General features: G+C 38.5%; 4 protein-coding genes across 5 annotated transcripts; 2 read left to right on the top strand and 2 right to left on the bottom strand.

The window, feature by feature from the left end:
* Positions 1-3,627: 3,627 nt before the first annotated feature.
* LOC134741193 (dTTP/UTP pyrophosphatase) lies at positions 3,628-7,585 on the bottom strand. Its single transcript, XM_063673967.1, has 4 exons — positions 7,321-7,585; positions 7,000-7,241; positions 5,780-5,926; positions 3,628-5,036 (listed from the first exon to the last, which is right to left on the bottom strand). Exons 1-4 carry the CDS (start codon positions 7,408-7,410, stop codon positions 4,898-4,900), a joined length of 618 nt encoding a protein of 205 aa, XP_063530037.1. The 5' UTR covers positions 7,411-7,585; the 3' UTR covers positions 3,628-4,897.
* A 214-nt stretch (positions 7,586-7,799) lies between these two features.
* Positions 7,800-19,783, top strand: LOC134740813 (sentrin-specific protease 1-like). Of its 2 annotated transcripts, none has more exons than XM_063673433.1 (7): positions 7,800-8,022; positions 8,220-8,314; positions 8,383-8,633; positions 11,406-12,487; positions 12,845-13,031; positions 15,197-15,424; positions 16,889-19,774. In XM_063673433.1, exons 1-7 carry the CDS (start codon positions 7,934-7,936, stop codon positions 17,048-17,050), a joined length of 2,094 nt encoding a protein of 697 aa, XP_063529503.1. In that variant the 5' UTR covers positions 7,800-7,933; the 3' UTR covers positions 17,051-19,774. The 2 variants fall into 2 exon arrangements, with proteins under 2 accessions (XP_063529503.1, XP_063529504.1); XM_063673434.1 differs by lacking the exon at positions 7,800-8,022 and adding an exon at positions 8,037-8,147 and having other exon boundaries at positions 16,889-19,783.
* Positions 19,784-25,443: 5,660 nt separating this feature from the next.
* Positions 25,444-43,032, bottom strand: LOC134740939 (uncharacterized). The gene is made up of 18 exons (XM_063673595.1): positions 42,790-43,032; positions 39,338-39,487; positions 37,977-38,108; positions 36,370-36,505; positions 35,760-35,886; positions 35,118-35,243; positions 34,383-34,514; positions 33,778-33,912; positions 33,173-33,225; positions 32,459-32,605; positions 31,506-31,639; positions 30,950-31,127; positions 30,105-30,342; positions 29,476-29,578; positions 28,558-28,697; positions 27,643-27,753; positions 26,831-26,897; positions 25,444-25,620 (listed from the first exon to the last, which is right to left on the bottom strand). The coding sequence occupies exons 1-18, from the start codon at positions 42,955-42,957 to the stop codon at positions 25,495-25,497; spliced, it is 2,403 nt and encodes an 800-aa protein (XP_063529665.1). The 5' UTR covers positions 42,958-43,032; the 3' UTR covers positions 25,444-25,494.
* A 16,580-nt stretch (positions 43,033-59,612) lies between these two features.
* LOC134740850 (long-chain-fatty-acid--CoA ligase 4) lies at positions 59,613-143,775 on the top strand. Its single transcript, XM_063673502.1, has 16 exons — positions 59,613-59,750; positions 89,249-89,287; positions 116,859-116,994; positions 120,054-120,269; positions 121,205-121,382; positions 124,137-124,388; positions 125,414-125,558; positions 126,564-126,637; positions 128,960-129,075; positions 133,233-133,376; positions 135,448-135,626; positions 137,020-137,119; positions 137,928-138,081; positions 138,546-138,726; positions 139,157-139,271; positions 140,127-143,775. Exons 2-16 carry the CDS (start codon positions 89,265-89,267, stop codon positions 140,259-140,261), a joined length of 2,148 nt encoding a protein of 715 aa, XP_063529572.1. The 5' UTR covers positions 59,613-59,750; positions 89,249-89,264; the 3' UTR covers positions 140,262-143,775.
* The last annotated feature ends 404 nt before the right edge of the window (positions 143,776-144,179 follow it).

Here is a 144,179-nt window from a genome sequence, read left to right as displayed (position 1 = left end):
AAAGATACAAAAGACTATCCCGTTCGGTCATTTCCCCTCGCCCCTCATGACCGATCCAGTTATACTAGATTCATGGTTGCGGTACATCTTTCGTATCGCATTTTTGATACGACTATCTGGTTTCTAAAAAAACGAACAAAAATGATGTCACCATCTCACATCACTAGACGTTACGTAACGAACATCTTCCGTACTCCCATGCATTATGGCCGCAACTAGGTACTAGGTATATCTTACAGTGCAGTGTAACGAGCGGGAACTAGGAACAGAATGTATTCATAGCGATAACATGCTTCCTAGTTGCAAATTAGCTTGTACATGAGTAAGTAAGTGAGTGTACCTGTTTTGCATCTAGCACTGTCACCTTCGTTGATATATGTAACAACTGGATGTTATCTGTACAATACAAATACAAATAGATTGATAATTAATGTTTTTGTAAAAATTTCATCATTTTTGCTACAAGCTTATTCACTGCAGTGGGGCACATTTAATTAGTCCTACATAATGCTGAAAACTATACTTCCTAAAACCGAGAGAACTTACCGCTGTATAAGTTTAGTTACATGATTTCACTTTCACAGATTACATTGGCTCCTGAATTCGTTCTTACACAGAAACAGGATAGTCACACGATGCACCCGCGTTATTTACGAAAAATTACACATTTTTTGACACAGTCTTAAATTTTCAATATTAAATTTATTGACAGTGACTGACACATTATTGATGAGTGGTAAAATAAAATGAGGTCAAAATGCTCAAGATAATAAATGTACCATTAAGGTTTGCTAATGTTTATTATATGACTGACCAACCTAACTCTGCACCGACTTGGCATTCCTAATTATTTCCTGATAATGAGACATCGTCCACGTCCGAGACGTTCAATTACAGTACCCTGTACCCGTCTATATTTACAAAAATACCTAGCACATTATTAAATGCATTAAATTCCTCTTATTTTAATGGAACCAGCGAATTCTTTCCCAAGCACAACAAATGCACTGATTCACCTGATTCCTCGCAGGAATGTTATTCGAGACGAGAGCTGCATTGTGGTTGCCATTCAACAGAAACTACGACCGATTCAACGTTGCCGATGAATAGGTTCTCACAATTCAGTTGAAAATACTTGTAATATTGACTCATTTACTTAAATGATTTGTACATATCGTTGCAATTAGTTATTTCAGTTTTCTCATAACGCCGATTAGTGAAATCTAGTAAAATGGAATGCAGTCTTGCCATACTATACGAACGTCACCTTTAAGTAAATTCATCTTGCGGCCCGGGGCTTCAAGGCAAAACAGTAGATATCTGTAGCCCTCATAAAAAAAAGGTTCAGTAGTAGGTACCTTTTGATTTTGATGTGACACCAGCGATACGTCGTCAATAGAACTCGATTCCCACCAGCTTGCCTTCTTTGAGATACATATTTGGACACCCTTATGGTGATAACGCTGATCATTGTTGGAAACACGGAGGGCAAACGAGGCCGAGGACGGTCTCCAACTAGATGGAGCGATCAAGTAAAGGGGGCCCCATCCTCAACCAGCTTTTGCTCGGTCGTCAGAGACGCGATGGACAGGCACCGATGGAGGCAGATTACAAGAACCAGGTGTGGAGCATCCACATCCACTGATGACCACGATCCTCAGTCATGAGGGAGCGACCACAGAGAGAGAGAGATGGTGATAAAAGTATCTAAGCCAAGTAGCGTCCGATAATCCGATTGGCCAACGGACATGTTACACACAACGCGTCAAGTTAATTCGATCGTAACGATAGTAGTTTAAAATTTAATCTAATTAATTTCAACGTATTTTATGTATATTAAAGTAGATGTATAAATACATGGATATTAAATACCTACTGTATATAGGCAATTACACAGGTAGTTGACAACTATTAAGACCATTCGTAAAATCGTAACCTGATTTTAAACGATGTAAGTCCTACTATATTTTTTTTAGTCACTTGTATTCTAAAGGTACTAACGGCAACAAATTATACGCCATGTTAGACCTTAACTGGTGGGAATAAGGTATAGGAATGGTCGATAGACGGTGACGATGGTACCTTAGGGCCGTAATTGCGAATGTGAACGCAGGAAGCTGGAAACAAGGCATCATCCAATTCTATTGTAACTCGGCTGCAGGGTTGACACAAGTTTCTGCGGTTATCCGTTATTCCTTTTAAGATTCAGATTAATTAGGCGGATCCACAGATAACGAGCCTCGCGAGGAAATTGCCGCGCGAAACAGCTCGGTGTAGACGTACTAGACGTAATACCTCGGGCGAAGCAAAAGCACTCGCGGCCGCAATGCCTCGGGCGAGGCACGTCTCCACAGACAAAGCTACCTCGCGCGGTGGCTAGTTCCGTGTGGACCCGCCTGGATTTTAGGCGTTTGTCGTGGTGAACGAAAGTCCTGCTAATATGCCCCAAGTATCCCTGAAGCGTCATAGTGGAAAAGTAACTATGCGATCTGTGTGTCAATATTGCGGAAAAATAGCGCTGGACCAATAAAGAAAACTGTCACTGCTGTCAGCTACAGCTACCCAACCCAAAAATGTGATTTGGCCACGCAAATATCCCATCTTTCCTAAAAAAACATCTTCATTTTTTTTTTCTTTTTTCTTTTTTTTCCGTTTTTGTATATTCCTGTAATTTCTCTTTTATTGTGTGGCAATATAAATGTTTTCTTATTCTTATTCTTTCTTGGTCCTGCGCTATTTTTCGGCAATATATTGACGCACAGATCGCATAGATTCTTTTCCACCATGTCGCTTCAGCGATACTTTAGGTAATTAATAAAAGCTTGTTAATAGTTCATATAAATGTATTTAACTATTTATATACGCTAGTAAATAGTTCAGTAGCCAGGTTAAGCTAGCAACCCTAATCCAGAAACATTGTAAGAGCTTGAGAATGTTCACAATGAGGATGTGGCTAACTGACTATTCAGGTACGGTGGAGACGTACTCACGTCACGTGACTGTGACACAGCTATCATAAATATCTGTACTATATAACTATATGAACCACATCCTCCCAAGAATACCGAACATTCTCCTCACGTGTGAAAGTCAAAAACCGACATGGGCAAATTCACTCTGTGCAAATTTGCAGGGAGTAAAAGCCAGATAGAAAAAAAAACTATATGAACAAAGGAATATTATGGGCCTGTTTACACATATACCTATAGTTGGTCAAGCAAATCTTGTCAGTTGTCAGTAAATAAGAACAAAAAAACTACACTCATCCTCTTCTTCTGGGCGCCAGCACCAGTGCAAGACAAAGACAGTATGACTCTCTGCGTCTACGCCCGAAATGAGACCGTCCCTTGACAAACTATAGTTCATACATTTGCTACTAAACGCAAGTAACATGTGTATTAATATAACTCGCACTAATCAACTTAATCATCAAAGTATAAACAGGGCCTGAGGCGCGCCAAGTCGTGAACATATTTTAACATTTAACGCATTTTGAACACCTCGCATAGATTCGTAGGGGTTACAAAATATAAAACAACAAGTCATACTAATTATGTCTGTTTATGATTTCTACACTTATAACATAAAAACAAATGGGGCATTTTCTATGAAAAGGGACCTTATTGTCGATTTACACCGCACAGCGTCGCGCGGCATTGTATTTATATCGGAGCATCGTTAATAATGGCGTAAGCGCCATCGACAATAAGATCCCTTTTTATAGAAAATACCACAAATAATATACATGAATTGTACAACAACAAAGAATTAGTCAAGTATGAACATTATCACAGCAACAACTAGGTATGCTTTGGAATCAAACAAAATATGTATATGAAAAAAAAAACCTACCTACTGTTTTGAACAGATAGGTACAAATGCTTCTTACTTGATAGTTTTTTTTTTTTTTAATCTGGTTTTTATGGAGGCTTTGGACACTCTAGGTGAACATGTCAGCCTGATGGGTGCTATCATAGTTCCCTACTCAAGGGAGAGGTCAATAAAGTGGTAAACACTGATTGCTTTGTCCGATATAGGCTCTGCCAACCAACAATTGATCTGTCCATTGTGCATGGAGCCCAGACTACCAAAAATTCTTTTTCTCAAGTCCGAATTCCGGACGCATTCCAACAACACGTGAGACAAGTCATCAGTCTTCTGACAGTTTGCACACAGTGGTGACGATTTAACACCCATCATGCACAGAAATTTGTTTGTAGGGATGTGTCCGGACCGGACTCGGAAAGCTGAGACTAACACTTTTCTAGAGAGGTTGGCAGAATCAAACCAGGGTATCCACAAGGGTCTATCTTGGATTGTTCTGTACCAGATTCCAACACCCCTTGATTTGATACAGTTTGAATCTACTACTATACAAAGTTGGAAAAGAAACTATTGCATTATGGATTAATGTCAGACGCAGAATTAAAGTTCGCTACTTTTGTTTATAAATAACACGCGAGTGACAAATAAACCATTGCCTGGTTACCATAGCCTGTGGACGCTTGCAACTCCAGGGGTGTCACGTGCGCGTTGCCGAACATTTAAAAAGCTATACAGTGTACACATATATTCAAATTGGTGTTAATTACTCATGTACGAAATATAATTCGGTGAAGGAAAACATCGTGAGGAAACCGGACTAATCCCAATAAGGCCTAGTTTCCCCTCTGGGTTGGAATATCAGATGGCAGTCACTTTCGTAAAAGCTAGTGCCTACGTCAATTCTTGGGATTAGTTGCCAAGCGGACCCCAGGCTCCCATGAGCCGTGGCAAAATGCCGAGAGCACGCGAGGAACAAGAAGAAGAATTACTCTAATTCTGGCTATAAAATACTTCCTACAAACTCTACACTATTAATGTACTATCGTCCACAGAAGGTCCACTGACAGTAGAGCTATAAGCCTTTATGTATGTCATAGAGCACGGCACAGAGCCGGTAGAGAGGCAAGCCCACTACAGTGAAGTAATCTCCTTCGACTCGCTCTACGAATGTGCCGCCCACGCCCTGGATGCCGTAGCCGCCAGCCTTGTCCCTGGTAAGATAAGATAGAACGAGGTGAAGATAACATTAGATTAGATCAGGGGTCGGGAAACCGCGGCTCTTTCGAGGTGCTCTTTGGAGGTGAGATCGAGAAAGTTTAAATAACGAATGATAAGATGGAGTGATAAACATAGTAGAATTAACTCCAGGAATCCCAGGAGTGTATTTACCAGGCAAAAAACGGCAGTGCGAGTTTAATTTTAGAATCGAATTTTGATTGACATTTCGGATACAAAGTGTTCACGAAGTAACCGAAAGATTTTACGCCTTTCTAAGGCCAAAAGAAGGAGAAAATGTAATAAGTTTCGGTCAAATTTGCAAAAAAAAAATATTTTTTTTTTTCGATTTTTTAAATTTATTTAAACTTAACTTGAGTCACCATTACCAACATGGTCTACCTGATCCTAGTTTAAGCTGTTTTGAGCCGTTTAGGACTGTAAAGTTTAGTATTTCCCTCCAATAAATCAAATTCTACTCAACACCGAGAACTCGGTTTATGACTCTGGATACCTTTTGTATTAAATTATTTATGAGCTCCCGATATTTCGACGCAGTTACATGCATCATGTTCACGGGTGACTGAAGATAGCGGGTGGGTGTAAGTTGTGTAGACAGCACTCGGTCTACCCTCATTCTTGCGCGTTGGCTGCGTTCACTTTCAACGGTAATCACGGTCTATATCCCGGTCAATATAAGTCTAGTGAAACTAACCGTGAATCATCAACTCTAACTTACATAGGTTCACCAGTAGCAATGTACCCGTTGATCTGGTCTGCATTCAGTTTGCCAAATATAACATCAGTCTTCTCGGTGAACTTCACTGTTTCATTCATGGACTTCACCACCACTCCAGTGTATACTGTGTGTCCCCGCCCTGACAATCTGCCATTCAAAAATTAAAGAAAAATTACTTGTACCACCAAAATTATGTAATATATAACCCAACTATGTATTTAAGAGAGACCATAAGTTTTTTTGTTATGTCCGTCTTTTAAAGTATAAAGTACTAGACTACCATACATTTATCATTTATCATTTATTTATTGTATTGTCATGTACACAATAGGTGTTACATAATATAAAGTCAGATCATGACACCCTGTAAGGGCACACAATAGTAATATTATTCTAGGCTAATTACATTTACTTATTAGTAATCAATTTAAATTAAAATAAAATAAATGACCGCAAATCTTAAAACTAAATCTAATAATATATCGTCAAAAATAATTATATTGGTAAATGATTAATTGAATTGATTTGTCAGTTTATTATTAATAGTTATTATTTCAATTTATTGATGATTGTATGGTAGAAAAAAAAATATTTCAAATTGCAATGTAAAATCCTAATTTCATCAGTGTCTTATTCATAACATTACTACATACTTAGCTAAAATAATAATATAATGTATTACTGGAATTTATTATGCGCATTACATTGCTGTGAATAGTGTGAATAGAGGCAGACCGACGATTTTTATTTGTTATGTTTCTTCGATATCATCAATAAATTCTTGAAGGCTTTTCTAAGCAAGAATCAAATGCTCCATACTATTTCCTATAGGCAGTATTTCATAGTTAAAAAACAGACTACCTATATCAATTCTACACTAAAAGTCTGAATAGGAATGAATCTTCTTCTTCCTCGCGTTATCCCGGCATTTTGCAACGGCTCATGGGAGCCTGGGGTCCGCTTGACAACTAATCCCAAGATTTGACGTAAGCACTAATTTTTACAGGATATATGTAATAGGATACTAGTTAATAGGAATGAATGTCACATCAAATAAAATTTATGTCTGCCACTAAGTTTAAAAATAAAGAAAATATCTTGGTTAAGCTATTTTGAGGAGCTAAACTAAAAAAAATAAGGAACTTAGCAAAGTATTTTGAATAAAAAGTTTAAAAAATGTGATAATGAAATTTAATGATATAACCAACAAACCTAACAACCTTGACAACATCTGAAAAGCGTCTGCTTCAGAGGTAGGTTTCCCAAACATCTCTCCATCCAGAGTCACCATAGTATCCGCTCCTATAACAATGTCTGGAGCCTTGCCCTGCCCAATCAGACGATTCTCAACTTCTAGAACCTTCTGCAGCGCTGTCTCTTCCACAAACTCCGAGAAACTTTTAAAACTTTTAGGATCAAGGTTCTCTTCAAATAGAGATGGACACGATCCTACTTTTAACCCCTAAAACAATATTCACATATTAAAATTACCATGACGGTACGTAAACAGAAAATTAAATTTACTAACAAGATATACTTACTATATTTTCTATCAACTCTTTCCTTCTAGGCGAGCCTGAAGCTAGAATAATATTTTTCTGCTTCAAAACATGCATAACTGGTTGTAACATTTTGATAACGCGTTATAAAAATTAACGAAAGTTAAAAATTCGCAGTGACAGAAAGGTCAATAGAATGTGCAGGACGCCTCGATTTTAAAATTTCTAAAACATTCGGATAGTTTAGTCAGAAATAGAGACCACTTTCAATATTTTGTATTTTCGACTCCAAAATCCACATTCCTGATTCCACAATCACACGAGGTTGACATTGACGACACTGACAGTTTTAGGGCGTCTTAAGGCGTCTTTCATTACTAACTTCGAACGCGTTTCAAGCTTTGTTGTAATGAAAACTCCTTTGGATAAAAACTGTTCAAGCCATCGTTATAACCGCGCCACCGATCCTTTAAAAAAAAATAGAAAACCGGTTTTTTTATCGGAAATAATCGGTTTTCAACGAAATGTAATTAGCGTCAACGAAACGAATCGGTGGATACGGTGTCGTTGTGCTTTTCTTTTTGTCGAACGTCGTTTTCGCATTTTAAACAGAAATACAACCTACAAATGGTGATGGAAACATAATTTTAATAAGATGAAGTCCATTGTGGCTTATGTGCGCAGTCTTCTACGTTGGTGTGATGAAGATGACCCAGCCATTAGAACAAGCTTCAAACGAGACAGGTATGACACTTGTTTACAACGTTTTAGTTATGGCGGCAAAGACCGTGAAAACTCAATCTTATTAGCTGAAATACGAAGGAAAATATGTACAAAATACCCTTAAAAGTAGCCTCGAGGTTTTGGAAGTAAGTTATCTTCATATGGACGCGAATTGCGCATTGGAAACGGTGCGGTGTTAACAGCAAGTTCTCTTTCAGGACGGATGACAATGTTTTGTGCGACGAGGCACCGGCACTTAAGCGACTCAAGCAGCTGAGAAGCACCAATTTCCCCGACGTTATGTCTTCTAATGGTGAGATTAAGTTCAGAATACTGTATTCGCGTCTTACTATTAGTTTCATAACCATGCTGTTGTTTTAGATGCCTGGGAAAAGAAGGAAAACAACGTTCGGTATGTTCCTATACAAGTAGAGAGTGGGCACCCTAGCACATCAACCCCACTGGAGATGAATCGTTCAGGCAGCCGAGGCCGAACTGTGCCGGTGAAGTTAGTGGATGTGACGGGCCATGAGTCGGCTACTCCACTGCGGAAGCCTAGAATGCACACCCCAGTGCGACCTGTAATGCATGCTGTGGTTGATGATGATGATGACGACGATGATGAGGAAGAGGTATGAGGAGTATAAGTCAATATTTATTTTATATCTAGAAAACACCTTAATTCAATGCTTATTTATTTTATTTATACTTTAATGCACAATTTAAAAAAACGTACAAATGGCGGACTTAATGCCTCAAGGCATTCTCTACCAGTCAACCATAGGGCAAAACAGAGATTCTCAAATGTGGTTGCAGTGTAAAAAATAATTAGGAAAACAATTTTTTTACAACTATACTCGTAACTAAGCTATTTTGGAGCTCCAGTGGCTTATGTAAGTACTCAGTTTTATGGTTTTCAATGCTAAAAACAAATTGACATATTACAAGAGGATAATATTTATAAGGACTCAATTTAAATAATAAAATAATAGAGTATTTTTTAAGCCGCATTTATGAATTGGCCGGCCGAATTTCACCTTCCCATACAAACTGAGTTTCGTTCTCATTTTAAAACTATGTTGGATTGTAATGAAACTTTGCATATACAATGACATGAGGTATATCTAGGTCTGTAATTAGTTTATATAGCTACTAGTATATAAAACAAACAAAAAGAGCAGAAACTAGTTTTGTATGAAAAACTTAAATTCACTGTATTTTTTTTTACTATTGTATCTGAACCTACATAAACTAATTACAGACCTAGATATAAAAATAAATAAATAAAAAAGCCTTTTATTTCCAATTTACAATTATTTTACATTAGAAGTTTTAGCATATTGGTTAGTAAGTTTCTTATATAATATTGTCTTCGGTTACCGCGATAGTTACTCATGAAATAAAACTATGAAAACGGATTATATCGCGTATATTGAATTTATAATACATCCCGACGTTTCGAACTCTTTACAGCGTTTGTGGTCAACGGGTGACGTTTCTTATAGTTAGTAGTTAGTGTTAGGTTTATGTATTCTATTTACTATCTATTTATTTAATTTGGACCCCTCTTTGGGTGTAGGCCTCCTCCAATTCTCTCCATTTCTGCCTGTCTTCAGCTTTGTTTAGCCAGTCTTTCCCTGCAGTTTCTTTTATATCGTCCAGCCATCGTTTATATGGCTTTCCTTTTGCCAATAGGGCCTTTCCATTTCGTTGCCAATATTGTCCATCTATGATCTTTGTTCCGTGCGATGTGTCCTGCCCACCGCCATTTTAATTTGAGGGCTTGAGTTAGTGCGTCTTGTAACTTTGTTTTTTCTCTTATAGATGTACCTTTTTTATGTTGAGCATGCTCCTCTCCATGGCTCTTTGGGTGGTTCTTATCTTTCTCTTTATTTTATCTGTAAAAGTCCATGTTTGGCACCCATAGAGCAGGCTCGGTAGAAGGCATGTATCTGCCACTATCTTTTTTAGGTTTAAGCTGTATTTGCCTTTTAGGATTTCTTGTAGTGACCAGAATTTCCTCCAGGTTATGTTGGCTCTCCTTTCTACCTCTTCTTCGTTGTTTGTTGTTGTGAAGGACAGACCTAGATATACCTTATCCTATTTAAGTACAAAGTTTCAGAGCAATCTAGCTAGTTGTTTTAAAATGAGAGCATAACTATGTTTGTATGTAACCAAGCCTGCCGGGGACTCTTAAATCACCATCTATAGCAGCATTTCCCAAACCAAGAGCTAATATTTGGTGGGCCCTGAAACTACTACTAGAGAATCTGAGCGTTACCAATAATATTTTATGTCCCATTTTTAAGACTGCCAAAAGTTGGGTCCTGAATTTGGCAGTTTTTGTTAAGTGGGTTGGACCCAGTGTCAACTTTGGGAACCACGGATCTATAGCATTGAATATTGTAATCAGCTAATTTATTTTGTAATGTACAGTCAAAGGCAAAAATATCGATCTGACAAATGGCTCAAAAATATGTGAACACGACTTTATTGTCCAAGGTGTAAGGCGTCCACATATTTTTGAAACTGGGAATGTATATTTATTTATGCCCTTGACTGTACAGACAGCAAATAAGTTTGCTGACTGTACATTGTTAGAACTATTAACTCTACAATTTTAACTACTAAATGTGTCTAAACCAGGGGTCGGCAACAGGCGGCCCGCGAACCTCTCACTTGCGGCCCGCGAGCCTCCTTGGCTATTTTGTATATATGTGACAAACGATCTGATAAAGTCATAAATATTAACAAAGTGCGGGTCGCGCCAATTTCGTTACTTACTACATAGAGTAACTTATACTAGAGCGGTACTGTCATAGTAAATTTTGTAACCCAAGTAAATTCACTGCCATCTGTCGACACACTTTAAAACTAAAAATGAAGATTTATAAAAATACGATAGAATGTATTTAAATATAGATAAATGATTTTTTTTATTTGCATTAATTATTTTTATGATTTTGACCCATGTTCTTTCACTGATATGCGTATCTATACGACTGTAGGCCAAAACTAGTAGCGCCCTCTGAACGAGAATCAAATTTTTCTTGATTTTCGAGGCACGTTTTTTCCTTAGACTGTATCCATCTATTACGGAGTTATATCTATCTTTGCTTACTATGTGGCCCTTCCCTTTGCTGCTAAAAGGTTGCCGACCCCTGGTGTGAATGTATGTGTACTCTTAATTTAATGAAATGTGTAAAATAATTGTAATCAAATCACCTACCTACTTGTAGCCCTCTTATATTGCTGTGCCCTTGCAGGGTGTCACATGTATACCTTTATGTTCTATTCCATCCATGTTTGTAATGTGATATGCAATAAAACAATTCTATTCTATTCTAAACAGTTGCTAAAGTAGACACTAAGTTTATACATTTCACAAATATTGTTATTTTTAGGTCACATGGGTGGATTGCTCTCCATCCACGCCAGGAAAATCTAAAAAACCTTCAAAAGTGTACATAGATCTGGAAGATGAGAACCATGACCAGGAGGAAACTGAGAATGACGTAATATTTGTCAAGAAAGTCTCCGACCCCCAGGGAAAGCCCTTCAAATTCTTCGTAACTAAAAACTATAGAAAAGAACCCACAAAAGATGTACCTTACTACAGGATAAGCAGAAAGTTGAACGACAGACGTCCCATGTCACCTAGAAGTTACACTCAGTTTAAAGCCCCAGCTGGCATCATGAAAACTAATAAGAAAACAGCCATTCCTAAGTGGATGCAACCACAGAAACCCTCAACCTTCCCGCGGAGTAGACTGCTAGACACCAACGGATCAAACATTAGATCAACACTATCGGGAATATTCAATTTAGATGAGAAGAGAAATTACCAAGAGTTGATTAGAAGAGTAGCGGGAACAACGAAACCAGTTTCATTCTCTAAGCCAATAGATATAGTAGATATAGCTGACGATTCTGCGTCGTTCCGGAATACGCAAAGAGCGCAGAGGAAGTCTTTAAATGAAATAAGATTAGTTGAAAAAGGTCTTTTAGCGGAGCGAGAAGGCGAAGCATCTAAAGAATATGATCCTATTACAGTTGCATCAATCAACTCTTCAGATTCTGAAGTGGAAGTAGTACCTTCAGAATCATCCACTTCATCTTCAGTTAGAATCGACCCCATTAACTCATTAAAAGACTCGTACAGAGATAAAGACGTGACCTCGACGGATTGGCTCGCAAAAATAGATTCTAAGTATAGAAAAAAAAGGCAAGAAACTCAAGAGAAGTTAAAAGATGCGCGGCGCGAATCTGACATTATTTCTAAGGTTAACTATGAGCAGAAGTTGGCACATTTAGAGCATAAGTTGAAATATGAGTTGAGCATACCGGAGAGTCTCATTGAGGAGCCCCAGCCAACTGTAGAGCTCCCGGAGCTGACTCCGGAGCAAGAGAAACTGATCAATAGGGCCATAGGCCCCGGTCCATCTGGACAATTGATTATAGAGAAATTTAATTTAAGAATACACAGGTATGGTATTTCGATGAGTTTCTTATTTTTACAGTGTAGAAAGCATTTAAATTAGCCAGGATTTATTCTAAAGATCAAATTGTTTATTACCACTATTCTACGACTGAGCTACCTCGTTTTTAAATTCGGTACATATACGAAATTAAAATTACTGCGAAATCGGGTCAGTAACAATCAAAAATGAATCCTAGATTTAAAACTAAGGTTTTTTTTCTGTCGGCAAATATACACCTTTTGGAGTTGAGAGTTTCATGAACATTCTTGCGTGTCTTTGGTTGCACCTTTTCTGTACAAAAGAACCCATTGTATCCCAGTTTTAAAATGTGATAAACAAACTTACAAAATATTGTTTTTCAGACGCGACCTCCAAACGCTGAGCGGCCTGAACTGGCTGAACGACGAGGTCATCAACTTCTACATGAACCTCATCATGCAGCGCTGCGAGGAGCGCGCGGAGCTGCCCCGGACATACGCGGCCAACACCTTCTTCTACCCCAAGCTCATGCAGAGCGGCCAGGCAGGCCTCCGCCGGTGGACACGGAAGGTGAGATATCAGTATAGGAATCAACGCGCTTAGGGTCCGAGGACTGAAGTCCCGTAACCCCACATATCAATTATTCAGGACTCTGAATAACAAGTGAAGGGTAAAGTTCGGCTTCTAGAGTTTGAGGAGTCGAAGCTCCTGGGTCTGGTGATCTTTGTAGTGCAAATATTTAGAATAGAATAGATTTTTATTTGTATTAATGAAAAAATGAAAAAAGTTTGCAAATTTGAGTATACAATAGATCACGGCCCTGTGTCCTGAGCTAGGAAACCCTGTGTTACAGGACCCAGTTTCGTTATACTAGTTTCTTAATCTAGGTATATATTGGTACAAATTGTACAGAGTTACTTTGAAACTTACAGATAGCTGTGCATACTTTAACATACCTAGTCGGCTCATAAGTTCTGTCACTGGCCTTTAAAATTTAAATTTGGAACTCCTAAAACAAAAACCGTTCTGCATTTGAATTTCGAATCTTTATTAAATATTTGAGTAGTATAATTTTGCAATTTTCTGTTTTCTTCAACATGGAGTGGACGCTTAAAGATAGCCGTACCGCAATAATTGCACTATATCGTTGTGGTCACTCGCCGACTAAAATTTTTAAGCTACTTGAAAATTTAAAATTCTCTAAGATTTGTGTATCGTACCATAGAAAGATACAATGAGGTCTCTAGTTTAAATGACAAGAAAAGAAGCGGTCGTCCGCGTACAGCTAGGACTCCAGCGGTTGTACAAGCAATTAGGGCACGCATTGCCAGAAATCCCGCTAGGAAACAAAAAGTTATGGCCCTCCAGATGGGTTTGAGCAAAAACACGGTGAAAAGAGTGCTTAATCAAGACCTGAGACTTCGTGGTTATAAACGGAAAACTGGCCATCTTCTCAATGGTCAGCTTAAAGCTTTAAGGCTTAAAAGATCTAAAGCTTTATTGAAGAAGTACGCTAAAAATAAGCACCGTTGTATACTGTTTTCGGACGAGAAAATTTTTGACATACGAAACTGTAATAAACAAAATGATAGTGTACGCTCGCAATAGTAAAGAAGCGTCTAATAGCATTCCCCGTATTCAAAGAGGTCATCACCCTTCATCTGTGATGGTTTGGCTGGGAGTTTCTTATGCGGGCGTCACTAGTATGCATTTTTGTGAGAAAGGAGTAAAAACTAGTGCCAAAGTGTACCAAGACACGGTGTTGACTAATATTGTGAAACCACTATCCCATACGATGTTTCTAAACCAGCATTGGGTTTTCCAGCAGGACTCTGCTCCAGCCCATAAGGCAAAGTCTACACAAGCCTGGCTCGCCTCCAATAAAATCGACTTTATACGGCATGAAGATTGGCCCTCCTCTAGCCCAGATCTTAATCCTTTAGACTATAAAATATGGCAGTATTTAGAGGAAAAGGTGTGCTCAAAACCTCATGCAAATCTAGACTCGCTGAAAAAATCTCTTGCTACGGCAGTGGCCAATATCGACATGAAAGTGGTGCGTGAATCCATTGACGACTGGCCACGAAGACTTCAAGCCTGTGTAGATAATTATGGCGGTCATTTTGAATAAATGTTATACATTTAGATTCTCTAGTTTATAAGCTTTCAAACGCTGTACAAATTATACGGAATAAACTTAAACTTTTGATTTTATTTGATACTATGTATATGACAGAACTTATGAGCCGACTAGGTATATGTTGCTGCGTGTGAGCGAGTGTTTGTTTGTATGTATGTGTATTTGTGTGTGTGTGTGTGTGTGCGCGCGCGCGCGCGTGTGTGTGTGTGTGTGTGTGCGCGTGTGTGTGTGTGTGTGTGTGTGTGTGTGCGCGTGTGTGTGTTAGTGTGTAATTGTACATGTTTGTATGCTTACAAATGTGTTGTTCTCGAGTAAAAGGTATAGTATAGTATATATATACCCCTCACTGGAATTATCTAAAAACTGTAATAGATGACATATATTAAAGAAAAAGTGACGAAGCCCTCCAGTGGTGAAGGCCGGATTCGAACCGGCGTCTTTAGCTATCGCGGCTAACGCCATGAACCCCTAGGCCACCCCGCCACACACAAATCAAAATATTTAATAAAATAATTTGATTTGTTCCCAAACTTGTTCGTGGAATTATCTAATTAACAAGTAAAATATACTTTATTATTACTATTTATCGCTACAGGTGGACATATTCGCGCACGACCTCATGGTGGTCCCCGTTCATCTCGGCGTCCACTGGTGCATGAGTATGGTCGACTTCCGAACCAAGAAGATCCAATACCTGGACAGTATGGGAGGAAAAAACCAGCCGTGTCTCAATGCCCTACTGCAGTACTTGAAAGATGAACACCAAGACAAGAAGGGACAGCCTTTTGATGATAATGGGTGGAGACTGGAGTGTTTAAGCAAGGTGAGTTATGTCAAAAAACCGGCCAAGTGCGAGTCGGACTCGCCCACCGAAGGTTCCGTACTTTTTAGTATTTGTTGTTATAGCGGCAACAAATATACATCATCTGTGAAAATTTCAACTGTCTAGCTATCACGGTACATGAGATACAGCCTGGTGACAGACAGACGGACAGCCTGACAGCGGAGTCTTAATAATAGGGTCCCGTTTTTACCCTTTGGCTACGGAACCCTAAAAAAATGGTTAAGCATTATAATAATTCGTTAGGTAACTAGTTTTGGATAAAATGTATGGAATTGGAATCAAATAGTCCCCTTACTTTTTGGAAGTTAAAAATAACTTAAATTTTGCAACTTTCAGGTCCTGTATTTTAGTATTATTTCCATATGTGCCATTTTCAATAAAAAATCGGCCAAGTGCGAGTCGGAGTCGCGTCCCAAGGGTTCCGTACATTACACAATTTAAACAGTGTATTTTTTATGTGAAACGTGAGTGAAATGTCTTTAAAAAAACCCGTAGGGATCAGATCAAAAACTATGTAATAAAGTCCGACTCACGCTTGACTGCAATTTCTAATAGGTTTTCCTGTAATCTATAGGTAAAGATCTATTTTGTGTATTTTTTTCAAAATTTTAGATCCAGGAGTTTCGGAGATAAAGGGGGGAAGGGTCATTCTTTGCCTATTTTCTTGAATAACTTCTAAATTGTTTATCCTAAAATTATAAAAAAATATATTTGAGATTCTCACAATGAGCTCTTTCATTTGATATGTAACACGATATAGTTTGAAAAACTTTATTTTTTAATTTTCTCATTTACTCCCCAAAAGTGTTCCCCCATGTTTAAAATTCATTTGTTTACGTTACATGTCCGTCTTTGGGTCACAAAATTACATATGTGTACCAAATTTCAACTTAATTGGTCCAGTAGTATCGGAGAAAATAGGCTGTGACAGACGGACAGACAGACGCACGAGTGATCCTATAAGGGTTCCGTTTTTTCCTTTTGAGGTACGGAACCCTAAAAAGGGTACTTATTGTCGGTTGTCAATAAGGCTCTATTTCCATACAGCTTCAATTTGAAATCAACCTTATTGACAAGCGACAATGTGGTACCTTTTGGTTGAAAATGTCACATATTCAATTTCAATTTTTTTTTTTTTTTATTGTAGGTACACAAAAATATTTTCAGGGTTGTTAAGATTAACTTAAATTAAACACAGTTGACAAAATGTACCTGGTATAGAAAAATACAGTCAGGTTACTCTGGTTCCTACACTAGGCTTAGCCTGTCTCGTAGGTAACCCAGACTCGAATGAGTTTAGTTTAGTTTGAGTTTATACAATTAATTAACATAACTTAAAGCATATATTATTTTAATATTCACATTATTGTGATAAATTTCTCATTTGCTATCTATTTTACAAGATTTAGTTGTAAAATTGAACATCCGTCATCCCTATTGCAGGACATCCCGCAGCAGATGAACGGCAGCGACTGCGGCATGTTCTCGTGCACGTTCGCGGAGTTCTCGGCCCGAGGCGCGCCCTACTCCTTCTCGCAGCAACACATGCCCTACCTGCGCCGCAAGGCGGTGCTGGAGATCCTCACTGGACGGTTGTTGCTGTAAACAAACTACACATACACACTACACGACTCCATACAGAAGCAACGTTTCCATGTGTGAACGGCACATCTGTACACGCGCCACGAGTCATAGTGTGAACTGCTTAAAAATAGTACTGAGCGGCCGGCAAACGGCCGTCAATCTGCTGTCGCGGGGCGAGGTCATTCGAGTCGGGGCGGGGCGGGGCGTGGCCGTTCTGTATGATAATACTACTACTTATTCTGTGACACGTGTCCATACAGAAGCACCAGTACATTTTGAAGGCGAGCGCGCAAGTACGCAAGGCAACTTTGAAAAATCATTATAATAGTAGAATCTACTCAAATGATTTTTACGCCTAAGACCACAGAATAAAAAATAGCCACAACCGAATACAGAACCTCCTCCTATGAAATTGAAGTCGGTTAATAATAGTACGAAAATGAAACTTCCTACAAAACCGAAGTTTGACAGCGGTTAAGGATTTAATCATACTATCCCTTTCTAATATATGGTACTATCCCTTTCGGCTATTTAGGGTTGTCTAAATTCAAGTCATTATCTTATCTGTGGTCAATGGTCATGCACGCAAAGGGACGTCAAGTTGTGCCAACCCTAATAATTGCTCGGAGCTATGCTGAGCCGAACGGAGCCGAGTTTGCTCGAAGCGAGGAGTTTCGCACCCCTACCAAGACCCTAATCTGTTAAACAAGTCATTGTTTCTTTTGTGCGAGCGGTCGGCCATTGTGTCTGAGCGCGTGGCACGGATTAAAGTCTTAGCCGTAATCATGTGAGAAGATTCATACTATAACTACTGCTGTAGTCAGAGTCTTCATGGCAGATCCAGACAGCAAACTAGTGAAAAAAATTCACATATCAAGGATGAGAAAATTACAAAAATACCTTACCTCTTCCGTAAGACAGCTAAAGATTACTGGATGGCTACTGTGTAGTTAACACATGATGCAGTGTATAGAAAACCGGAGGAAATATATTTCCACATTGTGAGGAAATGGAATGAAATAAATGAATAATGGAACCTTACTCAAGTGTACAACTTTACGCTCCTAAAGTGACTCCATCCATACAGATTACCAATAAAGTGAATGGGCAATATAGTGTTATTTATTTTCTTTATATTTATTGGAATAAAGGTGTTATATAAAAAAAACCAGTGAACTTACAGTCTAAAATCATTAGTGAAGTGAATATGCCATCTTTAATGACTGGCGTCTATGGCCTTTATCCGTAATCAGTGTAATGGTTTTTCGGTAAATTCTACTTGGATTTGAAACATTTGCATGAAGTGTTTGTCAAAGTTTTATTTATTACGAGCATTTTCTGTAGTTATTCTCCTTTTTTAAAATTAAATACAATCATGCTTAATAAAACAGTACGCCTACATAATTCTCTAATCAACCTACAGAAAGTTCTTTGAAAATTAAAATTTTGTCAAAAACGCAAATGTTGTAGGTTCTACAGTGAACCAGTGAAGTGATTTGACATTAGGTGTAAAGACGGTTTTTTTGGGGTAGGCTACGAGCTAAGTAATATTGTATGTATTACAATAAGTGTAACATCAGCATTTGGGGCATTTTCTATGAAAAGGGACCTTATTGTCGATGGCGCTTACGCCGCACAGCGTCGCGCGGCATTGTATTTATATCGGAGCATCGTTTTTAATAGCGTAAGCGCCATCGACAACAAGGTCCCTTTTTATAGAAAATACCACATTTAATTTATTTACGGACTAATCAGCCAATTTCAAATTGGAAACCACATTAAATGTATTTCTGCTTTTATGCTTATAAGACAATTGTTTTTTTACTTTTATGCACTCAGATAAACCTATTCTGTTATATTCACTTCGGAAAATGGTTCGGAAACTTTTAAAACACATATCTACTAAACTAAAAGCACTCCAGCAGCACTTAATAAGGTACCTTCAGATGCATAAGTGTTAAATAAAGTGCTTTTAGTACAGTAGATACTTCAGTTTTCAAGTTTCTTCCGAAATTATCCAATGCACCTATTAGTATTCATTGGCTCAAATAAATGTTAAAAATGTATGTATGTATGTCACTTTGTTACACATAAACAAGTTTACACAAAATATACAAAGGCAAACTTATCCCTAATAGAGATCTCTTCCAGCTAACCTTTGAGGGAATTAGAGAGGGACAAACATTAAAAGGTGAAAGACAACTAAAAATGAACAAACTAATTTTGTAATGAAAAATAATTCGAAGGCAATCCATATCATTTGCATTGACATATTTCAATAATTATACTAAAATCAATTTCTATAAGTACCAAGAAATATTATATTCACCCTGTTCATTATGGGATAGAACCAGGCATCGTAAACTGCGAGCGAAATCCATTAAAATGACGTACTTTGACTTGACAACAACGTCAACAACCCTAGTACTTCAATGGATTTTGCTCGCAGTTTACGATGCCTAGATATAACCCTTAAATGCATATTGTTGCCCAATGTATACAAAGCATTGGACAGCTCACAGATTCAACAGAAAAAAGCTTAAACATTATTTATTAAAATCATTTTTTCCAACCAAAAAAAAATCATGCATTTAAGGGTTAATGCCAACTGCTTATAATGAGTGTATGAACGTTTTTTAATTTATTTGAGGTGATTTTAATGAGTTTGACAAATAGCAATTAATAATATTGTCTTCGGTTACCGCGATAGTTACTCATGAAATAAAACTATGAAAACGGATTATATCGCGTATATTGAATTTATAATACATCCCGACGTTTCGAACTCTTTACAGCGTTCGTGGTCAACGGGTGACTGAGGAAAAATTACAAAATGCAAAAATACCCACATACTAAAATAATGAACAATCATAGACTACAAACTTTAAGGCTGGTTGTACATGCAAAATCGGTTCATAAGGCTAGTTATACACTATAATTATTTTTCAAGTAAAGATATATATATATACGCGATAAAAATAAACTATGCCGGCTCCAACCCTACACCACGGACCCGAGAAGATTTAATTCCCTCCTAAATTGTAGGAGGGTATCCCAATATGGGACCGGCAACAAACTCGGCGGGACACATCTTTTCAAAACATCAGAATGTCCAGCATCATCCAACACTACGGTCTCACAGTCTATGTCTCGCTTGCTCCTTTATCAGGTGGACTACAGGATCCCAAGCTGGTGGTAGAGAAAAGCCATCTTCCCTATTAAAGTTTGGATATTTCTTAATCTCAATGGCCTCGCGCAGCATTCTGGGTATGTAACGCTTCTCCTTGGCAAGAACCAGAGGCTTATCAAACTTGATTGAGTGATTGGCTTTATCCATGACATGCTCACAGACAGCAGACCTAGGTCGACGGTGCTTGACATCAGCTATGTGTTCCTTCACCCGAGTGGAAATGCTCCGTTTCGTCTGCCCGACATATGATAGGCCACACTCACAGTCCAGCCTGTACACTCCTGCAGTCTGTAGAGGGGTATTGCATTTTACAGGCCTCAGGAATTGTGACATCTTCTTCATTGGCTTGAAATATGTTTTTATAGAAGCACGCTTCAAGATGTGGCTGATCCTGTCCGTGACCCCCCTGACAAAAGGCAGAATGGCAGGCCTGCGCTCGACTGTGGGGATCTTAATGTGGGACCTCTGGTTGACCCGCGGTATCCTGAGCTCGTTTGCCTGGAGCGCGCGCCTGGCATGCTGGAGCTCCGCGGCCAGATGCTGGTCATCACATATCCTCTGGGCTCTCTGAAACAAAGATTTGCCTACTGTAACAAGTTGACTGGGATGGTGATGCGATTTGCCATTTAAGTACCTATCAGTATGAGTAGGTTTCCTATACACAGTGCGACCTAGGGTGTTATCAGGATTTCTTTTTACCAATACATCTAAGAAGGGGAGAGAACAGTCTTTTTCCAACTCCATAGTAAATTTTATTTTGCTATGGATGGAATTTAGGTGATCCAAGAAAGTTGAAACACTACTTTTTGGAAGTATAGTAAAAGTGTCATCTACGTATCTTTTAAATATCTTCGGTCGCACAGGAGCCAATGAGAGTGCCCTCTCCTCGAAGTCCTCCATAAAGATGTCAGCGACTACTGGAGACACCGGAGACCCCATGGCCACGCCGTCGACTTGAAGATAGAATTCACCATTCCATAGCAAGTAGCCAGATGTAAGGCAATGTTCCAACAGCTTAGCATATTCCTCTGACATGTTCTGCTCACATAACCTCTTCTTGACAATTTCAATGCAGTCTTGTACCGGTAGGCTTGTAAATAGCGACTGGACGTCAAAACTGACCATGATCTCATCATCAGTCAATGTTAGGTCTTTAATCTCACCGATGAAATGGTAAGAATCCTTTGTATGCGTGCTAGTGTTACCACGTAATGCTGAGAGGGCTCCCGCGAGGTACTGAGCCAATTTGTATGTGGGAGCATCTATCTGGCTCACTATGGGACGTAGTGGGGCACTAGGTTTGTGTATTTTTGGCAACCCATACAACTTTGGAGGCACGGGGCAGTCAGGAACTAAACTTGCAACATTCAGATCAAGGCTCTCCGAGTAATCACCAATTAGTTCTTTAGTGGTTTTCAATACTTTCATAGTCGGGTCCGTCTTTACATGTTTGTAGGTTGTAGTATCCGCTAATAATTCCCTAATTTTCTGGTTATAATCTGAAGTATTAAGTACAACCGTCGCATTTCCCTTATCCGCTCGAAGAATAGTAAGGTCTGGATCATCGCGTAACGTTTTCAACGCGGCCAATTCATCTCTAGGCAAATTCCTTTTCGGAGGCTTGGCTTTCCGTAATAATGACGAAACATCCTGCCGTATAGCCTCCAAATCTTCCTTCTTTACCTGATTTTTACGTCGGGATGTATTATAAATTCAATATACGCGATATAATCCGTTTTCATAGTTTTATTTCATGAGCAATTAATAAGTTCAAAATTTTGTATTAAACGTTGAAAGCTGTAAATTTATAACAGTTATCTAGATTGTAATTTTTTGTACCTACTTCATCTAATGTGTAATTATTGTAAAAACACCAATGGACAGGGGCCGCATAGTCCACAAAAGATTGAAATATTAGAAACTAATCTTGATGTAAGAGTCAAAAAGCTTAGTTTTTGCTTACTATTAGGCGGACAGTATGCTTAGTTTTCCACCAAAGTTGTGGAAAAAAAACTAAAAAACCAGTTAAAGAATGATTTAGTAATTGCACTCAACGTTATGATCTTATGATTTATTTTATTTTACTAGATTGAGACATTTCAGCACTTAAAAATACTTATTCAATGTGAACTTGTGTAATAAACAATGTGTATATATATACAATGTATACATATACACATTGTGTATTATTATACATAAATAAAAGTTTGTGACATGTTTCATCCTTATAACACGTTTCAACTTTATCAGCAGGCTTATCAACTCTGTGAATATTAGCGGCTTTTATTTAATTTGTATAATTTAAAAGACTAAGGCACTGCCACCTTAGTTGTAATATTCTTCTCAAATAAATTTCTGTACGTATTTAAGATATATCATTAATTCACAAAATAGTGTTGCTAAATGGTTTGACAAAACCCTTATCATTATGTTGCAAACGGACAGCTCAGCCCTTATCATTATGTTGACATAATTATTGAAAGTCATAATGTAATGATTGTCATATTATCATTAGTCATAATTTGGTTTTTCTCAGAAACGCGTAACTTTTCAGGATTGCCATAAAACAAACCTAACCTAACCTATTTATAGGATAACCCGAGGAAAATCCTGAAAAGTTAACGGTTTCGGAATTATTACTAATGATAATATGACAATCATTACATTATGACTCAATAATTATGTCAAACAAAGGGACCCCGTTGTAAACAGTTACTTACATGAAACATTTTCAGAGCAAAACTCAACATCATCAAAAAAGAGTCCTGTCTCACTTAACCACTATTTATTAATGATTTTCCAAAATAAGCATAGTTTGTGCTTTAAATATCTGTATATTGCGAATGTGTCACGTTAGCCTGACTCTACTTACGTTAAATGAAGACGATGTTTGATAATATATATTTATTTATATTATTTATTACGAGCCTATTGTGTCCCACTGCTGGGCAAAGGCCTCCCCCCTCTTCTTCCACTCCTCCCGGTTTTGAGCTACATCTGGCCAGTTTGATAATAAATCAGATAATTATTTATTATCATATTATCAACCAGCAAAACTCGTTGGATTGCGATCAAACTGAGTATATGATATTTATGAATCAGGATTCGTAATAAGATAATTATTCTCCTTGATAAATATCATTATTGGGTGATTTTTTCAAACTGAATAAAAATATCTTGCGGTGAATTCCTCTCAGGTAATTTATAATTATAATTATCAAGATTCATATCCATTCGAACCCTTTAATGAATCTTGACAAAGAAATAGGGGAGACGGTGTGTTGAGTGATTTAGGTTTGATATTGATGTGTGTATTAAAAATATAATTTATTCATACTTATTGCTATAAGCGCTTTTTAGCGAGGTAAGATTCTTTGGTAGACGAAATGTTTAATTAGAATAAAAGCTATGGAACTGAAGTTGATCATAAAACAAACACGCTATTAAGGTTAGTAAGAAAAACTAAATAAACTTAGGAAAATTATTGGTAATTTTATCTGCCTCTAAATCCAGTTTTGTATTTGTATTATATATAAATGATTAAAAATTTACTAGTAACAATGTAAATGAGACAGAATGTTCTTTTCATGAGCTGTTTCTTTTGAAAGAAATTTGTATGATTGAAATGCCAAAGGTAGAAAGTGTATATATTTCTCCCCATTTCTTTGTCAAATGTAATGTTATTCCTATTGTAAAGTACCGTATTTTGTAATATTAATGTAATGTAAGTTACACTAAGTTATAATCATTCAAGTTGTTTTCGTTTCCATTAGTAATAGTCCGAGTATTTTGTAATAAATAAATCTAGAAATAAATGAGGAGAATATGAAATTACACATTTTTTTATTTATCTATTTTTTGTTAACGACTTCAAATTATTTACTTACAATATACGAAATTTTGTATCAAAATAACAATCATTCATGATTCATGGCTATAAGATTTGTTTAAAGTTCAGAAAGGTTGAGAAACATGTATATACCTACTTATCAAAAAAAAACATCTTTACCACGTCTATGTCACTAATATATATCGAATATAAATTCACAAAAGCGAATTTTTGGTAGACACACTTTTAACAACATTATCACAGATTTAGCCTTGACACACCACAAGCAATAAACTCGCAATGTGCGTAGCGTAAGTAGATAAGTACCTTCCTTATTTAAGGGTAAGGTTAGGTACTCTTACCCTAAATACCCTAATGGCGGCGTAATGAAGACTAAAAGCGATTAGGAAATGCAGGATACTCTGATAAGTCTTGCCCGAAATATTGCTTAGTCTTAAAGCGTTTTCGCATTGTCCGATCCGATGTCGGAAGAAAGTAAAATGTAAGAAATGTGTTTCTCTGTTTTTCTTTATGCATTTAATATATCATTATTACTAAAAAACGATAAATAACGCAAAAAAGGCGGATTTAATGCCAATGGCACTCTCCTGCAGCTGCTTTTGTCATAGGCGCCTTCCGACATCCGATATGAGAAAGACGCTTCCGATAAATCCAGTCATGTCGGAGCCCCCGTCAGCTGTCGGACCGATAATATTTGTTTGTCGTATGTGTAGGCATAATGCTTGTTGTAGTGTGTGTGACCGCTAAAGACGGCGCCCGGGCACGCCCCCGCGGCCTGACTACGCGGATGTCGGATCCTACATCCGATAGCGGATCGGACAATGCGAAAACGCTCTTAGGATGGTATTACACCTATCCAATGAGGGCTACCGTTTTTGTGTTCACCAGTTGGCGCCACTGTAGATGTAGGTCCAGAAAAACAGATCTCAAAATTCTTCTATGCTTATTTTTATAAAATCAATACGTTCACAAAGGTATTTTAACGTCTAAATGTGCCATTTTATTCAACCTGTTTAATTTTGCATATATTTTAGTTGGCACTTTTTATAAACCGCTAACATTTATTGAGCTATATCTATTGTGTACCATCATTAATTAAAGATGGACAAAGATTTACCACAATTATGAATAAGGAGTGAAAATTCCCAATAAAAAAGCTTGAAACCCCCAAAACTTGTATGCATTTGACATTTTGAAAGACCTCCATCTACACTAGCGCCCTAAGCGGCGAAATGAAACGCGGTAGCCCTCAAATGTGTATTGCAAATTGGACAGGTGTAACCACCCTTATGCACCATACCGTCTAGCGTCTGTCATCGTTAAAACGTTCGCAAAAATATATTATTAGGTACATGGGAAGTTGCATAGTTCACTGCTGACGAGTGGCGTGATCATTGCGTCTATTGTGGCTGGTGCAACTAGCCCTTAGTCTGCATTGATCCTCAACAACCTCAGCTTGCCGTCGTCCAGTAAACACACGCCGGAGTCGTTGGTGCCGCCGCAGTAGCGCGAAGATGAAAACACCGAGACCAGTCGCCCGCGCAGCTGACACTACGGATTTACCAATATTTAAAAGATTGCTTAAGGAAGCACCAAAATCTCAGGAATCGATCGAATCTGATGAATTAACTCCTGGGACAGGGGGTCTAGAAATATCTAGAAATATATTTGACGACCGGTCTGGCCTAGTGGGTAGTGACCCTGCCTGTGAAGCCGATGGTCCTGGGTTCGAATTCCGGTAAGGGCATTTATTTGTGTGATGAACACAGATATTTGTTCCTGAGTCATGGATGTTTTCTGTATTTAAGTATTATATACATCGTTGTCTGAGTACCCACAACACAAGCCTTCTTGAGCTTACCGTGGGACTTAAGTCAATTTGTGTAAGAACGTCCCTGTAATATTTATTATATAGATGTGCGAGTGGCGAATACGGTACAGGCAGAGACTTCCAACGAGGCTAATAAAGCGACCGTTGTTATTTTGGTACCTATTGTAATAATACTTAAGAGCGTTTTCTCATTGTCCGATCCAATATCGGATGTAGGGTATCCTGTATCCACAATGTCGGGCCGCGGGGTGTACTAGGGCACGCCGTCTCTACGCCATGCTCCCATTATTTGTAAGTACACACACAAACAATAAAAATTATCGGTCCGGCAGCTGACGGGGGGTCGACATGGCTGAATTATCGGAAGTGCCTTTCCGATATCGCATAGCGCCTATGAGAAAAACAACTGTTAGACCTACGAGCGCTTTTACAACGCGCGTTAAAAAAGCGTTTGAATGACACATGGATACATGTGTATTTATTCACACGATGTCGGTGGCGCTTTTTATCAAGCGTTGAAAAAGCGCTTGTGCGAATGAGGCCTGAAAGAGTCCCCTTTGGCATCAAGTCCGGCTTTTTTGCATTAAGTATTAATAAAGATTTCTTAAATGAATGGATACTTAAATACAGAAAAACATATATTTTAACCAAGGACCATACTCTTTTATGGTCCTTCATTTTAACCATTTTACTTCTATCCGAAATCGGATCGGACAATGTGAAAACGCTCTAATAGCAACTCGTACCTAAAGCCCGCTCCAGAGTACGCGGCGCGAAGCCGTAAACGCGAGTGTGGAGTCGATTTCGTTGATTAGCGAACTCCACACTCGCGTTCGCGGCTATCACCGCGATTCGCTCACGAGTGTGGAGGGGACTCAGATTCAATCGTGGTAACGATAAAGATAAGGTACGATAACGTCGATAACTTACCATAAACCCAGCTTGGTGCACCTCGTGCGCTCGCAGCACATGAGACAGCTGGTTCGCAAGCAGGAATCTAATAACAATCAGTTTATTGGTATTAAAAGGACATTTGACTATTTATTATAACAATCTTACCGTTATACGAGTCTTAAGCAGCGCTTATTGTGTCTGTAAATATCGGCTGTAGCAAAATTTCTACGGCACCTAAATGTGGTTCACGCTTCATTACCTTTACCTTCTACTATCCAGTGTCGGATTAAGCCAGCGCGGGGCCTGTAGCAAATCGCCGCTATACTTACTCAACCTCGTATCTGCAACACTCATTTGATGACAAAAACACCCGTATTCCGAATGAAAGAAAAACGACATTTCCATCAAATGATTGTTACAGATATGAGGTTGAGTAAGTATAGCGACGAAATTCTATCATGGGGCCCATTGTTGTTATTTTGTCGGACGAAGTGAAACTTAGGTTTTTTACGGCCACAAAGCGTAGGTGCGCGGGGCCCGTGGCATTTGCTACTTTTGCCACGGCCACGTGGCTAAGCTGCCACGGCTACTATCTATAGTAATCTATACTCTATATTAGGGGTCATATATGATTGGAATGATCATCCTTAAAATTGAGCCGAATTCGCGAGTCAAAATGTTACGTAGGAAACTGACAGGATTTTCGATCATCCTTTGCTTATAACCTCCAGTAAAATGCGCGTCGACTCTCTCGTCGCCGTTGGTTGTGAATAGTATCGTAAATGAATATAATCGACTCTGGTACAACAGATATACGCAACAGAAACTATATTAAATAAACAAGTAACCGGTCAAGCGCGCTCTGGTCGAACACGTGTCCTGTGCCGCGCTTGGAGTTAGCCGCGAACCCCTCGTTGGAGGCTAACTCTAACGCCTGCGTAGCTGTGATCTTGTGCGGTCTGCAGGACAAAGTGACAAACACAGAAAACTATTGGTGTATAAGGTGTGGCCAATCTTATCTAATCAATCAATCTTAAATAAAATTCATTCGTAATAGGCGCTTGATGGCACGTGGGCGGAGGTCGAAGGGAATCTTCAGGAGTCGGAGGGAAACCGGTATTGGTAAACTGAACGAGTACATAATTATTTCTTATTACTATCCTAAACCTATGTCTATTGATTAAGGCGCCACCTATGGACTTTCTTGTGAACTACGTACCCTGGATGGATGCGTAAAGTAGGTAAGCCATCGAGGGTTCGATAGAGAATAGAGGGTGTCCCATCCATTTATGGGACACCCTCTATTCTCTAACGCAAGTTAACAGCGCAGTGTTAGCAGCGTTGTTCCTATATAAGAAGGACTTGCTGAAATTGAGCATTGAGCGCCCTAGGCAGCTCAATGCCCATGTGAACGCAAACGCAACACATTTTGTCTTGTCCAGCGTGCTCGCATGCCTGCTTTGAGTAAGACCAAGCGAGGGGCGAAATAGGACATTTAGCGCCGCTGCTTTTTGTTCCGCGTATAATCTGAAATCATCGACACTAGAAGAAGAATTTGATAACAATTTAGGTACGTCAGCGTTTTTTTTTTATACCACGACGGTGGCAAACAAGCATACGGCCCGCCTGATGGTAAGCAGTCACCGTAGCCTATGGACGCCTGCAACACCAGAGATATTACATGCGCGTTGCCGACCCTTTAAAAACCTGTACACTCCTTTTTGAAGAACCCCATACTGTAGTCCCCCCATAAGTCTACGTACTTGACAGGGTCGTTCCACAGAAGCTCCCAAGCTATCGAGCTCTGCTCAGAGGGCTTAGGTAGTGGCACGGGGACCTTATCGATAGCTGATATTAGCGGGCACACCCACGGTGGGGGGATGCCGCCGTGGCAGCAGAATACCTGCAACGAACACAAAGCGTAACATGACGATTGATGTATGCTGCTAACTATAAATAGTACGACAACTCTATTACTGCAATGTTCTGCAGCCTTTTTAGTAAACAATAGAGTAACTTATACATACTGTACCTTTAACAGGTTTTTGACAAGTTTTCAGAGATAATAAAATATGACATTGATGCATCAAGGCGGTTTGCTTAAAGAGGACCTCCCGGGAAACGCGAATCCGAAAATTCGCTATCTGCCTCTTTATCGCTCGAATATGCAACAGTGATAGAGATGTTAGATAAAGAAATTTTCTTGTTTCACGATAGACCCTCAGATTGTGGTAGTGGCGCCCTGGCGCCCTACGCAGAGTTTCGCGTAATATTCCCTATTGTAGAAGAATGCCGTAGAATGCGGTGCTGCGCAATTTTTGCAGAATTACAAGCTTGCAACTATTTGATTGCTTATTACTATCAAAAACACAAATTAATATATATGGTGGTTTCGTATCCTACCGACTGCGCCATGTTTTACTACTTAATTTAAAAACCATTTCCTTGTCTTTTACAGATAACAATTCAACAAACCCAAAGTAAAATTTTTTAGGACTCCGCTGGCCGTCTGTCTGTCTGACACCAGGCTGTATCTCATGAACCGTTATAGCTAGACAGTTGAAATTTTCACAGATGATGATTTTCTGTTACCGCTATTATAACAACAAATACTAAAAAGTACGGAACCCTCGGTGCGCGAGTCCGACTCGCACTTGGCTGGTTTTTTTCTAGCAACTCACCTTGTCGTCGACGACGGCAGCAAGTGGCAGCGCGTCAAAAACGTTGTTGATCGCCGACCACACTCTCGCTCCCTCCACTTCACCATACTTGCTTAAGCATTCACTGAAAAACAGTTGTCTACAAGTACTAGCGAGCAGCAAAAATAACTAAATGTGGCATGCAACATCAGTGGCGTAACTAGGGAGGGGGGCAGAGGGGGCAAGAGCCCCAGGCGCCATCCAAGGGAGGGTGCCAAAATGGGCAAAAGGCAGCAGCAGGGAAACTTTTGTCAGTCGTCAAGGGGCGCAAATTTGGTGACTGCCCAGGGCGCCATATCCTCTAGCTACGCCCCTGCCCACACGGGACACATTGGAACTTCAGGAGTGCTAGTTGAAAGAAAGAAAGAAAAGACATTTATTGTAAAAACCCTTGCGGCCTTACTCATCATCAGAAACATAGAATACGTTCTTACAAAGTAAGCAGAAGTATATTGAGGTACTACTTCATGTTGGGCTGCTCTAGATCGAAAGAAATGAACGTGCTCTAGTATCTGTTAGCATTTAACTAATTTCAAATTATTTAATCTGTGAAGTAAATCCCTAGACCTATTCTACCCTAGCTTGCCATAAATGTATTCTGGGCAACTTACGTATGAAACGTGAACATTTTCTGTATATCTCTCGTCTCGTGATTCCCCCGAATCAATAGCACCGACTGCGGCCTCTGTAGCTTGGCCGCCAGAAGATACGCTATCAGCTCGGAGCCGTGCGGCCCTCGATCCACATAGTCCCCTAAGAAGATGAAGTGGGTCGGGGCCAATGCTGGACCCATCGGCCAAAAGGCGGTCTCCATCGCGAGGAGCGCCGCTAAGTTGCCGTGAAGGTCACCTGAAGATGTAATTAATGGGAGCAAAGAGTTAAAACACCAATTATTGCTTAATTAAACGGAAGAAATGTTCTTCTTCTCTTAGTAAATCGTCTTACATAAGTAGTATCAAAGCAAACCAAGCTGTAAAATTGTATCTGATGTAATTGCCTATATTGCCATACGACTAAATAAATAAGTTAAACTGATGAAGCTAATAGTAAAAGCTTTCTCTAATAATCGTATATGAAGCCAAATTCCTAGCTTTTTAACCCAGGAAGATATCGCGTCAGAAAAAATTACCACTACGAGAGTAAGTCCCACGAGCGTGATGGAGATATCGTCAGTACCTACACCAAAAACCCAGCCAAAAACCTTTTGGGCTTGAGGGGTTAAAAGGTTAGAAACTCTAAAACGAAAACTCCAAAGATCATCAAGGGTTTCTCAAATTTCGGTATCTACCTGAGACCGCAGGCCACTAAGTCAGTCAGAAGCAAGTTCGCATAAAGAATTAGCAACTAAAATATAAAAATACACAGGGCCAGGAGGAGGTAAAGTGAAGCAGTCATCTGGGAAATTCAAAAGGAGTATCTACGAACAAATGTTTGGGGAAATTCTAAAAAATCTCACCTACAGCGTATATAGGCGATCGTATCCGCAGCATTCTCGGCTCATTGACGCAGATGTGGGCTACTGCGTCTGCGAGCTTGATAATCAAGTTCCCTAAATCAACCTCTTCGGCTTTATTGGCCCAGGTCCATGCCAGCTTGGCCGAGGTAGCTAGATTGTTGGATACTGACGGGCGTTTCTGGACAAACAATTTTTACAAGCTTTAATTATTTCCTCCTGGACGGCCCTAGGTACCGCTGGAGAGACGGAAGTGCAGAAAGACCTCAGCGAACTCGGCGCCGTCGACTGGACAGAAACGGCTTTGGACAGAATAGCACGGCGGTCTTTGGTGTCGGAGGCCAAGATCCACTTCGGGTCGTCGAGCCACAGCAGTAAGTAAGTTCATTGTTTTGTTAGTTGTTTGTAGCTAGTTGTTTTGTTATTGAATTTGAAACTTGAATAAAAGTTCAAAATAGATTTTGGAATATGTACAAAAAATTGTACCGGAGGACAACTTGTGTCTCAGGAGGTTAAATTGCAATGTGTGTATGTCCGGATCAGATGCAACTGCACTTACGGTGTTAACGCTACTAATGGCGGTGGCGAAGTATCTGACAGCAGCGAGCGCGGCTACTGGTGCCGTGGATGGGCCCAGGACCTCCAGCGATAGGGAACCTAGGATGTTCGCTGTTGAGGGGGTCACCGCGTCTTCTGACATAGAAATAAACAGTTATTGGACTGCGTAAAGTAAAAAATTGGGATTAATAAATCATCTATGCGAAATCCCATCGAGTTGAATTAGCAGCAGCCGAAGCGAGGTGGCATCTTCCATTCCACTTTACCTCTAAATAGAAGATAATAGGCAAAAAAATCTTCTTTACTACGTACCCATGTCATGTATGTATGTAAGTACGAGTAGGTATGTACCTATGTATAAACTCTTTATTGTACAAAACACAAATATGGCACAGGATAGGCAGTACAAAGGCAGCAGCAGCTTAATTCTTATGCAGGTAAAAAGATAGGTAAATATGCAGTTCCAAAATGTATGTATATTAAACTGTCAGCACAGCGGAACACTTGTGACATAAATCCAAATCCATTAAAATAGATTCGAGTCCTGCCTACCTATAGAGGTAGTACTTTACTTAGAGGTCTTCTATAAAATTTCCAAATCTGGGTTCCTCCACTTGAGCGATAATCATCCATCATTCATCCTGCCGTAACGTACTTGTGCTACACAAGACATTTTTTTGAAATATGAAGCAAAGCGAGTAGGGTGAACCGTCTATTGTGGTCGGATCCAACATTAATATCCTTCCTTGTTAAGGTAGCATTCGGTTCTTGGCGACCGCGACGCACGACCGCGGCCTTGCGAGTTGCGACCACGGTCTGTTGGTAGGCTACTGATAGCATCGCCAAGAACCGAATGCTACCTTTAGATAGAATCTACTTAGTCAAAACGGAAGGCCCCGCCGAGATAGTCCGCTTCCGCTTGTCTACTGGAAAATAGTAGAGTACATGAAGTACCGTCTATGGCAGTGAGTTCTAGCATCTCGTTAGCGCGGCGTTTCACTCGTACTGAGTAAGCAGCCACGGCATAGTCGGCGTGGCGAAACGAACTCGCGCTCAGTTTACCCCGTCGGGATACACCGCTTTCTGTCTGCTGTCCTAAGGCTGTCGGGTTAAATAATTAGACTTGCTTTTCAGTCCAGGGGGCCTAGCTTTTCGTAATAACCTCTGTCATCCTAATACTTTTGTTTCATTAGGCGTTTGTGGATATATGATTGCTATCTTGGCTAGGTTAGTTTAGCAGTTATTAGATCCTTTTATATCATAGATATTATACCTGCGGAAGTACTTAACTGTCTGTCTTTTGTCTGTTACGTCTTCATGTTTAAATTGAACCGATTTAGATGAGGTACTTGTGAAATTGATTTTTGATTTCAGGGGAAGGACAAGATAGTTATTCTACGCAGAGGAATTTGCAGACAGAAGTTTAAATTTAAACCAGCTTACCCGAAAGACATCGCAACAAACTGCACACTGCAATAAGGTTTTTAAATGATCTTGGAAACGTTTAGAAACTGATCGGCATTACCGAATCTTGAACCTAGGCTTATAAAAGCTCCAGCGTCAATGAGTGGCTACAAATTATATTTCATTTAGACTAATCATGATGTGGCTTGCGCACTTGGATATCGAATATCAAATGTAATGTAGGAAAACCACAGGAAAACTCACAACGAGTCTGCGCAACTTTTGCCAAGTGTGGCGGTACTGGAGTAGGTGCAGGCCTGAAATCAGAGTAAGTACAATTATAAATAATAATAAAATAAAATAAAGAAGAGTCCGTTGTCACTGTCACACAAATGTCCGCAATATATATATATGCAAGTGTTGCGCGCTCCGTTAACGAAACCAAAATTTGGAAAACAGGTTGCATTCACATTCAATTTAAGGCACAATAAACTTACTGTTGGTCTTGAGCCTGTGGGCGAGTCTGCTTCATTTGCCTGTCTCAAACAAAATAATGATTAGCTCACATAGCTGAAATCAGGTCATAAAAAATGAGTGAAATATTTTTTATGACTAATCTGTTCAATTTCTCCAAGAAATTCGGTGACAGTTCTTTTGAACTGGGTTATTATAACTAAAAATTAACTTAGGCTGCCTTGTCTACTGAGGCGGAGACAAGCGGAAGTGCAGTGAATCAACCAATAGCATTGGTTATAGATAATCTTGGCATCCTGAGCAGCCTCACCCAATGCATTAAGGGAAATTGGCTGCCACTGCTGCAAGTCCAGCTGCCGATTCAAACTTCCAACGCAAAGTTGATTGATACTCACTGAAGATCGATGAGATAGTTGGCAATGCCTCGTTTGGCGCGCAGCATGGCACTGGTCCCTCTGAGACGGGCTTCGCTGACACCGCGTAAGTAGTCCGCCATAGACAATTGGGAGTTTGGCTGTAAGTTCAGCTGCCTGTATCAACAGGAAGTTAGGTGAACTATATACCTACTTAAGTTGTTTCTTCTATTATACCCCAAGACATCTTAAAATTAAGAAAACTGGCTGACTCATCTCACTCTCACTGATAAAATGAGGACTGTAGACGTAAACCCATATAATCGAAATTAAACTATCGTGAGACAATATTTCAAAATATTTAGATCACTACCGGTTTCACTCACTATTATTTTCAGTCGCTTTTGGCGAAATATATGTTTCCGACTTTTCAGGAGTCCTTCCTCAGGCACGGAGTAGAGCCGCCGCGGACACTCGTGCCTGAGGAAGGACTCCCGAAGAGTCCGAAACATGCCGCCAAAAACGACTAAAAATAATAGTGAGTGAAACCGTAGTGATCTAAATATTTTTAAACCCATATGGGAAATAAGTATAGTGTGAACTTGTGAAGCTGTGGTACATTTATTGGAAGTAGGTATAAGTCTTGCCTGTAAACATTGTCGGCGTCGCGAGCTACACTCAGTCCGTCAATAGGGACTTGCCGTGCAGCGCGAGCCGCCGCAACAAGTTCTTTAAACTCTGCGTAATCCAACTTCTGGTCGCGATCGCTGTCGAAGTATCTGTGGAAGGGTTTACATGCTTCGGTAAAACCATTGAGTATGATTTCGTTTAAGCCGTTTAAGTAACAGAAAAAGCCGACGATGAAGTGTCAATGAAAAAGTTTTGCTTTGCTATTATCACAGGGCGGACACGCTATACAACAAAAATCACTTGCGTTTCTATGTGCGAACGGCACGTCTGTACACGCGTCATGCGTCATAGTGTGAGTAAGTTGCTTAAAAATTTTACTGAGCGGCCGGCAAACGGCCGTCAATCTGCTCACTTCTGCTGTCGCGAGGTAATACGAATCGGGGCGGGGCGGTGCGTGGCCGTATTGTATGATAATTGATAATACTATTACTTATTCTGTGCCATATATTATCAAGAGAGAGAGATCTTTATGAAAGGCTGAAGCCCGGTCCACATATTTTTTTTTTATGAAATAGGAGGCAAACGAGCAGACGGATCACCTGATGGTAAGCGATTACCGCCGCCCATGGACACCCGCAACACCAGAGGGGTTGTGAGTGCGTTGCCGGCCTTTAAGATGGGAATACGCTCTTTTCTTGAAGGTTTGAAGGTTTGATATTGGTAAAACATAGGCCTACCGCGGTAGAGCTTACCTGAAAATGTACTTGCACCGGATTTCCGCAGTAGAGCCGCTGTGCTGCGTTACGGGCTCCAGAGCTGCTATCCACATCAGGAGATCGTTAAACGAGAGCCCGCCCCGGTTTGTAATGTCTGCTGCTCTGAAACACAACCAAATAGTTGTCTTTCGCTGTCCAACTTGTATTGAAGTTGGCAATTTTTGCGGGTCGATTGCCCCGATTGGTAGGGCTGAGTGTAGTTTTGATGGCACGTGGGCGGAGACCGAAGGAGTCAGGAGTCGGAGAGAAAACCAGCGTGTGTATTTTATGGCGTCTATTGGTAAAGTGGACAAGTACATCCTAAACATATTGATTAATGCGCCACCTATGGGCCTTCTCTTGAACTACGTACCCTGGTGGGTGCGTAAAGTAGTAGTCATCGAGAGTTCGATACAGAATAGAGGGTGTCCCATAGATGGCGCTGTTAACACAAGTTAACAAGTTTTAAGACTGCTGTTTTAGTTTATTGTCGCTCCATGTTTCGATCCATTTTTAGTATGATGTATCATCTACCGAAGCGACGCTTGCATCGAGTGCAAAGGCCCATAGATAGTACGAATATGTGCAAACAAATTTCTATGCGGCTTAGAAAAAAAGAGGGATTATAGTAAATAATACCTAAACAGCGCCGGGCACTGCTGATACTGCCAGCCAACATCCACCATGAGCTGCTTGAACAGATGCGGGCTCATGTACTGTGCCGGGTACACCAACTCCGTGAACTCACGGTACACGCGGATCTGGTCTGCAAAGTAATATATCAAGGTTGAAATCTGTTAGGCTTAAGGGCTCTCCACCCTCGCGCGCGAATCAGAGTGTGGAGTCTAGTTCGTTGGAATCGACTCCACAATCGCGTTCGCGGCTTCGCGCCACTTAGTCTGGAGCGGACTTAAGTCAGTGACCAAAAGAGCGATTACAAGAGACAGAGGGCCTACCGCGAACCACGTTCGACGTGTTGCCTCCCTGTCACACTTACGTACGAATTTACAAGTGCAACAGAGAGGCAACAACGTCGAACGTGGTTCGCGGTAGGCCCTCAGATAATTTGGCGCAGATAGAAAACATTTAGAGGTGATGCCACAGAATAAGTATAATCATACAGAACACAGAACGGCCACGCACCGCCCCGCCCCGACTCGAATTACCTCGCCCCGCGACAGCAGATTGACGGCCGTTTGCCAGCCGCTCAGTATTATTTTTAATGTGGTGATGCTAAGACGAAATTAACCTTCTTTCTTGTAGTTAGCAGCGGCAAGGAGCTGACATTGCTGCAGAGCTGCACGAACGAGACTGCCCGCACAGTCCGGCCCAATCAGCGTGTTTTCTTCGCACACCTCGACCACCATACTGCTCTTCAGCTCTTGCTATTGGAAATAAACTAAAGGGTAAAAACCGGCCAAGTGCGAGTCGGACTCGCGCACGAAGGGTTCCGTACCATTACGCAAAAAAACGGCAAAAAATCACGTTTGTTGTATGGAAGCCCCACTTAAATATTTATTTTATTCTGTTTTTAGTATTTGCTGTTATAGCGGCAACAGAAATACATCATCTGTGAAAATTTTAACTCTCTAACTATCACGGTTCATGAGATAGAGCCTGGTGACAGACGGACAGACAGACAGAGGAGTTTTAGTAATCGGGTCCCGTTTTTACCCTCATCTGTGAAAATTTCAACTGTCTAGCTATCACGGTTCATGAGATACAGCCTGGTAACAGACAGAGACGGACAGTTGGAGTCTTAGTTATAGGGTCCCGTTTTTACCCTTTGGGTACGGAACCCTAAAAACAGGATAAAATAAATATTAAAGTAGGGCATCCCATACAACAAACGTGATTATTGCCGTTTTTTGCGTAATGGTACGAGTCCGACTCGCACTTGGCCGGTTTTTATCGGTTTTGATGCGTCAAACGTTGACAACAACCCACTTAGGTACGTCCTTAGAGCATTACTTTAGGCCTCACCATCATGGCCTAATGCGAGTTACTTACATTATTTACAAATACATTGGGTACATTACAAACTAAACACGGTTGCCCTGCAAAGGGTATACCAGTACAAGTATCTAGGTCATTTAGTTACTGCCGACCTCAAGGACGATGCTGATATAGAACGGGAACGTAGGGCCTTATCGATCAGAGCTAATATGATTGCACGCAGATTTGCTCGGTGCTCAAAGGAAAGTAAAGTGACATTGTTCAGAGCTTTTTGCACGACATTTTACACCTGCAGTCTGTGGCGAAAGTTCACCTTGAAGTCGTATAAGGCCCTACAAGTACAATATAATAACGCGTTTAGGGCGCTGATGGGGCTGCCGCGATATTGCAGCGCGTCAGGGATGTTTGCGGAGGCGCATGTGGCGTGTTTTAAAGCTACTATGCGCCTGCGAGCCGCGTCCCTGGTGCGACGCGTCCGCGCCAGCTCCAACAGCGTCCTAGAAATGATTGCGGACAAGTTTTGTCCGTATATCACATTTTGCTGCGGACTTCATACGCCCGGCGGCACTGTGGTAAACACATTGAGAAATAGATGAAGGGTGTCAATGTGTTTACCACAGTTACCTACCTTTATGTAATTTTTGTAGTTTGTTTGTTTAATGTTTGTGTTTTGTTTAATGCTTGTGTTTTTGTTTAATGTTTGTATAATGTACTTATGAGTCACATCAGATACTCGAATTAAATGAATTTTAATTTTTAATTTTAATTTTAATTAGGTATTAGTTCGAAAATTTAATGAGTGCATGTTTTCTCGCGACGATTATAATGGTTAGCAATAGCACCTTCGTTTCGATTTTTGACATTCTTGTCAATGTTCATAACACTTATGAAAATGCTTACACTTTCTTGGTCCTTGCATTGGTCACCAGTAGCCATGGCAGCCAACATGGCGATCTCTGGACTGCGGAGACTGCAGTGCGCACGTAGGCGATCCAACTCGACTGAGTTCACCCATTGACGGTTTTTGGCGCCCTAATTTAAAAATACTGTGAAAATAAATCTCAAATTTTGACCATTGTACCCTTAGGCCTCATACTCACGAGCGCTTTTTTTGAATGACACAAATGGAAACATTGTGTATTTATTCACACAATGGTGGTAGCGCTTTTTATCAAGCGTTGTTGGATTTTCAACTTTACGCCTTGGTCTTTAAGTCGAATTTAGCGTGTGGGCAGATTCAAGCGCTTTTTTAACGCGCGTTGAAAAAGCGCTCGTGCGAATGAGGCCTTACTAACTGTAAAGCTAGTTCGGACTACGTCAGTAATTTAGTCGAGTGCCGAGTACTTATTACGTGTCCGAGCACCAAAAATTTAGTCGAGTAGATTAGTCAGTGAATTAGTCGAGTGGATCCATTTTATTTAATTTTTTCTGGCGAGTGAGCCCCCCCACCACTTACTAATCTACTCGACTAAATTTTTGGTCATAATTTTAAAACTAACACGGGACTTAATCTCGTACAAACTTACGTTTATTTATGGCCTGACGTTTCGAACGTGACGTAACGTTCGTGGTCACAGGCAGACTGGCGAGGAATTGTATCAAGTATCAACATCTTCTTGCCGCGGGGGTTTTGCGAACTACCCGCACTTGATCTTGATTATTAACTTGTACGCTAGGGTTGTCACTTTGCCTACACAACACTCACGACATCCGATGGTATGTGGTGGGATGTCGTGATGGTGTGTGGTGGTATGAGTAAAAATCGTGTTAGTTTAAATCAGTATAAATCTTTGGTGTTCAGACACGTTTAGTAACTAAAATATACTCGCTACTCGACTAAATTCTGCAGTCTGCAGTGCGAACGATTTTTGGTCAGTTGATCGATTTTAGTAACCGAAATACTCGCCACTCGACTAAATTACTAACGTAGTAAATTATTACAAACACAGAGGAGCCTCGTCTGCCAACAAACTACTGTGTAGAGTTTTGAATGATTCACGGTTAGTTTCACTAGACTTATATTGACCGGGATATAGACCGTGATTACCTTTTGTATTATGTTTTGTATTTGTTTACTGCGTCGAAATATCGGGAGCTCACAAATAATACAAAAGGTAATCACGGTCTATATCCCGGTCAATATAAGTCTAGTGAAACTACTGTGTAGTTTGGCAGAAGAACATATGTATATATTATATTTGTACGTAAGATCTTTAAATAGTTTTTTTTTAGTCCGAAATTAAGAACCTCCAAATACATACGCCGACATTTTTATTCTTCATCCGCTTCTTGACTTCCGACTTGACGGCGGTCTTGTAGACGGCGTGATACACGCACGCACTCTCGTGGTCTGGTAACCAGGTCTTTAGGATCTGAAGCGGCTGGCATGTGCTTGCTTCGCTGCCGAATATCTAAACACCAACACTTTATTAACAAATCATAAACTGGCGACATCTACCGTAACAGTTAGAAAACTATCTTAACGGCACCAGACCTAAAGCCACCCTCCGCACTCGTGCGCGAATTGCTGCGCGAATCCGCGAACGTGATAAGAGACTAGTTCGCTACTCAGCGAAATCGACTCCACACTCGCGTTCGCGGCTTCGCGCCGTGTAGTCTGGAGCGGGCTTGAGTGTCGACTAAATACTGTAGGGTTGAGTTACTCCAGGGTTTTTAAAGAATCAGCAACGCACTTGTGATTAATAGTATTTCTTCTTCTTCTTCTTCTTTTAAAATTATGGCTTCAGCCCAGTGGGACTATTTCGCCAGTATCAAGGTATTGAGAGGTTTACAAACGACAAAAATTGTACGGTTGTACAAGACAGTGTACGGTGATTTGTTAGCTCTTGTAAATCGATAGCTAGTCTTTACAAGAAGCACGTGGACTACCGGCCGTTGACTCCAAGATGGTGGTTAAACGCGCTTCAAAATTAATTCTCCATTCACTGCACACTACCACATTAGTTTACTGTATAATAAGCTATCGATATTACACTTTAAACAATATTAATAAGCAAAAAACAAAGTAATTAATCACGATGCTAACTATCAAGATGGCGCTCGAACCGGAAATCCATTAATAGTATTTATAAATAACTTAATTAATACAGTAACAGTACCACAGAATTGACAGTACCCTTTAACCATCAGGTGGGCCGTATACTGATAAGGGCCCTCCCTCAGAATAATGACTAAAGCAAAGAAGCCGGGCAAAAATAGAAGCTTGGTAAAAGATATCGTATTCACAACACGTTATTACTTTTTGTCTATGAGTGAGTGAGACAACAATCCGCAAGTTCTTTCGTTTTTTTCAGTATTGTCATAAGATAAACTGAGGGAAATGACAAATGGTCCTATGTGGTTCTATAATATAATCCAGCCAAATAAAATATATGTTCGTTATTTCACAGGTAGGTGACAACCGTAACAACTTGACATAGTCGTATTATTTTAGTTGAAATATTTCGGGATGTTTCAGCGGTCATCTTGGTTTATTTTAATTATATTGTTGCTATTCCTGAAAGATTGTTGGAAAACGTGCTGAGTTTTTATTTGTAATGGTTTGAAGTTCCCTTTGTGATAATGTCTTGTGTGATCGAGGGCTGTAAATCGCATACAGGAAGAAAAGAAAATACGCACGAACCGATAACCTTTAATCGGTGAGTTTTGTTCAATTTTGAAGAAATTAATTTATAGGACCTGACCCTAAACATAGAAATCGATATGTTGTTTATGTAATTATTACTTGCATTCAAGTCTATATAGATTTTTGCATATATTTTCGAACTTTTCTGCTAAGTATGAAAGGTTATGTTTTTGGCATAGTGATGTATCGACCTCAGATCAATAACCTATCGACATTTACAGCTTTCTTAGTTTGGCCCAGGACTGTCTCATTTTAATTGATGAGTACAGTCAAGGGAATAAATATATATACATTCCCAAAGTCTCAAAAATATGTGTACGCTCAGACAATAAAATCGTGTTCACATATTTTTAAGCCATTTGTCTGGATCGATATTTTTGCCTTCGACTGTACCTATAGTTTTCTTTGTTCTTACTTACTGACAGATTGTGTTTGCCAGACTATAGTTTAATACTAAAAACCGGTCAAGTGCGGGTCGGACGCGCGCACCAAGGGGACCGTACTTTTTAGTATTTGTTGTTATAGCGGCAACAGAAATACATCATCTGTGAAAATTTCAACTGTCTAGCTATCACGGTTCATGAGATACAGCCTGGTGACAGACAGACGGACAGCGAAGTATTAGTAATAGGGTCCCGTTTTTACCCTTTGGGTACGGAACCCTAATAAAAAAGACATTAATGATCATTGATGAATGTTCCTTTTATTAATATTGTTGGTCACAAAACTCAACTTTTTATTTCAGATTTCCAAAGGACGAGGAATAGGGGATATTACTGCAATGTTCTGCCACCAGAGTGCAGCACTAGCTTTTTTAGTGCACTGTAGAGTAACTTATTCATACTGTACCTTTAACAGGTTTTTGACAAGTTTTCAGGGGACCTACCGGAAAACTCGAATCCGAAATTTCGTTATCTAGCTGCCTCTTTATCGCTCGAATACGCAAGAGTGACAGAGATGTTAGATAACGAAAGTTCGATTTTCTTGTTTCGCGATAGACCCTCAGATTGTGATAGTGGCGCCACCTACGCCGAGTTTCGCGTAATATTCCCTATTATTAAATAAAAAATATATATTACACGAACGTTTTTTTTTTTCATTTCCTATTTGGTACAGTCAGCTGCAGAGAAAAGGTACCCCACGTCCATACTAATTTACAGAACTTTGTATGCAGGGGGGTGCCTTTTCTCTGCAGCTGACTGTACATGACTAGAAACTATACTTAGTCTTTTAGCATTAGAAAAAACGGTAAACCATTTCCACGTGTCTTTTTATTGACAAGTTTTTTTATAAATATAGCAATATTTTACTTATGAAAGCAAAAGTATGTAAATGATCGTATATTATATTTGTTGTGACTTATTTTCAAAGTGTTTTTCGATAAAACGACACGTTAAGATCGCTCGCCTTCTTTCTAATGATAAAAAAACGAGAGGTATAGTTAGACGGTTCTGAGTGGTAGACTGCAAATGAGATAAAAGCTATATTAGGTACATGCATTAATCATCATATCAGGCGGCTCTTTGATTCCAAGGATCGCATAATTTTTATAATTTTTAATGATTTTTAGAATATGAAAATTATAAAAAGTATAAAAGTTATGCAATCCTTGTATTCCACGCATTTCATTTCATTTCATTTCAACGAGCCGCCTGCTACAGATTTCTTGAAATTGCCGCGTTTTTTCAGGTTCAACTTTCATTAGCCAGACTATTATCAATTTGCCAATTTCGTGATTATTCTTTTACATGGCACATAAACTTATGCATAATTTATCGATATAAAAAGTCGACATAGTTACATCCCTAGCAAATTATCAAACTTATGACACCGGACGTAAATGAGAAATAACAAGCATATATGCATCTCTTTTCGGCACATTATCTAACTCGTAAGGAAGTAAAGTACGGGTATACATATTTGCGAAGCATTTTTGCCCGACTTCTATGCTTTAGTCATTATTCTGAGGGCCCTCCACACTATACCTAGTTGAATCGATGCAGAAACTAAACGTTGCATAAAATAGGAAAATACCAACATTTATTTATTTATACAATAATTTAGTACCTCTACATTCATTTTCTGGGCTGTCGTATTCCAACAGTTTTTCTCGGTTTTGCAAGAAGGTAGCCAATATTCACCGTTAGCCTCTCGGTTCAGCAAGTACGATCTTTCGGCAGAACAGTATGCCAATAAGGAAACGACATCACACAAATCTTTGTAGTGTTTGAACATTTTGTTAACTTGTTTGAATGTATTTTGTACCGAAGTTCATGTATGAGCTCTGTTATACTTTTAGATTTAGGTAATTTAGAACACTAAAGATATTATTGATATTATTTATGTTTATCTGTAATTTCATAATGCCATTTTTGACAACTTGATGATTCGATCTCATTTTGTCATTTCATAAAAATAGTGAAGAGAATGAAGTAAAATGAAATCGATAATAGTGTATTGTAAATATATGGTAAATATCAAGTAAATATCCATAGATTTAAATATCGAATAAGATAAATGTTACACTAAAACTGTTGCACTAACTAAACGTTATCTGTGAGGTATTTGTACACAAATACAACAGATGGCGCTAAAAGCGTTATAACATTTAATTATTTTACATAATTAGCGCATGATTGTTTACGGAAATTGTACAAAAAAAACCGTTTACTCAAGCCATAACTTCCTATGAAACTGAGAAATTAACTGAAGTTCCCAAAATGACGATTTCGAGAGTATTGATTTCTAGGTGTATTATAAGTAGTTTCATATGTTTATTGTGACGTCGAGATCACGCCACCTTTCTAGGATCAGTTGCTGCAATGTGATTGGCCGAAGCTGCTACTCGCTCCCCCTACTAATCAAAATACGGGACATTCAACATGTCTAGTGACGAACCGAACGATTCGATATTTTATTTCTACGTCAAAGTGAATTCGATTATTAACTCGATTGCTAACATATGATGTTGTTGTAAAGAACTGATAAACTTTACAAATTAGCTTGTAATTCTATGTTTATTTCATTATATGCTAGTGTTTTTATGTTTAAATGTTGTAAGGCTTCAACACGTAAAAATAGTGAAGCGATAAATCATAACGATTGTGACATTCCGATTGATGTTAAAAAAACCATCGACTCGATATCGGTCGCACTTAACTTCAAAATGACAACAAGAAAAACACAACACTAGTATGTACGAAATCGAAGAACGTTGAGTGTTTATTTCGCGTTTATTAAAAGTTTGGTGATAATTTACAAGTGAAACATTACGAAGAGGTGCGCAAAAATCTAAGGTATGTACATGTAATTTAAGTTCGCCATTAAAAATTGCGAAAGCCTTTTGTGCGTTCCATGGATAACCTATAAGAAAAAAACCGCTCACAAAATGTTGGCCTCGATTTTCTATTTTCCGAAAACGTGTGCCTATTTAACAACGTTGCGTAAATTTGTATTGGTCCCGAGGAACCTCGAATTACGACGGCATAAAATGCCACGCATTCTTTCATTGAACTTTTTCATGTTCTGTTCCACTACCTACACTTTCGAGTAAGAATTACATCTGTGCATCTCCCAAATAGGAATCCGATATCAGTTCATGCATGCTTTGTCTTTCTTTTACTTTGTTTATCGAAGTAATTATTCTTGAGGATTTAGGAATTACTAAGTCTGTGTTTTATGTCATCCCTTATAACTTATTTAAATTACGTCTTTGTATCGAGATCATTAATTTATACTTGCCGACTGTTTTTATAAAATACCTCGTTTTTGAGGCAATTAGGTGAAAATATGGTAAAGATTACTAATAGACTAATGAGTCATGAGCAAGAAATACATATTTTTAGAAACCATTGAAATCAATGGTTGAAAAACCCTTAGGACTCATCTTTGTACATACTGAGATATCAAATAGCTATATAATGACATACACACTGAGGCTTCATTTAAACATAGTATGTGGCCTATATATAAAAAAAATAATTGGGTATTCAATTAAGATTCTAAATTGGGTTTTGTGTAATCAACAGGTATTACTAATGTATTGCCAAAAATCGTTTCCCAAAGTATTACTTCCCAAACTATTTTACGCAAATTATCATTAGGCAAAATTTCATTTCGCAAATTTTCATAATCCAACCTAACCTAACCCAACCTAGTACATCATTTTCATTTCGCAATATGGGGTTGGGAAATGAAATGGTTGCGAAGTAAAAAACTTGCTAAAATTTCATTTTTCAAATGAAACTGATGTCATAAGTTTGTTGGGAAGTGAAATTTGGCGAAAAATATTTTGGCTAAACGGTGGTATCCCAATCAACAGTGAGGACAACTTTTTTGTGCTTTAATCTCTAATTTATTTTTGTAGCGGTTTACTAGTAGTGTATGTTTTATGGCGAAAACAGCTTTCAACACCAAAAAACATTTGCTTAAGGCTAGGATCTCTAAGAGTACAAAAAAACGCCTAATTAAGATATACATCTGGAGCATCGCTTTGTATGGGTGTGAGACGTGGACAATGCGGCAGAAAGATAGGAAGCGATTAGAGTCTTTTGAGATGTGGTTGTGGAGAAGAATGGAGAGAATAAGTTGGACGGAGAAAAAAACGAACGAGGAAGTGCTTCGAATTGTGGGAGAGAAGAGAAACCTGCTGAGAACTATAGAAAATAGACGAGGCAGAATGATAGGTCACTTGATAAGACACAACACTTTCTTTAACACTATATTAGAAGGCAAGATAGAAGCGAGAAGAGGCCGCGGAAAACCACGAGCAAGCTACACACAACAACTGAAAGCGAAAGCAAATGTTGTGTCTTACAGGGACCTAAAGAACCTGGCCGAGGACCGAGAAAACTGGCGCATACTCCACCGACAAGAGCCATGCTCTTAAATTATGAATGAATGAAATTACTAGTAGTGTGTATGGACTCTTTAACTCCATTTGTTGTGTATAACATGATAACTCCTGTAAATAATGGTAGAGATAAGTCAAAACACAGATCTCTTATCATTTGAGTGACTCTATGATAAGAAACTAATATAGTACAAAACAAACATGATGTATACTCCCTGTTGGTCTGATTGTAATAATAATAAATAATAAATAAATATTATAGGGACATTCTTACACAAATTGGCTAAGTCCCACGGTAAGCTCAAGAAGGCTTGTGTTGTGGGTACTCAGGCAACGATATATATAATACTTTTACAAACATTTAAATACATAGAAAACATCCATGACTCAGGAACAAATATCTGTGTTCATCACACAAATAAATGCCCTTACCGGGATTCAAACCCAGGACCATCGGCTTCACAGGCAGGGTCACTACCCACTAGGCCAGACCGGTCGGTGTAATAATCCCATACACACACATGGCTCTTACACATTTGGCAATTTAGAAATAGAAAAAAATCCTTATTCTGCTTAATAGTATAGTGTAGTAGACAAATATTTTCGTCTGAATTTTTTTTCAGGTAGCTACATAATATATATTGAAGTACTACAATAAGTTATAATATTATAAAATTAAAACTAACCTAGTAAAACTAAACTGTATACACTTAGTATCAAAGTCCTTAAATATAATATACGAGTATTACTGTAAACTTAATAACTACAAACTAGTCCCGTTAAAAATTATCTTTTAAGTCCCGAGCTGTTCCCTACCTGGCCCAAATGTTCCAAATATGCCAGCTGCATTACATTGCCAGGTCCAGGTAAGATCCATCCCGGGGGTCGCAGCCTCTGTCCCTCAACCGGTGCCCCATCCTTTGTATTTTTGTATCTTATAATCCTTTTTCTTGTATTTTTCCTCCTTTAATTAATGGTTATGACCAAAATTCAGTTTTTGCTTTATGCACAAATAAATTGGAAGACTAAAATATTTTTATTTGATTATTAGTCATTTCTTTTTTGGTTTTGAGTAAACTTTTTGTGCACACAGGTTTTTTGATAGAGCCGTCATAAAGACATCATCACTCCATCATCCGTTACTTTTAATATTTAGTTCACACATAATGTGAATATTGAAGCTTAGAATGGTAATAGAAATTATTGTATTGATTGGAGAAAAAAACAAGGGTTTCGATCATCAAATATGACAATACAATTGTGTATGCATTTAACTAAGAGAAATAAGAGTGTATATTTAAGTAGATTGGGTAGGTTATAAGTAAATGACTTGATAATATATCACCACACCAAGTTTAAAACAGAACAATAAAAAAAAAATTCTTTTGGGTTTGCCTAATGTAAGTTGCACAATTGTGTATGCAGTTAACTTAGAGAAATAAGAGTGTATATTTAAGTAGATTGGGTAGGTTATAAGTAAATGACTTGATAATATATCACCACACCAAGTTTTAACAGATCAATAAAAAAAAATTTTTTTTGGGTTTGCCTAATGTAAGTTGCACAATTGTGTATGTAGTTAACTTAGAGAAATAAGAGTGTATATTTAAGTAGATTGGGTAGGTTATAAGTAAATGACTTGATAATATATCACCACACCAAGTTTTAACAGAACAATAAAAAAAAATCTTTTGGGTTTGCCTAATGTAAGTCTTAGTTTACAAATATATACAACAAAGATAGGAGCATGAGATATTAAAGAAAACAACGTTGTTTCCATACTTTTGGCCTGGGGTGTATAAGACTCGAGGTGTTACAACTCTAGGTCCAACGAGAACACCGAGGGGTCCTAATTGAGTCAGTGGCGGCGGAAGTACAAAGTGCACGTCCTTGTTCCCCCTAGATACGGTTTGCCTATAAATATCTGGCTATGAAATAGCTCAACAACGTAATTACCTATGTTAGTGATCACTTATTTAATCGTATAAGATGTGTAAAGTATTAAAAAATCCTGTATCGCGCTATGTTTCATGGTAACTGAATTGTCAAACATTCTGTCTTAAGGGGCTACCTGAGGTTTTCATCGATTTTTGACAAGTTTTGAATCGTATCTCCTACTTTTGCACTACATATAGAATTATAAGACAAGCGGCTATCGGTTCTTCAATCTTTTATCTCAATTTTTGTCACCCGGATTGTGAAAAAAAATGAATACTTATTTATTTATGATTGTTTTAAACATTGTCTAAAAAAACACTTTTTCGTATCTCGATTGCTGTGAAAGATCTTACTTATACGAAATCTACATATTTGGGTTCGTCTTAGACGTCTCTAAAAATTTGTCTAAGGTTTTAATTTTAAACTAATTGACACAAAAGTTATGTTACTTTAGTATTTGTTGTTATAGCGGCAACAGAAATACATCATCTGTGATAATTTCAACTGTCTAGCTATCACGGTTCATGAGATACAGCCTGGTGACAGACAGACAGACAGACGGACAGAGGAGTCTTAGTAATAGGGTCCCGTTTTTACCCTTTGGGTACGGAACCCTAAAAAAACACGTAGAAGAAAACTAAGCAAACCGGTTTTATAATTTCCAAATATTTTCGTAATTTTGTCTCCAAAAATTTGTTTCTGAGAACTTTTCTGACACGTCCGGAAGAATGTTTATTAATGTCCACGCATGTAGGGGTGGACGAGAAGATCTTGGGGTCGTGGATGAGGTGAGTTAAAATGACACTCGTAGTCCAGTACATGCACGTATAATAAACATTGTGATACAGAGGTGTTAAGTTATCACTGTAAGCGGACGGGCTCGACCGTCCGTCGCAAGATTGCTGAGAGAATGTCTGTGTTACTGTCGGAAAGTCGGAATACATATAGGGTTAAGGCGGGAACAGTGGCTCAACGCAAACAGTGCAGGCTCGGTCGCCCAAATATCGCAATACACAACACCCTTACGTGTTAGAATAGAATAACCATTGCTCGTACAATTGAATTTGTTCGATTAGATAGATAAACTGTTTATTTGATTACTGAAGGTTTCAGCTGTATTAGTAGTTAAGCTAATAGCCTCTTTCATTAGCCCCGTAAGGCCCACCATACAAAGTTTTCCTATTTTTTAATTTGAACCTTATTGTATAGAAGATTAGGGTGACATTCGTTTGTTTTAGAAAACAATGAAACAAAAGAAATGCTACCTTATTCAGTTAGTGTAAGGTTCAAATTAGATTGAAACAGAGTGTACATTATAATGCACATTGGGCCTTACGAGGTTAAGCCACCAAACGAAGGAAATACAGGGGAAATAATTCGTGTATAAGCCAATTTTGGCATAGTTGTAGGGAATGGTGTATTAAACATGATACTAAAAGTACCGGAGGATGGGGATGAAGCAAACGGGTAGGGGGAGTTATATGGTCCATTTTTATAGTTTTTCGTAAATAATTCTTAAAAGGTGGCCCTTAGCTAAAAAAATCTAGATGTTACATAAGTAATCTACATAAAATTTTCTACAAAAGGATTTTTATATTTACTTTTACGCTAGGATCAATATTTCAAAATATATTAAAGTGGGAAAGTACTTATAATTTGTTCTAAGGTCGTTTTTTTAGTTTTTCGTAAATAACTCGTAAACGGTAGCACACGGCAAAAAATTATCTTGTTAGTAAATAATCTGTATCAAATTTCCAACAAAATAGATATACATACAGGTTGTCCCAAAAATACCACGTCAAACTGACACTTGAAGTAGGACACCCTAAGAGGAATAGCTAAACCAATGAGACTGGCTCAAGATTGGTTTTCAAGACATTTGTGTCTGGTAACCCTTTTAAGAAGACCTCTGACCGTCCTCAAAACTTTCCTCCCAAAGTCAAACCTCCAGACATCGTATGACAGTTCGGTCTGACCCACTGGTCGAAATCGATACGATGTCCCACAAACTTATCTGCGGACTTAGGACAAGCTAATTGCGTAGTGGACTTTAGGATGCAGCTGGAAGGATCATGCAGATTTTAATTTCGTTATAAACAACTTCACTGCATATACCATTGTGTATTAGTAGGGGGGTGTCACTACGCAGTTTATTTATTTATTTGTTTATTTGTTTATTAGGATCTAGGATTTAGGTACATATGTCCGGTGCGCCTCCCGTACCGTACCGTAAGGCGTGGTATTAGGCTGTAAACAAGAAATAAAACTATGAAAACTGATTATATCGCGTATATTGAATTTATAAAACCCCACCCGTTGACCACGAACGCTGTAAAGGGTTCGAAACGTCGGGATGTATTATAAATTCAATATACGCGATATAATCCGTTTTCATAGTTTTATTTCATGAGTAACTATCGCGGTAACCGAAGACAATATTATTTAAACAAGAATTTACGAACGAGTGTGAAATGAAATTCCTCTGCGCACCCGTGCGACACGTAATGTTTTTAATCACACTTGGGAGGAAAAAAAAACCTCTGCCTAATTTCAGACGAAATTTACAGCTAGGGCTGGAAATTTAGGATTTACGAACCGCATCGCCTCGTGTTATAGTAACATCTTTTACATGTGTGATGAAAAAATACATTACAGCCCTAGGTCGAAATATAGGACTTACAGACCGCATCTCTAATTTGTAATATAACACCCATTTACGAGCAAGTTTTTTTTTTTAAATAACGCATCTGTTCGTCTGTATTAATCCTAGCCGCACCTACCTTTATAGCATTATTTTTTGTGAACATTTGGTACGATTGTTTTCATGTGAAGACTACGGCGGTCGCACAGCCACGGTAACGCCGAGGACAATTAGAGCAGATCGGAAACTGATTGAATCCCCATGTACGTTCAGCATTTTTTAGTTCGTAGTGTTTGTAATAGTCACAGGGCGGACACGCTATACATCTAAAATCACTTGTGTTTCTATGTGTGAACGGCACGTCTGTACATGCGTCATGCGTCATTGTGTGAGTAAGTTGCTTAAAAACAGTAGTGAGCGGCCGGCAAACAGCCGTCAGTCTGCTGTCGCGGGGCGAGGTAATTCGAATCGGGGCGGGGCGGTGCGTGGCCGTTCTGTATGATAATACTATTACTTATTCTGTGCCGGTGGCGGTGACAACCCCCATTCCTATTGAAAAATGCCTGGAATATTAACAAATACTATATTCCTAATTTATATCTGTTTGACGTTAGTTAAGTTATATCTGTTTTTTTAGAAAGCAAGCCGCGGTTTATTATTAACAAAATAAGACAATTAAGTACTCTATTAAAATATTAGTTAGGACAATCCACGTCACTGGTTCGTAACCTCCATAAATGTCTCGTTGTCCATTATCGTCGGTAATATAGCATACAATGGAAATTTACATTAAAAAATACTATTTACATTTGCAAATATTAATGTGAGCTCTGGCAATTATTTTAATCTGAAACAAAAACAGAAATAAAATAAAGTCAATATACTCAATATCAAACAATATGCCGAATCGATAATTTTTCTTTGCTGTACAAAGTAAAGTCAAATGTACAAAAACCTCTGTTAAGAACAAAGATAATAGCATTTGTACTAGTAGTAGTACTAATTAGGCTACTGTGATTAGACACGTAGACTACTCTACAAATATGCCCACACAACGCAAAATGCGATACGCGTAAAAATAACTCGATAACCAATTAGTGACCTTCTGCGTATCAACAGAGGGTATAAAGTCCGCTGTGAGGCGACCACGTGCATCAATATTGACACGCGTGGATTACAAGTTATTGTGACAACGCTCTGGTTTTGTGACGTGGCCGGTAAAGGGAACGCGATAACGGGGGATACTTGGATTGTGAATGGTTTACTTAAAAGAGTAGGGTAGGGTAGGAAACTGTGGCTCAGTTGCCCCAATATCGCCTCTATCATGTTGAAATTAGGTTGAATGAGCCATTGTACCCGGCTATTTTTTTTCCGAGACACTGTTTCCTACCCTACCCTAAATTAAAATAACAAAAAATTACCGACTTGACAAAACAGTACATATGCCGTCTTTCAATGGTCTTCATCGATAGTTCCACTTTACCAAATGCTATCGCCAAAAGCCAAGTTCAAAATAAGATAACTGGCTTATATTATATTACATGGACCAATTGGAGCCACTTTTAACCCCCGTGTAACTCAAAATCTATTAAACATTAACATATGAAATTTGGTTCATTACCCTTAAAGTTAACTAGAACCCCAAATTTCATGAATATAGCTCAACCGGTTATTAAGATACATCTAAAAATCGGGATTTTTCTCACTGACTGACTGACGTACACTAACTCACCCAAACCTACTTCCAGATGTCCTAGCAAGGTGATATTTGGCATCCAGCTGGGTAATTGTGTGGTTAGGAACCTAAGATCAATAAACAGTGATTTTTTCTACGATTTGTAAAATTTTTCAAAAAACAGATTTTGCGCCGGTTTATCTATCTTGACTAATAGGTGTAACATTAAGTGCTAATCGCTTTGTTCTAAATATGAAGTTTTTGATAATGTACAGATGGAGCCCTAACATAGTATTTACTTTCCTAAAGTGCTAGTATGTCGACGTGGGTAGGACTTAAGTTCGGGCACTTAATGTACTTAATACAAATACCTACCCTGGGGAAGGAAAGGATAAGGGATGTGACATTGACATAGGCCTATGATGAAATGAAATAGCTACATCTCTCGACTCGCATTTCGACATATTGATAATGATAATGATACTATATTTAGTAGCAAATAACCCTGAAATAATAAAACCTATAAAATAACTTAGTGACTCAATCTCATTGCAGTCTCACAAAAGAAAACCCCCTCAAGAGTTGCCCCACTGACCTTTGCACGATTCCCGCTCTTGATCCATCATCATCATCTACTTGGCATGGTCCCAGCTTTTTGACACGGCTCGCTAAGGGAGCAAGAGGGCCTTTCACAAAAAAGAAAAAGTTATCACTTGCATATTCAAGCTTTAGAAAGGTAGATACCAAAGTTTCGTTTTTCTATGTTCGCGGTACGCCCTCTGGGATACGCTCAGCACCTGAACTTTCAAGTTTCAACCCATAAACTAGGCCTCATTGATATGTCACCGAAATCTGACCGGGTAAATATCAAATAATACTCATATTTCATACCTACAAAGGTTCTGAAAACACGTTGCTTGGAAAACCTATAATAATAACTATAAGTGTCTCACAAAAGAAAACCTCAAGAGTTGCCCCACTAACCTCTGCCCTATTCCCCTTTGATTCGTGCGAAACCAGCGATGCTACTTCATCTTCATTAATTTCCTTGTATTATGCCATTAATTATAAACATTATGTTACGTTTAACTCATTAATAGACTTTATAATACCATTGTTACACTTGGCTGACACTTAAACCTAATTACTAGTTTATTATTTATTATTTTATTTATTATAATCAAATGTTAAAAATTACAATTTAACAAAGCTCCACAAAACTGTAATTAGTTTGACTGCGGAGTCAAGTATCAATATCTTTTTACACTAAGTTCTATAATTATTAAGTAGGTAACATATAACACAATTTGGAGTTACTTGATCTAATAGTTACATGAAATTATAGTTTAAGTAAGTAGGTGTATCCAGGATGCTCTATAAGGAAGACAATCGCTTATAGCGCATCAAGGAGATTTTTTTAAAGCGATTTTTCAAACTAGTTTTTTTGGGTTCCAAGATAATACGTTTGCTAAGTGTCCTATCACCGTAGTAATTTGACACTCTAGAGTACCTAGGTACTACATATTTACCCGCGGAAAGTGCCCTGGTGTTATGACTATGATTAGCTAATTATTACGAAGATGATATGGTCCACCGAGGGTCAATCAGAGAACCTAATATTTGCATGTTCCATTGACGACGACTACAAGTTACATAATATTCATAATTTAACTGTCGTTGTACTGTCCACATGTTAACTCACATCACAATTTATACCTTATTCCAAAAACATAAGATCCACCGACCAGTTCCTGGCTGTGAGTACTCAAACCTCAATGTTTCTTATCAGCCATTGTGAATCATTATACAAACACACATTTGGACCACGACTGTCGATGCCCGATAAACCCTTCAACCTTAATAATTAATAGTTCTAAAGAGTAAAGTTCCAAGTCCTACGCGCCATGGCACGTATGAATGACCTAGCTGGCGTTGACATTCCTTGAACGACTAGTTTTCCCTATTGTAATTTTACTATGTAGGCAACTTGTATCTTGGCTACTTTCCTTATAAGTAGGTAATCTATATATATAAACGTAAAAGTCCTTACTGACTGACTCACTTAAGTCAACGCCCAGCCCAAACCGTTGGACCTAGAGAGCTGAATTTTGTATTTATTTCACGTCGGCCACGTTGAATTTTAAAATCGTTCTTATTTTCGTAATCAGCGACCCGATAAACCATAGAAACAATACCCATGTTGATCTTCAGACTTTGTCACCACATTTCCCCCTTTTAGGGGTTGAATTTTCAAAAAATCTGAAACACGTGTTTATTAATTTATCGTTAGGAATACTCGTGTGATGTTTAGAATAAAATAGTCGAAACTGATCTGGTTTCCCCATACAAACTTTGGACCCTCATTTCATCCCCTTAGGGGATGTATTTTGAAAAACCCCTTCTTAGTGGATACTAACGTTATAAAATCTACCTTTTGTGAAAAATTCAGCTCTCTAGGTCCAACGGTTTGGGCTGGGCGTTAATTTAAGTGAGTCAGTCAGTCAGGATTTTTACGTTTTACGACTAGTTTTCCCTATTGTAAAATCTACTATGTAGGCAACTTGTATCTAGGCTACTTATAAGTAGGTAGCAAATAAGCAGTAATTGCCATCAGACGCCTACATCATCAACTTACAATTGACACATGACATTGACAATTTCATGTACATTTCTGGGTCGGTAATTAACGACGGTTCATAGCGTCGATGTTAACTTGTTTACGTCAGGAGACAATTCGTAGTGTGGTGAAACAGGGGCCAGATATATCTGCAGCAGATGTGTTTACAAATATCTGAACACTCATTCAAAGTTGTGGTAGGATAAATTACCTATATGGGCACACTGACTGCCTGGATAGCGACCGTAGTAATACATATCACAGAATGTAGAACAATGACTCTTAAGGGGCCCACTGACTAGCAGTCCGCCGGACGATATCAGCCTGTTAGTTGTTCGGAACTGTCAAATTTTTGTTCTAACTGACAGGCCGATATCGTCCGGCGGACTGATAGTCAGTGGGCCCCTTTAAGCGATACGCGGACTCAGGAAGCATCTAAAGGGGTCCGAGGATAGATGAACGTCCCTGTTTTAAATTCCACAATGTATTTACTCGTGATAAGCAGAAGCCGATAAAAGACTAAAAAGATGGTGTATTTAGCTCAAAACAGTTGTTTGTAATTTCCCAAAAAAAAAAAACCTTGTTGGTTCCTTGTTCCTTATCAATGAAAGAGAATAATACTATAGAAGATCACACAGTGACCCTCGCGCTATTCCAGTATGGACTTTGCCCCCATCGTCGCCACCCGGCCGCCCATCCGCTCCGATAATGTCACCAAACTACTGGAAAAAAAAAATCCCAGTAGTTACCACCAAACCGAGTTGGTGGTAATGCATGCATGGTGTACATGTACCATTATTGTCAACACAATCTCATCATTAAAGTATAACGTTTCTATTAGTTTTTAACAAAAAATGTTAATCAATAATTATGGAAGTATTCAAGTAAATATTTTAAATTTTGTCTTGGCCAAATCTTTTATTCGCCGATATAGTGAAAAAAGAAAAAAAAAAAGAAAAAAAAACAATGAAAAAATATAGTACCTTCGAAATTACGTTAAAATGTGTATGTGTTTATGGCCGCGATTGTGAGAGGTATAGCGATAAAAATATTCGGAATACTTTTGATGAATCATATCGAACCATATTTGTGCCATTTGCAACCAAAAGGGTACTTATTGTCGCTTGTCAATAAGGCACTATTTCCATATAGCTTCAATTAGAAATCAACCTTATCATCAAGCTATAATGTGGTACCTTTTGGTTGAAAACGTCATATATGCTGCGTCGTCCAAAGGTTTTTAAACTCTCGGTTTCGGTAAGTATTAAAACATTTATTTACTTAGGAGGAATCAGAAAAAAATCCTTACTCATCATTCGCTTGCCCTTGTCCCATTCACTTGGGGTCGGCGCAGCATGTCTTTTTCTTCCATACATCTCTGTCACCCGTCATCTCATCATTCACTTGCGTTAGTTTCATATCATCTTTCACACAGTCCATCCACCTTTTCCTCGGTTTTCCTCTCCTCGTACTTCCCTCCACATTCATTCTTAATACCTTTCTTGTCCCATGACTTTCATCCCTCCGCATCACATGCCCGTACCATGCTAGGCGATGTGGAGCGGCCTTGGCCTGGGTCAGGTGGAGAGTAGGAGTGGACTGTATGTATTTAAATGATAAAAATGATGGAAAAATAGAGATTTATTCTAAGAAGCACGTTACATGTTGAAGGCTAGAATTGAAGAAAAAAAATTGAAAAAAATCCTTACTGGTCTGCAAAAATGTAGATATCTACACATAGTACATAGTACACATTTATTCGTTGCAAAAACATTCAAGATTCAAAATATTCTTTATTCATGTAAGCCTAGCAACAAGCACTTATAAATAGTCTAAAATTCACAGTGGTAAAAACCAGACAAAAAAATTGAGTTAGATCAAGAAAAGTCGGCAGAGATATTGACAACACACGCAGTGCCAGTGCAGTGTTATTTATACGTCATAATTTCATAGATGCACTGCGTGTGCTGTTAAAATCTGCACTTTTCTTAGTTCAACTCTAGATAGCTAATTTGTGATTAAAATCACGAGATTTTCATGAATAACTGAACACATAAATATGTCACGGGGAGGAAACACGGCACTCGTTTGTCTTTGGACTTCGTACACTATTATAGGAACAATAGCTCATCTAATTCGCAGTTTACAGTCTTTTGTTACTGTAAGTAAAGTTACATAAATTAACGTACCATTGTGTCGTTCTGAGGCAAAAGTACCGTTCTGTGTCACTTATCAACAAGTCACTACTTATACTAACACATACATATTATCTATGTCTACTGGCATGCAATGGCAGATGCAATGGAGATTAGCGCAAGAATTCACTACTAGGGGAACTGCTGTAAATAGCACTGGTCTGAAAATATTTAGATCAGTACGTTTTCACTCACTATTATTTTTAGTCGCTTTTGGCGACATGTTTCGGATTCTTCTGGAATCCTTCCTCAGGCACAAGTGTCCGCGGCGGTTGTACGTCGTGCACTGCCCGCGCCGCCCGCCTCGTCGCTCGTTGCGCGCTCGCTGATGGGGCGGGGGCGGGGGGCGCGCGGCAGACGACGACGTACAGCCGCCGCGGACACTCATGCCTGAGGAAGGATTCCCGAAGAATCCGAAACATGACGCCAAAAGCGACTAAAAATAATAGTGAATGAAACCGTACTGATCTAAATATTTTGAAATATGTCTCACGATAGTTTAATTTCGATTTGAGCACTGGTCTGGTCAAAAGTCATTCTTAATTAAATTTTACGAATGTTCGATACACTAACAAAATGTTCCTTTTTGCGTGACAATATGAACAATTTTTTAACACCATGGTCACCCCGCTCGCAACTCATTCCGAAACACGTTCCATTTCCATTGTCTCACGTGTAGGAGTCCTAATCACAGACATATCGCAAGTAGACATCTATCTGGAATATCTGGATAATATTTTCGTCTTGTCAGTGGCGTGACCAACTGAGGCCTGTGGCCAATTTTGGCCCGTGCTTACTTCCTGGCCCGTGTCAGCGGCATTTTGTCCACTTTGCCATCTTTTAGTTACTACAATTCGACTTGTTCCGTGTCCATAACTAAAATTACTTACTTTTGACTTTCTATTCTCCATTGGTTTATTTCACTCAATGTGATTCTTTTCTTGCAGTTTCTTATCATATTAACAGCAAGAGTTTTAAGCAATATAGTATCCCATACATATTTACTTCAAAATTCATTGTCTTCGAGATATTTGGCATCAAAGTTCGACAATTTTAGGCCAAATATCTGGTTTTCTGGCCATAACTTTGTGTTAATTACTTTAAAATTAAAATTCCTGACCAGTTTTTTTAAACATCAAAGACGAACCCAAACATGTAGATTTCGTGTATGTAAAATCCTTCACAGCAATTGAGTATCGAAAAAATTGGTAATTAGACAATGTTTAAAAAAATCAAAAAAATAAGTATTCATTTCTTTCAAAATCCGTTTGCCTTATAACTCTATAATTATATAGTGCAAATATAGGAATAATGACTCAAAACTTGTCAAAAATCGATGAAAACCGCGGGGAGCCCCTTAAAACTTAAAAATATTGTTTCAAAGCTAAGTAACTGACAAAAACATATTTTTTTAAATGGTCTACTTAGAATGACTTAGATATATCTGTGGCCTGATCAAGACTGTGAGCGACACCGTACTTCCTTCATCCATTAACACCATTGCATTCTATTCCAAAGCATTAAGACTCATTTTCGAACAACTGGGAGATATTTTTAGCTCCCTTCTTGAAATTATTCTATCAGGGGCGAGATTATTGTCTCGGCTGACGTTCAGTAACAGCCGATCGAAAGCTGAGATATCATAATGATACTTTATTAAGGGATTTGCAAAACTTATGGTATGGCGGGATAGAAGACTGGCCTGAATTAGCAAAAAATTGAGACAAGTGGAAAAAGAGAAGGCTTTTGCCCAGTAGCTGAACATAATGGCCAATGGCTCCTTTACAATAACGGGTGTTCAGATATTTGAGGGCATTGGCCGTTTTGATATTGATGGTGACAACGACTGAACAATGAATAGTTTGAGTTTGAGCCAAATTCACTGATGGCGCTTGGCATGTTATCTGAATCTCGATAACGTTTTATGTAATTGGTTGTGCTAAATGTTTAGGAATCCACTTAACACACGCTGTATCTAAATTATCTTTAATAGTACCTATACATTATGTCCGCAGCCTCTACGAGCGACTAGACAAAACTGTTACTTATTGATCTAACTTTTATTCTCGATATTCAAGTTTTAAATGTATTTTGTTAAATGATTTACTTAATAATGCATGTATGTATATTAAGTTCTGAAGTTAGATTTGGGAACCTTCTCTTTTTCGGTTTAAATTTCTTTAAAGATTCCGCAATTAGGTACAGTCGCCATCAGATATATCGGAGCGGCTAAGGCGCTCACAAATATCTGAACACGCCTCTATTGTATGGGCGTTAGAGTGCGTGTTCAGATATTGTAAACACCTTGGCCGCTCCGATATATCTGATGGCGACTGTACCTAACTACAACAAAACAATGTATGAGACAGTCTTTTTTAATTTATTGTTAAAATTTACATAATAGGTACAATAATGTCGGTTCGCTTCATACGTCATAAAGGCGTGTCTTCAAATTTCATGACCTATCCCAAAGTTGACGCATAACATGTTCCCCAGAATTTGAATCGCCCCGCATTCTCCCATCTTCGTATAACTGAAAATATGTTATTATGAACTTTATCCCTTTATAAATAAGCTCAAATGATCCATAAGCAGATCAACCAGTACAGCTATTTCTGCTCTAATGCCTACAGGGCTGTCAGCAAAAAATGCACTTGTACTTATTAATGAAGCCGCGGATAAGGCGAGTTTGTTTATCGCTGACGTGGTAGCCCTAGACGTGGTACAAACACCTCCAAGGCCTGGAAATCAAAAGGGCTTATTTGTATGGTTTTGTTGGTGACTTACGGCTTTTGCAGCAAGTTTCTCTCGAGTTATGGGAACTCTTCGTATCGCTCCGCATGTAAACCAGTATAGTGCGTGAAGAGCATTATGCATTGTTCTTAAAGATCTCGAGGTCAGGGTTAACTGGTTAGTGTGAACAACGTTAACCTCCTACGCTGTGAATCAATGAGAAGGGCGAGAGGCCCGGCATAGCTCAGTTTCCGAACGCACGCCGCACCGACCAGACGCGTGGCGTGATAAACAAAATTACACCATCTTGCCCCCAAAACAGTGGCTGTGATAACATAGTGATAGTTTTTATTGTAAGCTTATTGGAACTTGTTAAGGTGAGTCTTTTGTTTTAAATACAATTGTCCATTGCCGACCACGTGAGCGGTACAAAGTTTAACTTGGAGACTGACAGCGACGTTTTTTACGTCTTTAAGTACCTTTTTTTTGGTTATGGTTGATATAAAACAGAATTGAGTCAAAGATAATTTAACTTTTGTTTTACTTTTGCGTGCGCGTCAAATTTCGCTACGAAATACGTCAACAATACAACGCATCAGCGAAAAAACTATTTATGTGTGACCTACTTCATTTCAGTTATTTAAAAACGTTAATTATTTTTCGCTGCCTAGGTTATCTTGAAATCGCTTTTTAGCAATAAGACCGCTATTTGTCAAAGTACCTACCTTAATTTTTAATCTCCGTTATTTGCAATGAAGATTATTTTCACCTACTGTCAACAGCTTTTATAAAGATTAATTTGAAAATTTACCTCCTTTCCTCCTTATAAAATTATATTAGTCAATCAATACATGAAAATACGAACTAATTTTAGGTACTAACTCTGTTACATTTAATATTGTCTTCGGTTACCGCGATAGTTACTCATGAAATAAAACTATGAAAACGGATTATATCGCGTATATTGAATTTATAATACATCCCGATGATGAGTCACCCGTTGACCACGAACGCTGTAAAGAGTTCGAAACGTCGGGATGTATTATAAATTCAATATACGCGATATAATCCGTTTTCATAGTTTTATTTCTGTTACATTTCTGAAATAGCTATTTCACTTCCACCGGGAGAATGCTTACCCTCGGTTCGGAACATTAGACCTGTACCGCTGGCTATATTTTGACCCCTAGGTTATAAAAATATTAAAGTCAATTCTGTTTTCGCTTATGAATACTTTGTTAAGATGTAAATCTTACATTTTGTTTTGTGTCATATATATAATTTGCTTTTCTAGTAATTTGTTATTTTGTGGTAATTATTTTTTATTTTGAATTATCTTGGAGAAAAAAATATTCGAGAGAAAACATGTAACTGTGTTGCATTTAGGATAGTGTTTTTAGTGTGAAAACATAGTTTGTGTCAATTACGTCCACTGCAATCTGATACTATGTCATAATATTCTAAATGACACAAAAAAAAATTAGAGTTAAAAAAAATTACTTAGGTCGAATTTAATCGTTTAAATAGGTCCATTAAATGATTTTGTGTCTTATTAAGGCATAGCTTCATAAGATATTTGATGATTTTGTTGTAACAGGCTGTCACCGTTACAAAAGAATATTAAAGATATTAGAGTTTACATCTTATTAATTTGAAATGCGGGATAAATAAGATGTATGAATTTGTGTCACTTGCATCCACTGCATAAACAAATATTACAAAAATATTATTTGCGTTCAAACGAAGCTAGCGGGCGGTCTGAATGGGCAACGGAGGCCGTGCAGGGTGGGGCCGCGGCGTGACCTTGCCGTACGCAACGCATGTTTACTTCGCCTGTGCGCCAAATTAACGCAACTTATTCAAAGAAGTTACGCAAACAACACAACAACAAGCAACAAGCAAGCAAAGAATGCGTCGAATTATCTTTTACCTATTTAAATCTCATAGATATTGTACAATGTCACCATTATGCAAAAGAACTGTAAGTACATGTTTGATTTGCGAGCGAGCTGGCAACATTGCGCAGGGAAATCTTAAAAATATCGCGTTTACGTGAACGCCACATACATTTGTGACAGTGATAGGGAAAAGGTACCACTAAAGTAAAATTTGGTTATAAATACCGTGACTTTCTTTCATTCTTTGATAAAAAAAATTGCTATTTATGCAACAAGTGCGGATATCATCTTTACGCACGTGTATCATACAATGTTTTACTATGCATTGTGCGAGTAAATAAAAAAACATGTCATGGCAAATAAGTTTAATTATTAAAAGGAGTGTTTTAAATCGACACGAGTTGCGAATTACCTATTCGCACGTGTATCGTACGTTTTACAGTACATATGGCCCTTTAAACTTTCGACATATGCACGGTAAGTGCTCTTTTCCGCACTAGTGCGAGAAAGTAGCACCATATGTACTGTAAAAAAAAATGAAAACAAAAAGCACTAGTGCGGAAAAGCAGTACTTTCCGCACGACATGGCTCCGTATGAAACGCACTTTTCGATGCATTGTAAAAAAATATATAGGACTGTATCTCCTAAACCATGCGTCGTAGCGCAAAAATAATAAAATTTTCGTTCCCCTTTATGTAACCCAAAAGTAATACATGAAAAATACAAAGAAAAAAAAAAGAAACAAAATCTTTATAGGGCTGTATTAGCTGTATCTCCTATATCGTGCATCGTAGCGCAAAAATAATCAAATTTTCGCTTCCCTTTAAGAAGCCCCTAATTAAGATTTAAAAACGCAAAAAAGAAAAAAAAAGAGGAAAAAATCTTTATAGGGCTGCATCTCCTAAACCGTGCATCGTAGCACAAAAATAATCAAATTTTCGTTCCCCTTAAGAAATCCTTAATTAAAACTTTAAAAAAAACCAGGAAAAAAACTTTATAGAGCTATTATTGCTATATATATAGATATAATATCTCCTAAACCGTGCTTGGTGGCGCAAAAATAATAAAAATTTCGTTCCCCTTTATGAAGCCCCAAAGTAATATACTAAAAACACAATGAAAAAAAATAACAAAAAAACTTTATAGGGCTGTATCTCCTACACCGTGCATCGTAGCGCAAAAATAATTAAAAAAAATCCCTTTAAGAAACCCCTAATTAAGATTGAAAAACGCAAAAAAAAAGTGGAAAAAAAATCATTTTAGGGCTGTATCTCCTAAACCGTGCGTCGTAGCGCAAAAATAATAAAATTTTCGTTCCCCTTTACGGAACCCCAAAGTAATATACAAAAAAACACAATGAAAAAAAAAACAAAAAAAAAATCTTTATAGGGCTGCATATCCTAAATCGTGCATCGTAGCGCAAAAATAATCAATTTTTCGTTCCCCTTTAAGGATCCCTTAATTAATACTTAAAAAAAAAAAACAAAAAAAACAGGAAAAAATCTTTATAGAGCTATATCTCCTAAACCGTGCGTGGTAGCGCAAAAAGAACAAAATTTTCGTTCCCCTTTAAGAAACCCTTAATTAAAACTTTAAAAAAAACCAGGAAAAAAAACTTTATAGAGCTATTATAGCTATATATAGTATATATATATATAGATATAATATCTCCTAAACCGTGCGTGGTGGCGCAAAAATAATAAAATTTTCGTTCCCCTTTATGCAACCCATAATTTATATTTAAAAAAATAAACGCAAAATTAAAAAAAAAAAAACTTTATAGGGCTGTATCTCTTAAACCATGCGTCGTAGCGCAAAAATAATTTAAAAAAACCCCTTTAAGAAACCCGTAATTAATACTTAAAAAAAAAACAAAAAAAACCAGGAAAAAAAACTTTATAGAGCTGTATCTCCTAAACCGTGCGTGGTACCGCAAAAACAATAAAATTTTCGTTCCCCTTTATGCAACCCATAATTTATATTTAAAAATACGCAAAATTTAAAAAAAAAATCTTTATAGGGCTGTATCTCCTAAACCATGCGTCGTAGCGCAAAAATAATAAAATTTTCGTTCCCCTTTATGAAGCCCCTAAATAATATACAAAAACACAAGAAAAAGAAAGAAAAAAATAATAACAAAAAAACTTTATAGGGCTGTATCTCCTAAACCGTGCATCGTAGCGCAAAAATAATCAATATCCGTTCCCCTTTAAGAAGCCCCTAATTAAGATTTAAAAACGCAAAAAAGAAAAAGAGATAAAAATCATTTTAGGGCTGTATCTCCTAAACCGTGCGTCGTAGCGCAAAAATAATAAAATTTTCGTTCCCTTTTATGAAACCCCAAAGTAATAACAAAAAACGCAATGACAAAAAAAAGAAAAAAAAAACAACAAAAAAAACTTTAGGGATGTATCTCCTAAACCGTGCATGGTAGCGAAAAATAATCAAATTTTCGTTCCCCTTAAGAAGCCCTTAATTAAGATTTAGAAACGTAAAAAAGAAAAAGAAAAAAATCTATATAGGGCTGTATCTCCTAAACCGTGCGTCGTAGCGCAAAAATAATCAACTTTTCGGTCCCCTTTATGTAACCATTAATTTATACAAAAAAAAACGCAAAAAAAAAAAGTTTTTTTATAGGGCTTGATCTCCTAAACCATGCGTCGTAGCGCAAAAATAATTAAATTTTCGTTCCCCTTTATGAAACCCCAAAGTAATATACAAAAAACACAATGTAAAAAAGAAAAAACCAATAAAAAAAACTTTATAGGGCTGTATCTCCTAAACCGTGCGTCGTAGCGCAAAAATAATCAAATTTTCTTTCCTCTTTATTCAACCCTTAATTTATATTTAAAAAAAAAAACGCTTTCACTAAACTGCTGTAACTCGGAAACTTAGAATCCACAAAGGGGACTTTACTAAATTATGACACATATTAAAGCCTGACCAGTAATATATGATCATTGTCAAGAGGGCGCTGTTCATTCTCATGTATAGGGTGACAGTTCAGTATAGTATGAAAAAATATTGTATTTAATGAACATCATCATCAATGTAATTAATGTTGCTTGCCACGCTTAAACATAACAAAAATCACAATAAATTGCGTCTTAAAATAAACTTAAACAGTCTACTAAAAATCGAAACAAAAGTAATTTTTAAGTCGCTGTTGTGACATTCTCAATCAAAAGGTAGGTACCACTTTGTCGTTTACCATAAAGACGAAATTTGATTATATCTTTATACAAATAACCTGTCAGAGAAAGTGGTACCTTTTCATTAGGAACGTCACAAATGTTGGTCAGTATGAGGAGTGCAGCCTACAGTTTATTTTTAATTATATTTATATACCTACTACGGTAAGATTGATAAGACAATGTAACAGAGCGAGACAGCTCATAATGCCATCTCTTGGTTGGTCTTAACAAGGGTAAAGGAGATAGTATTAAGATCTCAGTCGCCAGCTGATATTGCGGCAAGTATAATAAGCACCCCACCCGCGTAGGTACCCTTCCCCGCGCACGCCCTTCTTGTTCAATTGAGTTTTATTTTGCCAGATAGTAAAAAAACCGTGGATCAAAATGACCCAAATTATGAATGATGTCTCAATGTGGTATTATAATATTGTAGACGTAAACTTAATAACATGAATTTTTTTTTGTGGCAGATACAGGGTGTTAATTAGAAAAAAAATTTTTTTAAATAAAAGCGGTGGATGAATTTGACACAGATTTGTTTGAATAACATATAACAATGTTCTGTAAAGTACAACACTTCACTTACCGACTCTAATATTTTTTTAGGCGTTTTAGGATCAATATTAGGTATTTATTAAATGCCATTATACCCGTGGATGAAAATGACACAAAATGCGTGTGTACGTCGGAAGCCACTTTGCCTTTACAGGGAAACAAAGAATTTCGTCTCGAATATTTTTTTTACAGAATGCTGATTGAAAAAAGAAATACCTAAATTTCTACCTAAGCAAATACCTAGGATGACACAAAATATTATTTTTAGGTTTAGTATATGGTCTGGAAACTATATATAAAAAATAAGCAACATTAATATTCTTATAACCTCAGAAGTTATTGGTACAGGTCTACATACAGTTGCACCATCCGCACTTGACAGACTGATCAACGTCGGTTCCGGCGGTTTACTACTTTACTATGAAACTTTCCCTTAGGGTCGGTTCCACCAAACCGTCATTCACCGTTAAAGTGTTCGCAAAATTTTATTGTACAGGAAGTTTTATAGATCTCTGCTGCGTGACGTTGATCAGTCTGTTAACTGTGGTTGGTGCAACTGGATGCTGTTTAGCAAAAATGCGTCAACAATCATCTTTCAATAAAATGTCAACTTTGAGCGTCAATCTTTTGAGTTGACATCTTATTGCAAAATTTGATGTGGGTTGACACATTATTGCTTATCAGCATCCCTGGCCCTAAGGGACCAGTGTTTACATTGGAACTTATCTTGCCCAAGTAAGAAGCTGTTTACAAATATTTTTTTAATACAGTTGCTCAAAAAGTGCTACTTTACGTAGCTGTTTAGCGTGTGGAAAGTTGGTTTTCGCGAACCAGTGCTTTTCACTTTTGCAATTTTTTTAAATTTATACTTGCTCCAATTCATGACTATACTTATTAATGAGTGTTAATATTAGTTTTATTTTTATATACTACGTCGGTGGCAAACAAGCATACGGCCCGCCTGATGTTAAGCAGTCTCCGTAGCTTATCTACGCCTGCAACTCAAGCCACTTGCTATCAAGCCACTGTCTCGCCCCCAGCGCCGAACTGTTTTAGGGTCAAACTCCCCGGTACCACGCTTGAGCATTTTAATAAATAAATATAGTGACAAGTTCGACATTCACTTTGACTCCTTGTCCAAAATTAGAAATTTATTCACTAGTAGTTAGTATATTTAGTTTTAATTCCATATTTAATAATACAACTTAAACAGTCGACATCATGGTTGCGCTTTGCTCCTTATTCTACAATAATAAGGTGTTCAAATGTGTCGGCTTTGTCGTTGACTTTGCTTTTAAATTATTCGCATGTGGTGTTTACCAGTAATTAGTTATACATTTAGCATGTAATTAATGTTTGAATAGATGTAAGCCTCAATGTAATAACTGTCGGTGAACCTTAAAATAAAATAAAATAAAATAAACTCCAAAGGAGTTACATGCGCGCATGTTTCCTTTAAACGTCGTAACCAACATAAAAACCTACTGTTAATGTAAAAATACGAAAAATATACATATTTCATATTTAATTACTTACCTGTTCATCATTATTTTATTTGACATTTATTTTTTAATATTGAAGATTGAAAAACCGTTCTTAATAAATTGTCTGAATGGAACGGAATAGCTATGGAAGGTAGAGATAGGAATAGCTGCCGAAACGCCTGTCAAAGAAGAGGCGTTTTTTCTTACTGCAAGCTAAGTTTCCAAAGGCAACAGTCGATATTGTTTTTATTCCTTACTTGTTGTTTTTCTTATTTTTTCGCAACTGTATTAAAAAAAGTAGTTCGATACACGTGCGGAAATGTCATTCTTCACTCGTCCCGAGTCTTGCCACTCGTCTACGGCTCGTGGCATGATATCTCGGTGCTCGTGATGTAATGACGTACTTTCCGCACTAACATCGAAATGTACTATTAAAAACCTAGCTCGTTTACTTATGCTGGTCAATGTAAAAATTTAAATATTTCCAAAAACTCTACCACCCGGATATTCGTTCTTTCGTTAAGTTTTTGTTTACATTCGGCCTCTCTATTCGTCATTAGTGTTGCGTCACGCTCCGGTCAATAACTTACAACGGCAGGCGAATTAGGAAACAATAACGGTCATAAATATGTATACACTGTTCCTCCTTACGTCTTTACGATAAGGAGAAAATGTGTATACATGTTTACGGCCGTGCGTATTCGCGTGTTCATGTTAAACGCTTTGCCACGCATATACAAACTTGCCGGTGCCGCTATGTATAAGTATAAAGAAATGCTAGATGTCAAAGTCATACATGAATATGAGGTTTAATTAAAATTCGTCTAATATACTTAGTTTTAAGGTTTTTTATCATATCTTCAGGTTGAGAAGTTTATAAAGACCCTTGACTGACCCCCAGATTCTTGAAAGGAACTATGTAACTGAGAGCATCCCACCCATTTTAATTGAAAGAAAAATGTTAATTTGATTTATTTTTCTTTCAATTAGGTTCTTTAGTACAAAAAATATTTTAGTAATCCTTTATTGTACACTTCAATAAAGGAAGAATAGGATTTTTTTATCCTCTCAATCTTCATCATATCTCCATCCGAACTTAAATGTAATCAGAATATCTTTGCATCTTTTTTTTGAATATATATATTTTTTTTTTACTTGCTTTTGCACGATGTTACGCGATTGAATCTGTTTCGTTATGCCATACTTATTGATTCTATTATCTGTCTATAATTCTATATTATTTTATTACATTACATTCCTGTTGTATGAACAGGGTATTAAAACAAGAAATTGCGCATGAGTTCTTTCGAGCCAAGCAATCGCAATACTAAGGGATAAGAATTAAATTCTAATATTAACATAGTAAAATAAGCATGATAGATGTTCTAGGGGGGAAAATCAAGAAAGTTCCATTCTAAAATTATTCGGTTGTCGTTCGGTTCGGATAGCCAAATTTAATCAATTTTTTACCAGCTTTTCACTTGCGTTGGTGATGTCAAGTTGTCAACTGACCGACCGACGACGAACCGACAATAATTTTTCACAACATGAGGTGCGTAGTTCTATTAGAAAACATTATCAATATCACTGAAGTTGAAAATAAATAAATAGTATATGTGGCCTCAAGGGCCAAATTAAGTGGAGTTCAATAGAAGTAGAAAATAATGTAAAGTAATACGACAGATTTTGTTGCCATTTGACACCTAACGTTTTTTACGAAGGTTGTTTTCACTAAAACATTAATTATTTTAAATTTTAACTAGGAATTGATATAAATAAAAGGTTTTAGTATATCATAGAGTAACTTATACTAGAGCGGTACTGTCATAGTAAATTTTGTAACCCCAGTAAATTCACTGCCATCTGTCGACACACTTTAAAACTAAAAATAAATATTTATAAAAATACGATAAAATGTATTTAAATATGGATAAATGACTTTTTTTATTTGCATTAATTATTTTTATGATTTTGACCCATGTTCTTTCACTGATATGCGTTAAAATTATAAATAACAAACGAAACCGTCAACGCCCTCTATACGAGTGTAGGCCAAAACTAGTGGCGCCCTCTGATCGAGAATCAAATTTTCGTGATTTTCGAGGCACGTTTTTTCCTTAGACTGTATCCATCTATTACGGAGTTCTTTGAGTATATAAACTGTTGAAGGGATCATGATTTACCTAAAAGGTTGCGAGATTACAAAGAAATGAAGGTAAATTGGATGTTTACATTATTCGCGATTTCTATTGAGCTCCATTTTACATCTACCGTATATTTAAGGAATATTTTGTTTCCTTTTGTTAGTGTATCATTGTAACGAGAACACACTTGTATTAAAACAGAGTCTAAAGTATCTCCAGCTCCTTACGGCCTAACAAATTGGATGACCCACCGATTTGTTACTTATAATAAAGCAGTATCAGTAATTCGGTTACCTTTTCTTCGGTGCCTTGATATTCTTTGCGGAGTCTGCCAAAACATTGTGCGAAATAACCGAATTACGAAAGAGGAATTTCGTAATATTTTTATTCTGTTAAAAATTGTACGGATTCTTTAACGTTACCAAAATATCTAAAGGGACATTAATGACATTATACAAAAGTCTACTTTGTCAGGGACGTGACGCGTACGGCAGCTACAATACAACTCTTTATTGCACACCTCACATAGTTTGCAATAAATATACAGTAACATAAACAAACCTTAACAACCTGCAGACCGTTAAAGGTTATCGTGCCAAATATCCAGACTGCAGAGACGAAGTGCAGAAAGACCTCAGCGAACTCGGCGCCGTCGACTGGACAGAAACGGCTTTGGACAGAGTAGCATGGCGTTCTTTGGTGTCGGAGGCCTAGATCCACTTCGGGTCGGTACGTCACAGTAGTAGGGTAAACTCGTAATATTTGGTGACACGCCTAATTCGGTGATACAAGTTTTGAAGCATGACACCCATGAAAGCTAGTGAATTAGGGCCTTTTAAATGGGACCTCTCGGCTTCACGGCTTTGCCGTGAGGCCCATTTAAAAGGCCCTAATTCACTAGCTTTCCTCGGTGTCATGCTTCAAAACTTGTATCACCGAATTAGGCGTGTCGCCAAATAATGCTATTTTACCCTAGTAGTAGTGCCAAATATCGGATTATTAGCTTTATCAGAAACGTTATTAAATAGCTTCACCCGTCCCTTTTCTGGAATGCCTCAAAGAAATTCATGAGAATCAAAAAATTTCCATCTTGTCGTCAAGAACATTCCGTCACAGGTACCATCAGAGATACAGATCAATACAAATAGCTTTTATATATACCTTCCGGGAAGTTACGGACTTATCGCCTATGTCAATCTGTTGTTGTGATTATTGTGCCCTTGGATAACTTTAATCTTGAGATGTTGATTATTTACCTATTCACACTTTTGCATGATTTTGTTATGTAAACATTATGTTGTTCGTTTTAAGGTTGTTTGTACAGATAACTAAACTTTGCTACAGTAGCAGCAGAACTTTTTTACGAGATTTCGTTTTGTAGTTAACCCACATACACCAACAAAGGTGCAGGCCCGGATGGTATCCACCCAATTTTTATTAAAAATTGTTCAGCGAACTTATCGTCCCCACTCACTATTCTTTTCCAAAAATCCATTAAAACTGGTTTCGTTCCTGAAATTTGGAAAAAAGCTTTCGTAACTCCAATCCCCAAGGGTCAAGTTAGCCAAAATATTGAACAGTATAGGCCGATTTCAAAATTATGCCAATTTAACAAAATTTTCGAAAAGATAGTCACAAATCAACTCTCCCAAGTAGTCAAAAATCACATTAGCCTTAATCAACACGGTTTCTACAAAGGTCGTTCAGTAGATACTAACCTATTGACTTTCACTAATGATATATTAGTAGCGATGGATGGAGGCGCATGTGTAGAGGCCGTGTATACAGATTTTGCCAAGGCTTTTGACAAAATATGCCACAATACACTTTTACTCAAGCTTTGGCACCTTGGAATACACGGAGACTTATTCCGCTGGATAAAGTCATATATAGAGAATCGGAGCCAATGTGTTGTTCTAGCAGGTTACGCCTCTCAATGGAAGTCTATTAGTTCCGGAGTACCACAGGGATCTCATTTAGGCCCATTACTGTTTACGCTTTTTATTAATGACATAGATAAATATATTAAAAACTCGAAAGTGCTGCTCTACGCAGATGATACAAAAATTTATAAGATTATCAATTCTGTTGAAGATTATTATTTGCTCCAAGATGATTTGAAAAATTTTGAGACATTTTGTACTAAAAATAATTTATTTTTAAACTTGAATAAATGTTGTGTCATCAGTTTTTCTAAGAAAAAACATAATGTTAACTATAATTTCACATTAGGCAACAATAATCTGAGTAGAGTAACACAAATCCGCGATCTTGGAGTTATTATGGACTCAAAACTAACGTTTATACCTCATTTAGAATCGGTTATAAAAAGGGCGTACAAACAACTAGGTTTCATTTTACGGGTGGGAAAGCCATTTAAAAATAGTGTCACTTACAAAATCCTTTTTAACAGTTTTGTTCGCAGCCACCTAGAATTTGCCTGCGCAGTATGGAAACCCTATCATAATGTTCATATTGAAAGAGTGGAGCGAATACAAAAAAAGTTTGTTAGAACCCTCGATTTTAGAACTGGTCATACTCACCTTAACTATAACGAGTCGCTGATACATCATAAGCTCCAAACTCTTGCTAGTCGACGAGACTGTGTAGATTCTGTCCTACTTTTCAAAATTATGAACAATGTATTAGATGTCCCCTCACTACTACATCAAATACGTTTGAGAGTTCCTCGTAGACGTCAGCGCCACTGTCAGAAGAAAAAAATGTTTTCCATTCCCTATAGTAGAACATGCTATGCACGAAATGTATTTATAAGACGTGTTTGTAAACTTTTTAACGAAAATGAAAAACTTAATAATTTGGATTTGTTTAACTGTTCCATTAATTCATTAAAATGTGTTTTTCGGTAGTTAATTAATTATGTAAATTTTTCTTATGTATACTTATGTCACTTTCCGGAAATCATGTCATTACTTATTAATTCCTACATTACTTATTAACTTTATTACCTGTACCTACTCATGGGTCGATTCACGAGAATCGGCGAGGATTTTCTTTTAGATATAATTTACAGTTTCAGTACAAATCTTCCGCCGGCTCTCGTGAGTTTTACCTATACCTACCTTCAAACTATTACTACCTAGTACCTACCTACTTTATGTTTTTGTTGTTTTATAGACTGCAATTTATATACAATAATGAAACTCCAGGTCTTAATTTAAGAAATATTTGTAAACTTGTTTGTAAACGACTGTTTGTTTCTTAAATAAAAATAAAATTAAAAAAAAACACATATGTCCAGTACCCGTACCATAAGTCACTGACAGTGTCAAAACTGACATATACGCTAACGTCTACGTAATTTACTTTCTGTGCATCTCGCTTGCACTAATATGCGAGTACGAGTGAGATGCATAGAAAGTAAGTTTCGTTTTCGATAGCGTACCAAACTCGTAGTAGCCACACAGATCTAATTTTTGTTCTGAACGCCTCAAGGTTACATGTTACATGATCTCTCTCCGTCTCTCTTAGCGAGCGTGTTTTCCAATGGGTCGAAAACGACCCAATGGGCATGTATGGGTTGGTCTTCACCTCATTAATACTCACATAACATAAAATTGACTTACTTGGTCGTAAACTTACTAACTTCTGTGAAACTTCTTTCTTTAGCATGGAAAATCAGAATCGTCAGCAAATTACATTACCTACGGTCAAATGAGCTAAGATATGTGCCATTTTTAACCAAAAGGGTACTTATTGTCGCTTGTCAGTAAGGCGCTATTTCCATATAGCTTCAATTAGAAATCAACCTTATCGACAAGCGACAATATGGTACCTTTTGGTTGAAAACCTCACATATAGTACCGTTAATTATACCTGCTCTTAAAATTTTGCATGGTTTATGCAATGAATTCTTATTTGTTCGTCGCAAGGTTGTTTTTACGATGTATACACATCACATGGCAGCTATTTTTGGCTAAACATTTCATATTAGTCCATTCTGGCGTGTCCCATCTGTTTTACTCAGCGTTCATTAAACTGCACTTGCTCATTTAAATAACCATTATTATTAACACCTGTTTAAAAATTTCAAGGTAGTTATTAAGTAAATAGTCCTCTTGTCTACAGTTAAACTGCAATAGCGAGGGTAACGTTAAACGGTAAAGATTCGCTTTTTCACAATTAATTGTGAAATTAAAAAATATTTTTCAATTTCGCAATCTAGTTTGGCAAGCAACTTCGAAAGAGAAAGTAGGGCTTTATTTGAGACTTATTGATGTTGATGAAAATATTATTAAAAAATAAATTTAAAATCATTTGTTTCGGACTAAAAGGTCCATACATCGTTAGCAAACATTACAACCTTATTAATAGTGTTAGTAATAAGATGGCATAAACAACTAAAACTAACTAGACGATTATTGATGGTGTTGAAAAAAACTAGTAGACATCGGTTGGCGGATTGCTACTTTGCGATGGGCCTGGGCGGCGGCACGTATGTCGCAGAAATGATGGGAGGTGGAGGTCGAGGTAACGAGGTTGAATGCCTTAATCCATATGTAAAACCAGCATTCTTGTTAGGAAAATATTAAACAGCGCACTCCATACTAACTTAGCCTTTATAACGAAGAAGCAAATATCCAAACTAAACGCACTACTCGTCGTGCAAGTTTCATTGTGCTACCGAAGATAAGAACACAATTAGGGAAAAAAATGTTTACATATGAAGGTGCACAGCTTTATAATAAATTACCGTCTGATCTGAAAGGGACAGGCTCATTCAATGCGTTTAAAACTAAATTATCGCAATACATTTTAGACCACTACCCACCTTAAAAAAAAAAAAAAAAATGTGTGAGCGTGTACCTCTCGAGCTCGACTTTAATGCTACCGTAAATAGGATAACTTTTACTTATAACTCTGTTCTCGTGTAAGTGACTTGTATGTCTTTTATGAGAATAAATATCTTTAAACCTAAACCTAAAACCATGAACCGTCTCCATCATGCAATGGTAAATATTTAGGTCCAAACCAGCAAGCATACTACATTCTAGAAAACCACCGCGCAACTGTTTTACCAGCTTATTAAGTTGTAGGGACATTATTAAGGTCCATTATTTAGTATTTGATTGCATGCGGATGAAGCATATGACGCTTATGTTCCTGACAGAACCTCAAAAGACAGGCATGAAAGACCGGTGTCCGTCGATAACCTTAAGGTTTATCAGCGCAGACGTTTATAGACAACGATAAAGCCTAATTAACCTCTGCCTGCACCCAGATAATGGCGTTGCTGGGAACACTATCGAAAACAACATATCTGTTCAGTGTTCAGTGTTGTCTTATCTGGCTTCCAAAAAAAAGAACTTTACAATGGAACGAACATGTCAATGAGGGGTCACTGTTTAACCAATATTCATGAAATTTGGCAGGAACGTAGTTCATATATTATACATATACATTGTTTTTAGCAATTCCTTGGATTCAACTACGCCTACCGAAACAAAATTTGCGATGTCTGGTTATGACACATCCAATCCCACGCCTGTGGAGCCTCGAGCACATTTATTGAATAGCAAACCAAAGCCATACTTATTATGACTTCTGTATTTGATCTGATGATTTCTGTATGAGATCGGATCGACGGAAGTCAATCGCCATATTTATATTTACCCTCCATCTGCTACAGATAATAAAGCAAAACGATTCGGATTCACGGCCATCTGTTCACATTTACACCATCTACACTCAAGTCACTGAATACACGTAAAACTTATTGCAAAGGAATAAGGCCCAAAGGCAAAGGCCCAATTAAATGTTTCTTTTAGTACATTTATTCTATCTTATATCTAAAGTGGATTTATCAAGAGAAAAATTATAGACCAAATTTTTAAGCAGCGTCAGCAGCTAACTTGTCTAGATTTATAAATTTGCACGAGTCTCTTGTTGAACAATAGCAAAGCAAGCGAGCTGTTCAAAATGATTTGTATACATCTTTATTCTTATAGAATGCAGCTTAATAACCACTGCTGAATACATATTGTATCTGGGAGGCCCGGATGGACGTTTTCCACGTTTGCTGATATAGATGAGCGTAATGTCCAATATAAACCAAAAACTGACTGATCCACTAAGACAGGGGTTTTCAAAATTTCGGGAGTCACAAAGACAAAATCGGACTTAGTAAGCTATATATTATACGTGTATAGCGCTGTCTAGCTCACGCAGGAGCGGTGTGATAACCGTGTAAGTAGCTTGGAAGTAGGGTTGCCATATGGAAGAATTAAATGTCCTGATAAAAATCCTGACATCACCCTAAAAATCCGGACATTTCTTGTAACAGAGATTTGGCGTAGCTTAAACAACGCCGTCGACGCCCCGGCGACGCGCTGCGCTCTGCGGTGTACTGTATCGTGAGGTCTTTCCTAAAAATCCGGTCACTTGCGAAGTCCGGCCGCAATCCGGACAAAGGTTCAAAAATCCTGACATGTCCGGACGTATGGCAACCCTACTTGGAAGCGACCTTGACATTGAAACAACCGGAGGGTTGAGGAGCGTGCGGCGTGCGACCTCATTATCTGAGGCAGGTTTATGGCTCCGAGCCACAGGACCGCCTGTAATGAGTTTGTTAGGGTTCCATGCCAAAAAAACTCGATAAGAAATAAAACTACGAAAACGGATTATATCGCGTATATTGAATTTATAATACATCCCGAGTAATCCCGACGTTTCGAACCCTTTAAGAGCCAACAGGAGTGGTCATTTCTCCATACAAACGTACTCGACTGTTTCCTCCCTGGTTTTTGAAGCTAGAGGAATGATTTTTTCAACACAGATTAATATTGTCAATATCTGTGTCGGTGTGTTTTGCTTTTTTTGATATTTTTGTTTTTTAAGGCGCTAGAGCCCTTCAAACATGGCCAAAAATGGCCTCACTGACTATGCCGCAATGAGAGGCGTGGTATTCAAAACTGGTATCAATTAGCCAAAAAATCAAAACAGTCCGACACAGACAATTTCATAATCATTTAGATTTCCAAATTTGGTTACGATTGCTTAAGTTTTGGAGGAGGAAACAGTCGAGTACGAAACCTCGATTTTTGAGATTTTTACGCAGGATTTTTCGCCTAAGCTGCAGTTGTCCTTATCGCACTAATTTTAGGGGCGGGGTCAAGTTTCTAAATACGTACACGGACAGAAAAGTGATGGGCAATAGTCGACATTGAAAGTCGATAATCTAGTGATGTGATAAGTTATCGATAAACCATAACAAAGTCGCGATTTGCCTCTTAGTAGGCGAAGTAAGTAAAGTGAGTATGCACTTTGGCCTCAGGGGATATCGTTTAACACTATTTATTATTCCTTGGTTCATACAAAGCTGAGCTGACGCACTAGCTACGAGATTAAGTCCTGACTACCCCCCAAAAAGGGAGGGGAAAAGTCGGCTTCTGCGGTCCAGTTTGCCTCTATTTCTACCTATCTCTTGATATGAGATCAAATTTGGTATAAATTTTGTGTAAATTAGGGACGAATAATTTATTTTAGAAATAATAGTTTCACATTTTCATACACAAATCTGAATATATACGAACGAAAAATTAAAACTATATATAATTTTTGGTCACAGATTTGCTCTTTAGAAGCAAATTGTGGTGATTTGCACTAAAAATTAATTACACAATTTAGTTTATTCATTCTTTATTTAGAAAAGTATCAGTTCTAAGTACGTATTATTATATTGCTTTATATTTTACAATTTTCACTATTATTCAAAAATTTATTTTAAACAAAGTATTAATTTTATTAAAACTTTTGTGACGTGATCTCATGAAAGCCACGAGGCGAAATACTTTTTACGCCAATTATTTTCTTTTTTTTTTAATTTACAACAAAGACGAAAGTTCGAAAAAAATGTGGTTACTTAATAATTGCCTAACTTGTTGAAAAAATTACTTTACATAATATCAATTTATAACCGTAGTATATTCCATGATATGTTTTAAATACACCATATTATTTCCTAATTTTTAAAAGAATATTTAATACCTTTAAAATAATATCTGTCTGTCTGTCTGTCAATCTGCCTGTCCGTCTGTCACCAGGCTGTATCTCGTGAACCGTGATAGCTAAAAAGTTGCAATATTTATTTACGGATGATGTATTTCTGTTGCCGCTATAACAACAAATACTAAAAACAGAATAAAATATTTTTTTAAGTGGGGCTCCCAAACAACAAACGGGATTTTTTGCCGTTTTTTGCGTAATGGTACGGAACCGACTCGCACTTGGCCGTTTTTTGTTAATAGCTTTGAACTTTTTTTATGTGGGAATAAACACTTCGAATACATTTTTCTAGACATCATTCTGAATCCAATGAGGTATCATACGTATTTTTAGGAGTTAGTATCTCTATTAGTGGCAGCCGTACAAGCCCAATTTCAAAGAAAAACCGAAAATCGATGTACAGGTTAGCCGTTTGGCACACGCATACTAAGAGGTCAAAACAAAATTTTTGACCCGCAGTTTCTAAAAAAAATCCCTTAGGAGGGGTATGCTGAAACTTTTTTTTTGTATGAAAAAAAAAAACATTTTTTTCCAAAAACCTATCGTGTGTGGTATCATACGAAAGGGCTTTTTGAGGCGATTCTAAAATTATACCACATTATTACATTTTAGCCATTTTTTTGTAAATTAAAACAAATAGAATTTTCAAAACACACCAAGTTTGGGGTCAAGTTAAAGGGTTAAGTAGAACTGTGTCACTTTGTATTGAAAAAAAAAAACTAAATAAATTTTTTATTGCTTTTTTGGGGTTACATATGAGGATATCACGTATCATTTGTACAAAAAAAATCAGCCATATCGTATCTGGAGGAGCCCAAACTTGGTATGTTTTGAAAATTCTTTTTCTTTCAATTTAAGAAAAAACCGGCCAAGTGCGAATCGGAATCGGGCGCCGAGGGTTCCGTACATTACACAATTTAAACAATGTATTTTTATGTGAAACGTGAGTGAAAGGTAAATAGCGGTTTACGATTTATAACGTATTAAAAAAAAACTACTAACTAGATCTCGTTCAAACCAGTTCTCGGTAAAAGTTGGCAAGGTAATGTACATCATATATTTTTTCAGTTTTATCATTCTCTTATTTTAGAAGTTAGAGGGGGGGGGGGGGACACATTTTACCACTTTGGAAGTGTCTCTCGGTCTCGCGCAAACTATTCAGTTTAGAAAAAAAATATATGAGAAACCTCAATATCATTTTTGAAGACCTATCCATAGATACCACACACGTATGGGTTTGATGAAAAAAAAAATTTTTTTGGGTTTCAGTTCTAAGTATGGGGAACCCCTAAAATTTTTTTTTTCCTATTTTTGAGTGAAAATCTTAATGCGGTTCACAGAATACATCTACTTACCAAGTTTCAACAGTTCTTATAGTTTCGGAAAGAAGTGGCTGTGACATACGGACGGACGACAGACAGACAGACATGACGAATCCATAAGGGTTCCGTTTTTTGCCATTTGGCTACGGAACCCTAAAAATGGCTAAAATGCAATGATGTGGTATATTTTCAGAATCGCTTCAAAAAGCCCTTTCGTATGATAGATGAGAAGTATACGATAGGTTTAAAAAAAAGTTTTTTTTTATACAAAAAAAGGTTTCAGCACTCCCCTCCTAAGGGAATTTTTTTTAGGAACTGCGGGTCAAAATTTTTGTTTTGACTAGTATATACGTGTACCAAACGGCTAACCTGTACATCGATTTGCGGTTTTTTTATGCGAACAGCTTACACTATTTTTTCACCACCTTGAACCTTTTGTAGACTAGACTATTGTCCCAAAATATTGGGCGACGACCGGTCGTCTGGCCTAGGAGGTAGTGACCCTGCCTGTGAAGCCGATGGTCCTGGGTTCGATGATATGATATGATGAGCACAGATATTTGTTCCTGAGTCATGGGTGTTTTCTATTTGTATTTAAGTATTTATATATTATGTATATCGTTGTCTGAGTACCCATAACACAAGCCTCCTTGGGCTTACCGTGGGACTTAGTCAATCTGTGTAAGAATGTCCTATAATATTGATTTAATATTTATTATTATTTATTTATTTATTGGGTTTCATATTTATTCCGATCAGAATTAGGAGCTCTTCAATTTATACCTATTTTTATCAAAATCTGACACATAAATAAAAAAACGGACCATCAATAAAACTGTATAATTACATCAAAGTAAGAAATATCACATGTCACATGTTTCTTTATTATGATAATTTTATCTAACCTGAGGCTTTCTTTTTTTCTATTCAACGGAGCCGGAGAGCGGCAAATTTGTTATTCAAGACGCTTGCTCGAAAAGATCTTATTTCATGCAGGTGTACTGAAGGGAAAAGGCCTATATTGTTCCCGCGGGAGTTATAGCTTTCTTTTTTAATTAGGTATGTCACTAATTCATACGAACCAAGTAAGTTATAAGTAAAATACTTTGTTTAAAATCAAGGTATAAGGGAGTTTTACTTTTAAAATACTCACGACTATAATTTAATATTTTTGTTTATCATATTTAAAAATATTTAATTGGATTAATTTAACAGCCGTTATCTTGTATGTTTTTATACAACAATGTTTTCTTGTATGTCCATGTTATGTTATGTTTTTTTACTATTCTGTAACTCGAAATGTTAATTAGATTGCAGGTTGTAGAAGGATATTGAATTTAGTTACTAAAAACGCGAGCGGCGTGAGGCCGGCGAGGAGCGCAAATAACGTGCGCGTCGGTGTGCGTGCACCACACACACTGGGATAGTCCCTCGGTACGCGGTACCGCCCCCGTCAGCGCGACGACGATATTCTCTTTCAAATCTCAAAATTGAGTTTGGTCTCGGCTCCTGTTGGCTCTTAAAGCGTTCGTGGTCAACGGGTGACTGGAGGAAAAGCTACAATGTGTTTTTTTCCCTCGGTCACCCGTTGACCACGAACGCTGTAAAGGGTTCGAAACGGGACGTATTTTAAATTCGATATACACGATATAATCCGTTTTCATAGTTTTATTTCATGAGTAACTATCGCGGTAACCGAAGACAATATTAACTCGATAAGAACTCAACCATAAATAGACCTAAAAATAAGTTGAATATAACCGGCTTCTGAATGGCTTATCGGGCTTTTGTTTTGTTTGTCTTTTCTTGTCACAGTCAAGGTTGGTTGGCGATTTGATTGATGTATTTATTATACTGAAGTGAAAGTTACATTTCACGAAACAATTATAGCAAACTAGAAGTTAATAACCAGTAAAAATTAGAATTAAAGCTACAGTACTTGAATCATACATTTTTTTGTTCTCCTCCAAGGCGGTAATAGATCACTTTATGCATGCATTGGCCATAATATATGCAGCAACTTAGTTCAACCAAGGATTAGAAAAACCTAACTTCGCCTTTGCATAGAGAATTTCACTGTCATCTCATTCTTAACTTCACCCGAACAATATACATCTGCAACTGCCTGTGACACAGTTACATTTGGTTCCACTTCTATGCAGCATTGTTACTTTGTGATTGCTACGACACTTACTGAAATGGAACATGGTGCTTGAGACAAAGAATTTATTTGATGAGTTTATTTTACCTTTATTTACTTTTTAGTACTTTTGAAAAAGAGTTCAAATCCGAAAAACTGTTGGGCTTTAGGCGGTAAGGCAAGGCCGGCAAGGGGAGTAAATCAAAAGTACACCTTGACAATAGTGTTCAGATATTTGCGAACACCTTGTCCGGTCCAATATATTTGATTGTGAAAATTTACCCGCCCGTGACTCAGTCCTACACATTGTTACGGCACCAAGTATTACTGACTTACTACAGACAAAGATATTTGTATCTGTCACTAGTTGTTTATATATTTGCGAGCACCTTCTCTGCTCCAATATATTTGGTGACTATATACACGCTCTGTCATTCATTACAAAGTTTTCCCGCTCAATGCATTTGCCTGTGACACAGTTCCTCACATTGTTACAACACTATGTATTAGTTGTAGTACTGCAAGTTCTGGAGACAAAGGAGTGTATTGACTCTGTTACTCACCGGTGGATGAACTACTGTTGGTAATCCTTTTGTTTATTTTATTGTTCCTCACTGAAGCGGTGAGCCGAATGTACGATAGCGTCGATGTGTTTGTTTTGGATCCAAAAATAGCAAAGTCCATGGTCTCATGACATGAGATTAACGCATCTTGTCTATTATCAAGCAAATCTACACTTACTTCTTCGGTACGCCTTGCAATCTAACTAAAACAGTTATCGGCAGTATAACCAAAATAACTTGTAATAAATATAGTATAGAATATTAAAACCTAATTAATCTCATATTTTGAATATTTACGTGCCTTTTAGTAATAAAGTTAAATTAGTCGTCATGAATATTCCAGATTTTAATATATTCTGTTCCGGTAAATCATCTTCCGGATCTGAATTGATCTTTGGAATCTAATAACAAGTCCATTAACTTTACTAACACATTAGTTGGTGTTTGAGCTATTCGGTTAGCACAAACACCTCTCTTTCTCTCTTTAGCCCTTTTCTACCCTTCGGGTGTAGGCTTAAGCACAAACACCTACTCCTATAAAATGTTGACGTTACGTTGTCTCATCAATCGAAATCAACACGAGCGGCGGTACAAACGATGAATGGCCCATCAACAAAGTCCAAAGTAATCTTGATCTGCGGGAGCACGGTAGCATTTTTATCGCCTGTCACCATGCCTGTCACGTTCTAACAAGTAAGTGCGAAAGTGACAGGCATAGTGACAGGTGATAAAAATGCAACCATGCTGACACCGCTGACCTAAACGCCAGTAATACCGCCGTTGTCAACAGAGCTGCATTCACAAACTGACTTGCACTCGTTTCTTATTTCGACCATTTCAAGGGGCCTAATCAAATGGCAATCGTTAATAGGAAACGACGATCGAATGTGAAATTATGTCTGGAAAATTATCACCTGAGTTTTCGTTGCATCTGTCATCCCGATACATTTTGGAACGAAGTTCCATATCGGACGGTTTGCGGATGGGCTCACATACCATATTACTGCGATGGATGCAAATGTTTGATAATGACTGGCGTCACATCCTATATTACTGCGATAGATGCCAAAGTTTGATATTGGTTTCACAAGCCATACTAGAGAACAGAACAGAACAGGACAGGACAAAACACGCGTACACGATAACACAGGAGACATTACCATGACCATAAGCATGAACATGTCACCAGCCTTTCTCAACTTCGTTTCAACCGAGTGTTCCATGACGCTCACCATTTTTTTGTATTCTATCGGCATTTGTCTTCTAATCATCTTGGCTAGACCCTCTGACCAGTCGTAAAACTTATTGCATCGAAAAAGTTATACAGTTAGCCCTTGAATTTAACCGAGTTTTAATCACTATCAGTCTATAAAAAAGAAAAGAGATTACCCCATTTCTCCCATTCTCAAAATTACCGACTTTAGATCCTACATTTTGTCTTTTACAACCTAGCACTAAAGTTTTAAGATGTATGATACCTACCTGGTAGGTACATATGTACCAAAGCCTTTTAACCTAAATCATAGGACAAACATGTTTCAACGACTATTTATACAAAATCGTAGGTCATGCTTACACTGGCCAATCAGCCTGAATCTCTGTTTCATGAATGATCCCCTCGTGTCACACTGCCCGTGATGGTCAAAGTCCATGTTTTCGTGCCTCAGGCCATTCTTGTCCGCGTCCTCACTACAATTGCCTGATGAACTTTGAGCCGCATTGTGGATGTTGTGAATGATAGGCATAGTACACGTATGCGAACTGTTGTCTTTAGGACTAACATTGTTTTGGAATCCTAACAACCGACATGTTTGGAAACATGAATGATTATTATTTACTGTTGTGCTTTTATTCAGCGTATGTTGTATTCATCATGCTCGTTTTCATAATCCTTGATTCTTCCATTATTGTCCGCTACCCGCTACGTCGCGCCCGGGAGGCGGCGTTAACTTAAATTTGAAAAGATAAAAATTGGCCACTTTACGTGTTCGATGCGGGCATTTCCGATGGTAAACCAGTTTGATCTACGTTCTAATTTTAACAACTTAACAAAGAGCTTTGTCTGCAAACACGAATTGCTAAAGTTGAAATGAAAAAAAGAAAGTGAATGTTCCGTCGTTTCATTCGGAATGCTCTCAGTACAAACTCTGTTCTGAGAGAATTGCAAACATTTCTAACTGAAGTTGAATTTTGCCGCTTGTCGCGTAGTGCATACCGTTTGTTATAAACTTATATTGAGTAGGTAATAACTCTTGTTTCCTATAAATAACAAAGTCTTCACAGAGACATACTAAAATACACGATCAAACATATTCTTGCGCTATTAATTAATTTATTTTATTTTATTTCATACATGGAAAACCAACAGCTATAAACATTTTTAAAGCTACAATAGAATTACAGAGCCAATTACAGGTTCTCACTTATAAAAATTAAATATACAAAAATCAAATATAACTAAAATTCAGTTCAACACACAAGTACCGACAGCACAAGCCAAGGTTAGTGTGTACTGCCAGCTGCAAAACCGCATAGACACAACAGGAATGGAATTCATTCAGAAAGTAACCATGCACTTCAACCGCTGACTGCACAAAACTTTAAAGATTAAACAAAAAATAAATAAAAAAAAACAAAAAGCAAATACACCTATAAAGGACAACTTTAGTAAGCCGAGCCCGAACCTGCGCTAGAAGTATCACCCATATAAAATGCAATTAATTTCTTTCTTATTACAGATATGCTATCATTGAATATATCGAAGTCTAAATTAAGCAAAACTATTTAAAGTCTTGCCTGCCCTGCACAAAAAACTGTTTTTTCTATATTTAGTGGAAGCCTCGTTAGTACTAATGGGACGTAAGTGCCTTAACCTTCTCGATGGAACAGTGAAAGAGATTTTACTAAGTAAAATTTAAAAAACAAAAACTTTATAAATAGGTTTACACAAGAAAACGCGGCTGATTTGATTGGTCCTACCTACTTGAGGCTCGCCTGAAATCCAGTTTACAAATTTCTTCTTCTTACTACAACCTATTTTCTCGCTATTCATATTTCATCACCCAGTTCCTCAACACCACGAGATGTTGATAATTTCATTGTTTCCCTCTCCATCTCGACTCTCGTGCGGCAATAGTTTTTGAGATTCCATCTTGTCCTGATTCGTTTGCTGTCTTGATTTCCTTTTGTCGAAAATCTCTAAGTCCTCTCGTCTGCACCTCGCACTATGATGGGACCTTCACGATCACGTGCGGCATCATTCCCCAGTATTGTGCTGGCGGCGCGTGTGCACGCCAGATCATCTGTATACTTACCTCCTGCGAATAAACACAATCATAGTGTTAGTGCCCCCCCGTAATTCCCGTTAATAATGAAGTAAGTCTTTTTTGGATTTTATATTAATATAGTATTTATATTATTAATAGAGTATTTAACATAGTGTTGAACACACTCTATCGTAATCCTTTAACTCCTCACTCCAGTTGATATTCTTCATAGACTTCGAACATTTACTTATCCAGCAGTAATTATTCATTAAAGTCACACACTGACCTACTGACCTTTTCTTACTCATCGGCTTGACCTATGATTCCAAGATGTACTAGGAAAACATAATTTTATACTACTTCCGTGTAATAAAGTGTTTTGTTTATAGAACAACAGTTTTGATACAGAGAAAACATAATAAGTCATACGATGTCGAGTTTGAACTGTCAGTGACTATATCTTTATTTTTTTGCCTGACGCTTCACCGACAATGTGTATGCCTTAAGCGGGATTAACATTACGAAATTAGTGGCGTGAAATTGACTTCGTGGCAGTAGTTTTACCAACAGTTTCACGGGTAATTTAATATTTTCGTAATGCATGCATTAATTTCATGACAGCAAATCAATTTTGTGCCCTGTGCGATTTTTTGGTGAAATCAGTGTCATGGAACTAATTTCGTAGTATAAATGCGACGTGAAAAACTAGTCTCGCGAAAGTGCCTGCGCTATGCGGACGTGTAGCTTCGAGGCCGTGGTTACTGCGATACTGTAAATTTCACGAAATTACTTTCGCATATATCAAAACTACTTTCGTGAAACTGATTTCAACATGCATGACACAAATTTCGTAATGTAAATCCCGCTTGCATTGTCAGTTAAGGATGTGTCTGTTCGTACTTGAAATACATACGAATCTTCAAATTTACACGAAGCATTCCAAGCATAATTGAGGTCCATCTCCCGAGTTTTAATGGAATTAACACCACGTGCAATGCGGAGGTTGTCTCAATTCAGTCTCAATGTTGTATCGCAATTAGCTGCCTTGATCACATGGAGTTGACTCATAAACAAATTTGGATTCTAATTTGTCTTACCAACTTAATACCGATCAGTTCCCGAGTGTTTGAGTATCCACTGCCCTCCAAAACCAAAGCTTGAACCCCTAAAATCCTCGATATTTACCAGTTGCTAGGTGATTACTGATAACTTGTTGAAGGAAAACTGCGAAAGAATCTGCTAGAATTGCATGATTGATGATTTTCAACCTGTGTACAGGTAAAATTTTCGTTATATGGAGATCTTAGAACTTAAGTGTTTCTTTTGGTATCAGTATGATGAGATCATTCGAATAGATCTCCAGTAGACCTTCTTGATAAATATCTTTAATCATCTTTTGCTTGCATTGTTATAACACCCATGGAGAATTGCACATTAATTGTTATTGTTATACTAATATAGACTTCGCATTTGTTCTACCGAAGTATCACAAATCATCTCTATACTGCACAGTACGGCTACTTTGTTAGAGAAAAGCCATAATCAGAATGAAGTGAGAATTCTTTCATTAATATGTATGGCTTACTCATTCATAGCGCGATAAGGCTTGCGCAACAGATGCTACATACATTCGTTAAATATACTTACAACACTGGCCATAGTTGGACCTTAATGTCTTTGAATTAAGGTTGATGTATTGTCAATTTGTCAATTAAATAACAGTTTGGTACCGTACTTTATCAGGCGATGTCAGGTCTGATGTTGACCCGGTTCTCTTGACATTGAAACATCCTATGAGATCCTATCTTTAATGTTACCAACTCCATGGTCGTGTTTATCGAAAATAATGTTATTTATTTAATTTAATGCATGTGTAATAGGCATATTCTTCTTCTTCATTAATAAAAATAAAACGGCCAATCCACATATTTTGACTGGTGTAGGGTATGTGAAGTTAGGGCTTAGAGTTAGAAGGTTGGCTCTACATGAGATCTGATAACTTTTTGACAGTACGAGCCTTACGGTTTCGTCTTGGCAACATTTTACATGAACATGTTTTTGGTGGGATCATTATTTCCATTTACAGATTAAAACGTAGGTATGATCGGTATGATGTTTTCGTCTGAGACATATCAAACAATTGTCACTGAAATATCCGTATGATCTTCTTATTAAGCAACGTCATTAAAATGTGCAACTTCAATTTTACAAACGCATTGTGTTTAACATAACTAAAAATGTGTCAACGCACATTAATTTTTCAATTTAAGGTCAACTTTGAGCGTCAATTTTTTGAGTTGACATCTTATTGCAAAATGGTTGTGGGTTGACACATTATTGCGTATCAGCAACCCCAGCGGATTGGTCGGAGTGGCGAGCCTTGGGGGAGGCCTATGTCCAGCAGTGGACGTCTATCGGCTGACATGATGATGATGATCCCCAGCGGTCGTAGGTAGAAAAACGATCTTCAGCTGTCAACGTCGCTAGCTAACTATAGTAGGAGGCGCGCCGCGGGTGTGGTTTACTGTTCATAGAAACTATTTTAAACTCAATATTATTTTAGCTAACCGGTTTTCACTGTGAGGCACTGACCGAATTTGCGTCTGCAGTTGTAACATGTTTTCAGGACTTATAAGGCTTATTTCTGGGCTGCTCAAGGGAAACCAGATTGAACAAGTGGCTAGCTTTTGCTATCTGGGCAGTATTGTCGACCAGAGTGGAGGAACGGAAGCAGACATTGAAGCACGAATAAACAAAGCCCGAGCCGCATTCGGCCAGCTTAAACCTGTGTGGAACTCCTCTACCCTGACGAGAAGAACCAAAGTGAGGATCTTCAATTCCAATGTAAAGGCCGTGCTGCTGTACGGGTGCGAAACCTGGTTTGTCCGCAAAGATCTAATGACGAAGCTCCAAGTGTTTGTGAACAAATGCTTAAGGCAAATCCTTCGTATCTTTTGGCCTAACTGGATCACAAACGCTCACTTATGGAGAATAACCGGACAAACACCCGTGCACAGGGAGATACAGACGCGAAAATGGCATTGGATTGGACATATCCTCAGGAAACCTGACACCCACCTATCCAAAGTGGCCCTGACCTGGAAGATGCCCGGCAAGCGGAAACATGGTCGCCCTAAATCCACTTGGCGTCGTTCTGTGGAGCAAGAACTGGGTGTATTGGGGATGGGGCGGGAGGAGGTTACCCAAGCTGCCCAAGACCGTAGTCAATGGAAAGACAAGATTCGGGCCCTACACCCCAGCAGGGGGTAACAGGAAAAGAAGAAGAAGAAGATAAGGCTTATTTTGAATTTTATTTCAAAGTGATAGCCGATAGGGTCCAATTTTACATAATTACTGACACCCTTATGCCTAATATAGGGTTAACTTCAACGTAGAATATAAGTGATGACAAATGCTAAATCTTATCTTATACCTTTAAATTAAACGAGTAATTCTTGTATATTTATTTATATATTTTGGGGATATCGGAAACGGCTCTAACGATTTCGATGAAATTTGTTATAAGGGGGTTTCCGAGGGCGAAAAATCGATCTAGCTATGTCTTATCTCTGGGAAAACGCGCATTTTTAAGTTTTTATAATATGTTTACCGGTCTTTCAGATAGTGTTTATTAGGGCGCGCGCTGGAAAGTGCAAATCAAATTTTAAAACCGGTTAATACTTCCATCATGCTATCAGACAAACGATTTGTAAGTTATATTGAAATATCTAATCGGTCTTTCCTTTTGGGTTAAAGAGTCTACTTAAAGAGTAAGTAAACAGAAAGATGTCTTTTCCGTCAGTCACTGAAGTAGCCGAAGTAGATCAATAAGTTGATTGATTTGAATGAAAAAAATATAAAATTCTATTTTAATCTGCAGATTTTCGTGTTTAATAAGAATGGAATGGAAATTTTGTTTGCACAAAACTAACCTGAATAAGTCAACATTGAATAAAACTGCATCTGTTATTTCTCAAAAAATAAAACCCGATGTTCCAATTAGAGTTCCAATAACAAGCTTCCTGTTCGTTTTTATACGATGTTGCCGTTATGTAATGGAATACAAATAGAACCAGCTTGTTAATCTTTGGTTCGGTCCGGTCAGTCAAGGTTGATATGGGATAGTAAACACCGCTTGCGAATGTCGCTTGATAAATGTGTAAATCTTTTACTCGTCAGTTGAAATTATGTTTTATGTCAATGTCACTAACTAATTTACTTAGGCGAAATCTTTGGTTCGGTCCGGTCAGTCAAGGTTGATATGGGATAGTAAACACCGCTTGCGAATGTCGCTTGATAAGTGTGTAAATCTTTTACTCGTCAGATGAAATTATGCTTTATGTCAATGTCACTAACTAATTTACTTAGGCGAAATCTTTGGTTCGGTCCGGTCAGTCAAGGTTGATATGGGATAGTAAACACCGCTTGCGAATGTCGCTTGATAAGTGTGTAAATCTTTTACTCGTCAGATGAAATTATGCTTTATGTCAATGTCACTAACTAATTTACTTAGTCTTGCGAACAATATATGTGACGTTTTCAACCAAAAGGTACCACTTTATCGCTTGTTGATAAGGTTGATTTCTAATTGAAGCTATATGGAAATAGTGCCTTACTGACAAGCGACAATAAGGTCCCTTTTTATAGAAAATACCACATTTATGTAGGTAATAACTAACTGTAGCAACAGATACAAACACTTGTGTAGCAACTTTATATAATAGCCGTGAGGGTACATACGTGTTTAGTATAGAAAATATTGTGTTAGTAGCCAAATTTTATTCTTCTTCTTCTTCTTCAAGTGCCTTCTCCGTCCCAGAGGTTGGCGACCTTATTGCTGGACGTATTTTTAATAAACCTTGTTTCAATGTGTCAGAAATGTCGAAGTAGATTTATACGCGCCGGATACATTTGTTAAATCGTTTTTAGGGTTCCGTACCCAAAGGGTAAAAAGGGGTCCGTCTGTCTGTCTGTCACCAGGCTGTATCTCATGAACCGTGATAGCTAGACAGTTGAAATTTTCACAGATGATGTATTTCTGTTGCCGCTAAAACAACAAATACTAAAAAAGTACGGAACCCTCGGTGCGCGAGTCCGACTCGCACTTGGCAGGTTTGTTTATAAACGTAGCTGGTAAAAACCCTAAATACTACAGACAATTAAGAATAATAAAATACACAGAAATCAGGGGACATTATTTCATATAAGTCCTCAAGATTATCTTATCACTCTTATCATCTTATCAATGTTATTTATTAACTTAATTATGTTCTTTTGTTACAGGTCAAAGCAGACAGAAATGTTTATAGACGAAAACGAAGTGTAAGTACAAGTATACATGTTTATACATAAACTGTTTATAAGATAGGTCTACAACTCTACAACAAGCTCTGCCGGGTTCCGTCGCTTGAAAGCTTTTTAATAGGGACTGGGGACGTTATCTCCCCGCTGATACGTACACGTGTTTAGGAAACGTATACCTGGGTGCATATCCAACGTGCTGCAATCGTTAACGCTCCGTAGCGAACGAAACACTACTGTCGCAGTCGCACTAATAAGGAAGAGTGATAGAGATGACTACGATTGGCACGTTGGCTACGCGCCCTGGTTACAAACGCGGGGATGACTGGCATTTTACTACTATGAACTGTCATAACTCAACCCACCAACGGAGCGGCAGCCGACGTTCACGAGGGTTCATCACGAGTTTTCACCCGGGAGGCGATGACTGACGAAATTTGCGCCTGGTTCGCGGTCCATAATGTATAGGCACATTGCAAATGCGCTCCAGCGCAGCCGGACTCCAGCCGGTCGATGTGGGAATCGTATTCCTGTAGACCATCTAAATCCAAAACTATTAAATTTATATGTATTATCTTGTAATAGTTATTTACGATACAAGTGCGGAAAAGAGGAAATTCGAAACGAGTGGCGATAAACTAAAACACAGCAGGGAGTGTTTTAAATCAACACGAGTTGCGAATTACCTATTCGCACGTGTATCGTACAACGTTTTACAGTACATATGGCCCTTTAAACTTTCGACATATGCACGAAAAGTGCTCTTTTACGCACTAGTGCGAGAAAGTAGCACCATATGTACTGTAAAATGATTGAACTTTAAAAAATAATGAAATTAATGGTACATTTGGATAGTAAAAGCTACTACACCAATATTTGTTTGTGTGACTTGACTATTATTTTCCTATTGATACTAGTAGATCCGTAGCCGTCAGGTGATTGACCGATATGTATTAAAAATAACTAACACAGATTTACTATATCTACCATATATCAATACCTCATTTCGTAACTATTGGCCAGGTCCGTCTTGAAATCCGTCTCCCAAGTTATCAGATAACGTATCGCTTGTTAGATAAATACATACACTAGCCCTATGTTATAATAATCATAGTCACTATAGTCAGTCGTGTTTCATACTTTATGCGAATAGGATGTTGCCTGTTAAACGATACGGGTGAGTGATTATGATTGAGTATAATACTGAATTAGTTGCGTGAGTAAGCTATTTTTTTATTTTCTAAAATTTATTTTTGTAATATTTATTTATTTTATTTTATTATTATTATAATGTCACTTTATATTACAATATACGAATTGAATTATACATAACTATAATAAATTAACAACAACAACAGTTAAGGCAGAACTTAAATTAAATTATTATTATCTAATCGGTACTAATGGTGCTCGGGGCAACTATAGCCTCGAGGTAGCGCCCGGCTGTGGCTAAAAATCTCGGTTCAGGAGTCGAGAACAAGTCCAATGTATCGTCCTGGGTCAATATGACGTTAATAAGCTTTAGAGCTCGGTAGAGAGGCGAGTGGGAATTCGACTTGGTACTGGTGTTTGGGAGGTTGAATAAGGGTAGTTTACGAGGGCGGAGATTGTGCCTTGAAACAGGTGGAACGTTGAAAGATATCTGCGTTAAAAGGTAGCTGTTATATGTCTGGCCTCGTAATAAACGAAGAAAGAACCGTACCAAAGCTACATTTCTTCGAGCTTCGAGTGTCTGGTATAATATAAAATAACGGTTTGAGAAGCCATTTTACTACTAAATCATTTTGATTTTTTACCAACTATGTACTGTTCATTAACACTTGTTCCATATGAAAATGGTTTAGATACACCGAAGGTGCTACGGCGGGCCTTAGGAGGATATAAAATTAAAGTTTTAGAGATAGATTTTTCTAGGGTAGTCGATATCTAGTTATTGTGTCAACAATCCTTTAGTGTTAAATAATTTCACGGTTTAGACTCACTTGTTTTAATCACTCGCGCGACATGTTTCGGAGAGCCTAGGTCTCCTTTCTCAAGCACTAATAGAATCCTTAGTGTGTGGTTTTTAATTTGCAACTTAAAGTTGACTTTTTTATCAATAGATATAGATACCCAATTAAATATTTTTCCCACTACACCCACGTTCGAAAATTTCTGTTTCGCCCTATGGTTGACTGGTAGAAAATGCCTGAAGGCATTAAGTTCGCCATTTGTACTTATTTTTAATTGTGCAATAGTTTAAATAAATACCCTGGTTACGTTAAAGACCTAACGACTTCCTAATCATATTGATGTGATATCTGGTTTTTTATGTTTAATTGATTGGAAGTAGCTCACACGATATATAATCACTGATGAATTACCTATGTATGTATGCATAGAGTCGTCCTAATATAAACTGAAAAGTTCTCTAGACGTCTTCTAATGTTAGCCCATTTATTTACGGTTTTTGTACATAATAATCTTGTCGTCAGTTTATCCCTAGGGAGACCCAGCATTTTGAGATATAGAAAATAACCTATCTTTTTCGACTCAAGTTACAAATAGAACACGTACAGTCGAGTTCATAAATATGTATAGTATACATTTTTTCACCTTATTGCAATGGATTAAGATAAATAAATGTATACATATTTATGAACTCGACTGTACATAGACTACACAACAATGCGAAATAGTCACAGGTAATTGTAAATTATGGAACAATTATAGGTAACCACAATATTAGTAGAAAAAGTAGGTAACCTTATAGACTAGCTAGAAGATATGTTGCATTGGGTAAGTAGTTGCTTATTGAAATCTAGGTACCTAATTTAAAGTTAGATAACCAAAGTTTTCATAGTCACTACTTCCGCGTACCGCTTCAGACTTTGCCCGCCATGTTTTCTTCGACCCACCATCAAAGGTTAACTATGTATCGTCTATCACATCCTGATACGATATTGCCTTACTAAGTGGACACTAACTATTCCTATACCTTATATCAAGGGTATAAAGCCTATCAATGTTCAATTAAGTTATGAGTGTAACTGACACTAACGATTCACCTTGAGAGGTTTTAATTGCATCGTAACGACTGACGTAAACGATGAATTGTTTTCTTTTGTTAATATATTTTTTCCTTTTTTATTGTGGGACGTACCACATTATTACAATCTATAAATTGTATTGTATTGTGTTGTCATTTTTTTTTTAATACCACGTCGGTGGCAATCAAGCATACGGCCCGCCTGATGGTAAGCAGTTACCGTAGCCTGCAACACCGGAGATATTACACGCGCGTTGCCGACCCTTTAATTGTGATTGACATCTGTATATACAATTTATAGATTGTTTTCTTTTGCACTTTGGAACATTGTTCGAAAGGTGATTGATTGTTTAGTGTGCCCAACGGTGCAGTGCATATATTTTGAAGTAATTAATATTTTACATTCTTGCCGCAGTGTCTTAAGTCAAAAGTCTTTGACCAGTGTGTGTTGCCAGTGATGACATACGGATCTGAGACGTGGGCGCTAACGATGGGCCTCATAAGAAGGCTCAAGGTCACGCAAAGGGCAATGGAGAGAGCTATGCTGGGGTTTTCTCTGCGTGATAGAATCAGAAATGATGATATCCGCAGTAGAACTAGGGTCACAGACATATCTCTCAGAATTGCAAACCTTAAGTGGCAGTGGGCGGGGCACATTGCTCGCAGAACTGATGGCCGGTGGGGCCGGAAGGTTCTGGAGTGGCGTCCGCGTACCGGAAGACGAACTGCCGGTAGGCCTCCAACGAGGTGGAGCGACGACCTGGTGAAGGTCGCGGGAATTCGGTGGATGCGAGCGGCACAGGATCGGTCGGAGTGGCGAGCCTTGGGGGAGGCCTATGTCCAGCAGTGGACGTCTATCGGCTGACATGATGATGATGATGATGATGATTCTTCATGAAGCCAGGCAATCACCAAAAATAGAGATTACCTTCTGTCGATACAAGCCTTAATTCTGGTTTCAGTAATGTAATTATCTAATTACTTATTACATAAACTACTCATATTATGGTTGTTGTTGTAACATCTATCCGCTATCGTGTCGTGTGTGTTATGATCGCACTTACTTGAGCGTTACCGAAGTCCTACCTATCAGCTTGGGCAAAAATAATTACGCATGTCCGGATGTTCTCCCCTACGGGTCGTAATCCTCAACCGATGCTCGCGAAATTTTGTGAGCAGGTTCGATGTTTAAATTTTTCCCGTTTTCCGAATGTCGCGGGTTCGGGGTTCGCGAGATCTACAGCTTACAGAATCAGTAGTTCTGAGTACTCTTTGTCTATTTGGAAATTGACGACCTCGACCATTATGCCTGGCGAGAAAAACGCGCCCATCTCAGGCTCGCAGGATTATTATGGTTGTGGTTATCGCGAATGACATGACACTTTTATGATATGGTATATCCAGTGTTATTAGTTGATAATTCGTAAATCTTATTGCAAAGAACACCGATGGTCAATCAGGGTCTTGAAGAAAGAAGAAGGAAACAAATTTATTTAGACTCTTACAATATTGCCTTAATTTATTACCACTACAACACTCCTTAGTCCTTACCTTAGACTTCCGTGGAGATCTGCCCAAGCGATCGCTTCAGTACGTTAACTTAACTAGTATGTTTTGCTGTTAGTATGCCAGTAGACTAGGAACGTGTTAAATGAAATTATCCTCATTACATTACTATTATACCAATTGTTACTTACACGATGTAACAGAGGCTGTCATGCGAAGCATTTGCCTACTTTCACCGCTGGGCCGATGGACCAGAACCTTGCCAAATGCCGACGATTCAGGGAATAGTGAACTCTCAGCCAACGTCGTAAGGGCTTTCTGATCACACTCACAGTTGGTTATTGCCCTTTATTTAGGAGAAAATTGTTGTAACCTTTGGCTCAATGACTTTAGTCTAGAAACTTCTTGTAGAAGTCAGCTTGAAGTTTAAAGCGAGGCCGGTTAAAAGCTAAGTTGTGTTTTTAATTTTTATGACAAAATAGACGGTTAGATTCGCCAATTTTGTACTAAAATAACTTGAATAACAAATCAGAAAATGATGACAGTCAAATCAAAACATTACTTTGTTCATACCAAAATAAACAAGATTTCAATCTAAAAATAACAATAAATTACAAAATGATTTAATAAAAAAATTGGTTCATTGTATTAGAATTAATCACTTCGTCTAATAGTGATTAATATAAGATGTCGCTTGTAAACAAGAACAAGTCATTATGCTTAGAATAAATTTAAAAGTGGAAAAATTACTGCCTTGGGTGAGACTTGAACTCACGGCCTCTGGATCGATACTCCAGCGCTCTTCCAACTGAGCCACCCAGACCTCATTTCATTCCGATTAATGGAAACAAAACAATCTTATTATAAGATGTTGCTGGGCAGAGATCTTTTCTAAGAATATTTGCAACGACTTAAATCCCTTCGGGCCGTCTACGTAACCGGGGTTTCGTAACCTGGTTTGATCGAAGCTTTTTTTTTTACTTCTCCGTAACTGGCTTCGGTCAAGCACTTTGTTTTACTCGAACCTAGACATAAATAAACACTGCTGGTACTGACCGCGCGCGAAAGCCGTGCACGGCTGAGGAATGTTAGGAATGTTGGGTTTTATAACCGAGTGGTGCCATTTTGTACGTACGGGCGCGGCGCACACCCTCCCACTTCCTCGACCTCCGAATGCACGGAATTGGCGCGCGGACAGTAGGTAGGTAACACACCTGTAACAATTGGCATTTCCGCTTAACTATTATCACCTCACAATCATTATCTTATTAAATACCAAAATATCACATTTCCTACGTAATATTGCACTCAATTAACGTGTGATGTACGGTCCAAAGGCTAATGACTTTTTTACCCCACTTTGATAGCCGTATCTTAGATAACGAAGCGGATTTCGTGACTGATCACTAACACGCTTTATAAAGCAAAGTCCCCCGCCGCTCCTGTCTGTTTGTATGTTCGATAAACTCAAAAACTACTGAACGGATTTTCATGCGGTTTTCACCTATCAATAGAGTGATTCTTGAGGATGGTTTAGGTGTATTAATATGTTAAGGTTTTGTGTAACCCGTGCGAAGCCGGGGCGTGTCGCTAGTATATAATATGCGTTGTTTAAAGAAATGTAATTTAATAGCTTCCATTATTTTACTCGCAGGATCGGTATTCTTACACTGACATTTTCGCTAGCGACTGCATAAACTAACTCACAATGCATAGCCCCTCGTACTGACATTGGTGCAAGCGAGATGCACTGCGTTTGAGTTGACGCAGTCGCTAACTTTTAAGGCCGCGTAAAACGTAAAACTCATGATGAGAGTGATTATATCAATTGTAAATCGTGATTCGTTATTTCGTTTACTAAATAACAGCCCTGTAGGCCGAGCACATGATTGGCGCGACAGTATCTCGTCGCGAGATAGACTACCCGTCTTTTACTAACTGTATGAATTAAAGGGGGACGGGTAGTCTATGTCGCGGCGAGATACTCTCGCGCCAATCATGTGCTAGCCCGGCTGGAAATCCTACAGTGTAAGCAAATAGCATTGATTTTACTTTGTTTAAGAATTACACGAAATAAAGCAAATGCAACAGTACCATAGTATTAATTAAGTACAGTCACCATCAGATATATCGGAGCGCCCGAGGTGCTCACAAATATCTGAACACGCCTCTATTGTCAAGGCGTTAGAGTGCGTGTTAAGATATTTTGAGCACCTCGGGCGCTCTGATATATCTGATGGCGACTGTACATACTATAAGTAGAACCGTAGGCCGGCCTATATGTTTATGCTTTATCTGCAATTCTAATTTAGAATCCTCTTCTAGTTCGACCTAGCGTTCTCCCGGCCTAGCGCCAGGGTCCGCTTTCCTACTAAATCTTCTGCACTTTGCCCGGTCTTCGGCATCCTGAGGAGTGAGATTGTTTTCTTGTTCTATTACAATATCTGTTGAAATTTCAGATTTCTTATTGCACTAGAAGCATAAGGACCCTTCTTGAAAAGCCACATATTTGAATTGTCTTGGTCGTTCCCCACAATTTTGTTATACTTAACCGTAATGTTAATCCGAATCACTACAATGTTACATGTTATAGGTACAGGAGTGATCGTAAACTATTCCTTATCTAAGGCTTCTGTCATACTAATTACCTAAACGACAACGTGACTCTCATTAACTTTATTAATAGGACAATAACTCTTTTTAGCTGGTACTTATTATTTGATTACATGCATATTTGCATGTGTACATTTGTAAACTAGCCTCCACTAAAGGGGCCCACTGACTATCAGTCCGCCGGACGATATCGGCCTGTCAGTTGTTCGGAAATGTCAAATTTTTGTTGTAATGACAGACCTCTATCGTCCTGCGGACTGATAGTCAGTGGGCCCCTTACTTAAGTGTAACTGTAAGTTGTTAAACCCCCACTCCCAGCAACTTAGTATTTCCCTTAGTAATTGTAACCCTCATTGCACTCACTTAGGGGATACATTTCGGGATTTAAAAAAAACCGGCCAAGTGCGAGTCGGACTCGCCCACCGAGGGTTCCGTACTTTTTAGTATTTGTTATAGCGACAACCGAAATACATCATCTGTGAAAATTTTAACTGTCTAGCTATCACGGTTCATGAGATACAGCCTGGTGACAGACAGACAGACGGACAGCGGAGTCTTAGTAATAGGGTCCCGTTTTTACCCTTTGGGTACGGAACCCTAAAAATACCCTATGCCTTTTTATAGAGCATATGCCAGGTTATAAAATGCATGTGTGCGAAAACTCTTCTAAATCCGATCAACCGTTTGTTAGGATGAAGAAACGCCCGAACATACCAACTTTCACATTTATAATATTAGTAGGATTAGGTATAGTGTACCACGAGTCACTGACAGTGTCAAAACTGACATGTACGCTAACGTCTACGTAATTTACTTTTCCCCTCACTAGCTCGGAAAGCCGTCTTTTATCCTTTAAAACAAGCGGGGAAAAACGCATTTTATCCACTAGTGGGGAAAGTAATTTGACCTTGGATGGAGCGTGTTTATGTAGGTTGACAGATAACAAAACGTAAAACGCTCATAATAATGGTTCGTTCGATATTAATTATCATTAAATAAATGGTTTGAGAATCAAATAAAAAATACCAGATTTAGCTTTATTTAATGATTTTAAGTCATAAACCTTAAAATTCCATAATAAACGTTTGTTTTTTAATAATTATGTTAAATATAATTCTGAACGCACAAGTTAAGTCGATGCAATTTCAAAATGCATAATTGACATTTCATATTTCAGAAATGTCAACATTGACAACAAAAAATTTACTTTAAAACTTCTCACGTAAAAGTATGTACAGAATTTCGAGTTTTTTGTTATAATATCGTAAAAAAATGAGTGATTCCAGTTGATGAAGATGATCTAACGCCTGTGGATGTTGCACTTTCCTCGCTATAGTGAGGGGAAAAGTTTTGTGTTACACACGGGTGCAAATGTATTTTACTTCTCATGTGTTAAAACACTCGCGGGTAAAATACAACTTTGCACCCTTGTATAACAAATAACTATTCTATACATCTCGCTTGCACTAATATGCGAGTACGAGCGAGATGCATAGAAAGTAAGTTACGTTCTCGATAGCGTTTATGTCAGTCCTGAAATTTTCGCATTTTTCTGTTTTACTGCAACGCAATCTTTTGCGAACATTTTCAAAAATGTCGGGGGCTAGACACACGAAAAACTGCAGACATATTTTTCTACATGTTCTATATTTACATGCGTATAGAAATAGTGAGTGAATAGATAAATCGGTCCGAAGTCCGCGCGCCAAGGCGCCGCTCAAGGTTCCTGATAATGATATAAGATTTCATGCTACCCGCTTGTTTGTGCCACTTGACGTGCTAATTGACTGATATACGGGATCTTATTACTTAAGGAATAAGGTAGTAGGACTAATAGGTAACAAAGACACGGTACCAGACACACACCGACCGTTTCTGGTCCAGTAAATAGGCATTTTTTTCTGTAGTGATGCACTGGACTTTTTATTAGGATATGTAAATTTAATATTATTTGTGACCAGAATCATGAGCTGGTTCCATGCTCCTAGGACAGAAACAATGTCCCAAAATTTTCGTACTTTCCATTTTGTTACCGCCGTATACTCGGCCGTGCAAAGTGTTTGAAAAATGGTCACGGAATGGAAATATAAAACTTGGGACGCTTTTTTCCTCCTAGTAGGAACGAAAGATATCTTAATTCTGAGTAGGAGAAACATTAAATTTACCTATTTTGTAAAAAAAGTCCAGTGCATCACTACAGAAAAAAAAGGCCAAATGAGAAAGCGTAAAGCCAGGAATATATGTAGAGGGAAACAAAGGATATGGAATGGATAAGTGAAACTTCCGATAGTTATGTTATAGTCGTCGCTCGGGTACCTTTTATCTCAATTAGGTACTCTGAAAGTTTATTTCGGTTTAAAATTTTGTTCGTATGGTGCCTCGGCTAATATCGCTATAATTTTTCCCTTGATTTAAACGTGTGAAAATTCAATATACTCGTAAATATAAATACTACAATTTTGCGTTAGTCCATAAGTCCATCGCAAGATTAATGGTACTTCGTGGTCAGGATTGTCTTCAGGCCTTCTTGACTAACGTAGGGCCTACGACCGTACGTGATTGTGTAAGAGCTATAACAAATTGCTCTTAGCTAGAAGTATCTGTAGAGATGTACAAAAGGATAAGGTCCTTTAATAGTCTATTAGTTCTATTACGCCAACGTCGCCAACGCGTCTGCTGATATTAAAAAATAAAAAAAATTAAAAAGCTTTTATTTCGGATTAATTACATCCATAGAATTACATATTATTAAAATTAAAATTAAAAAAATTAAATTAATATTAAACTTAAAACTAACTTAAACTAAACATATTTAAAAAAATCACTTTAAAAACTGCACGTGGTGCGTGCGATTTCGCCCAGTGGCCAAATATCGGGCTGTCATATGCCCCTGCGACCGCACTCAGGAGCCCGTTGGTGCTGCCGCGCGCACGGCGCATCAGGGACGCGACGCGTTTGCGCATAATGGCATGGAAATCATCCGTGTGTGCCTCCGCGAACATCCCAGAAGCACTGCAGTACCGCGGCAGCCCCATCAGCATCCTGAACGCGTTATTGTAGAGGACGCGCAGCGCACTATTTATAAGCTTTCTTTTCTGTCTGATGCCTTTGCACTTCCTCATAGGTAACTGAGCATCATTATTGTATTGGTCATAAAAACAAATCTAACAAAAATTCCTGAAATTTTCGTATTCCGGCCGCATTCCCCCCACCGCCCATTTTGCATTTTGGCATTCCTGACAATCGGCCAAAATTCCTGACATCTGATAACCCTACAATAAACCGATTTAGCGAAAAAGCCTACTATAAATAAGTACCTACTACCAGTAATTCAGCAGAATATTAAACAGGCCCTTTCAGTTTGTGACGTAGGTGTTCAAGGTGTTGAGTGGGCGGCACTCTACTGCAGCTTCCAATAAGTTCTTAGCTTTAAGATAAGATAAGATTTCTTTATTGACTAAACTATATAAGCTGTACATAGGTCTTAAACGAGGTTTAGACTAGCAAGAACTTGCATGCAATTTACGATACATTGCTGACTACTAAGGTAAACTGCATTCAAAATGTTTATCAGATACCGCAATGTAATGTAAATTGCATGCAAGTTTTTGCTAGTCTAAACCTCACTTTATAAGTACCTATATCATAGAAGTTTATCAGCTTGCCCATTCTCTCCATCCATCCGTTCTTGCTTTTCTCAAATAGATTCCTATTCCTAGGAAGGTTGAATGGATTAAGCTTCCTCGTGTTAGGATCTTAGGATAAATCTATAAGTGAGACTTCCTTGTAGGTAATTTCGCTCTTAACAGAGTAGTTGAGTTTATCATGTCACCTCATAATTACTTACTTAACTTACTTCATGATTTTTATCACTTATTGTTTGATAATCCTTGCGCGCGTTATCATTGAAAATCATACGATTCATGAATCATTCAGATCGCGTGATACAATATAAGGACTTAGTCAATTTGTGTAAGAATGTCCCTATAATATTTATTTACAGTACATATGGTGCTACTTTCTCGCACTAGTGCGTAAAAGAGCACTTTTCGTGCATATGTCGAAAGTTTAAAGGGCCGTATGTACTGTAAAACGTTGTACGATACACGTGCGAATAGGTAATTCGCCACTCGTTTCGAATTTCCTCTTTTTTGCACTTGTATGTACCGTAAATAACTATTATTTATTTAAGGACCTGATAAATGGTGGTGGGTGGATAAAGGTCGGTAAATGTTTTATGTCTGACTTAGTTGAATCAATTCTTTTTCGTCAGCGTGTTCGATCAATCTTTGAAGACATTCATCAGTCTAAAGGGGCCCACTGACTATCAGTCCGCCGGACGATATCGGCCTGTCAGTTGTTCGGAACTGTCAATTTTTTTTTCTAACTGACAGGCCGATATCGTCCGGCGGACTGATAGTCAGTGGGCCCCTTTATTTTGCTTGGCATATACAGCGCAATGTTCAGTACTTTCGGTCTGGATCTAAGTATGTATGTGTGTATATAGTAACATACCCTACTAAAATTACCTTTTTAATACAGTTGCTCAAAAAGTGCTACTTTTCGTGGCTGTTTAGCGTGCGGAAAGTTGGTTTTCGCGAACTAGTGCTTTTTACTTTTCAAATTTTTTAAAATTTTTACTTGTTCCAATTCTTGACTACTTATTGATGAGTGTTAATATTAGTTTCCTTTAAACGTCGTAATCAACATAAAAACCTACTGTTAATGTAAGAATACGAAAAATATGCATATTTCATATTTTATTACTTACCTCTTCATCATTATAAGTATTATAACACGTTTATTTTTTAATGTTGAAAAACGGAACGCCTGTCAAAGAAGAGGCGTATTTTCTTACTGCAAGAATGTTTTAAGTTTCCAAAGGCAACATTCGATATTGTTTTTATAAATATACGATACACAAATAATCATAAATAACGATATTTAGGTAATAATAGTACAATGTTTTAATATTTACAATTGTTTCTGTCTTATAGAACATGCATTTGAAAAAAAAAACATTCATTGAAGTGGGTTCAATAATAATAACAAAATCTATTCTAGTCGAATAAAAGCTAGAAAAACACCTCTTCATAATGTCAATGTCAATGATATTAGTGTCACAGAATTAATAATATAAAAGTTTCGAATTCCATTCCTTACTTGTTGCTTTTCTTGTTTTTTTGCAATTGTATTAAAAAACGTCGTTCGATACACGTGCGGATATGTCATTCTTCACTCGTCCCGAGTCTTGCCACTCGCCTACGGCTCGTAGCAAGATATCTCGGTACTCGTGACGTAATGACATACTTTCCGCACTAGCATCGAAATGTACTATTAATACCAGTTAATCAATAAAAAAAACAGTTAAAAAATTAATACACATCCATGGCGTATGCGCGTTTTTTCTTATGCCACCACTGCCACCATCCGCCTTGCCTTGCCTATGTTTCCGCCGTGTTTCGCAAACCTGCCTTTTTGCATGCTATGCCATTATTATGACATCTGCCCATTATAATAGCATGTTATCGCCATTGAAGGTAAATTGCAGGTGTATACGCAGTTTCTTGCTGAACAGAACTTTAAACATCTGGTTTTCTAATGGCTCCTCTACAAGATGGGCCAGCGGTGTGGAGAGCGCAATGGTGTCGGATGACTTATGGCGCGGCTGGATTAATGGCGATGGGATGGCCACGGTGTCGGTTTTTCGTCCTCACATCAAAGGTAGTGGGCCAGCGATGGCAGTACGCATGTAGATGGCCCATTCCAGATCTATATCGTGTAGTTGCGTTTCAATCATCGCATGGCCATCTCGCTGGTCCAGCGCTGGACCATGGTGTATAGGAGCCATCACCATCGCATGGCCATCTCGCTGGTCAAGTGCTGGACCATCTTGTAGAGGAGCAATTTAAGCTTCTCTTAAATTTTTTTATTGCGTCCGTTATCAAATCACATATTTATATTTATTCAATCGCGTGTTATGCTTATTCATCGTTATTGGAGCGCTTATAATATCTTAATAAAGGTGACGGGACTATTATATGGGTTACCTTTCCCTGGATCACTGCTGCCCAGACCCTGAGCCTTGTGTATGGTCTATCATTTCATTTCATTCATTCATATACAATAATACATTGTGTTTGAATGTTTATCTTCCCGTAGTGTCCTGTAAAATTTTAGGACCACGTCTTTTCATCAAATGGGACCATGTCATTTGCTTCTCCACGTAACGCCCCCTAGTATCATGCACGATTATGAATAATTAGCAGAAAAAATAATCTTCAATGGTTGTTTTTGCGCATCCTTAAAATAATCATCATCATTCTAGCCTTCAGTCGCCCATTGCTGAACATAGGCCTCTCTTCGTGTACGCCACTTATCCCGGTCCTGGGCTAGTCTCATCCAAAAGTGCCCCGCGATTTTTTGAACGTCATCCACCCAACGAGCCAACGGACGCCAGGCGCTTTCATCCGATAGCGGCCACCAATCCGTCAACATTTTGGTCCACCTGCCATCACTCTGCCTGGCAACATGTCCCGCCCAACTCCATTTAAGCTTGATCCTTAAAATATCACTTTTTATGTTGGCTAGTCATGACAATAGCGCAGGTTAACATGTCAAAACTAAGCGATAACAATCTCGCATCTACATCGCAACATCCGACCGTGTAATGGCGACACGATGTCATCGAAAATAATTGTGATTGCAGTACACGCCATTCCTACGGACGAAACTGTGTTATTTTGCCACCGGCGCGAGTGGCGCGACCGCTACTTTATTTTGCAATATAGTTGACGGACAAGGTCAGAAATAATGATGTGGACAGTTGATAAGCCTATAAATATTAAAATATGTTGTAAATCGCGTAAAGATCGCACAGATATTTACTTCTAGTTACATTTATGAATATATTTTTGTCGCGCAGGTAATATTTTTTTTTTGCTTTGGTCATTTCAACATGAGTATGATAAGGCTCTAATAGCCTAGCATTTTCCATAGATATAGCAAGGCCTGCAGTCAGTAAACGTTCTTATTTATAAGTAAGAACTTGTAATTGAGAAAGCCATAATTAAATATTAGTGTGATATTGACATAATGTCAATGATGTGTGCGAGTCAGTCCGAAAAATGGACGAAATATTATCGTTCGATATACACACGCAAAGTAATATTTATGTGCATTGCGGAACATAATACGAGTAATTAATAACCAGATACTCATACCGTTTAAACTTGCCTGTGGGGCACCTGAGCATGTTAATATCCTAGCTCCAGGTATTCTAAATTTCCTAAAAATACAAAAGATAAATTCTCATTATGCCAGCAGGTGCCGTGGCTCCATAACTTAACTTTAACACCTGCTAAAGAATTTAATTTAATTCATAAGTATCATGACCAGCCAGTCTAGCCAAATGTAATTAATTGTACTTATTCCCATCCAAAAACTGCAGACAGAATGTAACTAAATCACAGACTCGGAAAACTACTCGTTTTCTGGTTGAAGTGTGAAGTTCTACAACAGTTTGGGTAGCGTTTACGTTCCGGTGAAATTGCTCTGGCGTCCATTTGCGCAAATTAATGGTGATAATGAGGCCATCTGGCCTTTCTGAATTATGCTTGCTGTCATCATGTCGTAGCGTAAAACGAGCTTTGTGTTATCGAACGGGACTCGGGTTTAACCTTGTTACGTTAGACTTGTGATTAGTTATTCGGCTTTTATACTAAGCAATTTTATTCGACACGGCTCCAAAGCAGCAAGATAATTCCTTAATTTTGATGGATTATTAAAACGAATGTTCAGAACGTAGAAATAGCTAAACGAGTTACTGTTCTAAATATAAGAAACAAGTACTTAAAAGAGACAGTAACTATAAAGAATACCTACTTGATTTATCTGTAATTAGCTTAGTAACATTTTGCAGAATTTGAATTGTTATTTATGGCATCGCAACGTCAAATGAAGAGATAAACGAAATTGCATTTCCATCTGCGACAACTTTTTTGACCGTGACTTGTGCCACTTGGATCTAAGCCAGTTGCAACAATTCCCGTATGAGATGAATTTACTTCATTAATATTATCATAAGACTGATCGGTGCTTTCAAATGACTATGTTGTTGAATGATGCTGATGATTCTTGTTTATTGTGCCTCTTCCCTTCCAAACCCAAGGGCAGTAGTAGAAATTTACATTTTTAGCACCCGACGCCGTTCTCTTTCGTGTATTCTGAAGATTTTGGACTCAAAATTTAAATGCATGTCGTGGTAAAAATCCCATATTTTCAATATAATACTAATATAAACGACGTTAGTCGCCATCATAATGTTATGATTTTTAAATAATATTACAATCTTTTGGTCACAATTATTAAGTCTAGTAACACCAATGTCAAAAATTGACAGTCCGGTTCCAACTAACGGAAAGCTAGCCATACACGCACGGATTTGCCCGTCGGATCTGCCTGAAAGATGTGTCCGCCGGATGCCCGTCCGCTGCCCATCTGTGTCTATTTCTCGCCAAACATTGACGGATGTGTCCGCCAGACACATCTTTCAGGCAGATCCGACGGGCAAATCCGTGCGTGTATGGCTAGCTAATCACGGGCGAGTATAAAAACGCTAATCCGACTTGTTTCCGGTCCGGTTCTAGGCGGGATGTTGGTTGCAAACGGCGGGTAGGATGGTGACAACGCTTGATAAGTGCTGACGATTTGTTAAGAGTGAATACTTTGAATATAGCCATATTTAATAAAATCAGTTACAACGAAGATTGACTTTGAATTTACGAAATCAGTGTCTTTGTCGTTATATAATAATCTGAAACTTGCATTAAACCAAGCCTTATTGTCCAATATGTCACCAAGTCACCATACTGGGCAAGCTTTTATTGATATGACAAAGCGAGTTGGCAACGCTCCCGCAAGCTGCATATCGCCGCTATACTCACTCAACCTCGTATCTGCAACACTCATTTGATGACAAAAACACCCGTATTCCACATGAAAGAAAAGCGACATTTCCATCAAATGATTGTTGCAGATATGAGGTTGAGTAAGTATAGCGACGATATGCATGCGAACATCTAAATGGGGAACATGAAAAAAAGTTCGTGTATACGCATAACGAAGCTTAGGGTTGGTAGAAAGTAACAAAGATTTATTGTGTAAATATTAAAGTACCTCTCGCGTTGTCCTGCTTAATTATTTTATGGGCCTTGATAAGAAAACGAACCGTAGGTTTCATGAAAGTTTTCTTCATTTATTTCTCACTTGTGAACTGTGTTGTTTCTTACAAATGTTCATAAAATAAAGTACAATTTTTAGTGAGATGATTTAGTCAGTTTAGATGATCTGGCCATATTGTAGAAGATCGTTCTTAAACTCGTTTGTCAACTATTAACTATCAACTATCATCACATATCATAGATCTCATCATATGACTTACGCGTAGTGTTGCCATATGGAAGAATTAAATGTCCTGATAAAAATCCTGACATCACCCTAAAAATCCGGACATTTCTTGTAGCAGAGATTTGGCGTAGTATGAACGACGCGCTTCACGCGCTGCGCTGCTGTATCGTGAGGTCTTTCCTAAAAATCCAGACACTTGCCAAGTCCGGCCGCAATCCGGACAGAGGTTTAAAAATCCTGACATGTCCGGACAAATCCGGTCGTATGGCAACCCTACTTACGCGATACATGGTCCAAAAAGATGTATAGTTTTTACCTAACATGCCTTCTGCTACCGATTATACAGTCATACGGCCGTCGATATATAGGTATAATACTTTCATATTTTCAACCCTGCAGCCTATCCGTTCACAACCCATCTGCAGCTATTATAACCTGAACCCCCAACCCTCAACAACTACTCTCAACCTAAGCCTCACGTACACTGTTTGTTTACACACACAGACAATATGTAAACCTTATTTCAAATACATAAGATTCATAAGATCAGTGTTGTTAGTCTCGTACAGTACGCATGCGCGATGCGTTCGCGTGTGGGTCACGGCCGCGGCAGGATGCATCCGGACTCCCCGCTGTGACACTGACCTATCTCCGCGGACGCGCTGGACATCATTATGATGCTAATGATGCTTATACTGGCTGACTAACACTCGTAGGTGTATTCTGATCGACAACCAAGCTATATAATGTGCAGAATGTGGAATGAGTTGCCTCCTGAGGTATTTCCTTTGTACTACGACATGGGATTCTTCAAGAAGCGGGTATTTAGGGTTCTCAAGGGTCGGCAATGCTTAAGTGGCTCCTGTGATGTTGCTTACGTCCATGGGCGACGATGACTGCTTCCCATCAGGCGGCTCGTCTGCTCGTTTGCTGAATATCACATAAAAAAAAAATGGTATGCTTTATTTATCATCTGATTGACACATACATATTCATAGGTTAAGGTGGGAGAATGGGGTCTTAATAGGTTTTTAACTCAATAGGTTCCGAGCTCCGAGTAAAATGGAACCACCCATTTGTAAAAATTAGGCACAAATATGCTTAAGTCGACTGTTATTTATTTTTATGACGTGAAAGGATTAAAAGTTGCGTCAACTATCTTGTAAAATTAACTTTTATAATTTATTTATTGTCATTTATTTATTCGTAAAATACAAAAACATACAAATAAATACAAAATACATTGGTTTATTATAAAACACGTTCGTTAAGTTCAGCTATACTTTTCAAATACGAATTTAAACTATCGTGACACATACTAACTTTAAGCTAATCTTTACGGTATTTTCCAAATTGTTGTCGTTATTTAGTTTTTTTATTTATTAGCCTATGTGTCTCCCACTGCTGGGCAAAGGCCTCCCCTCTCCCTTTCCAATCCTTCCTGTGCTGGGCAAGTTATTTAGTAAGTAGATAAAAAAGGAAAAGTGAATGATAGGCACTAAATGATGACCCACAAACATCCTCACCGTATATTTGTACGCCGCAAGGTGTATTCGAAAAACAAAGTATTCCACTTAATCTTAATCAGGCGACCTCTAAATTCGCGGCGAACCCAAGGAAGCTACCGGCTTCCGGCTCCGCGGCCTCGTCGTGGCAATGACCCCGTGCGAATCGCGGCCAATTGTACCTACATGTATTCTGTTTATTTCATCTAATGTCTATCAACCTTTTCGTAGCGCTACGCTCGTAGCCGATCCCAGCGTTTTCCCGCCTTGTAGAGGAAAACTACTACGAACAGAGAACGCGACGAGCGGGTTCCCGGCACTCAATCAAATAGCGTCAGTCCGCGCCTTCGTCTTCGAATGTGTCCCATGTTCTCCGGGACTCAAGCCCTCTCTATACTTACCAATTTTTTTTTTTTTTTTTGATAAATGTAAACATTTGACCACAATCGGCACAATCTCTCCTGATGGTAAGTGCCGATGCGGTCTAGGATGGAGCATGCTTACCTAAAAGATCTTTACTCGCGATTTTAAAAGAAGAAATCCAAGTTATAGTAGGTACTTAGGCTGGGAATAGATTTGCAGATCTGAATCGATTCAGCGCGGCGGTTGAAGCGTGAAGGGGTAACAGATAGAGTTACTTTACCATTTATAATATTGATAGGGATTTATAAAATATCTTGAAGTCAACTACACCTGAAAGCAATGAAAACGGGTCACATTGTGTAAAGGTCTCAATACGAACTGACCTGTTCACTCGTGAGCGGATGTAGTTAGGAATAAAAAAGTTGTCGGCCATTGCGTGCGCGATTTATAATTTTGGAACACTATAAGTTGTTAGCAATTCGTTGGGTTTTTTGTTCAAGGATTTACGAGCATATTATTCAAATTACTAAATTACTTTGCTATTGTTAGAGACAGACATATTCAAATCTCTATATGGTTTTTGAGACCGCGTATTTATAATACTTATTACGGCTTGGAACATTTAATTCTAATTTTCTTCCTAAATTCTGAAATTGACATGATAAATTCTGCAGAACTGGTTCCGTAACGTAGGTAATGACGTTCACTTGAGTTGGAAATGTTATAAAATTACCTGTGTGCCTTGATCCCTTTCGTTGAAATGCTGTTTTTCCGCAACTGCGATTAGGTCCTTCTACGGCACTAGATTGGCATTTAAGGTTTTTTCAATTTACTTAATGATACTGATAGCCTTTAGATTCCCCTAGGAAGTAACGATAGGAATGCGACGTAGTTTAGATAGTTCATAGCTATATTTAACTTTGTAAGCAGGATCATTTTAGTGCCGAAATATCGGGAACTCGCTAAAACATAAAAATAAATCTCGATCTTATTTAAGAAATTGAACATCCTGCCAGTGCATGATAAAGTTAAGTACTTAATAGCAACTGATCAATTTAAAAATCCCGAATTCAAAACTCCGCGAGTATACACCCGAGCGCCGAGGGGGTTAAAACGTCGTAAATACGTGGAACCAACCGCTAGCAACTACTATGGTAAAAGGACGCGCAAGTATATCACACCGCGAATAATGAACAATTTATCAATAGAAGACGAGTGTGCTAGTAAAAACATCTTTAAATCAAAAATTAAGAAGTTGCTATTGGGTACAACGCATGACTAAATATATAAGATAGGTAAATATTGTATATAAATAAATAGCCTTTATTGCACCAAAATCATACATTTTACATACATGTATAACTACAAATAAATTCTTAAAGAATAACAACAACATATATACCTACACCTTACACTGTGTTAATGTAATATAAAAGTATTAACCTTAGTAATATAAGTTAATCATTAAATTTAGATTAAGGTACTAACATTGAAAATGAGTGCACCATTTCGCCGTTAAACGCAAGTTTGGCGAAACATGTATAAGTTTAAAATGTGTTATACTTTTTTGAAAATAAATTAAAAAAAAAAGTAAATATCGCGGAGTTCCCTGTAGTTAACTTAAACTAGTTGTAGATTTTGTCCCTCTTTGAGGAGAGAACAACATATACGCTATTACCTTAACTAATTCTAAAAAAGATGAAAATTCGGTCACGATACTTATCCATCCACCGACAAAGTTAAGAGTTGTCCATTGGAACGAAAAACAATGGTAACGATTAACCAATGACACCAAAAAATTAATTCACCCAAAAAAGAATTCTATTATCTAAGAAGCGAAGTGTATTGCGGAGTACTTGAGGGTGTGCTGTATAAGGAATCACCTGAGTAAATTTGTATGCAGCTCTGAGATTGAAGCGTTAAAATTCTATGAACCAATTTTGCCTTATTAACTCGTCTCGGACCGAGGGATTTCTGCAGAAACGTTGCAGAACCAGAGGGGGGGAAGTGTCGCAGTAAAAGAGATTTTTTCTATTATGGCACCAGCACTTTGTTAAGCCAAAGTCAGTGCCGAGTTGTTAAGCCAAAGTCTTATAAAGCTTCATTAAACTAATTCTACAGTTTAACACGCATTTTTAGTCACTCGCGCGACGTTTTTCGAAGAGCTCCATTTTCGAGCACTAACAGTGCATGAGTAGCGGTCACGATAGCCGTAAATTTATCTTAATGTTAGTGTGACTCACGACAGTTTAACAAAAGGAAGAAAGGAAGTTCGACAAAAGGTTCATAAACTTGATACACATGTTTTGTGTCTATTTAAGATATATTTCTTAGGGATTCATTAAGAAAACTTGAGCATATGATATTTTCGTCTGGAACGATACACATGTCCATGTTTACCGTCGTCAATAGTTACCGTTAACTGTTTATCCGTAAACCTTATTGCAATGATATACGGTCTAACTACGATCCGTAAAGTATGTTGTTATTAGTACAATTATGTAACGCACGACATTGTCTCCCCTGTTTGCAAATTTAGCTGTTGTTGTTTGTTGCTTTCATCTCGCAACGCCCAATTTACAAACAATAGGCATTTCGAAGAAAGCGCTTCGAAAGGAATTTAGTCCTCGTTAATCCAATTCAAAACAACATTTGTTTACTTAACAAAAAACAATCTTTAATTAATTTTGCCGGTTCACCTTTGTTTCCTAACGCTATTCCATCAAAATCATTTGCACACTAACATCAATTGGGAATAGGAGATAAATATAAACCTAAATCACTGTTTGACCTATTTGCTTTGATGGTTTCACTGTATTTGGTTTCATTATAGGTAGTTTAGTTAATGTCTGATGTGGCTCCGCTGATAGGAAATCGCAAGCGAAATTGCCATTTTGTGTTGCAATAGTTGGTTTATGCTTATCATGGATATGACGACACAAAGTCTTAATTCATAACAAAATGAATGGTAGTTTTAGTTATATTTAAGATATCGATATCAATGACTTTGCATATCATATTCAAATTTTGTTTAAATTTTTGAAACCCTCCAACCGATATTAGAAACTAATTCTTATTGACATTACATTTTGTCGAGCGAATGGATATCTTGACAATTTTAGGTAGAAGTTCTCAAGCAGTTTGTTGACCCTCTTAGGGCCTGGCCACATGTACGCGGTGCGACGTCGCCGACGCAACGCGGCGCGTTTTGCGGTGCCGCCGCCGCAACGCAGAAATCTGCGGCGCCGCTCGCCGCAACGCAAAATCTGGCGGTGCGTCGTGCGACGCCGCGCGCGGTACCGCAAAACGGTGCGCGGCGCCGCCCGCCGCAACGCAAAATCTTGCGGTGCGTCGTGCGTCGCCGCGCGCGGTGTCGCAAAGCGTTGCGCGTCGCCGCGCGCGGTGCCGCCCGCCGCAACGCAAAAATTTGGCGGTGCGACTTGCGGTGCCGCGTCCGTCGTCGCGGCACCGCATGCGGCGCCGCGCTGCATAAGTAGTAAAGAATTCGACTACCAGTGTTTGGCTGTTATTAATGAAAATGAAATGAAAATATTTTATTTCATAAATAAAAAGTTACATTACAAGGTAGTAGGTTGGGACTTCCTTTTAAGTATATTATACCTGTATCAGGAAGCGCCGCTCTTCCGTAGCAACAAGTAGTTTTTAGTTTAACAAAAGCAGAAAGAAAACTTAAGCTAATACAATTTTATCTACATTAAATGTGTGTGTGTGTGTGTGTGTGTGTGTGCGTGTGTGTGTGTGTGTGTGTGCGCGCGCGCGTGTGTGTGTGTGTGTGTGTGTGTGTGTGTGTGTGTGTGTGTGTGTGTGTGTGTGTGTGTGTGTGTGAGTGAGTGTGTGTAGGTGTATGAGATCGTGTGAGTGCAGGTGGTCAGGTGATGTTCTAATCGGCACTTCTTATATATAGGTACTGTATAGCATAGAACTATGTATCGTACTTTTCTATTAAGAAGGCGCAGAAATAAGAAGCAATTGAAAAGAAAATTTTGGGTAAACCCATGTCTTCATGTCATGAATGAAGATGGATATCATTTCAAAAGAAAATACGAGGCATTGAATATGACTGAAAATTAATTTTATAACTATTTTCGAATGTCTGTGCCATGTTTTGAAGAACTTTTAAGCAAAATATCGCCTCTAATAAAGAAGAAACACATATTTAGAAGACCCGTTGGGCCTCTGGAGATGTTGGGAATAACAATAAGGTAAGAAATCATAACTATTTTTGTATGTAAATTATTTTTATTCTTTAGACCATAATTATTAGGTAATTATAAATAGGTAAATATAAAAAAACATGTAGGTATTTAGGTAGGTCTTTTTGCAAAATCAACATGGTATAAGATTGCCTTTGTTAGGTATATAAAATATGTTTATACTTGTGGCTAACTAAATTGACAACTTTTATTTTTAAATCATCATTTTTTGTATACCTGCTAACATTACTATAATTAACTTTTTTTTTAAATACAGTTTTTTGTATAATTGTATAATTTTTTGTAAAATGAAAAACTTCCATGAAATTACAGTGGAACCTCGATAAGGCGAATTCCATTCGTGCTATCGAGGTTCCACTATATAATTATAACTGTAATTGTTAGGTACAGAAAATCACAACTATGTAGTTTATAATTCTATAAATAATACCACCACCATTTTACAAAAGCTTAAGTATAATTAAATAATTATACAAATTTGTAATCACAATTAAGTCAACGTTCCATAAATAATAATATACTATAGATAGGTATATATTTTTTAAATCAACAATATGGTTCTAATGGTTACTCACTAATTCACCAACTGTCATACAGGCTTAATATATCTTAGAAAAAATCAACAACAATCACAAACAGCTTTACTTACAAGTCAACATTCCAAAAATAATTTACACGCCTTTAGAGATAATGACAATCAGGTCGTGTTCTAAAATTCTAAAATTAATACCGCCACCACTTTACAAAATAATATTTTTTTCTTTTTTTTAATACTTAATACGAAAGTGGAGGACCCGCGCGAAATCGCCGTTTCATACAAACGTGTAGTCCTGATTTTCCTCTCTGGTTATTAACATTGTTGAAAATATTTTGACACAATTTGTTGTATAGCTATGCCCCTATGGTTAATATATATACATCAAATTATGAAAAAATATTTTCCTAAATGTTAATATCTAGAGAGAAAAATGGAGAGTACGTTTGTATGGATTAGCGGCCGACCCCTTTGCTCTTGAGTATATTTTAATAATTTTGCAAATCTGTAATTACAATTTGAATATATGTATATTATATAAATCAACTATCGCTTATATAAATATGGCTATAATGAATACTTGCTAATTCACCAACTTTCATACAGGCTTAATATAGGTATCTTAGAAAAAAATCAACAGTTTTCTATGTTTTCATATAGGTACAGTCGAGTTCACAAACATTTTTACAAGTAAACATTCGAAAAATAATAATATTATATAGGTATATATCTTATAAAAATCAACAATCGTTTATATAAATATGGCTATAATAATAACTTACTAATTCACCAACTTTCATATTAGAAAAAAATTACAGTTTTCATATAGGTACAGTCGAGTCCACAAACATAGATTATATTATTTTACTACTACAAAAAAATCACTATTTTTATATAAACAACTAAGTTTTAATAAAATCAAATTTTAGTCAAAGTACGTACCTACTTTATTAGTTTTATATATGTGCTTCCTTTTTTTATTATGAAAAGTCAAATTCAGATTCATTTGTCTTGTTTGATTGATTGTCGCTTTCGTTGGTCACTGGTTCGACAGGTGTTTGTAAATAATAAGGACCCGATGATGATGGGACTGTTGGTGGATAATTATTAAATGTTTGTTGGGTTCTTTGGTAACCAGAATCGTATGCTGACGAGTGGGGTCTTGGGTAACCATCTTGGTAAGATGAGTGGACTTGGTAAGATCTTTGGTAACTATTTTGAGTTGAACTATGGTAACTATTTGGTGATGGTTGGTGGAGATCAGTAAGGGCCTGTAAGACGCGACTTTTATATATTAAAGTTTGATGATCGTCTAATTTGTTTAGCGACGGTAAAATAGATTTGAAAAACGACAGATGCCTATTCTATTTTCTGTCTCTTTTAAGGCCTGAAGTATGTCGGACTCAAATTGGTCGGTCGTTTTCCTTTTCCGAGAACAAGGTTGGCACCGAGATCTGCTTGTAGTTTCATTTGTCTGGCCATCTTCGTCACTTTCTTGGTCCTCGACTATGCTCGAGTCAGTTAAATTTGCAGCATTTTTTTTTAAAACATTAGTTGCTTGTAGAAATGGTATTCTTTTACTCTCGTCGCACTAGCGCCCGATTTATTTAAGCTTTCAAGCCTTTTTGAGTATCTTGTAAAATTATCTTTGAAAACCTATAACCACACACACACACACATACAACGCACACGCACATATATAATACTAATAAAGTAGGTACGTACTTTGACTAAAATTTTATTTTATTAAAACTTAGTTGTTTATATAAAAATGGTGATAATATAATCTACGTAATACTACACAAAATTACCACCCCCACAACCTGATTGTCATTGTCTTAGAGGCGTGTAAATTATTTTTGGATGTTGACTTGTAAAGATGTTTGTGGACTCGACTGTACCTATATGAAAACTGTATTTTTTTTCTAATATGAAAGTTGGTGAATTAGTAAGTAATTATTATAGCGATATTTATATAAACGATTGTTGATTTGTATAAGATATATACTTATATAATAATTATTATTTTTCGAATGTTTACTTGTAAAAATGTTTGTGAACTCGACTGTACCTATATGAAAACATTGAAAACTGTTGATTTTTTTCTAAGATACCTATATTAAGCCTGTATGAAAGTTGGTGAATTAGCAAGTATTAATTATAGCCATATTTATATAAGCGATAGTTGATTTATATAATATACATATTATATAATGGTAATTACAGATTTGCAAAATTATTAAAATATACTCAAGAGCAAAGGGGTCGGCCGCTAATCCATACAAACGTACTCTCCATTTTCCTCTCTAGATATTAACATTATGGAAAATATTTTTTCATAATTTGATGTATATATATATATATTAACCATAGGGGCATAGCTATACAACAAATTGTGTCAAAATATTTTCAACAATGTTAATAACCAGAGAGGAAAATCAGGACTACACGTTTGTATGAAACGGCGATTTCTCGCGGGTCCTCCACTTTCGTATTAAGTATTAAAAAAAAGAAAAAAAATATTATTTTGTAAAATGGTGGCGGTATTAATTTTAGAATTTTAGAACACGACCTGATTGTCATTATCTCTAAAGGCGTGTAAATTATTTTTGGAATGTTAACTTGTAAGTAAAGCTGTTTGTGATTGTTGTTGATTTTTTCTAAGATATATTAAGCCTGTATGACAGTTGGTGAATTAGTGAGTAATCATTAGAACCATATTGTTGATTTAAAAAAAAATATACCTATCTATAGTATATTATTATTTATGGAACGTTGACTTAATTGTGATTACAAATTTGTATAATTATTTAATTATACTTAAGCTTTTGTAAAATGGTGGTGGTATTATTTTTAGAATTATAAACTACATAGTTGTGATTTTCTGTACCTAACGATTACAGTTATAATTATATAGTGGAACCTCGATAGCACGAATCTCATGGGAAATGCCAAAAAATACGTGCTAACGAAGAGGATCCCTCTTGTAGAGGACACCGACTTAGAGAGGTTCTTGTGGGTTTTTGTTCGTTTTAAAGAGGTTTCGAGTTACAGAGGTAAAACGCACGAAAAATTATAAGTGTTAAAGAGGCGTAATTGTAGAAACGGAGAAAGTGCAATCTTTATATCTTTTTCGAGTTATAGTCGTGAAGGGAATAGTTGGTGACTTCGTCTTGTGAGGTTAAATATTTCGAGTTATGGAGGTTTTCGACAATGAAGGAAAGGGAAAGGCATTGGCATTTTATTTCGCGTTAACAAGGAATTCGCCTTATCGAGGTTCCACTGTAATTTCATGGAAGTTTTTGATTTTCGTAAAACAATTATACAAAAAACTGTATTAAAAAAAAAGTTAATTATAGTCATGTTAGCAGGTATATAAAAAATGATGATTTAAAAATAAAAGTTGTCGATTTAGTTAGCCACAAGTATAAACATATTTTATATACCTAACAAAGGCAATCTTATATCATGTTGATTTTGCAAAAAGACATATACCTACATGTTTTTTATATTTACCTATTTATAATTACCTAATAATTATGGTCTAAAGAATAAAAATAATTTACATACAAAAATAGTTATGATTTCGTACCTTATTGTTATTCCCAACATCTCCAGAGGCCCAACGGGTCTTCTAAATATGTGTTTCTTCTTTATTAGAGGCGATATTTTGCTTAAAAGTTCTTCAAAACATGGCACAGACATTCGAAAATAGTTATAAAATTTATTTTCAGTCATCTTCAATGCCTCGTATTTTCTTTTGAAATGATATCCATCTTCATTCATGACATGAAGACATGGGTTTACCCAAAATTTTCTTTTCAATTGCTTCTTATTTCTGCGCCTTCTTAATAACAGCCAAACACTGGTAGTCGAATTCTTTACTACTTATGCAGCGCGGCGCCGCATGCGGTGCCGCGACGACGGACGCGGCACCGCAAGTCACACCGCCAAATTTTTGCGTTGCGGCGGGCGGCACCGCGCGCGGCGACGCGCAACGCTTTGCGACACCGCGCGCGGCGTCGCACGATGCACCGCCAGATTTTGCGTTGCGGCGGGCGGCGCCGCGCACCGTTTTGCGGTACCGCGCGCGGTGTCGCACGACGCACCGCCAAATTTTGCGTTGCGGCGAGCGGCGCCGCAGATTTCTGCGTTGCGGCGGCGGCACCGCAAAACGCGCCGCGTTGCGTCGGCGACGTCGCACCGCGTACATGTGGCCAGGCCCTTAGCTTGACTTAATGACTATTGCGTGATTTTTTCTCATCTGAAGATCAGCGCTGGAAGTCACCAGCAACATGCAGAGATGAGGCTATTTCTTGGCACTTTCTCCTTGTACGTCTTCCTTGTTGTTATTATAACCTTTGACACCTTCCCTAATAGTTGTTAATATTTGTTCCAGGCCGGAGTCATGGTGGGTCTCCGCGGCGCTGAAGGCGATCCGAGCGGTCGCTCTTGTGTTCGACGTGCTCACGTTCCCCGTGCACCTAGTGCTGCAGCGGCCGTGGCGCAAGAGGGCGCTATCCCGCCGGATCAAGGTAAACTTTATAGGTTACCAGTTATCTCAGGCGGTTGGTAAAGAAGTTGCGCGGTGATTACCTGGATGTAGGTAGCTGAGCTATGGAATTAAAGTCGATAGACAGCATGCGGGGACTCCCCGCAGTTTAGCGACTAGTGAAACTCAAGTCGATAGCTCAGTCAATGCTGTATGCATGCGGATAACTTTCCGCAGGCGGGAAGTCGGTTTAAGTCTAGTGAAACTAATAATGGCATCAGTTTTGGAAATCTTCCGCACCCCGCTTACGGGCCCTAGCGACCAATGAAAACAGTTTCCCGAATGTGGGCCCTATGGCATGCTTTATGGAAATCTTCCGACCAATGAAACTCAGCCTTAAAACTAGTTTATATAATTTATATTTTAATGCCAAAATTGGTAATCGGGTACAAAAAATTCATTTTGCGAAAGAATGAAGATAACAAGTGCATACCTAATAACAGCGATAAAAAAATTACCTAATAATGATTTTTACAACTCGCATTTATTAGGTAGGTACACTACTGTTAGTGTACCTAAATGCTATTATAACAGACTACTAAATGCGATATTCGCAATACAGTGTGGTCCTAAATCTGCCAATTCTCCACAAGGATTAGGTAGTCTCAAAGGTAATAAGACACACACGACAATCCTTGATAATATTGCGTTGCTCTATTGAAAGCCGAACTGTCTAGACTCGGATAGCCTGCGTCGCGCACAATCCGCGCCTAATTTCTTTATAAATCTATCTGTCATGCCATATTTATCAAGCCGATTAAGCAGTATTATTATGATTAAACCGGATGGATAGAAAGTTCTTTGATTCTAAGCAGCGTCTTTTCAAAAATAACACATTAGTAATGAATTTCATTCAAACCTGATGAAATATGATATGGGGCGCAGGTTTTTCTATTAAATTAAAGATGATTTAATACACAGCACTTTCTTTTATTTGTATTAATAATTAAATCGTACAGAGCTACTTTTAGTTTATCAAGTCATGGTGGAAGTGGAAGAAGAAGTGTTCCACAGATACGATACAATATACATATAGGTAATTTTGACATGTGTCATCGAGGGATGTTTGAGTTGTATTTTCAACAAAACCCAAATATTTTGCCTTAATTTTTTTTTTCAGTTTTTGCTGGCTATTATATATTGGTCTGCTGGCTTATATTTAATTGCTGGATTATAATTAAGATGGCAATTATTTGCATTGTTATTATTATTTTTGCGATGAAACATGATTTCAATAATTATTATAACCCCACGAAACATTGCTCAGTGGCATCCCCTTTTGGGACACCAAAAATCTCACATGTTGAATATTTTTTACTTAGTTCCAATATCGTACTGTTCTTTCAAATAAAATTATAGTAAAACTTTTTCATAGATAAAAAAATGTCTCATGCACCAAGATAAACACATGATTCGCACTGTTAACCAATTAAAACGGTCACTTAACCGTATCAGCATTAATTAAGTATGCCCAAGCGTAAACCGTCTACATCCGATACTAAACCAAACGTGCTGTATTTTCCATCGCTAGCAAACTAACTTATCTAAGCTTTGAAACTATCCATTCAAAACATTAGGAACTTAAACGTAAGACTGTTGAGAGAGCCATTCAATATTGCATGTCTATTTTCAAAAAGAAAATGTAATCCCTCTTGCACTCATTTCTCAGAAGCCCTTTATCACAGATCCTTTATTGCGTTCTATTTCAGTACCCTGCAGCATATAAACGTAAAAGTCCTGACTGACTGACTCACTTAAATAAACGCCCAGCCCAAACCGTTGGACCTAGAGAGTTAAATTTTTCACAATAGGTAGTTTTTATAACGTTAGTATCCACTAAGAAGGGGTTTTTCAAAATTCATCCCCTGAGGGGATGAAATGAGGGTCCAAAGTTTGTATGGAGATCATATTTTTTTTTATATCTGGATTATATCGGGAACAATATTTTTTCAGTTGAAACTTCTTAGTTTGTGAAAGACAAATTTTATGCGTTGTATTAACAAAAGATTAACCCTCTCTACTGATATTTTTTGCTGCATGATGTTCTATATTAGGCTCATGTAGAAAATATAACCACTAACATACAAATCCACGCGTACGAAGTCGCGGGCAACAGCTAGTACTTGAATATTTTGCATCTGTGGGTGTACACCTGGCGCAGTGGTCCTGCATATTGCCCTTTGACCTTTTCAGTGATTCAGATTACGGATTCAGGGACTCGTTCTCTATACATTATAAATATATTGATGGATCGGATCCATTTTTCGCGGTCATGTAGTAAATAGAAAGAGATTAGTAAAAATTGTTGCGTGACTAAGAGTTGGGCAAAGATAGATAAAACAAATATATAATTTACATTTACGTAAACAATACGTATATAATTTACGTTTACGGTGGTTGGGGCACGTGCACAGGATGGAGCCCTCTCGTTTGCCACGTCAGACTGTCCTGAGCGAAATAGCGCACGCGAAACGACCGGTTGGGCGACCAATGCTTCGTTATAAGGATTGCGCAAAGCGAGATATGTTGTCCTTCCGGATCGATCCCACCGACTGGGAAAGGGAGGCTGATGACCGCGACCACTGGAGGAAAACCCTGGGCAAGGGAGCAGCTGCACACGATGAAGCATGGCTTGACCTCCTTCACACTAGGCGAGAACTAAGACACCAGCGCGCTGATTTCCCACCTTCATCACCGGGCACAACATTCTCTTGCCCGCTATGCGGTCGCGGCTGCCGCTCTCGCATTGGACTTACTAGTCATTTACGTAAGTGCCGCAGTGTTAGGGACGCTGTTTAAACCATCATTTAATTGATGTTGAAGGCCAATGATGATGAATTTACATTTACGTACAACTTGTACAAAGATAAACTCGTCCCCCTCCAGCTAATTTTGAGCGAGTCAGAGATACTGAGATATAGAATCCATTCTGAAGACTTTAATTTAAACAAGATCGATCGTCGCATCGAAAATCGACCGATCCTGTGTATTAGACATACGTGTTCTCATAAACTGTTTTAACGATTTATATTTTCCTTCCAGGCCCGCATAATCCAAAACGGCAACGATAGCGTGACCGTCCGCTCCGTGGCTGAGCCCACCGAGCTCCACCTCCGCATGGTGCGCGACAATGTCCTCACCATGGAGGGCATGCTCCGCGCCGCCGCCTCGCGCTGGGCAGACAAACCTTCACTAGGTACCAGGACGGTGCTAGGCGAAGAGGATGAACCACAGCCTAACGGACGGGTCTTCAAGAAGGTGAGTCATAGAGCTCCACCTCCGCATGGTGCGCGACAATGTCCTCACCTTGGAGGGCATGCTCCGCGCCGCCGTGGCTCGCTGTGCTGACAAACCTGCACTGGGATTGTTCCCAGACCAGACCTTGTGGTCTGTGTTAGGTGAAGAAGACGAACCCCAGCCTAATGGACGGGTCTTCAAGAAGGTTGAAGGAGTTGCTAGCTATATGCTGGAATGGAACATTCTCCGCGCCGCTGCGTGCTAGGCCCACAAATCTGCGCTAGGGACCAGCAGGCGTATTATAGATGGCTTTATCCAAGTGATGAAGTATAAAGTGTCACTTTAACGCTATGCTATTTCTTTTTAATAACTTTTCTAAGAGTGCTGGTATATGAACACTAATCATAGAATTGGCTGAGCTTTAAAGTGTCACACTCATTAATTATCAGATTATCGATAGATTAACATTAAAAACTTTATCCTAATTTCCAGCCCTCTCACATTGCTCAGTCTCTTTAGTGTCTGCTCACACTAAATCAATCAATCAGTGCTATCCACACGGGATTAGAGTACAGTACTCGACAAAGCGGATTGCGAGATGCGAAGCCACACAAGAGACACGGGAGAGCATTCCCACGCTCGACCGGCCGATCGATCAGTATTCGTTATTACGTGTTTACATATGACCCCTAAAATCGCAAATCTCTTCTTCAAATGGAGTTCAGTTATTTGTAAAAAAAAATTGTATAAAATTACGATTATATATGAAGCAGACAGGATTCATTTCTTGAGCAATCTGGACAGGTCAACATTGCAAATCTCGGTTTCAAATCAAAAATTTCAAACAGGCACATTTCTCATGATATCCAATAGCAGCATTGAAAACATAGTTTATCTTTCCATTTACCAGTAAGAATTCTCATGACTACGATCTTAACGTATGTATATGTTTCCAGTTCAAGATGGGCACATACATATGGCGCTCGTACACCGACGTGGAAGCCGAGGCGAGCATGTTCGCGGCCGGCCTCAGGGAGCTCGGCTGCGCGCCGCGACGCAACGTCGTCATGTTCGCCGAGACCCGCGCCGAGTGGATGATCGCCGCTCACGGCTGCTTCAAGCAGAGCATTCCCGGTATGTACCTACGCATGGGCTACAGACAGACTCGCCACGACGCAACGTCGTCATGTTCGCCGAGACCCGCGCCGAGTGGATGATCGCCGCTCACGGCTGCTTCAAGCAGAGCATTCCCGGTATGTACCTACGCATGGGCTACAGACAGACTCGCCACGACGCAACGTCGTCATGTTCGCCGAGACCCGCGCCGAGTGGATGATCGCCGCTCACGGCTGCTTCAAGCAGAGCATTCCCGGTATGTACCTACGCATGGGCTACAGACAGACTCGCCACGACGCAACGTCGTCATGTTCGCCGAGACCCGCGCCGAGTGGATGATCGCCGCTCACGGCTGCTTCAAGCAGAGCATTCCCGGTATGTACCTACGCATGGGCTACAGACAGACTCGCCACGACGCAACGTCGTCATGTTCGCCGAGACCCGCGCCGAGTGGATGATCGCCGCTCACGGCTGCTTCAAGCAGAGCATTCCCGGTATGTACCTACGCATGGGCTACAGACAGACTCGCCACGACGCAACGTCGTCATGTTCGCCGAGACCCGCGCCGAGTGGATGATCGCCGCTCACGGCTGCTTCAAGCAGAGCATTCCCGGTATGTACCTACGCATGGGCTACAGACAGACTCGCCACGACGCAACGTCGTCATGTTCGCCGAGACCCGCGCCGAGTGGATGATCGCCGCTCACGGCTGCTTCAAGCAGAGCATTCCCGGTATGTACCTACGCATGGGCTACAGACAGACTCGCCACGACGCAACGTCGTCATGTTCGCCGAGACCCGCGCCGAGTGGATGATCGCCGCTCACGGCTGCTTCAAGCAGAGCATTCCCGGTATGTACCTACGCATGGGCTACAGACAGACTCGCCACGACGCAACGTCGTCATGTTCGCCGAGACCCGCGCCGAGTGGATGATCGCCGCTCACGGCTGCTTCAAGCAGAGCATTCCCGGTATGTACCTACGCATGGGCTACAGACAGACTCGCCACGACGCAACGTCGTCATGTTCGCCGAGACCCGCGCCGAGTGGATGATCGCCGCTCACGGCTGCTTCAAGCAGAGCATTCCCGGTATGTACCTACGCATGGGCTACAGACAGACTCGCCACGACGCAACGTCGTCATGTTCGCCGAGACCCGCGCCGAGTGGATGATCGCCGCTCACGGCTGCTTCAAGCAGAGCATTCCCGGTATGTACCTACGCATGGGCTACAGACAGACTCGCCACGACGCAACGTCGTCATGTTCGCCGAGACCCGCGCCGAGTGGATGATCGCCGCTCACGGCTGCTTCAAGCAGAGCATTCCCGGTATGTACCTACGCATGGGCTACAGACAGACTCGCCACGACGCAACGTCGTCATGTTCGCCGAGACCCGCGCCGAGTGGATGATCGCCGCTCACGGCTGCTTCAAGCAGAGCATTCCCGGTATGTACCTACGCATGGGCTACAGACAGACTCGCCACGACGCAACGTCGTCATGTTCGCCGAGACCCGCGCCGAGTGGATGATCGCCGCTCACGGCTGCTTCAAGCAGAGCATTCCCGGTATGTACCTACGCATGGGCTACAGACAGACTCGCCACGACGCAACGTCGTCATGTTCGCCGAGACCCGCGCCGAGTGGATGATCGCCGCTCACGGCTGCTTCAAGCAGAGCATTCCCGGTATGTACCTACGCATGGGCTACAGACAGACTCGCCACGACGCAACGTCGTCATGTTCGCCGAGACCCGCGCCGAGTGGATGATCGCCGCTCACGGCTGCTTCAAGCAGAGCATTCCCGGTATGTACCTACGCATGGGCTACAGACAGACTCGCCACGACGCAACGTCGTCATGTTCGCCGAGACCCGCGCCGAGTGGATGATCGCCGCTCACGGCTGCTTCAAGCAGAGCATTCCCGGTATGTACCTACGCATGGGCTACAGACAGACTCGCCACGACGCAACGTCGTCATGTTCGCCGAGACCCGCGCCGAGTGGATGATCGCCGCTCACGGCTGCTTCAAGCAGAGCATTCCCGGTATGTACCTACGCATGGGCTACAGACAGACTCGCCACGACGCAACGTCGTCATGTTCGCCGAGACCCGCGCCGAGTGGATGATCGCCGCTCACGGCTGCTTCAAGCAGAGCATTCCCGGTATGTACCTACGCATGGGCTACAGACAGACTCGCCACGACGCAACGTCGTCATGTTCGCCGAGACCCGCGCCGAGTGGATGATCGCCGCTCACGGCTGCTTCAAGCAGAGCATTCCCGGTATGTACCTACGCATGGGCTACAGACAGACTCGCCACGACGCAACGTCGTCATGTTCGCCGAGACCCGCGCCGAGTGGATGATCGCCGCTCACGGCTGCTTCAAGCAGAGCATTCCCGGTATGTACCTACGCATGGGCTACAGACAGACTCGCCACGACGCAACGTCGTCATGTTCGCCGAGACCCGCGCCGAGTGGATGATCGCCGCTCACGGCTGCTTCAAGCAGAGCATTCCCGGTATGTACCTACGCATGGGCTACAGACAGACTCGCCACGACGCAACGTCGTCATGTTCGCCGAGACCCGCGCCGAGTGGATGATCGCCGCTCACGGCTGCTTCAAGCAGAGCATTCCCGGTATGTACCTACGCATGGGCTACAGACAGACTCGCCGCAACGTCGTCATGTAACCACATTATGGATAAGCTCGCCCTTTTTAAACATTTATTGTATATTTACATGTGCAATACTTAATAGTAACCTCTCTCCACAGTGGTAACCATTTACGCGACCCTCGGTGACGACGCCATCGCTCACGGCATCAACGAAACTGAAGTCTCGACCGTCATCACCACACACGACCTGCTTCCCAAGTTCAAGAAAATTCTGGCTAAAACTCCCCTGGTTGACACCATTATCTTCATGGAAGACCAGCTAAAGTCGACTGATACTAAGGGATTCAAAGAAGGCATTAGGATTGTGGCCTATAAGGATGTTCTGGAAAAGGGAAAATTCTCCAAAATTGGTGAGTACTTTATATCTATATACACACCAAATTCAGACAAAAGTCTTCACCGACATCACCACACACGCATAGATGCCCAACTTCAAGAAGATCCTTGGAAAGACTCCGTTGGTTGACACTATTATTTACGTGGAAGACCAGCTGAAGTCAACTAAGGGATACAAAGAAGGCATTAGGATTGTAGGATACTGTAAAGAACTGCTGGAGAAGGGTAAATCGTCCAAAATGTGTTTGGTTTCATTATTTTCCTTTGAGGTTTTCATTGTATTTATTTTCTGAAAAACAAGGAGTTTTTACTAAGATGTATGGCTTATAAAATAAATAAGATTAAAAAAAAAAAGGAGTTTTTACTGTGTTCACACTGTTCTCAACAAATCGTCTACCATAGACGTTGCCTACAGGCCAATGATGATGAAACCGACGCTAAATTCTAGTCGTTTTAGAACCAGTCATCATAATCATTAGTATCATCATTCTAGCCTTCAGTCGCCCACTGCTGAACATAGGCTGAAGAGAGCTTCGTGTACGCACTTATCCCGGTCCTGGGCTAGTCTCATCCAAAAGTGCCCCGCGATTTTTCGAACGTCATCCACCCAACGAGCCAACGGACGCCAGGAGCTTCTTTCCTCCGAAAGCGGCCACCAATCTGTCAACATTTTGGTCCACCTGCCATCACTCTGCCTGGCAACATGTCCCGCCCAACTCCATTTAAGCTTGGCGATGACGTCTCCCACATCTCGCACCTTGGTGCGGCTCGGATCTCGACATTCCTCACTCGGTCTTGAAGTTTGATGCCGAGCATGGCGCGCTCCATAGCTCTCTGTGCGACTCGTATTTTATAGCAGTTTCATTAATTCATTACCTATTTATAACTTCATAAATAATCCATCCCATTCTCGAGTGTACCTACCAAATACTATTGGCATTGCTGGACTCAACCCAAAGTGATTGTGTTTGATTTGAATTTATTTTCTGGCCTCGTGTAGCTCCTTGCATTTATAACGTACGTTCCATTTTGTCGACAGAGTCTGTCCCGCCATCGGCCACAGACACGGCCATCATCATGTACACGTCGGGCTCCACCGGGGCGCCTAAAGGCGTCATCCTGTCGCACCGCAACATGCTGTCCACTCTGAAGGCCTTTGTCGATGCCGTACCCATATACGAAAGGTATGAAAAAAAACATGAAGCGCCTTAAAAAAAATTATACCACGTCGGTGGCAATCAAGCATACGGCCCGCCTGATGGTAAGCAGTTACCGTAGCCTATGGACGCCTGCAACACCTGAGATATTACACGCGCGTTGCCGACCCTGTAACGTAGACGAGTGATCTATATCAGTGCAAAGGAAATCATAGTCTTCTTTTAAAATCAGAGCCTTCCTTTTTAGGGTTCCGTAAAGGGTAAAAACGGGACCCTATTACTAAGACTCCTCTGTCCGTTTGTCTGTCACCAGGCTGTATCTCATCAACCGTGATAGCTACAGTTGAAATTTTCACAGATGATGTATTTCAGATTATTTTAAACCGGGTCACTCACGTATTATTAAGTCGAATAGCTCGACATGTTTCGGTCCAATTTACGAGGACACGACACGTCTTCACTGGTCGAGGGCGCGGCGTGTCCTCGTAAATTGGACCGAAACATGTCGAGCTATTCGACTTAATAATACGTGAGTGACCCGGTTTAAAATAATCTTATATGTTTGAGTCTCACGGGAGTTTTATGATGTATTTCTGTTGTAACAACAAATACTAAAAAGTACGGAACCCTCGGTGAGCGAGTCCGACTCGTATTTGTCCGGTTTTTAGATATATATATATTTTTTATACTACGTCGGTGGCAAACAAGCATACGGCCCGCCTGATGTTAAGCAGTCTCCGTAGCCTATGTACGCCTGCAACTCCAGAGGAGTTACATGCGCGTTGCCAACCTTACTCACCGGCAGGAACACAACACTATGAGTAGGGTCTAGTGTTATTTGGCTGCGGTTTTCTGTAAGGTGGAGGTACTTCCCTAGTTGGGCTCTGCTCTAGATCTGGAATGACATCCGCTGTGCTGTGCCCTACCACATAAAGCGAGATGTCATTCACAGTGCCCATACCTCTCTTGTGGACGTAGTTTAAGGAAGAAGGAAGGTTTAATATATGTTTAAATGTGAAACTTGTTGTTTAGTGACGTGCTGATGGGTTTCCTGCCGCTCGCGCACGTGTTCGAACTGCTCGCCGAGAGTCTCTGCATCATCGCCGGTGAGTTGTGGATTTATACATTACCGTGTCTGTAGCATGGCACCGGCTCTCTGCGTGAACTGTTGTACTGTAAATACACCCCATACTGAAGCGTACAGGTGTAATTTTTTTTTTTTTTTTTTTTTTTTTTAGTTTTTGTAATTTTTCTTCTAAAATACTACGATTCGAGCAGCACAACTGGGATTCCACCTGAGCTATCATCGTCATCTTCCTCGCGTTATCCCGGCATTTTGCCACGGCTCATGGGAGCCTCGGGTCCGCTTGACAACTAATCCTAAGAATTGGCATAGGCACTAGTTTTTACGAAAGCGATTGCCATCTGACCTTCCAACCCAGAGGGGGAAACTAGGCCTTGTTAGGATTAGTCCGGTTTCCTCACGATGTTTTCCTTCACCGAAAAGCGACTGGTATAAATATCAAATGATATTCCGTACATAAGTTCCGAAAAACTCATTGGTACGAGCCGAGGATTTGAACGCGACCTCCGGATTGAAAGTCGCACGCTCTTACCGCTCTTATACGCTCTTAAATTATACTATAATAAATAGCTCAGGTACACCTCTACGCAAAAAAAAATTGTGAACGCGACTATAATGAGCGGTCGCGTTCCCATACTTGTACGAAAGGACTTGTGACTATCACTTATATCGCCGCTATTACTCAACCTCGTATCTGCAACACTCGTTTGATGACAAAAACACCCGTATTCCGAATGAAAGAAAAGCGACATTTCCATCAAATGAGTTGCAGATATGAGGTTGAGTAAGTATAGCGACGATATGTCAAATCAGTGGTGTTTTTACTTATACCTGGCGCGGCCAATGATGGTCCCTATCACAGTGCATTTCTATACTTATATCAAGAACGCACACACAATCACTCAAAACACACATGTACACATGTTATGCAAGCCATATCTAGTTTGTATAGAATGCTTTTTTACTCCCTTCTTTTTTTTGTGTTTCCACTTAGTTATTGCATGTTAATTGTACTTTTGTGGTATCTGTTATTGGCTATGTTTTCTGTTCACTATGATTTGTATTAATTTTTGTATTGCTGTTGATGCCCCAATTAAATAAAAAATAAAAATAAAATAAAAATAATTTATTTAGAAAGTAACATTTAAATAATAAAAATAGCTACGGTCAAAAAATTACAATATTTTACTTAGATAATTAAGCCTGTCAAAATGCTACTTGGAGGAACAGTCGCAGGCAGTGTTGGCCGAAACGTTAATGTAATTAACCATTAATCAGTACAAATTGAACCGTAAACTGTTACCGTCCGTTAATTGTAATTAACGTTTGGCCAGCACTGGTCACAGGTACCATCATTCGACGCGTCAGGTATAATTGAAGGCATGTTTACAAAAACAACATAAATACACTATCTGTATATTGTATATACAGATGTCAATCAAAATGAAAAAATCAACGATGATCAACTCTGGTCAACGTGGGACTCGAACCCACATTCTTGGATTGCCGATAGAGTTGATCATCGTTGATTTTTTCATTGTGATTGACATCTGTATATACAATATATAGATTGTAATAATGTGGTACGTCCCACAATAAAAAACGAAAAAATATATTACATATAACTACACTAGACATGAATTTACAGGAAACGAAACAAACTAAATGTCTTCTTATATATTAGTTATTGGACATAAACATTGTATAGGTGATTTTAGTAAGTGGCCAATAGTTCCGAAATATACGATTACACCTTTCAAAGACCAGTATTTTTGGAAAAAAATTGAAAAATAAGTTCGTTAATTATGCTGTTTTTGTAAAATTTTGTTAGTTATGTTCTTTTTGTAATTTGTATTCTATCAGAGAGGTATGTTACAGATTTATCTTACTTAACTAGTATAGGTATATTGGGGTCATTTTTGGACACTATCTTTTGCTCTACGTGTAGATCCTGCTTAGACGAATGCTATGATACCAAAAACTCAAATCCGCAAAAAATGTTAGTTATGTTGTTTTTAGGGTTCCGTATCCAAAGGGTAAAAACGGGACCCTATTACTAAGACTCCGCTGTCTGTCTGTCCGTTTGTCTGTCTGTCACCAGGCTGTATCTCATGAACCGTGATAGCTAGACAGTTGAAATTTACACAGATGATGTATTTCTGTTGCCGCTATAACAACAAATACTAAAAACAGAATAATATAAATATTTAAATGGGGCTCCCATACAACAAACGTGATTTTTTTGCTATTTTTTTCCGTAATGGTACGGAACCCTTCGTGCGCGAGTCCGACTCGCACTTGGCCGGTTTTTCTAAACATGCCTTCAATTGTATGTTATTTTCAGGCGTCCCGATCGGTTACTCAACTCCGCTGACCATGTTGGACTCGTCGAGCAAGATCATGAAGGGTACGAGTGGAGACGCCACCGTACTCAAACCTACCTGCATGACCACTGTACCTGTGAGTGATTAACATTTTAAACATTCTCTAATGGCCACGCGCTCAGACACAATGGCCGAGCGCTCGCATAAAAGAAACATTGGCTTTTGTTTAACAGATTAGGATCTTAGGCGTAAAAATCGGGTCTCTATTGTTTCCCAAATAGTTTTAAGTCATAATGTATTGTTTGTCCACATTTTCGTTAGTCATAATTTGGTTTTTCTCAGAAACGCGTAACTTTTCAGAATTGCCATAAAACAAATCTAACCTAACCTATCTATAGGATAACCTGAGGAAATTCCTGAAAAGTTAACGGTTTCAGAATTATGACTAATGATAATATGACAATCGTTACATTATGACTTTCAATAATTATGTCAAACAAAGGGATCCCGTAAAAATCATTTGAGAAGATTCATACCATACTTGAATGTTATCTCATATTTCACTCGTAACATAAGTCCATACATTGGGGTTTTTGGTGCGGGAATGATTCCGTGTATTACCAGACTATTAATTAAAAATATTTAGGTAGTAAGCTCGAAATGTGCTTAGAAATGTTAAAATAGTATCAGTTTTTACCTATTTTTGGTTAGTGTAAAACATTCTCGCACCAAAAACCCCGATCTAAAGTATGCTCATTATTTAATCTGACACGCACGAGTAGTTTGCGAATAGTAGAAAACAAAAATTCCCTCTTGGGCTCCCCTACTAGGTAGCTATGTTTGTCACGTTTTTACCGGATAAAATGACGCAATGACACAGGGTACGTTTTAAATTTCTAACTGAAATGAAGGAAAATGAGTTTATTTAACGAAAAGCAACCGTAATCAATATCAAGATTTTCAAACTTTTTTAAGAGGCCTTATTCCTACAAACGACCGTATTTTGCAAAATGCTTCCTTTTTCATTCATCATTACGACGTAACTATTAGTATTTATTCAAAAACTGTTAACGTTCTTAAATAATCATTTCTTAAACTAGCGGCTGAAATAGTTAAAGTTATCATTTTCTCTTTTTAAACCTAAAATAAATGAGTTTTCCTGGGAGTATTTTTCAAAATTTGCAGTGAGAAGTGTCGTTTCGGTTGCCAATTTTGCAGTAAACAAGAATCATTTGGTACATAAATGATTACAATTCTATTCACCATATCTTGTACGAGGGGCTGAAATGATTGAAAGTCAAAGATTCATTTAAAAAAAATCATAAAATACCTTCCGAGTTTTCTTCATTTTTTCGGTGAAAACAGGGTCGCATTATATTTTTTTATCGCAAATTGTACTTATATATTGCCCTCAAAATAATATTATAGCAAACTCTAACTTTATGTGAACCCATAAAAAAAAATCATAACTATAGGACCTATTTTCCCGTAAATTTAAATATTTTTAAAAGACGTATAAATCACGCTGCACCGACGCTGCGCGCTCAGTCTCCGCCGGGCGCGCTTAGGGGACGGACCTGTGCTCGATCGTCAGGCGTTTGATTCGTTCGTAACCAGCGAGCTAGTTCCGAGAAGTGGTGTATACTGCGATTAGAAAATCTTGATCCTTAGGTGATCAATGTGATCATAGGTACATTTTATAGCACAAAAATTAAATTTTTTCGCCTAGGTGATCGGGTCTGTTCAGGGTGCCTAGCCAAGATGCCAACCGTTTAGGTACCTATAGTTTACATTAAAACCAAATCTGTAGCTGGCCTCTGAATGGGTAGTAGAAACGGGTTCCGTATGTCTTTCCCTTTCCAGATGACCAAGGTGCCTAGCCAAGATGGCAACCGTTTAGGTACCTATAGTTTACATTAAAACCAAATCTGTAGCTGGCCTCTGAATGGGTAGTAGAAACGGGTTGCGTATGTCTTTCCCTTTCCAGATGACCAAGGTGCCTAGCCAAGATGCCAACCGTTTAGGTACCTAGAATATAATTTACATTAAAACCAAATCTGTAGCTGGCCTCTAAAATGGGTCATAGAAACGCGTTCCTTGTGTATTTCGCTTTCTAGATGACCAGGGTGCCTAGCCAAGATGCCAACCGTTTAGGTACCTATAGTTTACATTAAAACCAAATCTGTAGCTGGCCTCTGAATGGGTAGTAGAAACGGGTTCCGTATGTCTTTCCCTTTCCAGATGACCAAGGTGCCTAGCCAAGATGCCAACCGTTTAGGTACCTAGAATATAATTTACAAAAAAAAAACAAATCTGTAGCTGGCCTCTAAAATGGGTAGTAGAATCGCGTTCCTTATGTCTTTCGCTTTCCAGATGACCAGTGTGCCTAGCCAAGATGCCAACCGTTTACGCTCCGTAGCGAACGAAACGCAACTGTCTCTGTCGCATTAATATGTAAGAGTGATAGCGAGAGATTACCCTATCGTTCGCTACGGAACGAACGACTGGCATCTTGGCTAGGTACTCTGATTATCTGGAAAGCAAAACACATACGGAACGCGTTTCTATTACCCATTTCAGTGGCCAGCTACAAATTTGGTTTTAAGTGGTTTTAACGTAAACTGTAGGTACTAAACCCGAGTGCCTAGCCAAGATTCCAGTCGTTCGTTCCAAAGCGAACAATAGCGTAATCTCTCTCTATCACTCTTCAATATTAGTGCGACAGAGACAGTTACATTTCGTTTGCTACGGAGCGTAAACGGTTGGCATCTTGGCTAGGCACCCTGGTCATTTGGAAAGCGAAAGACATACGGATCGCGTTTGTATTACCCATTTCAGAGGCCAGCTGCAGATTTGGTTTTAATGTAAACTATAAGTACCTAAACGGTTGACATCTTGGCTAGGCACCCTGGTCATCTCTGGGTACAAGTATGTATATTTTCTTAACATAATAAACTAAAATTACTACTACCATGCATATAAAATAAAATAAAAGAGTGGCTATAACAATAAAAATAATGTTACTTGCTATTGAAATCGACAACGATCAAGATTATTCTTCACTGCGTTCAAAACGCGTTATAGTTGCCGGCGCTCGCGTACCGCGCGTCAACGCCATCTATTGAGTGTTATTTCGTGAAATCGATGAACGCTCCAGGGAATAAGGGCTCTTAATCACACCCGCTACTCACTAGGGCACTGTTAGTGTTTGAAAATAGAGTTAAAGTTCTAACTGAAATGAAGGAAAATGAGTTTATTTAACAAAAAGCAACCATAATCAATATCAAGATTTTCAAACTTTTTTAGTCACACCCGCTACTCACTCGGGCACTGTTAGTGTTTGAAAATAGAGTTAAAGTTCTAACTGAAATGAAGGAAAATGAGTTTATTTAACGAAAAGCAACCATAATCAATATCAAGATTTTCAAACTTTTTTAATCACACCCGCTACTCACTCGGGCACTGTTAGTGTTTGAAAATAGAGTTAAAGTTCTAACTGAAATGAAGGAAAATGAGTTTATTTAACAAAAAGCAACCATAATCAATATCAAGATTTTCAAACTTTTTTAGTCACACCCGCTACTCACTCGGGCACTGTTAGTGTTTGAAAATAGAGTTAAAGTTCTAACTGAAATGAAGGAAAATGAGTTTATTTAACGAAAAGCAACCGTAATCAATATCAAGATTTTCAAACTTTTTTAGTCACACCCGTGACTCACTCGGGCACTGTTAGTGTTTGAAAATAGAGTTAAAGTTCTAACTGAAATGAAGGAAAATGAGTTTATTTAATGAAAAGCAACCGTAATCAATATCAAGATTTTCAAACTTTTTTAATCACACCCGCTACTCACTCAGGCACTGTTTAGTGTTTGAAAATAGACCTAGGCTCTCCGAAACATGTCGTGCGAGTGACTAAAAATAAATACGTAAGTGAAACCGCTAAGTTAGTTAAGTTAATATGTCGGTTTACTAATGTATTGCCATAAATCGTTTCCCAAAGTATTACTTCCCAAACTATTTTACGCAAATTATCATTTGGCAAAATTTCATTTCGCAAATTTTCATAATCCAACCTAACCTAACCCAACCTAGTACGTCATTTTCATTTCGCAATATGTGGTTGGGAAATGAAATGGTTGCGAAGTAAAAAAACTTGCTAAAATTTCATTTGGGAAATGAAACTGATGCCATAAGTTTGTTGGGAAGTGAAATTTAACTAAACGGCGGTATCCCTAATATGTCTCACGATAGTTTAAATTCGATTTTTTAATGAAATTAAATGTTGTTGTGTAGTTAATCATGGACCGCATCAGCAAAGGCATCACGGATAAAGTGACCCGCTCCGGACCCATGGCGGCTGCTGCCTTCAAGTGGGCATACACATACAAGCTCACGTGGATGCGACGCGGGTACGACACACCTCTGCTTAACAAACTGGTGAGTGTAGCCTAACGGCATCATGGACTATTAGTAGGTCATCATGCATAGTCAAGAAAACATGCTGCTAGTGGCCGAGAGGAAGATCCTCCGTAAGATACTGGGCCCCAAAATAAGAACGGATGGAAGCCGGACAGTCCTTAGGAACCATGAGATTGAAGACCTAGTGGCTGAACTTAACATCATGGGAGAGACTAAAGCTCACAGACTCCGTTGGTTGGGCCATCTTGAGAGAATGGATGAGGATCGCAACCTTTTATTTGTATAATGCAGTAGCTAAACGCAGCCGTTGGGCTCGCTTACTATGCGGAGGCTTATTTAAATGCACCAATAGGAGCGCTCCACATAACCTGTATCGCGGCCAATTAGAGGCACCTAAATTTAGACTACCTTTTTACCATTCAAAATTAGCTTAATCACTCGCATCAGCCTCCATACCATTACCACCACTTCTACACTTTTAACCGTTTACGTCAACTGTACCTTGTAAAGTAACCAGCACCTATATATTACACGTTTACTTCAAATCGAAGTCTTTTTATTTGTCGTCGAGACCTGCACGGCGGCTACACAATCATTAATAATCATAAATTATACTCGTACTCAAATGATTTTTAACAATAAATTATTAATAGTTACATAGAGTAACTTATACTAGAGCGGTACTGTCATAGTAAATCTTGTAACCCCAGTAAATTCACTGCCATCTGTCGACACACTTTAAAACTAAAAATGAAGATTTATAAAAATACGATACAATGTATTTAAATATAGATAAATGATTTTTTTTTATTTGCATTAATTATTTTTATGATTTTGACCCATGTTCTTTCACTGATATGCGTTAAAATTGTTAAATAACAAACGAAACCGTCAACGCCATCTATACGACTGTAGGCCAAAACTAGTAGCGCCCTCTGAACGAGAATCAAATTTTCTTGATTTTCGAGGCACGTTTTTTCCTTAGACTGTATCCATTTATTACGGAGTTATATCTATCTTTGATAGTTATCATAAAATTTATAAACAATTTAATCATTTCGCATTATCCAGACTTTTATCATTTTTAATTATAAACTCGGCGATTGGCCCCAGTCACACCTGATGGAAAGTGAAGACAGGGCCTAAGATGGAGCTCACCGGTTCAGTAACAGCCTATTCACTGCTTTAAAGAGACCGAGGTCATATTGATCAGGGAATACAGATGGCGGGAGCGCATTCCATTCCTTAGCCGTCCGCACCAAAAATGGAGGAAAAACGTTTCGTGCGAACAAATGGTACGTGGACCACTAACGGGTGCATTCGCTTCCCGCGCCTGGATGTCCGATGATGGAAAGGGGAAGGTGGGATCAGGTCATTCGGAACAAATTATCTATGAAAACTTGTCAAAAACTGTTTAAGGCACAGTATGTATAAGTTACTCTATGATTTACGATGTGTTAGTGCTGCTGGATTTGCGCGGATTTCGCTGTATTTGAACCAGCCCTAAAACTACATACATTAACATAAGGAAACAACACGGTCACATAGACGCTGTAGGTTAGCATTACCAACTAGTAGCAAATTAGTACTAAGAAAAAAAAGCGCTCACAACATGTGTATTACTATGTTTAATAAAATACCAGCTGACATAAAGACATCGCCTATAAACGAATTTAAAACAAAATTGTATAAAATATTGATTGATAAATGTTTTTATAGTATTAGCGAATTTTTATTGTATACATTTTGAATATTGACTGACATTTAATTTACATGTATTTAAAAGAACTTGACTTATTCTAATTTTAATTGTAATTTCTTTTTTCTGTTAATCTGATTATCATCACTATTGATCTCTTACTAAATTAATTATGTACTATTATAAATATTTGCGCCAAATTGTAATTAATCGTGTAATTGTATTTAATTCTAATTTTATCATACTGAGTGACATATATATATCACTGACAAATATTTTCACATGTCTATCTTGACTGAATGTATAGTGGGAAGCAATGTTTATAAATTAAGATCTTATGTTACCATTTGTTCATTGTGAATAAACGATTTCATTCATTCATTATTGCAGATGTTCTCCAAAGTGTCGGCTCTGCTCGGAGGGCGCATGCGCTGCATGATCTCTGGTGGAGCTCCATTATCCCCCGACACGCACGCGCAGGTGCGCGTGTGCCTGTGCTGCGACGTGGTCACCGGCTACGGCCTCACCGAGACCACCTCCTGCGCCACCGTGGCCGACGCGCACGACCGGTACGTTATACAACTGTCTACACCACTATTATATTCACTATATAACAGTTTAGGCAACTATAATATTTATGAAAGTTGGAATACAATTTGAAAGGAAAGTCGCACTTTCCTAACTCCAGGGAGTGGCGAAAGTAGGCTTGTTCGAGTTGCTGAGGTGAAAAAGTTTGGTTTTTTTTTTTCGCTCTAATTGTTGAACTGGCTTTGTCAGTAGTCCTGCACGTAGTTGGACTTTCAAAACGCCATTATTAAATTTACTTTATTGTTATTAAAATAAAATATCTTTATTTCAGAACATTTAAAATTCCATACAATATTGTTAGTACCATCGTTATACCTATGTGTTAGTAAATACATTAAAAATAAAAATATTATGTATCTTATATAATGTTATTATATAAGATACATAATTAATTATTAAATAAAACCGGCCAAGTGCTCGAACTCGCGCACCGAGGGTTCCGTACTTTTTAGTATTTGTTGTTATAGCGGCAACAGAAATACATCATCTGTGAAAATTTCAACTGTCTAGCTATCACGGTTCATGCGATACAGCCTGATGACAGATAGACGGACAGCGGAGTCTTAGTAATAGGGTCCCGTTTTTACCCTTTTGGGTACGGAACCCTAAAAAACAAACGCGAATGTCCCGAGCAACAAATTTTTTTTTATATGCAAAAGTTTAGCCTTTTTTTCGTGTTTTGAATATTGGAAAACTTGATTATTTGTTTCTACAAATTAATAAGTACTACCCGTACAGAGGCACACCGAAAATACACCGGCATCGGCATTTTGACCGAACTGAGGGTACGCCAGAAGTCCGCCAGATTTCTGTCGCGGGGCGAGGTAATTCGAGTCGGGGCGGGGCGGGGCGTGGCTGTTCTGTATGATACTATCAAAGATAGATATAATTCCGTAATAGATGGATACAGTCTAAGGAAAAAACGTGCCTCGAAAATCAAGAAAATTTGATTCTCGTTCAGAGGGCGCTACTAGTTTTGGCCTAGTCGTATAGATGGCGTTGACGGTTTCGTTTGTTATTTAACAATTTTAACGCATATCAGTGAAAGAACATGGGTCAAAATCATCAAAATAATTAATACAAATAAAAAAAAAACATTTATCTATATTTAAATACATTTTATCGTATTTTTACAAATCTTCATTTTTAGTTTTAAAGTGTGTCGACAGATGGCAGTGAATTTACTGGGGTTACAAAATTTACTATGGACAGTACCGCTCTAGTATAAGTTACTCTATGATACTATTAACTTATTCTGTGGCGGGGGTTGTATAACATTATCACTGTTTGTGTTTTATATGAAAAACTCGTTTTGATCCATGAGGTATGGATGTAAAATGTATGTTATGTTATGTTGTGTTGTGTTGTTTACAGATCCACTGGTCGCGTAGGCGCGCCCACCACGGGCACCGACATCCGCCTCGTGACGTGGGAGGAGGGCAACTACCGCGTCACCAACAAACCCTTCCCGCAGGTCCGTATCATGCTATCATGGCAGCCTGGGGTCCGCTTGGCAACTAATCCCAAGAGTTGGCGTACGCACCAGTTTTTACGAAAGCGACTGCCATCTGACCTTCCAACCCAGAGGGGAAATTAGGCCTTGTTGGGATTAGTCCGGTTTCCTCACAATATTTTCCTTCAAACAAATTTCTCAATTCAAATTTTGATGTTGTATTTTGGCAAATAAAGAAATTCTATTCTATTCTAATCACCGAAAAGCGACTGGTAATCAAATGATATTTCGTACATAAGTTCCGAAAAACTCATTCGTAAGTCGCACGCTCTTACCTCTAGGCCATCAGCTATTAAGGCGATTCCCTGAGCCAGAAGGCGAAAAATCACCTTACATGATCATGTTTTTCTAAGAGGCGTTGATATTCGTAGACGTGGAAAAAATATTTGTAGTTCTTGACTATATTATCTTTAATAACATAGCTTCCGATACACGAATTATGACACTTCGCTCGATACAATTAATTCCCAAAGTAACCTCTAACTCGGGCTTTTAATCAAACTTTACTCGGTTATTTATTATGTGATACTATAAACAAAAAAAGAAGAAAAAATAATCTTAACTTAAATAGTAATTTCATAGCTTTCGAATTTCGATATTGTACGGTAACGTTTTTAAAATAAATAAAAATCGACAAAATTCGATCAAAATTGACACTTGGCGCGCATGATCTTTCCCGTTCTTTCTTGCGAAATGTGACAGTGACAGCGGCAAACCGATGGAGCGGCCTTAAACAATTTTCCTATAAATAGAATGTTTGTTATTTCAGGGTGAAATAGTTATCGGCGGGGACAGCGTGGCGGAGGGCTACTACCGTAATCCGGAGAAGACTCGCGAAGAATTCTTTGACTTCGAAGGCCGCCGCTGGTTCCGCTCCGGAGACATCGGGGAACTGCATCATGACGGCTGCATCAAGATCATCGGTTAGTGTCATATATGAGTTTCTTGATAATGTCACCACCCCCTTGCCTTAACGTCCCGTCCGTGTGTTCCTCTTAACCCATCTTACTCTAATGTTAGTTGAGCTACCCGTGCGAAGCCGGGGCGGGGCGCTACTCGCTAGTTACGTATATATATAACACTTGCACTGCGTGTGCTATCACACGCAGACCGTTGCAAAATCATTGCAGACCTATCTTGATCTAACTCTAATAATGTAACCCGGTGGTCCTTAGGTAGGTGGTCCATGAATTCATTAATATAAATATAACATATTGTTAACATTTTTCTTTATAAGTTTTTACTTCCATACACTTAGTGATCCTCATCCCTGGCAAAACTTAAATTTTACATTGGACCAAGAAAATGGACAGGTGTAATGCTATTGCCACCCTTATCATAGAAAGCTCAAGAAAAATTGTATTAACCTAACTTTAAATTTTTCCAGATCGTAAAAAGGACCTGGTGAAACTACAAGCCGGTGAATACGTCTCTCTCGGCAAGGTGGAGGCCGAACTCAAGACTTGCCCCATCGTTGAGAACATCTGCGTGTACGGAGACAGCTCCAAGAATAACACCGTGGCGCTGCTGGTTCCTCATCCTCAGCACCTCGCCGAACTGGCTGCCAGGTAGGCTCCGGAGACAGCTCCAAGAATAACACCGTGGCGTTGCTAGTTCCTCATCCTCAGCACCTCGCTGAACTGGCTGCCAGGTAGGCTCCGGAGACAGCTCCAAGAATAACACCGTGGCGCTGCTGGTTCCTCATCCTCAGCACCTCGCCGAACTTGCTGCCAGGTAGGCTCCGGAGACAGCTCCAAGAATAACATCGTGGCGCTGCTGGTTCCTCATCCTCAGCACCTCGCCAAACTTGCTGCCAGGTAGGCTCCGGAGACAGCTCCAAGAATAACACCGTGGCGCTGCTGGTTCCTCATCCTCAGCACCTCGCTGAACTGGCTGCCAGGTAGGCTCAGGAGACAGCTCCAAGAATAACACAGTTTTTGCTAATTCTAACGTCCATCTAAAAAACACTCCTTTCTAACACTCGAACACTTGTTTCAGGGCCGGCGTCCAAGAGAAAGAATTCGACAAACTGTGCAAGAACTCACTCGTGGAGAAGCTGGTGGTGAAGGAGCTGGCCGAGCACGCCAAGAAGTGCGGCTTGGAGCGTTTCGAGGTGACCCATTATATCATGTTTGCCAATTATAACGTCCTGCATTCAATCTATTAAAAAAAGGACTTACTGTATGTTATTTCCTGTTTTCTTTTTATTCCGTATTAATTTAAATTGATTTTTTCCATGAAATAAAACTATGAAAACGGATTATATTGCGTATTAGTCCCATATTGGGATACCCTCCTACAATTTAGGAGGGAATTAAATCTTCTCGGGTCAGAGGTGTAGGGTTGGAGCCGGCGTAGCTTTATCGCGTATATATATGTATATATCTTTACTTGAAAATAGTTGTACTGTATAACTAGCCTTATGAAATTATAGTTTGACATGTAAATTAATATAATGTAATATAATGTAATTTAATAATATGATTTATTGTAGTATGTAAGTGCTTTGGTTTAGAACTGTAAACTTGCATATTTGGAAATAAAATAATAATGAACCGATTTTGCATGTACAACCAGCCTTAAAGTTGATAGTTTATGATGGTTCATTTTTTTTTGTATGTGGGTATTTTTGCACTTTGTAGTTTTTCCTCAGTCACCCGTTGACCACGAACGCTGTAAAGGGTTCAAAACGTCGGGCTGTATTATAAATTCAATATACGCGATATAATCCGTTTTCATAGTTTAATTTCATGAGTAACCATCGCGGTAACCGAAGACAATATTATGATTTTTTCTAATCTAATGCATGTTAATTATAAGATGTAATGTTTCGAAGTTTCTTGCCGGTCCCATATTGGGATACCCTCGTACAATTTAGGAGGGATTTAAATCTTCTCGGGTCAGAGGTGTAGGGTTAGAGCTGGGGTAGCTTTATTTGATGTCCACTTGAAATAAAGTATTGTTGCAGGTCCCGACGGCCGTGAAGCTGTGCACGGAGGTGTGGTCGCCCGACATGGGGCTGGTCACGGCGGCCTTCAAGATCAAGCGGAAAGACATCCAGGACCGGTACAAGGAGGACATCAAGCGCATGTACGCCTCGTGAGGGGACAACTAGCCCCGCAGGGCATGCACGTCGAGTGAGGGCACAACTAGCCCCCAAGGGGATATTGCACAGGGACGGGGGCGAGGTTAAACCTACATTACATGTTTCATATAATATCGTTATGTCATAATAATTGCTGGAGAAATTCCTTGTCGCTGTTATAATGTTGTGTACAAATGTAGTGCATTATTATTTTTCATCGTATTTTCACGAATACGTGTCTTGCTATTTCAGTCGGTCTCGGTACAAAAAGTACTAAGGTTGACTGAAGTAGCGTGACAAATACGAACGTTTCCGAGAAAATACGATGGAAAACAATTATAAATGCACTATATCTGTATGGACATTTCATACTTGGTATCAAAAGTTGAATGTCAGTTAATAATGTGGATGATTGTACTGTAATATCCATGACGTTTTCAACCAAAAGGTACCACATCGTCGCTTGTCGATTAGGTTGATTTCGAATTAAAACTAAATGGAAATAGCGCCTTATGGACAACCGACAATAAGTACTCTTTTGGTTGAAAATGGCACATTTAATTTAATGACATCCTCGATTCATTGTTATATTTTTTCATATTTTATATTTAGTAGCTAGAGAGCAAATTCTACTAATTCACAGTTATCTAACTTAAATTTGTGTGAAAAATACTTAAACTGGGTTTAACTTTACGATCGCCGTTTTGATGCTAAATCTAGTGTTCCCGTGACACCCTAGATCTTTGAAATCAATAGTTTATTCTCTAATCATCATCAGAACACTAGACGTAGCTATAGGATACTTAAATATTGAATCAGATCATCTGCTCACATTTCTATATAAAATATTGCAATAGACATGTAAGTAGATGATTTGCTTATAAAACTAGTTTCGTGTCAAACTAATTAATTCTTTACGAGAACACGGTACTCGCATCCAGGGCGAGATGTACCGGTTTTGCACCGGTACCGATAAATTACCGGTAATTATCTGCGGTACCGGAAACTCAACAATTAGCCACGCGTCGGCAGGTCCGCGCTGTCTTGGCAATTAGAAACCATAATTGTGACGTTTTCAACCAAAAGGTACCACATTGTCGGTTGTCGATAAGGTTGATTTCTAATTGAAGCTATATGGAAATAGCGCCTTACTGACAAGCGGCAATAAGTACCCTTTCGGTTGAAAATGGCACAATTTAGCAACGTCGTTATAACAAATGCTACTGATCTCTATTTCTTATCAATGGCAGCTTATTTCATGAATCAATGGATTGTTTCATACTGGTTCTGTAATTGAAGACGATTTTGTGACAGTGGGTGGGTGGGTTATATATGCTCATAATGCAAGTTTCATGAAATTTATGAATTTCCCCATTCATTTTGCTGTTTACAATTATTTCAACAACACTCGGGGTTTTTGAACCAGACCTATGATAAAGATCAGTAGTAAATGGTTCCGTGCCTATAGTCGGCGATTTCTGTACATAGATGTTATAGGTAATAAAGATTATAAAGGATACTAGAAGCGCCTCTGTGAGGCGACCGCTGTTGTATTTATTTATTTCAATCGGGAACGTTAAATTACTCACGTGATAAACGGCCCTCGAGACCGTTACGAACTGTACAGATTTCTTCAATGTAGTTTTGTATTTTGTAAATTATTTATGAAAATAATAGGTAGCTTAGCGGACCGACTAGGCCTCAATTTTTTATAGAATTATTTGTATATCGTGCATCACATTATCTTTTTTAGATATGTAAACATTTTAAATATTTTATGCCAAATACAGTGTGTTTAGAACGAAATAGCATCGTCGTGAATACTGTTTATATCGGGGACCTATTTTATAACTAAATATTCGTTTGATAATTTTAGATATTTTCCAGTCAAAGTCCCTAGCATTTTTATGTCAATTTGGACCCCAAGTAGGCAGGCAAATTTACTTACGATGAGATCTCGTTCTAAAATAGAAATTACGCATTTGAACCCACAGCACCAAACATTCGCAGGAATCTTCCTTCGGCTCTAAGTTTCTATATTATAATAATTTTGATATAAGCGTTGTACATATTTATGTCGAAATAGTTTTAACGGTAGCAATGCAACGTGCGTGAATGGTCTCGATATACCTATTGTATACATTGCAACCATGTTCAGAGATTTCATGAGATTTATGTATATTTAAGACCCTCATGTCATATTCAGATCTGAATCATGTTGAGTGTGTGTGACTGTTTGGAGTTAGGTCTAATATTTAAGTTATGTAGTCGTGGCAATTATAAATCTTACTTGTAATTAGGTGAATAAAGTTTTTCATGCAATGCCATGGTTACGGTCGCCTGGTTCACTTTAAATCCTGGTTTTATAGAATTTAAATTAACCAAACATCCATTTTTGTGGTAATTATAATATAAGCCCGGTAATTATAATATAAGCCCGGTAATTATAATATAAACTTGTAATTAGGTGAATTAAGTTTTTCATGTCAGCCGTTGTCATGGTTACGGTCGTCTGGTTCACTCATTCAATCCTGGTTTTATAGAATTTAAATTAACCAAACATCCATTTTTGTGGTAATTAGAATATAAGCCTTCTCCAACAAGCACGGTAAACTTGATACGAGAGCAAATTGCTACTATCTGCCTGGCTGATGGGACAGAAAAACAAAAAATACTTTATTAGCCCAATTGTATAATTGCCACGACCAATTTTGAGTTATACACTGCTTTTCACTTCGACTGCGAGTAAAATATACATACAAAAATATCCAATATTGTAGGTTATTTTACCACATTTATTTAAGACTAAAGAAAATAGTATTCGGTTGCGTCTCGGTAAGAATTTGGACTTTATTGCTAACTCAATAGGAGTCGTAATAGATGATTTAACTTTATAGTCTACGCACGACTTAAAGTCGAACTTTACGAGCATGAGAAGTGAAAAAATATGATTAGACCGCGCTCCGAATCGACTCTAAATAAATACTGAAATTCTTTAGAGTAAGTTAATTGTTATAGTACTAGGGGGGGCGGGAATGTTTTGCTGCTGTTGAAAACTTTAATAATAATTTTGCAATAATAGTTTCGATTAGTTCGGGATGTAGCATGTAATGCATTAGTGTAGCTCAGTTGCGTTATTTTAGCCAAATTGTTTTATGATTTAGGGTCGTGGGCGTACGCCCTTAAAATTGTTACTTAGTTTTACTTTTATCATGGCTATTATGCATTTTCCTGGCGCATTTTGCTGAGCATTTACTCACCCCAGTTTGGTATTTCGTATAATGGAATTTAAAAATCAATGTATACCCGTGCATAGGATAGGTATATGTTACCTAGCTGTACGCATATTCCATCGATGTATTTAATGTGGACATGATTGTTACTATAATAGGTAGCATCATATTTTTCGATGTATTATAATCGTTTTGAATAACAAAATGGTATTAGCAAGTTATTGCTCAGTTTATGTGACTGCATTTTGTTTGAAATTCTTAAAATACAAATAAAAAAATAAATGTTAATAAAATCATTACATTCTGTTTCATTTCACCCTTTTAATTAGAACTTAATGAAATATATCCTGATGATTGCGGTTTTATGTCACAAATTTATTAATTTGAGGCATGTATTATTTGTATTAGATACAGTCAAGGTATTAAATACCGACACGGACAAAGTGCCAAAAACTTGTACACACTACCATAAAGCAAAGCAAAAAAGTCGTGTATATTTTTGGCACTATCCGTGTCAATATTTATAACTTTGACTGTACAGTTGTACACCCAACCGCAAGAGATATATGAAAAATCTTACTGACATCAGAAAGGTACACTATTTGTAATACACCTATGATAAAGTTTAAAAATATAACATAATTACGCACCCCGAAAAAAAAACGTCCAAAATCACATACTAAAAATCATCAAATTCAGGATT

The sequence above is a fragment of the Cydia strobilella genome, chromosome 4 (genome assembly GCF_947568885.1).
Source record: "Cydia strobilella chromosome 4, ilCydStro3.1, whole genome shotgun sequence".
Lineage (NCBI taxonomy): Eukaryota > Metazoa > Arthropoda > Insecta > Lepidoptera > Tortricidae > Cydia > Cydia strobilella.
This window is presented reverse-complemented; position numbering and strand designations above follow the sequence as displayed.

Excerpts from the sequence above, each read along its gene's own strand:
- LOC134741193 (XM_063673967.1), bottom strand. The coding sequence starts at position 7,410 with ATGTTACAACCAGTTATGCATGTTTTGAAGCAGAAAAATATTATTCTA. Across the intron at positions 5,927-6,999 it reads GCTTTTCAGATGTTGTCAAG|ATTGTCAGGGCGGGGACACA; the intron begins GTTGTTAGGTTT and ends TTTGAATGGCAG. Across the intron at positions 5,037-5,779 it reads ATTGCTACTGGTGAACCTAT|GGACAAGGCTGGCGGCTACG; the intron begins GTAAGTTAGAGT and ends TTATCTTACCAG.
- LOC134740939 (XM_063673595.1), bottom strand. The coding sequence starts at position 42,957 with ATGTTCAAACACTACAAAGATTTGTGTGATGTCGTTTCCTTATTGGCA. Across the intron at positions 38,109-39,337 it reads TGAAGAATAAAAATGTCGGC|GGCGCCAAAAACCGTCAATG; the intron begins GTATGTATTTGG and ends TTTTTAAATTAG. Across the intron at positions 34,515-35,117 it reads CGGTGCAAGTACATTTTCAG|ATACTTCGACAGCGATCGCG; the intron begins GTAAGCTCTACC and ends ACCCTTCCACAG.
- LOC134740813 (XM_063673433.1), top strand. The coding sequence starts at position 7,934 with ATGAAGTCCATTGTGGCTTATGTGCGCAGTCTTCTACGTTGGTGTGAT. Across the intron at positions 8,023-8,219 it reads ACAAGCTTCAAACGAGACAG|GACGGATGACAATGTTTTGT; the intron begins GTATGACACTTG and ends GTTCTCTTTCAG. Across the intron at positions 12,488-12,844 it reads TTTAATTTAAGAATACACAG|ACGCGACCTCCAAACGCTGA; the intron begins GTATGGTATTTC and ends ATTGTTTTTCAG.
- LOC134740850 (XM_063673502.1), top strand. The coding sequence starts at position 89,265 with ATGTTTATAGACGAAAACGAAGT. Across the intron at positions 89,288-116,858 it reads TTTATAGACGAAAACGAAGT|GCCGGAGTCATGGTGGGTCT; the intron begins GTAAGTACAAGT and ends TATTTGTTCCAG. Across the intron at positions 124,389-125,413 it reads GGGAAAATTCTCCAAAATTG|AGTCTGTCCCGCCATCGGCC; the intron begins GTGAGTACTTTA and ends TTTTGTCGACAG.